This window comes from Podarcis cretensis, assembly GCF_951804945.1.
Source record: "Podarcis cretensis genome assembly, chromosome: 13".
In the NCBI taxonomy this organism is placed as follows: Eukaryota; Metazoa; Chordata; class Lepidosauria; order Squamata; family Lacertidae; genus Podarcis; species Podarcis cretensis.
Genome location: NC_137182.1, coordinates 23941444 through 24044808, shown reverse-complemented (window position 1 = coordinate 24044808; position 103365 = coordinate 23941444). Strand labels below are relative to the sequence as shown.

Sequence of the window (103365 nt, the reverse complement as noted above, 5' to 3'; positions counted from 1 at the left end):
TTTAGCTGTCAAGACTCCCCATTAAAGGAGCCTGGCAACTACAAAAGTCTCATACCCTTCCTCACAAATTAAGCGTTCCTAGGGCAATGAACTGCTACTTGCTCTGTCATGCCTATTGCCTTTTCACTGGTCACTTGGCAGACCACCAGCGGGGAAAGCAATTTTTGTCTTTTCAGGAACAGCTGGTTGTTATCACACAGAATGCATTTATGACTCATGCTGGGACCACAGAGATTCTAGAAACGGCTGCGTGTTTTGTCAGGTCATTCAGTGGTAAGTTGGAGGAATGCAATAGGAAAAAGAGGGTTGGACTTGTTTAACCATACATTCCTGGTAGGGCACAAAAGGCTCAAATGGAAACAACAGCAAAGATGCACAAAGGCCAGAAACGTCAAAGTCATGGCAAAAGGCCCACATCCCATTCAACAGCCTTCAATTCTGTTTTCACTCAGTGCATTATTTTTTTAAAAAGCAAGTTCCTACCCTTTACTGCTATGACAATAGGCTTGAAAGGGTGCAGGCAATGCTTTTGTTAAATTTATACTATTCTGATTCTATGAAATCATGAGGAGTTGATCAGTATACCTGAAGGAGCATCTCCACCCCCATCGTTCAATCTAGATACTGAGGTCCAGCGCCGAGGGCCTTCTGGCGGTTCCCTCACTGCGAGAAGCGAAGTTACAGGGAACCAGGCAGAGGGCCTTCTCGGTAGTGGCGCCCGCCCTGTGGAACGCCCTCCCATCAGATGTCAAATAAATAAACAACTCTCTGACATTTAGAAGACATCTGAAGGCAGACCTGTTTAGGGAAGTTTTTAATGACTGATGTTTTAATGTATTTTTTAATCTTTTGTTGGAAGGCGCCCAGAGTGGCTGGGGAAACCCAGCCAGATGGGTGGGGTAGAAAATAATAATAATAATAATAATAATAATAATAATAATAATAATAGTCTGGCAGTCAAAGAGCCCAATCCAAAGTGTTGGTGCCTGCTTTCAAAGCCCCAAACCACTTGAGATTCAAGCACCTGACGGAGCAACTCCTTCCATAACATCCTGCCTATAGACTTAACTAGATGACTAAAGGCACCTGCCAACCCCAACCTCCAGTTCCCTGTTTCATCTGAAGTACGACTCATTCTCAAGAATGGGGGTGTAAAAACTTTTGGGGATTGAGGGCCACAATGACCTATGACGAACCACCTGGGAGCCACGTGACCAAATGGGCCTGGTCTAAGTGCCAAAGCAGGTGTTAGTTAACAATTTGTTTTTTTAAATGGCATTGGGGAGGGCACCAAAAACGTTTGGCATCACAGTGGGAGAAATAAGCAGAAAATATTTTTTATAAGGGAATTAAAAAACCTTTTGGCATTGCAGTATCGTATCATAGTATCATATCTTATGGGAGCAGTCAGTAATTTTTTTAAAAAGGTTTTTTTTTTTTTTTAAAAAAGGCAATTTTTGTGGGGCTCGTGAGAGTCCACAAAATACCCACTGGAGGTGAAATACTGCCTTCAGGGCACAGGTTAGCCATCACTGTTCTAGAGACAGGATCCAGTTGTGGGAGGCTTACTGGATACTGGTGCCAGCCTAGCAAAAAATCCATTTTTTCCCCTTCTAGCACTTTAAAATATTGTTATATCATGTGTCTGCTATCTATTTAGTAATATTTCATGTTTTTTTATCTTGTTCTTGCTGTTTCAGTTTTTGTAAACTGCCCTGGATTCTATCCCGGAAAGGCCAGTATTATACAATACATTACATAAATAACATTTCATTATCACCCAGTCCCCCTCCCAAAACAACAGAACAAGTACATCATGTAAGCAAACATTTCTATTAAACATTAAGGGGTATTCTTGCTGGAAGAGCAAGTGAACATTTTAATCCACTTTGGAGTGCCTCAAAAGCAACTTACTAGAGTTACACCCTATTGATAAAATGTGCATGCATTGAGTTCACAGAACTCCTATTTGGTTTCACAGATTATATTCAGTGCACTGCTTACCTTCATCCCAGTTGTAGCCCAACACAGTAAGACACACACAGCGGGATGCTTAAAAATATTTAATAATATTACAACAGCGAGCATGTGACATAATTTTTTTAGGAAGCTGTACCAGAGAGATGAACATTAGGCTGCATGTAACATTTTGCCTCTCTATTTATCAGCCTGTGAAGTCTGTTTTAATTGATAATAAACTTCCATCAGGATGCTTTCATGCTTGCTAAATCAACGAGAGTTGTGAATCAAGTACTGCCTCAATATCCAGATGGAAATCTGCATTCCAGCATATACCTCGTTCATGATCTGGTCCTCATTCCCAAATCCACTTGATATACAGAATTCAGCCATCCAACTTTGCCTCACCCAGTATACAAACATGCCAACAAACAGAATACAAGTTGTGCCTGAAGCAATGAGCAGAAATGGGAAGAAAGTTCATCAAAGGGCTTCTGACTTCTCCAGAGTCCCTGTCTCCTTTGCTTCAACTGATTCACAGTTCTGCTGTTTGACATACTGGTCCAGCAAGGAAGTCAAGTGAACAGGGCCGCGTTGTAGAAGTGTGCTAGTCTGGGATGTCATGAGAGAGAGGGCACCCACGACCTCCCCTTGGGCAGTCACCATGGACGGGAGTTTGGCATAGTTTGTGAAACCTTGTTTGCTTAGGATGGTGTTGTCCACACAAGCTCCTGGAAGGATGAGAAAATAGGCACCATCAGTAACATTCAGAAGTACTAAAAATAATTTGGAAGTACTAAAAATGATTTGGAAGAGGGTTGGCCAAATCAAAACTTTATAGTACTGGTTGTAGATTGAATAGTTTTTTTTGAAAGGACAATCATTTTTAAAAGGAGACATAGGGTTGTATCCAAAGATGTCCTACTCAAAGGAGGTGCACTGAAATTCATGGACTAACCTGGAATAATGGTGTGCTGAGTCTCGGTACCCAGGCAGACACAGCTGGGTTAGCACGGGGCATTCAAGTTCATGCACCCGAGTCTCAGTTTTTACCCACCTCTTCTTTCCAAAGAACTTTGCATGTTTCCCAAGTGGTTTCACATACAGGCAATTTGCAGGGCCAGGTTCCCTTAGCTTTGGTAAGGAATCTGCATCGTGTGTCTTCAGACCATTCTGTGGCCTCTCCCTGTGGCTCTATGTTCACTGGCTTCCTCTCTGTTATCAAGAGCCTTTCCTTCATTGCTGCCTGACTCACCCCTCTGCCCTCCACGCTTGTTGTTGCTGGCATCCCCCAGCTGATTTCTATCCCCAACTCCTATTAGCTGAATACAGTTGATATACTCTATTCCGAACTTAAAAATGGAAAGCGTAATGCAGGTGGTCAACAGAAGAGGTTTAAAGACTCTCTCAAGGCAAATCTAAAAAAAAATGTAGTATAAACCCAGACAACTGGGAAACACTGGCCTGCAAGCACTCTAATTGGAGAACAGCCTTTACCAAAGGTGCCATGGACTTTGAAGGTGCTTGAACTCAGGAAAAAAGGGAGAAATGTGCTAAGAGGAAGGCACGCTTGGCAAATCCTCACCATGGTCAAGTCCCGCCCGGAAACCTATGTCCCCACTGTGGAAGGATGTGTGGATCCAGAATTGGCCTCCACAGTCACTTACGCACTCACTGTGTTCATGGAAGGCAATCTTACTCGGCTACGAGCGATCACCAAAGATAAGCCTTTTGAATACGGACTGCACCACAACTGCCTTTTGTATTCACTCTGATTCTTAAAACTATTTAATAATATTACAACAGTCAGCATGTGATGTAATCTTTTAGGAAGCTATAGTACAGAGATGAGCATTAGGCAGCACTTGCCTCTCTATTTACCAGCCTGTGAAGTCTGTTTTAATTGATAATAAAATTCCATCGGGATGCTTCCACGCTTGCTAAATCAACACGAGTTGTGAATCAAGTACTGCCTCAATATCCAGATGGAAATCTGCATTCCAGCATACCTCAACTCATGACCTGGTCCTCATTTCTGAATCCATTTGATAACACAGAATTTAGCCATCCATCTTTCAACACTTACCTAGGAGGTTGATTTGTGGCACACCCCTCAGGACTCGCAGCATTTCCTGTGCCCTCGTTTCCGGACTCATCAGTAGGAGGTTGCGCCCCACAAAGAGAGGAAGGAGATTCTTATATTTGGATTCCGAAAGAAAGGGTATCATGACCTGGAAAGGTGGAAGTATAGAACCAATTAAACATGGAGAAAATACCTGCTGAACCAGGGCAGGACTCCAGTTTTGATTTACAAGTGAAGAAATAAGCGTTAAGTGATGCTGTAACTACAACCTGTCTTACTGCATTGGAACTTTTAAAGGACCATGAAGGGTCTCCGGGTTGCGGTCTGTACACCACTAGCTGTAAGGCAACATTCAGTTTAAAGAAAGGCTGAATCTAGTGAGGGGGATATGGGGCAGAAACTACAGGGGACTGGGAGAAGTAGTTGGGCTAGTATACTGTAGGATTGGACTGAGCCAGCGGACTGGTCAAACTCTAATTGCCATTTGATATTTTGCTGCTATACATTGGGCAAGGGACGAGAAGGCCCTCTAGGGAATTTTGCTAGCCAAATCAAAATTTCCGCTTCACTCAAAATTCCTTGGATGTTGTTGTTTCTGAGCAGACGTCTCCAAAAGGGTCTCAAAATTTCGCACGCCAAACTTGCTGGAAATGGGTGCTTTCTAATGAAATAATAATAATAATAATAATAATAATAATAATAATAATAATTTATTATTTATATCCCGCCCATCTGGCTGGGCCTTCCCAGCCACTCTGGGCGGCTTCCATAAAAACCAAAAACACAGTAAAATCACACGTTAAAAACTTCCCTGAACAGGGCTGCCTTAAGATGTCTTCTGAATGTCAGGTAGTTGTTTATCGCTTTGACATCTGCTGGAAGGGCGTTCCACAGGGTGGGCGCCACTACCGAGAAGGCCCTCTGCCTGGTTCCCTGTAGCTTTGCTTCTCGCAATGAGGGAACCGCCAGAAGGCCCTCGGCGCTGGACCTCAGCGTCCGGGCAGAATGATGGGGGTGGAGACGCTCCTTCAGGTATACTGGACCGAGGCCGTTTAGGGCTTTAAAGGTCAGCACCAACACTTTGAATTGTGCTCGGAAACATACTGGGAGCCAATGTAGGTCTTTCAAGACCGGTGTTATATGGTCTCGGCGGCCGCTCCCAGTCACCAGTCTAGCTGCCGCATTCTGGATTAGTTGTAGTTTCCGAGTCACCTTCAAAGGTAGCCCCACGTAGAGTGCATTGCAGTAGTCCAAGCGGGAGATAACCAGAGCATGCACCACTCTGGCGAGACAGTCCGCAGGCAGATAGGGTCTCAGCCTACGTACCAGATGGAGCTGGTAAACAGCTGCCCTGGACACAGATTTGACCTGTGCCTCCATGGACAGCTGTGAGTCCAAAATGACTCCCAGGCTGCGCACCTGGTCCTTCAGGGGCACAGTTACCCCATTCAGGACCAGGGAATCCTCCACACCTGCCCGCCTCCTGTCCCCCAGAAACAGTACTTCTGTCTTGTCAGGATTCAACCTCAATCTGTTAGCCGCCATCCATCCTCCAACCGCCTCCAGACACTCACACAGGACCTTCACTGCCCTCACTGGTTCTGATTTAAAAGAGAGGTAGAGCTGGGTATCATCTGCATACTGATGAACACCCAGCCCAAACCTCCTGATGATCTCTCCCAGCGGCTGCATGTAGATGTTGAAAAGCATGGGGGAGAGGACAGAACCCTGAGGCACCCCACAAATGAGAGCCCAGGGGTCTGAACACTCATCCCCCACCACCACTTTCTGAACACGGCCCAGGAGGAAGGAGCGGAACCACTGTAGGACAGTGCCCCCAGCTCCCAGCCCCTCAAGACGGTCCAGAAGGATGTTATGGTCGATGGTATCAAACGCCGCTGAGAGATCCAGCAGAACTAGGAAACAGCTCTCACCTTTGTCCCTAGCCTGCCGGAGATCATCAACCAGTGCGACCAAGGCAGTTTCAGTCCCATGATGAGGCCTGAATCCCGACTGGAAGGGATCCAAATGGTCCGCTTCTTCCAGGCGTGCCTGGAGTTGTTCGGCAACCGCTCGCTCTATCACCTTGCCCAAGAATGGAAGATTTGAGACTGGGCGATAGTTGGCCATTGTGGCCGCATCTAAAGATGGTTTTTTAAGAAGCGGTTTAATAACTGCCTCTTTCAGCGGGTCTGGGAAGGCTCCCTCACGGAAGGAAGCATTCACCACCCCACGAAGCCCATCGCCCAGTCCTTCCCGGCTAGCTTTTATAAGCCAGGATGGGCAAGGATCCAGGAGACAGGTAATTGGTTTCACTCGTCCAAGCAGCCTGTCCACATCCTCGGAGGTAACAGATTGGAATTGATCCCACTCAACTTGACTAGACAGAACTCTAGCACTCTCCCGCCCTGGCCCTGCTCCCACGGTGGAGTCTACTTCTTCCCGAATATGAGCGATTTTATCTGCAAAAAACTTTGCAAAATCATTGCAGGAGAACAAGTGGCCCGTACTGGGCCCCGATGTTACAGGTGGTTCCGCTAAATTGTGAACCACCTGAAAAAGTCTCCTGCTGCTGTTTTCTGCAGATGCAATAGAGGCGGTGAAGAAATTCTTCTTCGCCGTCGCTATCGCCACTTGGTAGGCTCGACGTTGAGCTCTAACCTGTGTCCGATCAGATTCGGAATGAGTTATCCGCCACCGGCGCTCTAGCCGTCTCAAAGATTGTTTCATTGCCCTCAGATCCATGGAAAACCACGGGGCTCTCCGGGCTCCATGCAATCGGAGAGGGCGCTTCGGAGCCAAACAGTCAATAGCCCTGGTTAACTCCGCATTCCAGCGGGCCACCAGGGAATCAGCTGAAAGGCCATCAACATGGGATAAAGCATCCCCTACCACTCTCTGGAAACCATTTGGATCCATTAAGTGGCGGGGGCGGACCATCCGAATCGGTCCCACCTCCCTGCAGAGGGGATGGGTCGCAGAGAAGTCCAGTTGCACCAGGAAGTGATCTGACCATGGCACTTCTTTTGTTTCACTTTTACTTAGTGTCAGATCACCAACATCCATAGAGGTAAACACCAGGTCCAAGGCATGTCCGCGGCTATGGGTTGGGCCAGACTTATTCAGGGACAGCCCCATGGCGGCCATGCTTTCCACGAAGTCCCGAGCTGCCCCTTGTAAGGTCGTGTCGGCATGGATGTTAAAATCCCCTAGGACGACCAAGCTAGGTGTCTCCAGGAGAACATCCGCCACGACCTGAAGCAGCTCGGGCAGGGAATCCTTGGTGCAGCGGGGAGGTCGGTACACCAAAAGGAATCCTGTACTGCCCCTATTCGTCATGGCTCCAAAGCCGTCACTCGCCATTGGAGACCTATGCATTTTATGCGTCAGAAGCTGATGGAGGTGACAAAATACATCCCACCAAAGCCTTTGATCCCGGCAGCAGTTTCTGTTTATCTGCTGCCCAGATACAAAGTCCGTCAAGATATCAATGAATACAGGCACCTCATGCAGCATTTTATATATCCAATACAGCAGATTTGCATGTCAAAGCTTAGCTCTGATTAAGTTTTGCTTTCACAGGATACGGAAAATTGCTTGGGGAAAAATGAGGCAACATGCTCTAAGGCACGTTGCCCTCTCTATTCCTATAAGAACTGTTTGCATGTAACTGTACCTCATTGGGGAAGTATTTGACATGGATGTTATACTTCCGCAGTCGATACCCCATGAGTACCATGTCATTTGCAGGAACTTGGTTGTACTGGCAGATAGCAATCATTTTACTCTCGTGGAATGCTTGTTCGACATCTCGACGCAACAGCTTCACGTAGCCATTTTCCTGGGGAAGGCGAGAAATTTTGTTTGCTGCCATTAGATTTGAAAAGAGTGAAGAAGAAGAAGAAGAAGAAGAGTTTGGATTTGATATCCCGCTTTATCACTAGACGAAGGAGTCTCAAAGTGGCTAACAATCTCCTTTCCCTTCCTCCCCCACAACAAACACCCTGTAAGGTGAGTGGGGCTGAGAAACTTCAGAGAAGGGTCACCCAGCAGCTGCATGTGGAGGAGCGGGGAATTGAACCCGCTTCACCAGATTATGAGTCCACCACTCTTAACCACTACACCACACTGAAAACCCACAAAGCTGTCGAAAGCTACACAGATGTATTGATGATTGGTTTATTACGGCCATTGGCCCATATCTAAAAACAATACATCAAAATTTATCCATAAACAATACAACTTAAACAGTTCCAAGTTAAAACACCCCTATAAAACCAATTTTACTTCAATTAAGTAAATTAAGTAAATTCTGTGCTGCAAAAGGCAGGCAGAGTGCAGAGGTTTTGAGTTATCTCTGTAGATAACATAAAGGTCTGTTCAGTTGCGAATTGAACAGCAATGGCATTCAGTATGCATGCCTGTTCAGAAAACAAATGAATTAGATTAAACTTGATTTAAATCAGTGGTTTAAATTGACACTGTGTTCCCGATGATTTAAGCAACTGATTTAGATCTACCTACCCTGCCCAGGGAACAGGGCATTTCCATGCTCTGTGCATACCTAATGAAGCATTAAAACCAAATGAAATGTTTTCATTCAAGCCTGAACTCCATTAGAAAGTTTTCATGCTATGAAGCTTTATCCCTGTGATTTCAAAGAATCACAGAGTTGGAAGGGACCCTGAGGATCATCTAGTCCAGCCCCCTGCAATGCAGGCATATGAAGCTGCCCCAGATGGGGATTGAACCTGCAACCTTGGTGTTATCAGCACCACACTCTTAACCAAACAGGCAGCATGTGCAAAACCTGCTATAGTGATTATCACTCATTATTATTTATTTACTTCTATACTGCAAACTCTTATAAAATATATATTTGTGAGTTACAGAAACCAACTTTAGAGTGATTAGCAGCCTTCCCTGTATCACATAGCAAAAAGTTTACAACCGTAATTTAAAACATACAGAACATTAAAACCACGGCAAAGTAGACTAAAACAAATAAAATTGCCTGAAACTTTCTAAATGTCAGAGTAGGTGGGATAGGATTGTCTGTATAATAATGTCTTCAGCAGGCACTGAAAGGAATACAGTCAAGGTTCAGGAAAAGAGCAGAACATCAGACATCATTTGCATTCAGAGTTCATAACAGCCCTGCTGCAATTGGCAAAAACATGAATAAAGAAGGGCAGAGAGCCTACTCTATGATTTTGAAGGCTCTGCACCATAGAGTTTAGACAGTAACAATCAGCGCAGAAGGGTGTGTTGTGTTGTTACCTCTTCAACTTGTTTCACTTGGGGTTTGATGCACCTCTCCGGGATCAAAGGCTTTGGTGGGATGTATTTTGTCACCTCCATCAGCTTCTGACGCACAAAATGCATAGGTCTCCAATGGCGAGTGACGGCTTTGGAGCCATGACGAATAAGCTGAAGGGTGGGCAGCCAGTCTGGAGCAATGGAAAAGCAGAACAATCAGAATGGCTAGGCCCCCCCAAGACACAACCCCCAAATGTAGGACATTCTGTGGGCTCTCATACTGTGTAATCCCATCCTTTCCAACCATAAAAAACTGAGCTAAGGGGAAGCATAGAATCCTAGTGTTCCAAAGGATGAAATAGTCACCCACTCTCACTTCCACAGGTGTTGCCACTCCACATACTAATCCACACATTCCAAACTAGTGCTCCAGAAACAGGCAGCAACATTAACAGACACTTACAGAGTAGAAAGCTTTGTGACTCATGCAAGCCAGCTAAATTACAGATTACAGCAGAAGGCGGGAAAATTAAAGGCACAAAGAAGCATCCGAATGCTGTTCTACATATTTATAGTGTGCCTGTAGTTATAGCATTGCATGCAGCTCTGGTAACTCAGTGTCAGAGATGAGCTGAAACAGGTTCGAAAGCGCAATTTTGAATATGTATGCACACAGGAATTCTTAACACAGCTTGAGTGTGGGGGGTGGGGGGTTACCAAATGTTAATGGCCTGGAGGGACAACAGTACAGTACAGCCCATAGGCACCGACTCCATGGGGCCTGAGGGGGCCCGAGCCCCCTCAAAAATTCGTTTGGGGGGGCTCCGCCCCCCCAATAATTTAAGAAAATTATTAGTTATATTATGCTTCGTAAAATCACAAAATTATGTTGGTATTTTTTATTTTCCTTGTTTGACGATAGTTACCTTTTAAAATACATTCAGTAATGAGTTAAAACAAATAATTATTACGGTAGTAAAACAGGCGGCGCGAGTAGTTTTGCTCGGTGCGTGCGACTGGCCCAGCCCCTCTTTCCTTTTCCTCTCTTCTGCTCTCCCGCCGGGCGCTTGAGGGAGAGTTACTTAGCGGTTCTGAGGAGCCGCTGTTGTTTCGGCAGGGGAAAAACCGCCGCCCGCGAACCGCCGAGCTCCCTCTCTCTTTCCAGCCTCTCTCTCTCTCTCTCTCTCTCTCTCGCTATGGCCAAGGAGGAGAAGAAGCCCTTCAGCCAGTCTACGGCCGAGTGGCGGAGATTCATCTACAACCCCAACAGTGGCGAGTTCCTGGGGCGAACGGCCAAGAGCTGGGGTGAGGAGGGCGAGCGAGCGAGCGAGCGCGCGCGCGGGGAAGGGAGAGGAGGGGGCGGCCGGCACGAGGGGCGGTGGGAGGCGAGGCGCGGCGGGCACTTGCCTTGCCCACCACGCATCTCTCTCCTTCTCGGTCTCTCTCCCTCCCTCAGCTGGCGAGGGGGCCACGAGGCGGGCGGCAGCAGCAGCAACGGGCCGGGAGCGGCTCTTAGAAAACTTCCCGGGGCAGGACCCCGGTATGGGCCCCCCCCAATATTTTTTATAAGTCGGCGCCCCTGGTACAGCCTATTCCTAACGGTACTAGGGAAGTACCGTACTTTTCCGTCTATAAGACGCCCCCATGTATAAGATGACCCCTATATTAGAAAATGAGGGATGCGGGTGGAGCTGTGGGTTAAACCACAGAGCCTAGGACTTGCCAATCAGAAGGTCGGCGGTTCGAATCCCCGTGACGGGGTGAGCTCCCGTTGCTCGGTCCCTGCTCCTGCCAAACTAGCGTTCGAAAGCATGTCAAAGTGCAAGGAGATAAATAGGTACCGCTCCGGCAGGAAGGTAAACGGCGTTTGAGTGCGCTGCTCTGGTTCGCCAGAAACGGCTTAGTCAGGCTGTACGCTGGCTCCCTTGGCCAATAAAGCGAGATGAGCGCCGCAACCCCAGAGTCAGTCATGACTGGACCTAATGGTCAGGGGTCCCTTTACCCTATATTAGAAAATGGGGGAGGACTGAGCTTTTGGGGGGGTTATTTGGGGAGGAATGTTGAAAATCACTCACCAGCCAGAACGCAGCACACAACTGCTTGCGTTTCAGAAACCACCTATCAGCTGCCCGATCGCCGCCATTAGCCCTCCCAATTGCCGCTGCAGCAGCCAACAGACAGCTGCCCTTGTCGCAGCAAGCGGGAGTGTGATTGGCGGCCGCTGGCGGCGATCAGGCAGCTGATAGGTGGTTTCTGAGATGCGAACGGTTGTGTGCTGTGTTCCGGCGGGTGAGCGATTTTCGGCATTTCTCCCCAATCAAGTGGCCAATGCCGAAAATTGCTCACCCGCCGGAATGAAGCACGAGCCCGAGATTTTAAGTGGCGATTGGTCCGTCATCCCCACCCCACCCCGTGTATAAGACAACCCTAAATTTTGAACCTCATTTTTGGGTCAAAAAAGCTCATCTTATACATGGAAAAATACGGTAAATGTAAATTCTGAGTATATAATTAATAGCAAGGAACAAAGTGGTAAGGAACATTATTTTTGCTGTTATGGCATCAGATGAACAAAGAACTTAGGTTTGCCTCCCATTCATATTATTTAGAGACAGTTTGCGTTTTGGGTGCCTCAATAGGAAACTCATTACGGGCAGATTTTCTCCAGCTTGTTACCATATTCAACAAATATTACAATGGCCAATAATACGTTTCACAAGAATGACAAATGACAGATTATGCATTTTAAGAGACCGAACTAAATTTATTTTCCGCCAAAGATTCCTGCATTGCAGGGCGATGACCCTGGTGGACCCTTCCAGTTCTATAATTCTATGATAGCGCAATCTGCATGCCCACCAACTTCACTTCCACTTCAGTGCCAGACTGGGTAATTTCCCTTGCCACAACAAATTCGATCACACATTTGAGGAAAGGCCAGGCTGGGCTGGGGTCGAAACCCGAATTTCTGGGAACTTTGAGCCTAGCTCTCCCCACAAGAGTCCTTCGAGGGCTGCACAGGTTTAAAGAACCGATGCAGCTGCCTTTAGCTCTGCAATACCTTATTAGCCATGAAATGAATGACTGGACACGCCACAGAGTCTGTCTAATAATAATAAAAGACCACCCCAGAAATGCCACATGCTGGATCTCGGATGGTGGGGTGGGAAGAAAATTATTAAGATTCTGGATTTCAACAGGGCGAGATGTAGGGCACTGGATCCCCACGAGGCTGGAGGAAGGGGAGAAAATGCAACGCGTGAAAGGGGCAGTTCTTAGCAACCAGTAAGTGCAGGAGAACAAAACTTCCCCAACATCTATCTTGCCCTTACCGGTTTTGCAAAACCTTTCGCACCAGCGAGTAACGGCAGCCATCTTGAGGGGTGTGCGGCGAACAGAAGCCGAGCATTATGGGATGGGAAGCATAGCTCCTCCTTGGGTGGGCGGTGGGGAGGTTTAAAGGAGAAGGAACCCATTTTTCCCCATTATGAAGCCTGACAAATAAAAAGAAACCTCCTGGCTATTAGCAACGGGTTACACGCTCTCCTTCCGCTCTACAATTGTTTCATAGAAGTGAAAGGTGGATGTTTTTGTTTCCCAGCGGCCCTCGCTTGTTGTTGCTAAGGAAAGACTTCACGACCTCCTCCATCCACCCCCCTAAACTCGCCAAGCTGTTGCTTCTAAAAAAATAAAATCTCACCGAGACCCCCGCCCCGTCTCTCGCTACAGCTGAGACCCTTCCTCAAGACCCCCCCCCATTCCAGGTGTTGCTTAAGGCCTCCTTCGGACCGGGGTGCCCCCTCTCCTCAAGGTGCAACTCGGAAGACCCTCTTCTCAAGCCTTTGAGGCTTTGCAAAGGATGCCCCGCAAAGGATGCCTAACATCCCTCAGGAGAAACAGACCCCAGTGCATGCATTCTCCTGGCTAGGCAGAATCCTGTTGCAAGCTCTTGCCCGAAAGGGCACTGCGCCACCCCCACAAATCACCCTCCTCTCTCCCCTCCCTCAGTTGCAGCACGGCCACTTTCAAGGGAAGCCTTCCACGCCTTCCTAAGGGGAATCCCACATCACCCTCTCTGCCTGTTGCTAAGGAGATCCCGCGACTTCCCACCCGTTGCTAGGCAACGTCCAAGCGGCTGCGTCTGCTGCTAAGGCCGTTTCTCCCCCTCCCCGCTCCCAGGGCTTGTTGCCAGGACGACCTTGACACTAGTTCCGAACGGTTGCTATGGAGATTTCCAAACTGTAGCTGCTTCAGGTTCCCTTCCTCCCCGTCTCACAGCACCACAAATTCCCAGGGTGCCTCACACTCAACATAGATAGGCCTGTTGCATTGCTGGGAGTGGTGTGGTCAAGGTATCCCGGCTGGTGACCCTTTCCATCAATGATGTCAGGAGGTGAGTAATCGTGTCTAAAGGTGCCTTAACCCCTAAGTGGGGCTGGTTCTCTGTGTGTTATATGTACAGGTACATTTTATTGTTGTTTAGTCATTTAGACGTGTCCGACTCTTCGTGACCCCATGGACCAGAGCACGCCAGGCCCTCCTGTCTTCCACTGCCTCCCGCAGTTTGGTCAAACTCATGTTGGTAGCTTCGAGAACACTGTCCAACCATCTCGTCCTCTGTCGTCCCCTTCTCCTCGTGCCCTCCATCTTTCCCAACATCAGGGTCTTTTCCAGGGAGTCTTCTGGAAGTATTGGAGTATTGGAGCCTCAGCTTCAGGATCTGTCCTTCCAGTGAGCACTCAGGGCTGATTTCCTTCAGAATGGAGAGGTTTGATCTTCTTGCAGTCCATGGGACTCTCAAGAGACTCCTCCAGCACCATAATTCAAAAGCTTCAATTCTTTGGCGATCAGTCTTCTTTATGGTCCAGCTCTCACTTCCATACATCACTACTGGGAAAAACTATATGGACCTTTGTTGGCAAGGTGATGTCTCTGCTTTTTAAGATGCTGTCTAGGTTTGTCATCGCTTTTCTCCCAAGAAGCAGGTGTCTTTTAATTTCATGGCTGCTGTCACCACCTGCAGTGATCATAGAGCCCAAGAAAGTAAAATCTCTCACTGCCTTCATTTCTTCCCCTTTGCCAGGAGGTGATGGGACCAGTGGCCATGATCTTGGTCTTTTTGATGTTGAGCTTCACACCATATTTTGCTCTCTCCTCTTTCACCCTCATTTAGAGGTTTTTTAATTCCTCCTTACTTTCAACCATCAAAGTTGTGTCATCTGCATAACTGAGGTTGTTGATATTTCTTCCGGCAGTCTTCATTCTGGCTTGGGATTCATCCAGTCCAGCCTTTCACATGATGAATTCTACATAGACACCCACAACTATATCTGTGTAGGATTGGCTTTTGGGGAGGAGGAGAAATTCACCAGGTGGAAAACTTCCTTTGTCAACATTATGGGCACTCCAGCTACTCTCCTGTGCCAATTGCTCTTAATAATTTGTTAGATCTTATTTGCTTTCCATTATAAATATGAAACAAGTTTGCACGTAAGAGCTAATGTACAAAACTAGGTGAACTTGAAAATTAGAATCCTTTTGATTGATTGTGCATTGTATTATAGGGCTATTATTATTATTAATTTCTATCCCACATTACATTTTTAAGGAAAAAAACCTCAAAGCAGTTTACAACCTACATTAAAATGTCAAATAAAACAATCCACAGTACAGAAGAAAGTCAAATATAAAGCATACATTTGAAGCAATGCAATTACTGTAATGGGAAACAAAAATGTTGTTTTGAAGATTTCAAAAGAAAACATTACAAAGGAGGTCAAGTGAAAAATGCACATTTAACACAGCAAAGCTAACAAATAAATTAATAATAACATTTCAAAAGAAAACATTACTAAAGAAAGTAAAATATAAAATTCACATTTAAAATGGCATAATTAACAAGAGACTAAGAATTTCTCAGGCATAGAATGTATCTGCTGCTGTTGCTGCCAATCTTCCAAATCATGGTTCATGATGGGCAGTGGCTGTGGAAGTTCAGTCCTTTTTGAGACAGTGGAAACATTTGAAATTTTAAGAAAGCATCATGGGCGCCAGTCACAATATGGCTGCCATGGGAGCATGAGATAGCACAAAATGGCTGAAACAGGACTACAGAATGGTGGAGACATGTCAACCTACATCAACCACTGCTGCATTTGCTCAGAGAACAGGTCTTGCAACGTTCCTCTGTTCGGAGGAGAAAGGAAGATGGTTGTTCAGTCTTGCCAACCAATGGAGGGGTGTGCTGATGTCAGTTTTTCTGGTTCTTTTTTTAAATGAGAATATGCAGGCATAACTAATCAATATTAAGTGTCGGAATATACAAATATGCACTCAGTCTCTTCCTTAAAACCATATAAATGTAGTCAGAGCCTTGATGGATCACATCGAAGTCCACTTACGTAACCTTCCTTAGCAGAAGCCCAGCAACCAGCAGGTGCCAGGTGATCCACCAAAAAAAGGACTAGTCCCAACACTGAGCTACAAATTATGTTCTGCCCATCCTTGCATAGCGTTGCCACATGTCCTCTTTTTCCAGGACACGTCCTCTTTTTCATGGGTAGAGTCATAGTGAGCCATAGTTAAATGCAGAAGTCGGCAGATGTGTCCTCTTTTTTCCTCTTCAAAATAGGGCAACCCTAGAGCATCATGAAGTCAATGAATAGGAAGCGATTTGAGCCTTTAGAAGACATGCTTATTTTTTTATTATTACCCTTGGTCTAATATGGCGCTTCAAGTGAATTGTTAGCTAAACATCACCTGGCTTTGCTATCTAAAGGGAATTCCAGTGGTTTTGCTTTCAGATAACTCACAGAAGTTATCTCCCCATAGGAGGAGTGAGTATGACGAAATCCCTCATTGCTCAGAGGAACCTGAACATTCCAGTGGAGAAAGAGTCCCCAGAGAGTATGTGAGTATCTTATGCACTGAACTTTAATTCAGATGGTGATAATATTCAGGGCTGGAAGGTGAGGAGCTGTGGGGCTGATTTCTGATAAATTTCTCTTCCTTTTAGTTCCCAAGCCTTGGCTTCTCTTCATACCCTCAGGCTAGACAGAGAGAGAATTAGCTGCATCGCAAATCTGCAAGGTTTAGAGCAGGTCCACAGCCTCTACCTGCAACAGGTAAAATATGTCACCACACTGTTCACTGCCATGGTACAACAACATTCTCTTGGAAAGATGGGGCCCTGTCAAAACCTGGTCAGTTAGTATAGAAGCATCCCAGGAGAAAGGTACTGGGCCAAGTTCAAGGACTTCGTGAAAAAGTTTGGTTGTGTGTTGAAGCAGTACTGAACCAAGAACACAGGCAGGAAAAATTGCTTGTGTGTGCATTCATGAGCTCCATTATTCAGAGGTTCTGAAGCTGATTAATGTTAATTTCCTTTTAGAACCAAATAGAGAAAATTGAGAACTTGAGCTGCTTTCCAAACTTGACGTAAGTAAAATTACTTGTTTTCCCAACATTATAAAGTGGAACCTCAGAAGCCAAACACCTGTAAACTTAAAACGTTTTGGCTCCTGAACGATCGAAAACCAAAAGTGATTGTTCCGGTTTTTGAATGATTTTCAGAAGCCCAATGTCTGGTGCAGCTTCCACAGCTTCTGATTGGCTGCAGGTTTCTCCTGCAGCCAATTGGAAGCCTTGCCTTGGAAGTTGAACGTTTTGGAAGTCGAACAGACTTCTGGAATGGATTCCGTTTGACTTCAAAGGTACGTCTGTATCTATCTATCTATCTATCTATCTATCTATCTATCTACCAACCTCCCTACCTACCTCTAAAAGGACATTTTGTGCGGAAGTTAGATAATTTCAACCACTTCTAAATCAAGCCAACTGGGGAGTCAATATTTTATTCAAGTAGTGGGTCCTGAAGGAGGAATAAGAAGTAGTTTGATGAACAGAGCAGGGAAGGCTGTGATGCATAGGAGGATCATGGCAGAAGACAACCGGGAGTAGAGTTGGAGGAGATAAGGCGGCCAACCAAAGATGAGTTAGAGGATCCACACCATACATGTAAAGTACACCCAAAGCTCATTTAAAGCACATGACATCCCCCAAAGAATAATGGGAAATACAGTTCCCCCTCCTATTAAATAACATTCAATGCACATTTAAAGCACTTGGCTTCTCCAAAATGTGCATTAAATGTTCTTTAAATGTATGGTGTGGACCTGCCCAGAGAGGTATTATTCCCACCATAAAGATAATATAGGCTAAAGGCCTTCTCTCTGGTGTGCTGGTTTTCGTTGTGGAGGGGATATTTTTATGCTTCCATCATCAGAAGCAAAGGTACAGGGAGTTTTAATTGTGAGGAGCAGAAGTGCATTGCTAATTTTAAACCAATGCAGGGGATAAAGGAGAGTGAAGGGAAAAGAGGCTGACTGCATCTGGGCTTTGAGAGTTGCATTACAACTCTTTCCTGCTGCCCAATGAGAAGTAAATCACGGCTTCAGTGTGCAGTTCCCCTTCTCTAGAAGGCAGAGTCATCCTTGGTCTCCTGGATCTCACCACCTCCTCCTATTGTGTTCTCATGCAACTGCAGTTTTCTGACACTAGCCGGGAACCGCATTAGCCAAGTGGAGAACCTCCATACTCTCCTGAAGCTGCAGTTTCTGGATCTCTCACAGAACCGCATTGAAACACTGGACACAGGTACAGCTTTTCCTACACTAGGCTTCACCACCTGCAATACTCTCTTCTGGACTATCAAGTTTCCTGGGATCCATTGTGGAAAACAACTCACCCATCCATCTACTCTGATGGGTATTAAGACTAAATTAAACTGGTCGGCTGCTAATCCAGCCAATTTGACTAATAAAACACTGGGCTAGGAGTACTCTGTACATAAATAACAAAACAAAACAAAACCCCTCTTGAAATCCAGTACCCACCAACTCAAATTCTATTGTGCAGGTGAATTTCCCACTGGGTTGACAGATCAGATCTGTTTACCACCCTTATTTTAGCTTCAGAAGCTAGTACAGTGGTACTTTGGTTCTCAAATTTAATCCGTTCTGGAAGTCCACTCGACTCTCAGAATGTTCAGAAATCAAGGCGCGGCTTCCAATTGGCTGCAGGTGCTTCCTGCACTCAAGCAGAAGCCGTGTTGATGTTTGGCTTCTGAAAAAATGTTCAAACCTGGAATACTTACTTCTGGGTTTTTAGCGTTCGGAAGCCGATTTGTTCATCAACTAAGCCGTTCGAGAACCAAGGTTTGACTATACCAGAAAGGCAGCTGCCCCATGTAAAAAAGGAGCTCATCCCCATTTTTTGCTTCATGTGCTAAACTTGAATAAGCCAGCCCTGCATCCTGTATGCATTTATTCCCATCAGCTTCCCCGATTCTGCCTAACTTTCTGTACAGATGAGCTGCCCCGGAGCCTCGTGATCCTTGACCTGACAGGAAACGAATGCACTAAGCAGAACAGCTACAGGTAAAGCCAAGAATCGATCCACGCTTCTGCATAATATCCCACCCAACAGCTTTAGGCATGTGCATCATGCCCATGTAGAACCTACAGGAGAGGGATGAAGAGCGCAACCCCCTCATCCAGTTCCCTGTGTTGGCATACCTGCCCCATCTCTGGGACCTGCCTGCCTGTTGCCTGGGCATCCTGCAGGAATGGAGGTTTCCATGTACAGTACCACAGGAAAAAGTCAAGGGAAGGATCAGAATGGATGGGAGATGTGGGAAGTGGTGGCAGGGCTTTCTAAGCAAAACAGCATGGCTTCTAGCAGCTTTTTTTTTGGGGGGGGAGGCCTCTGTGTCCGATTCTTCATTCAAGTGCCAAAGAAACGGGTGCATCTAGGAAGCTTGCCTCTCCTTTAGCCACTGTTCCCACCTCACTAGGGGGCTGCCATGGGCTTTGAAGATGGGAGTTGTTTTGTTTGACGCCCAGCTTGAGAACTCTTGCTTCCTTCTGGCCATCCCAAGGGAGCGCGTGTTGGCAGCTCTGCCCCATCTGAAAGAACTGGATACGCAGGGTGTTCCCAATCAGAAAGACACCGTCCAAACTGAAGAAGAGGAGGAGGACAGTTCAGAAGAAAGTGACGAGGATTGGTCTGATCTCGCTATACCTTTGAGCATAGAAAAAGGTACCCCCAAAGTTTCCAGGCCAGGTTTTAGGTGTTAGGAACATTGGGGACCAAGGACCTTCTTTGCGTGGTGCCTCTTCCACGCAAGGTCTGGAGGGTGGCAACACGAGAACGGGCCTTTTCTTAGTTGGAAATAACTTGCAGATAACTAATTGGCTTAGGATTTTATATAAGTTAAGTGATGAATTAATTTGTATAATTTCAAAATGAAAAGACTGAAAGATGTTAAAGCTAAACGTAAATTTTATAAGAACTGTGATTTGGAAAACTGTTAAATGGATATGCATGGAAATTCAACCAAGGGGAAGCGAGGAAGTCACTTAACAATGTCAATAAGTATAATTTTTAAGAAGATTATGATTTGTGTTTGTTTGTCTTTGTGAAAATTAATTTTAAAAAATGGGGAAGGGGGAAGAATGGGCCTTTTCTGCAATGGCTCCCCGTTTGTGGAATGCTCGCCCCAGGGAAGCTCGCTTGGCACATTATTACCAAACTTTAGGTGCCAGGCGAAAACGTTCCTCTTTTCCCAGGCCTTTGGCTGTTTATCTACAGCCTTTTAAATGTGTTTGTGGGAGAGAAGGGGAGGGGCTATTGTTTTGTTGGTTTCAACAAAATAAATGTTTTTATCTGGTGAATAACTAAAATGTTTTCATCTTGTGAACCGCCCTGAGATTTTTGGCGGTCTGTATATAAATCTAATAAATAAGATGCTATGTGTAAGTTTATAAAGCAAAGTTTATTAACAGTCATTACATTTATACACAGTATGTCACTTCTCTCTGTTACGGAGCTCTACGTTGCATTTCCAGAGGGTCTTCCCATTTATGGACTGACCAGACCCAGCACTCCATAGCTTCAGCAGAGCAACTGCCTCATGTCCCTGGGATAATTAAGTGCAGAACATTTGACTCTCCAACTTCCTGCCTGAGCTGGTTTCCAAGGCCAAAAGGGCAGTCGTTCCAGTGACGCACACTAGTCAAAAACTTGTGGGGTTCCACTAGTCATCCCCACATAAAGGAACACTCTGTGCCCATTCCTAGAGGCAGCAGCTGCTGACACAGAGCTCCCCGCTCCTAAAGAGCAATTGTCTTCCGGATGATGCAGACTCCATGTCATTGCAAATAATTCATATTATTTTGGCCAAGAGTGCACACACTGTTGCCCTTAAAAAAAAAATCCCCTGGTAAGTCATAGATTCCCGCTGCACATTTGCTGAGAATGGACAGTAGGAAAAGGAATTGGTGGGGAGGCATTTATCTAGTGCCAGACACAGCGGGCCTGCTTTTTTACTTATATCCTCTTCATTTGGCAGACTTCTTTGCCGACCTCCGTGAGGAGTTAAGAGCCCACTCAGCCCAGCGGAGGGAGGAGGAAGCGAGGGAATACGAAGACCGCTTGGAGGAGCTGAGGCAGATGCAGAATCTGAGAGAACTGGTGTTCAACACAAGTGAAAGGCCGCCCTGGCCATTCGGTGTACCAGAACTAATATCTGCAGCCCCAGAGGGGAGCGTGCTCCAAAGTGAATATCACCACCACCCTCCTTCCAGCCTTTCAAAAATGGCAAACCCAACACCCAAAAAGGGGCCAAGAGCCTCAAAGGGGAAGGCTGGCAGCTCAAGTCCAACACAGCTGAAAGCTTCAAAGGGAGAGGGGTCTGGTGTAATGAAAACCACAAGCAAAGGTGTAAAGAAATGATCAGAGCATCCTTTTGCTTTTCGTTTTTAATTTCTGCTTTATCCTCTCAAACAAATACAATACTTCCTTGAATCTAATCAGCAGACGGGTCGTTATCCATCTTTTAAGTGTGGAGGGGCATGGCAAGGAGGCAGAAAACTGACAAAGGCCCTCTGCTGAAACCTGTAGGCAGTGCTTCCTCTAAGTGAAGGCTGCAAGCAGCGAAGCCAGTTGCAGGGTTACTCAGGCCAATGGGGTTTGCCTCTTCCTAAGGACATGCAGGAAGGCTTTTTTGCGCCTGTTGAAATTCTGACCTACTTGATGAAAACCGGCTTACCTGTGAAAACTATTCCTGGGAAGTATAGAGTTATGAGGCCGCTCAGAATTCCTTGTTAGGAGTTTGGATCTGCCTAAAACTTGGCAAGGAAACAAAATAATGATGTAGATCTGAAACCTTGCCTATGCCTTTTAAAGGCAATTTGCGTCAAACCTCTGAAAGGTTTGGGACGGGATATTTGTTTAGAAGGCAGCTCCATCCCAAATCATCTCAGCAACTGGTAACAGTGGTAAGGTTGAGGATACAGAGCTTGGAAAAAAAAATCAGGATTGCAGCATCCATAACAGAAGAGAGGAATATACATTTCACAGGTTATTCTGTAGTGCTGTGTCTACAATAATACACTGGTAGCATTTGCTGGAATCTCTGCCGTTTTAGGGAAAAAAATGTTTGGGATATCTCAGACAGATGTTAAAATTCAGAGGACCGTTTCTCTGTTTTTAGAAGGAAAAAACCAGACATTCTCCCAGATTATTTTTCTCGGTCCCTCCAAACCAAAAGCGCAGTGACAAAACTAAAATGGAGCCCCATCTATCTTGCAGACTGAGATCTATCTAGTGTGTCCCCAACAGCTCAGGCCAAACAATTCCAAATGTCTTATCTCGCTCTACTTCATTGCTTCTGACAGTAGCCAGTTGGAGGTTCCAGAAGTGCACTAAAGTGCTACCCACTTCCCTTGTTAGTCTGTAGCCCTTAAGACGCAGAGGCTGTTCCACATTTCAGAACCACCAGCCTTCACGAACTTTTCAAAGCCACAACCATGCCCGTGGTCTTCACTCTTGCAGCAACAATGAATCCTGAAGGCTGCCTATGCAAACTCCACAATTTTAAGGTTTTGTTTTTTAAAAAAGGTGCAGCATTATCATATCATATAATCCAAGTAGGGTTTTGTTTCACACATGGAACTCTCAGTGGTCTCGGGAACGAACCTTAATCTCTCTGCCCTGATAGGGATCTTACTGTTTATATAACTTGATTTCTGTGACCACACAGTCATAGAAGAGGTCAGCCAGCTCCTGGGGTTTCAGAGTGAAGGAGCCCGCCAGCAGGTTCTTCATGGCCTCCAGGGCTTGCCGCTGAAATTTCCGCATAATCTCTTGGAGTCTCTGGCGCTCATGCTGGGGGGGGGGGGAGAGAGAAAGAACGGGGCATTAATTATGGGGACCTTAGGGTGTTGCCATAACTCATTTGTCATGTATCCCTGGCATGGCGGATGCCGCCCCTCAATACCCATGGTTGATGTCATCTGGGGGGTGGAAAGGCGGACTTGGAAGCCAATTCGCTCACCCGCAAGGTTTCATGAAAAGCTGGGGTAATGCATTGGAGCTACAACTGGGTGGGACCACATCCCGAGTCAGGGCTGTTCAAACCCTGGCTGGGTGGTAAAGAGAAGGGAAGACAAAGAGCAACAAGAAATGGAGAATAGCAGGTGGAAAGTGATTAGAGGTGTTCTGTAGAAAGGACTTTATGATCTGAAAGCAGAGATGATGTACAGTCGTACCTCAGAAGTCGAACGGAATCTGTTCCGGAAGTCCATTCAACTTCCAAAGGGTTCAGAATCCAAAGCGCGGCTTCCGATTGGCCTGCAGGAAGCTCCTGCAGCCAATCAGAAGCCAGAGAAGCACAGTCAGACATTCAGGTTCCAAATAACGTTCGCAAACTGGAGCAGTCACTTCCGGGTTTGTGGTGTTCAGGAGCCAAAACGTCCGAGTACCAAGGCATTTGGGATCCAAGGTACGACTGTTATGTACTTTTGTAACCCAAAAATCTTTAATAAAAACAATGAGAAAGGAAGTGATTGGAGACAGAAAGGAGGACGGAAAGAGAGAGCTAGAAATAAGGCAGCCAACGAGCAGAGTTCAGAGAACATGGAAAGTGGAACCAAGTCAGTTTGGGAAATATCAGGTGACAAGGAGCTGGGCTAGAGGAAAGAGTTCAGAATGAGAACATGGGGGAAAGGGCCAGAGATTAGTGGAGTTGTAGTCCGACAACATCTGGAGGTGGTATAAGTCCCCCAGCCCCGATCTACAGTAACTGCAAGTGGTTCTTCAGGGCTTCACCTCATTGCGGTCCATGGTGTCCAGGACTAACTGGTGTTCCCTGTAGAGATTGTGCCGTCGGTCCACCCGTCTCTGAAACCTGGGCGTCTCCCTGACGGGGTCTTTGTCACCAAAGGTCGGCGATTGCACTTGGTGAAAGAAAGTGACGTTGGGAACGAAGATGAAGGGTTTGAAGATCGACCTGCCGAGCAGGAGAGAAGAGAGGATTTGGACAATGTACCCGACACTCTTAATCAAACGGTTCCCCTAAAACACAGAGGGATAATATGAACATGACAACACGATTTGTATATTAAAAAAACTAAAAACAATTAAAACAAAAATGCAATGTGCTGCTTTTCTGATGCTCAAAGCGGTGACCACCAACTTGGACAAATTTTAAAATACGGTGAGACAATGTCATGCAGGTTTAGGCTGCCAGTGGCTACTAGTCAGGGTGGCTGCATGCAAACCTCCAAGTTTTAGAGGCAACATGGTTGCTGATTCACGGTTGCCTGGGAGCACCTGATGGAGAGGGTTATCACACTCATGTCCTGAGAACAGTCCGCACTGATTTACTGCCATTTTACTTAATTTGAGATGTAAAGATTTTTGAATACAGTCGTACCTTGGAAGTCGAACAGAATCCGTTCCCAAAGTCCGTTCGACTTCCGAAACGTTCGGCTTCCAAAGCACAGCTTCTGAATGGCTTCCTGCAGCCAATCGGAAGCCCCACTGGATGTTCAGCTTCCGAAAGAATGTTCGAAAACTGGAAAACACGGTTTTCGATCGTTTGGGAGCCGGAATGTTCAACTCCCAAGGCGTTTGGAAGCCAAGGTACAACTGTACTCCTTTTATTCATTGTTTAATTTCAGTATCACCTGTCCTATACCTTTGTTAGGGGGCAAAAAAAAAACCCAGCTTTCTGGAAAAAAAGCATATTTCGGAAAGTCCTGCAGAAAAGGGAACTTATTAAATGAAGCATAAAATACTGACAGGATGAACTTTCACACAACCATATCATTATAAGTATCTCAAGGCTGGTGGGAGAAAACAATGTTTTACAAGAAAGATAATTTCAGATTATGTCATGCTTATCCCGTTCAATAGATTATGTATTGGTTGAAGACTGGTCTTCAGTAACTGTAAAAGGCGCATTTATTTTGTTCACATAAAACTCTTTTCCGTTCCAATAAATTATTGGGGAATAAGGAACTCACCTGAAATAACAAATGCACTTCCAATAGCTATTCTGGTTGGCTAGCAGGGCTCCTCTAACTTAGCAGGTGCACTCACCAATTTTAATGAAGCAGGAGCTTTCGGCTTACCTGGAAGGGTCTGGTGTGGCCGTGAAGAAGTGGATGCAAGGCAGGTGAGGATCCTGCGGCAGGACGGACACCATGCTTCCCGTGGTGCAGAAACCTTCCGAATCGACGCAGATCCCGCTGGCCTTGTCACTCAAGATGGTCATAATGGTCTCTGCGGTGATCTGCCCTACACATCAGTAAAGAGGAAGATGGGAAACTGTACTGATACCAGAAGAAGAGGGTGTCAGAATTCACAAATACCTGATGGAGGCTTGCTCTACTATGGAGCCAAGGCAAGGGGACAGATTTGGGGAACCGTCAAGCGTGGCGAAGTGGGAGGCAGGCGGACCAACTGGGCACAATCCACTGGGAAAGTTTCCCGCATGAGCCCTGTTGGAAAATGGTCACCCATTTGGACTTTTTGAATCGGGGGCCAAAATGTCCTGGGCTGGGCCTTATTACTTGTGTAAGAGTCACTTCCTCTTGACTAATTTCTGCCCCACCCAAACCGACATGCAGAAGGACTAGGTGAGGTTCCTGAGTGTTAAGGGCAAAGGGAGGCATTCTCCATGTCCTCATAAGCACTCTCTCTGCATCAGATGATAGGTGGGTTCCCCTATGCCCAAATGCAACGCCTAACCACCGCACCAAACAGAATGGGCAGAAACATGAGAGCCAGGAGTCTCAAGGTAACCAATCTCGCAATCCGATGCCAGCATTAAAGAGAGATCTATCCATTACAGTGGTACCTCCGGTTGCAGACAGGATCTGTTCCGGAGGTCTGGTCAGATCCCGAGGTTTCCACAACCCGAGGACCGCTTCTGCACATGCACAGACTGTTTTTGCATATGCACGCATGGCAAAACCCGGTAAAATACTTCTGGGTTTGCCGCGCTCTCACCCCGAAGTTTATGTAACCAGAGGTTTACGTAAACGAAGGTACGACTGTACTACCGCATAGATCTTCTGGTCTACATCTAAAACCACAACTTTAAATAGATCTGTTACATTACATTATGGGGCTGCAAACCAAATGCTAAGTTCTCTGGGTCTTCCTTGAGTGATGCTTGCTAGGCAACCAGGAGGATGTTGGCATTTCCAGCTGCCACCCCAGTGGGGTCACATGACCAGCTGGGCTGTGCTTCTGACTATCTGAACCAACATTAAGCGGCTCTATGGGACACGCTTCCCTTCACAAACAAAGATAATAATAATAATAATAATAATAATAATAATAATAATAATAATAATAAAATAATAATAGAAGCTTTCTGGGAGATAAGAAATAATGAAATGAAAAAAAATGCTTAAAATAACCTTTGTTAAGAAACCAAAAGCTTTTGTATTAGGAATTACAGGTACCGATATACCAAAGGAGCAGAAAAGACTCTTCATGTATGGAACCACAAGTTGATGGACTATGCCAAGATAGCAAAACTGACTGGAAAACCCAGAAACCAAGAGGACAAAAACTTTATAAAAGAACAGGGAAAAACTAAGTTATTTAGGAGACCACTGTAAGCAGATGGAAACATTAGCAGGATTTCGATTTCACTTGTAGCGTAACAATTACCATGGATTGATATAAAACAGGCACCCCCAACCTTTGGCCCTCCAGATGTTTTGGACTTCAATTCCCATCATCCCTGACCACTGGTCCTGTTAGCTAGGGATCATGGGAGTTGTAGGCCAAAAACATCTGGAGGGCTGCATGTTGAAGAATATGTAGTATTAAATGTTTAAAATGGGACCCCATGGAGGGGATGGGAGTTCCAAGATTCAGAGGAAACTCTGTATATAGATATATACCGTGGTTCCTCGGGTTAAGAACTTAATTCCTTCTGGAGGTCCATTCTTAACCTGAGGTATCACTTTAGCTAATGGAGCCTCCCGTTGCCATGCGATTTCTGTTCTCATCCTGAAGCAAAGATCTTAAGCTGAGGTACTATCACTGGACTAATGGAGTCTGTAACCTGAAGGGTCTGTAACCCAAAGTACCACTGTATTTGGATTCTTTTATAAAACTTTGCATTTGTAAAATCAAATAAAAATCATTTCAAAACAAAACAAAACAAAACAAAAAAACAAGCTTCCGAAACCCTACAGCTCTACGTATTTTGGATACACACCTGAATGTTGGTGCAGCAGCTGCTGGCCAGCACAATAGCGAGCTTTGGCCGCCTCCATGCGCACAGGCTGGTGGGTGAGAGAGAACACCTCCAGGAAGCTGAACGCCCCTTGGCCACTCCACCATCCCTGCTCCCGGGCATGTTGCCTGAGGCCCGCATGCTCAGAGGTAATGTCGGTACCAATGCTCAGCTGGTTGGAAATGTTACGGGCACCTTCTGGAGGGTGGGAGGAGAGACAAGAAGCGGGAAGTTTGAAAAGGCTTAGCCGATCTCGAATACAATTCCATAATACATCTCAGCAGCCCGAGGTTTTATTTATTTATTACATTTATATACTTCCTTTTTCCTCGAAGGAGATCCGAGGTCCTAGTCTAACATTCTAAATAAATAATAAATAATAATAATAATAATTTATTTATACTCTGCCCATCTGGCTGGGTTTCCCCAGCCACTCTGGGTGGCTCCCAACAGAATATTAAAAACACAATAAAACATCAAACATTAAAAACTTCCCTGAACAGGACTGCCTTCAGATGTCTTCTAAAAGTCAGATAGTTGTTTATTTCCTTGACATTGGATGGAAGGGCGTTCCACAGAGCGGGTGCCACTACCAAGAAGGCCCTCTGCCTGGTTCCCTGTAACTTCACTTTTCTCACAGTGAGGGAACCGCCAGAAGGCCCTCAGAGCTGGACCTCCTTGTCTGGGCTGAACGATGGGGGTGGAGACACCCTTTCTAACCACATACAGTGGTGCCCCGCAAGACGAATGCCTCGCAAGACGGAAAACCCGCTAGACGAAAGGGTTTTCCGTTTTGGAGGTGCTTCGCAAAACAAATTTCCTATGGGCTTGCTTCGCAAGACGAAAATGTCTTGCGAGTTCGTACAGGGTTCTGAACTGAACTTTTCTCAGAGCAGAATCTGAACCAGGAATCTCAGCAAAGTAAGCAAACAAAAGCCCAGACCGTTCGCAAAAGAGCAGCGCCAGATAGTTTTGTGTATCTGTTAAGATCTAAGGTGTCCTGTCATCTCTTTCTGCAATGCACTCACCTCGAATCCTTTGAGCCACCCAAAACTGCCCGGCTGTTTCTACAACCCAGGCTTCAGTGCGATCCGCAAGGAGGAAGGTGTTGTGGTAAATGAAGGGGGTCGGCTCCTCCTTGCAACTGCCCCCTTGGCCGTAACGTTCCAGGAGGGTTGTTATAACCTGGACTGCTTCCTGGGCACTGCTGCTCCGCTCCAAACCGAGCCTGAAATACATTATTTAGCCATTACTGCCTCTGCAAACCTGGCTGTGAACCAATTTACTCAGGGATGGATGACCAGTGGCTCTCTAGTCGTTGCTGACTCCACTTCCTATGAGCCCCAGCCAACATAGTCACTGGTCAGGGATGATGGGAGCTGTAGTCCAGCAACAGCTCAAAACCCTCAGATTAACCACCTCTGCCCTAACTGATGCACCGAACTTATTACAGTATTCTTTAAAAAGTAATATATTTTCTCAATGTAGATTTTTTTTAAAAAAGAGGCTTTTAGGCGAACCAGGGATTTTTAAGTAAGATCATTTGCAAACCGTGACTGATCGCTATTAAAAAATCAGACAGTGTTTGATGCTCTTTCATTCATCCAGTCAGGAATTTTGCAGTAACTCAACAGGACTAAAAAGGTTTCAGAAATAAACAAGTTTCCAATAACTGCCAATACTGTGGGAGACCCAGGTTTAAAGGACACCAATTACAACCGTTTGTTATTGCGATTCTTATTTAGTCTGGGGGGAAAGATTAAAGAGGGGGACACACACATGATAGCCACCTTCAAATATCTGATGGGCTGTCATATAGATGATGAAGCAATTTGTTTTCTGCAGTTCAACAAGGAAGACCCTAAACCAATGGATTAAATTACAAGAAAAAGCTTTTTTATTAAATATTAGGGAGAACTTCCCGATGATTCCAGCTGTTTAATCGTGTAACAGACTGCCTTGGAATGTGAACTCTCCTTCGCTGGAGGTGTTCAAACCTACCAGGGATGATGTTTTCCTATTATGAACAACTATAGTGCTGTAAAAAGGGACGCGGGTGGTGCTGTGGGTTAAACCACAGAGCCCAGGACTTGCCGATCAGAAGGTCGGCGGTTCGAATCCCCGTGACGGGGTGAGCTCCCGTTGCTCGGTCCCTGCTCCTGCCAACCTAGCAGTTCAAAAGCACGTCAAAGTGCAAGTAGATAAATAGGTACCGCTCCGGTGGGAAGGTAAACGGCGTTTCCGTGCGCTGCTCTGGTTCACCAGAAGCGGCTTAGTCATGCTGGCCACATGACCCAGAAGCTGTACGCCGGCTCCCTCAGCCAATAAAGCGAGATGAGCACCACAACCCCAGAGTCGGTCACAACTGGACCTAATAGTGCTGTAACTCTTCTTAGCTCACCAATTCTCAGAACAATTATTGAGAGGGTGTTCACTGTCATTCCCATTATACAGATGCAAGAACTGAGGCCAGACCATCTTTGTCCAGGTGCAATGACAGTATCTCAGCCTCCATGTGGGCCAGCAGCATGGGCGCAGCCAGGGGGGGTAGGGGGCAGCTGCACCCCCTAAGTCAATAAAAATCAATACAAATCTGAAATTCTGACCTCCTAATGAAAGCTTGCCCCCTAACAAAAATCTTGGCTACGCCCATGGCCAGCCATGCGATTACAGAGGAGCAGAGAAGACAGCTTGAGTACAAGCTGATGATTCACAGCCACCCAACATGTCGCCTCTTACCTGACCAGATCCATGCCCAGCAAGGCTTCCTCCTCTGCCACAGGCTCCTTGGTCCACACCCCTTCATTGCCAATGCAGACCCCGTGCTCGTTGGCCCCCATCTCGGCTCCCCAGAGCCAGGCTGGTCGGCTGAGAATGACCGCATGGGTCTTCTCAACCTGGTCCACTTCAATATATGTGCACTGGGAAGAAAGGCAGCCTTTGAAACGAAAGTCCACGCTGGCACTTTCATTATTTTTGTTGTTTTGCTCACAAACAGAGTGATACGCTTCCCTGTTCAATGCGTTGTTTCTCAAGCCATTCCTAATGCATCTTTGCATAGAGAAAAGATATCCCTTCTCCATCAGCACCCTACTGAAATGAATCTGACACTAATGAAGCTGTGCTGATGTGAACAGCTATGGGGAAAAAGAGCTTTTCAATGGGGGGGGGGGACAGGGACGGACACACACAACTTCTCTGTGCTCCAAGGTGCTAACCTGAACATAACTTGCCATCCTCTATACATACTCCAATTTCCTGGCGTCTTTCTTAAAACGTTAGTACCCAGAATGGTACACAGGACTCCGGAACGGCAGGTCTGGCAGTGCATTAAGGACAGATTCTGCCACCTCTTTTCTGAGAGTGGCTCAATTCACACATAATGCCGAGTGTGCAGGCTACTTGAGGGAAGATCACAGCTGCTTTGCTCCTTCTCTGGTCCTGCTGTTTTGCAGGGAGCTAATCCATGGTTTGGCTTAGCACACTGCCCAAACCTGAGCTTATGGTTTGTCTCCTGCACAGACCATGGGATGCAAACAAGAACAAGCCTTGGCTGCAGTTCATGGTTTGTCTGGAGCAAGAGAAACCATGAGCCCAGGTTCAGACGGCATGTTAGGCCAAACCATAGGCTAGCGCACAGCAAAGCAGTAGAAGCAAAGTCACTATGGACTTCATATGTTCATGCTAAACCGGCAGTTCTCAACAAGTATGGCAAGCCACACTGATGTGCCAGAAGATAACAACAAATGTGGTAGGAAGATTTAAGGACAATCAAGCATTTAAACATTTCAGTGTAGTATAAAGCAATTGTTTTTATTTGCAGAATATGGATAGATATAATTTCAAAATGAGAACAAAAAGCATCAGGTCACACTGATGACAATCCTAGTTGTGATCCTTTCGTTTTCCAATTATCAACAAAATTTTGGTGTGGCAGGAGCAAAATATTTATTGTGTAAGTGTGGCCCAGAAAAAAATGTTTGAGGACCAGTGTGCTAAACCAGAGTTTGATAAAGCATAGTTTGGCTTAGCACTACCTGCAAACCTGATCACTGTTTGGAAAGTGTTTTGTTCATGGAGAATGTATATGCCAGTAATTGGGGATGGTTTGTGTGCCCTGATTTAGGATGGACCGCAGCAATGGATACGTTGGAGATGTGACTTCTCATTACTTTCTAGAACATAACCCTCTCCCACAAATGCAGCTCCATGCTCCTATACTGCATGCTGGATTTTAGCTCACCTGGACCTTTGCCCCCTTGGCATGGCTTCTGGCTGGGAAATAGACTACCTCTTGGACTTCATCCCTCGGCCGGTCAGAATTCTTGCCAAATATGACCTCTCTGGCCGCAGAGGCCGGGGGAAGAGAGACGAAGCAGTCGCAGGAGGAGGGTCCACAGAGACAAGGGTCAGCCATTCTATCTACAGGCAAGACCACAAGACAACAGCTGGAGATTGTAGCTTCCACTCCTGCTAAGTGTTGTATGAGATTCTCTCTGCTTTCTGACCTGGCGGGAAAGTCTCTCCCACTTTATTTGAAGCTAGTGTGCAATGCAGTGCTAAGCATGCCTACTCAAAACGAAGCCCTGTTGAATTCGGTGTGACCTACTCCCTAACAAGCCCGGTTAGGATGGTAGCTTTATCAGCTCAAGGTATACAAAGATAGCAGTCACAAACAGGGACAGCAGGCTCCTTCAAATGCTTATATGCCACTCCTACAAACACCTGTATGAAAAGAGGTGCTGGAACTCACCACAAATGCCTCTACTGTTCTCTTATAATGGCAAGGCACCAACTGAAATGCACCGAAACTCAGTTCCAGCGAGTTCCGGCTGAAAAAAGCCCTGGCCACCCCCTGCTTCCTAATGTTCTACCTCCCCCAACCCCTTTGCAGGGCCCAAACTTTTCACAGGCCCTTTTTTTTTTTTTTGCAATATTTAAAGCCCAGCTCCCTCTCCAGTGCGTGCTATGCATGGCAGAGAACCTTGCACCCTGTAACTTTCTCATGGCATGCACAATAAGAGGGCATGTGCCACGGTGCAGTTTTTAATGTTTGATGTTTTATTATGCTTCTATCTATGTTAGAAGCCTCCCAGAGTGGCTGGGGCAACCCAGCCAGATGGGTGGGGTGCAAATAATAAAATTTTATTATATTATTATTATTATTATTATTATTATTATTATTATGCACTCACCGACTCACCCACGTCTATCCTAGCAGGCCTTGCGGGGTGGGGTCCCTGCTCAAGGATACTTTACAAAGATCGCCCTACCTCCCCCAACCCCTGTAGCAGCCAGGGCTTAGCGGTGACTATTGCACTTTTTCCTAACTCTCGCAGGCCCTTCGCAATATATCCCTTTTTGAAACGGCTCGCTCGCTCCTCCTCCTCTTCCTTCTGCTACAATCGAGCCGATTCACCATGCTGGTCCGTTTACTATTTGCTATTACGCTTGCAGCTGTTCCCCCTTCTGCTTTGCCCAAGGCCTGCAGTTATATTCTATATAATGATATCCCTTGATAAAATACTTTTCTGGCGCTTGCACTCCCTCCCACCAGCCCCCAATCCCCCACGGCTCTTACAGGCTTCTGATGCAGGAGGCAGGAGCCCCGACTAGCCTTCCCCCACCGCGTCTTCCGGATCTGTCGCGCTCAGGGAGGAGACGAGTCCGCCGTCTGCAGCGAGCCGGGGTCAAACTTTGCCAAGCTGAAGACGGCATCGGAGAACCGGCGGCGCTAGGGCCGCTTATGTTCGGAGCTGCCTGGATGATTTATTAAGAAAACGTGTGCGGGGCTTGGGGGGGAGAGAGAGAGAGAGAGAGAGAGAGAGAGAGAGAGTATGCGGGGCTTGGGGAGAGAGAGAGAGAGTATGCGGGGCTTGGGGAGAGAGAGAGAGAGAGAGAGAGAGAGAATGTTTGTGTGTGTGTGTGTGTGTGTGTGTGCGGGGCTTGGGGGGGGGGAGAGAGAGAGAGAGTATGCGGGGCTTGGGGAGAGAGAGAGAGAGAGAGAGAGAGAGAGAGTGCGTGTGCGGGGCTTGGGGGGGGGAGAGAGAGATAGAGAGAGAGAGTTGCTGTCGTTGCCCCAGAGGGACACTAGAGGGCGCCCTTCGATCACGTACCAGGTTTCTCTTAAGAGTGGATAAAGCGAAGTACTGTAGTAAAAAAAAAAAAATTAACTTAAGTGTCTGCAGACGCAAACCTGGCCTAACTTAAGGTGTTTGGGGGCCCCGAGGTGGAAAGTCCAAATAGCTCGTTTGGAAAATCCAAATACAGGAAGTCGGATTTACTATCATTTTTATTTTATTTAAACATCCCCCCCTCCCAATTCTTCGCTGGCAGAGATAAATAAAAACAACACAATCTTTTCCCTCAGGCTTACAGTCTAGAAGATTAGGGCACAAAAGAAAAAAGGCTTTCTCACGAGGCAGGAAATTCTCCCAATGAAGCCCCATTGTTGTTGTTTTGTTAAATGTGTCTACTACTCTTCATTGGAAGAGCCCAGGGTGGTTCGCAACAGGAAAACACAAAATGAGAATGCAAAATACATTTAAAAAAAAACAAAAACAAAAAACCCCAAACACACACACCCCTCCCACAAACACAGTTTGATTGTAATTTCATTTCAAGATCAAATCCATATTATTTTGGTTTGATCCATTGTCACAGGGACCCTAAAAGGCTAGTGCCTATTCTGCCTATGTATTAAGTAATCCGGTGCTGAACCCATTGTGGTCTTGCACACCGAAGACGCCCAGCTTCAAGAAGGATAAGGCTCCTGGGCCTTTAATCGTTGTGTACAAGAGGGAGTTTCAGCAGGTGTAGCTTGCCATCCCTGGAGCCAGGCCAGGAAGGGATCTGACAGCTGCTCATGCAAGCTACATCTGCTGAAATTCCCCTGCTGGGAGGCCCTCTTTTCCACAACTACTAAATATACAGGAGGCTGACCTTACTATCATTTTTATTTTATTTAAATACCCCCCCCCCAAACTCTTCGCTCACAGAGATAAATAAAAACAACACCATATCTTCCCTCAGGCTTACAGTCCAGAAGGTCAGGGCACAAAAGAAAAAAGGGATGGGGAGGGTAGAGGAAAAGAAGCAAACAGAAACCACATCCTTTACATTACAAGGTACATAATATGAGCAGCTTGGATGAAAACAGGCTGCTCACAGTTGAGAAACAGGCCTTGGTGAGCCCCTGAGAAATTGCCTGGCAATCCAGCTTTCGTAGCTCTGACTATAATGCAGCCAGAAGTTGTTGACCTTGGAGGTCGGGGGCCTCACCCTTCTGGAAACTGGAGTCTGCCAGCTTCAGATACCATCAAGCCCACATAAATGGTCTTTGGTGGCTCTTCATCTCCAGGCTGTTGGTTCTAAATTCACTGGCAGACTTTGGTCTTTCAAATTGGTGCCTTGGGGAAGCTGCATCTGCCGAATATCTGTTTTAGTAGGGAGAAGGGACCTAATCCAGCTGGTCAAGTGTTCAGAGTTCCTTCTTGTCTACTACTGCTTTCCTATCTTTAGCCTCTGTCTGCCCTCTTGTGCCTTCCCATTCATTTTGATGGGGCAGAATTTCCCAGCGGATTGTGCTCCATGTCCGGCAAGCCCACACACTTCATTGAGGGTTGGCACTACCATTAGGCAGAGGGAGGTGGCTGCCTCAGCCAGCAGAGGATGGAGTACAGTGGCATGAGTTTTTGTGTTTGCCACATGGCTTATCTGCTGTCGTGAAGTGTGCCAGCCCGTCGCCAGTGTTGGAGTTTGGTCAACTTCCAGAATGGAAGGGGATGCCATCTTGAGATAAACAACTACCTGACATTCAGAAGACATCTTAAGGCAGCCCTGTTCAGGGAAGTTTTTAATGTGTGACATCTTAGTGTATTTTTTGTTTTGGTGGAAGCTGCCCAGAGTGGCTGGGGAAACCCAGCCAGATGGGCGGGGTACAAATAATAACTTATTATTATTATTGTTGTTGTTGTTATGTGCATCAGACAGGAAAATATCTCGGTCCAAGCTCTGCCTCAGGCCCCTTCCAGTTTCTTGCTGTTTTGGGGTGGGATTCAATCACATACCAACAAATTTGGACCGCAGAACTAAAGTTGCTGGCTTTTTGTGATAAGAAGAGTGATGAACTGGAAAGTGTGTGGGATCACAATTGCTTGACACCATGTCATATACACAACACAAGCAAATAAGACTGGACACTCAGTTAATAGTCAGCACCATCTAAGCTCCCCACAAACTTTGTGCAAAAAATCAGGATGAGTGCTGAATAAACAGGTCATTTTAGTTCATGACATGCTTCTCTAAACTCTTGAGGCTTGCTTCTCCTTTCTAATCTGTCCTTGACCCTCCCAAATCTCCGCTGTTCCATCCCTAGGACTCTTCAACAGGGCAGCAACAAGACCTTTTGATGCTCAAGGTGCAAAATCCAAGGGTGCCTGTTTATTCCATGTTTATCCTGATTTGCTTGCACAGAGCTTATGCAGTGGTTAGACTAGGTCCAGTCCTTATTCAGCATTTGTTCTGGTTTGTTTACAGGGCAGTTCTACAACAAAGTGCACTCATCCTGATTTGCCTGTGTGGTATTTATGCACTTTCCCATTCATTTTTAATTCATCCCAAAATATTCAGTGGATTTCCTTGTGACTTTTCTAACCCGCCCCCTCCCCCAAGTCTGTGGCTGTTATTTAATGTTTTGTTATGTTTTTTCAAAGCATTACAAAGAACAACAACAGAAATATGCCATCAGTAACAGCAACTCACAGATAGAGCAATTTTATCAAGCAGTCTTACCAGCTTTCATACAAATGGGGATTACTGAGTAATTCTCAAATTAATACTACCATTAAAATCATTTTATAAAAGTCACACTAAAAGACTAAAAAAGTCAGTGACATTCTGCAATTACTTTTTAAAAAGCAGAATGTTGGGGGTGGGATTATTTGAAAAATGGAGGTGTTTGGAAAGACTGGATATGTAGCATTTTAAAATCAATTAAAAAATTTGCATGAAGCACTTTTTCATTTAAGTACTACTGCATAAATATTTTATTTAAAAAAAAAAAATAGGCAAATGGGGCAATTAAAAGACAGATTTTTAAAATGTTATTGTCAAGAAAGGCAGTAGTGAGGTTGTGCCAAACTGTACATGCGTGGCAATAGGCCAACTGACCCAAAACATCTTTGCACACCTGAAAACTATGCCTTTTTAAAAAAAGATGGAAGAGAAGCGCTACAGCAATCTACAATTGGAGAGACTGAACTACTGTTCTATTCTTTAAAAAGAATATGGATTTACTGTAGCCTTAAAGAAAAAAGTTGCAAGAAGCCCAGGTAAAACCCAGGAAGAAGATGATTTGACAGATGTCTTGTAAAAACCATTAAGAGTGCAAGTATTCAGGGATGATAACCAGGCCTTTGGTTCCAAGGCCTGCCTTGCTGCTGGGCATCTGAAGTCCCATGTTTACGCTTCACACACTCTCTGAGCACTGCCAGGTGGGTGCAAGTGATTCTCCCTTTTCGGGTACACACCCATTTCCCAATTGGCCTGTGACTGTGACACTCTCTTTAAGATCCGGCTCCAATTTTTGCACCCACTTAAATCAAGCCTGAGCAAGTTCTTTGGAGTAAGCGAAAGTGTCCACTTGATTTAAAAACAAACAATCAACAACAACAACAACAACAAAAAAGAGGACAAGGGTGGAGAAAGTAAGATACAGATAACAAGACACACTCCCTTACAGAGTTGGAGTTGCTGGTCCGGTGGCCTCCTCCGATTTGTACCCCAGGCATTATTTATATGGATGTTACACCCTGTTGCGTCACCCATAGGTTTTCCTCCTCTGCAACCGGTTGGTTCAGGCTGGATCTCAATCCAGTCTGAGCTTTCTGAGCTATGCCCCAGAGACTCCACCTTCAGGAGTTGGAACCTCACCCTTCAAGAAAGTTCTGCCCTTCATGTTGAATTCCAAAGTGATGTGTGATACTTTGGAAAGGCCTTTTTACATACCCACCGACATTTCTCTGGTGCAAATAGGGACGTCCTATTTCATAATGATCATTTGCTATTTATACCCTACACATCTGACTGGGTTGCCCCAATTACTCTGGGCATTTTCCAACATAGATAAAAACACAATAAAACATTAAACTCCCCCCCTTTTTTAAAAACCAACCCCCCTTTTTAAAAAAACCTACACAGGATTGCCTTCAGACAGCTCGGGGGGGGCAGATAACTCCATACCCTCCAACATTTCTCCAACGAAAATAGGGACATACTAAGGAAAAGTGGGACATTCTGGGATCAAATCAGAAACCGTGACGGGTTCTCTAAATCAGGGATGTCCCTGGAAAATAGGGACACTTGGAGGGTCTGCTTTTATCTCTCTATCCAGATCTTGTATTAAGATTAAGAGGGGTTTTCCCGGGAAAAGCGGTGGGACAAACAATAAACACCTCTTGGACACGTGACCGTGGGAGCTGTAGTTCGTTAAATGGTATTGAGAGTTGTTAGGAGACTCCTATTTCTCCCACCCACCCCAGCCACAGAGTTATAATTTTCAGAGTTGCATAGGAAGAGGGATTGACTGCAAACAGGTGTAGATGAGCCTTCATTTGGCATCATTTAGCTGAAATTTGTGGGGAATCGAGCTTGTAGATTTTATTAAGGTCCACTCTACCTTTCACTCCATTATTTAAGCACTGTATGGATCAATTATTTTATTTTTTAAAGCGCACATTTTTAATGCAGTCAAGCTTTACACGCATTAGTTTGCAAAGTTTGCATCGTTTATTCTGGAGGAGAACGGTTTGATTTGGGAGTGGGTGTTTCAAAGAATTTTGGGTGGGGATGGAAGATCCTTTTCATTTCAATTTTAGAGACTTTTTTTTTTAACACACTCTCTCTCCCCCACCCTGCACCCCTTTTCCCACCACTGAGGTGACAGAAAACCTGAGATGAAAAATGAAGGCCGACCGTAGGTTCTGGATTGGTCGGAAGTGCTTTGGTCCTGTCCGACCGGCTGTTCAAGGGAGTAACTCCCATCCCTCCCCGCTTATGTTTTGAAATAATAAGCTGAGGTGAGGTGGGGGGGGGGAGGGAGGGAGGGAGGGAGAAGAGAATATGTTCCACAAATATATTGGGTAATGGAGATTCTATCTCCAGGTGCTCTTCAAACAGTGCGTGTGACACATTGCTCGGAAAGGGACTGGGAGTGGATAATTCCCAAGGGAGGTTAGCAACAAGTCTCCCCATGTGGTAATGTTATGCCTGAAATGTGTTACAAAGCGGCTTTTAATGGGCAGATCCACACTAGACATTTAAAGGATATTCAGCACACATTTAAAGCCCATGACCTCCCCCAAAGGATCCTGGGGCCTTAACAGAGCACACACACCCCAAGTGCCGCTATTTTCCAGAGACAGTCCCGGATTTACAGAAGCTGTTCGTCCCGGTTTCTGATTTGACCCCAGAATGTCCTGCTATTCTACCCAATGTTTATCCCATCCTTCTTCCAAGGAGTTCAGGTCAGGCTTAGCTACCTCTTGCTTAATCCTCACCACAGCAATGAGAAGCACATTAGACAATGGCCTGAGATCACCCAGTAAAATGAATGGGGATGTGAACTCAAAAGTCTCTCCAAAGCCTAATTCCACTACCAATTAACCCATAAGAGGCTGCTGCCTGACAAATAACCAGTTCAAAATATCATGGGGGGGGGGAGAGAACTAGAAGTTGAAACAGCATGGACCAAATCACACTGTTTTCAAATTTAGGGTTGTATTCAACTAAGTAGGTAAAAAGGTAAGGGACTCCAGGATGGTTAAGTCCAGCCAAAGGCGACTATGGGGTTGCGGCGCTCATCTCACTTTCAGGCTGAGGGAGCCGGCATTTGTCCACAGACAGCATTCCGGGTCAAGTGGCTAGCAGAACTAAACGGCTTCTGATGCAACGGGACACCGTGATGGAAACCAGAGCGCAAAGAAATGCCGTTTATCTTCCTGCCGCAGCAGTACCTATTTATCTACAGTGGTACCTCAGGTTACATACGTTTCAGGTTACAGACTCCACAAACCCAGAAATAGTGCTTCAGGTTATGAACTTTGCTTCAGGATGAGAACAGAAATTGTGCTCCGGCGGTGTGGGAGCAGCAGGAGGCCCCATTAGCTAATGTGGTGCTTCAGGTTAAGAACAGTTTCAGGTTAAGAACGGGTCTCCGGAACGAATTAAGTACTTAACCTGAGGTACCACTGTACTTGCACTGGCGTGCTTTCGAACTGCTAGGTTGGCAGGAGCTGGGACAGAGCAAGGGGAGCTCACCCCGTCACAGGGATCCGAACCGCCGGCCTTCTCATTGGCAAGCCCAAGAGGCTTATAAGTAGACCCACTGAAATGAATGGAGCAAAGTTAGTCACATCCATTGACTTCAGTGGGTCTATTCTGAGCGGGACTGAACATCACCCTTAGTTTGGTCTTCAAGGCAGTCACTGGGGTCTGGGATCAGAACTAGGAGCATCATGGGCCGCAGGAGGGGAGAGGACTGTTGAGGTTGAGGCCTGCTTGCGGGCTTCCCACAGAGGTCTGGCTGGCCCTTGTGAGAACAGGGTGCCAAACGAGACGATCCATCGCCCTGATCTACTGGTGAAGCCCAACAAGGCTGGCAGTTCTGAGCTATAGCCAAGAAATCCTTGCAAGCGTGGTCAAGTTAATTTCTTTTGAGAAGATTGATTTTGGAAAACTGTTAAAACGATATACAGTGAAATTCAAGCAGGGGGATTTGAGGAAGTCACTTAACAATGATATTAAGATTGTTCGCCTTAAAAATTTTGTGGAAAATTAATAGAAAAAACTGAAAAAGAAAGAAAGAAAAGAAATCCTTGCAAGTGACAGCAACGTCATGCAGGGTTATCTTTTCATTTTTGTTCTTGTTTTTATTATGTATTTTGTGCTTTTATCTTGTATTTTTATGCTGTGAACCGCCCTGGGATCTACAAATGAACAGTGGTATACAAAGAAGAAGAAGAAGAAGAAGAAGAAGAAGAAGAAGAAGAAGAAGAAGAAGAAGAAGAAGAATTTATAAGCACCCCCCCAAAAAAAAACCACCCACACAAACATTTTAAAAAAAAATCTGTGAAGGAAGCAGGATTCCTAGGGCCACCCCCCCCCCACCATTTCAAGATTAATAGAGGGTCAGGGTCAATCCCAGAACTTTTCTTGCTAGACCCCAAGCACCATCCACCATCAGTCTCCAGGGGCAGGGGGTAGGGGTGTGAGCTAGATACAGTTTTCCCAGCACTGATTCTCCTTCCAGCTATGAAAGAGTTTTATTCTGTATCAATTAACTTTAAAAAAAAAAGTTTTTGATTCAGAGCATCCCATACATCAGAAGCTCTGCCTTGTCATGCGCTGCCACGGTGGTATGAAACCAGACCAGTTCCACATGGCTGAGCGATTCCCTCCCTCCTGTCAACATGGATGATAAATCACGTAAAAGGTGGCCACGGGAAAATGGCCGGGAGCTGTTCTGCCATGTCTGCTCTTGCAAAGGGATGTGAGGCAGCAGATCTTGGAGTGGCCCGTAGCTCCCGAGATCCTCAAAGCAATAAGAAGGCAGGCAAACAAGCAGCTTTTGAGGGAGGCAGCAGAGTGATGCAGAAACAACCCTTCTATTTCCCCACTGAATCCAGATGAGAACATTTTTCTCATGTGCAGAATGCTCTGTTTACCCCACCCCACCCACTCTGCTGGATCTGTCCAAAGGCCCATCTAGTCCAGCATCCTCTGTCCAAAGGATAGCTCAGTTGGTAGAGCATGAGACTCTTAATCTCAGGGTTGTGGGTTTGAGCCCCACGTTGGGCAAAATATTCCTGAATTGTAGGGGGTTAGACTAGATGACCCTCGTGGTCCCTTCCGACTCTACAATTCTATGATCCCTACAGTGGTCAACCAGATGGCCGTGGGAAGACCACAACGACAGCAATAAACGACAGCCGCCATTGTCTCCTAGTAACTGATATTCCAATGCATGGTGCCTCTAAAACCAGGAGATGGCTATAATATTCTCTATGACAGCCTTCCCCGGCCTGATGCCTTCCTGACTACAACTCCCATCATCCTTTGACCATTGGCCAGGATGGCTGGGGCTCATGGGAGTTGGAGTCTAAGAACATCTGGAAGGCACCAGGTTGGAGGAGGCTGCTATAAATTTGACCAAACCCCACTTTAAAGCCATATAAGCTAGAGGCCGCTATCGCCATTTGTGGCAGCACTTCCATAAATTAGTTATGCACTATATTAGGAGTAAACTGGTACTGGTCATTAGACACCTGAGGCTTAGTGTCATGGGACATGCGTTAGGGCCGAAGAATCTGTGGCCCTTCCAATGTGGTTGGACTCCAACTCCCAACAGCCCCAGCCAGCATGACAGATGATTGAGGGATGATGGGAATTGTCACCCAACAATATCTGGGCGACAATCAGTTCCTGGCATATGTCTTCTGCATCCTTATTAGGGATGGGCGAACCTGTTTCTCCGCCCCCGCCCCCCCCCCCCGCCCCAGTTTCTGATTTTTCCAATATTTTATTCACATCAATTTGCTTTTCTTTTTTATATACAGTGGTGCCTCAGGTTAAGAACTTAATTCGTTCTGGAGGTCCGTTCTTAACCTGAAACTGTTCTTTAGCTAATGGGGCCTCCCATTGCCACCGCGCGATTTCTGTTCTCATCCTGAAGCAAAGTTCTTAACCCGAGGTACTATTTCTGGGTTAGCGGAGTCTGTAACCGGAAACGTCTGTAACCTGAGGTACCACTGTATACAAAAAAGTAGACATGGGGGGGGGGGGGAACTGCCAGCATTTTAGCGCAAATTTCTCCTAAGGCACACATTTTTGTATGCACATCTCCCAGATATAATGTATTTTGTATGCTATTTTTATGAATATATGCATTTCCCTGCACACTTTATCCTATAGTGTACATTTTTGTACACATTGCTCAGCTGAAGAATAGCACAGCAAAATTCGTAGTAGTGCAAATACAAAGGATGGCTGTGTTTCAGATTGTGTATTGTTTGTAAATTGAAAATTTGATAGATTTGTCTCCAAATCTGAACTAAATTTTATTCCTCCCTCCCCCCCGCTCCCTAATCCTGGCTTCCCTTTTTAATTCACCAAGCACTGCTTCCCTTCTCTCAAGTGCCTAATACCTTGTGGGTTGCCTTTTAATGCAGCGTGTTGTAAAAGCACTGTATGTCTTCATTGTGGTTTCTTTAACAACGTTATTAGCAAATTAGGATAAAAATCAAGCAAGGTTTTGTAAGAACCAAAGTTTCCAAGCAGAGCTCCTTGCATGTACTTTACTCTTGTGCAAGTAAATTAACTTATGTTTGTTAATAATGTCAGCAAGCAGCAATGGTTTCAGCAGTTTACAACGCATGCACTGGGTTTCAAGGTTTCTACACCTTTTTGGTTTTATATGTTATATTTTAAAGGTAAAGGTAAAGGGACCCCCGACCATTAGGTCCAGTCATGGCTGACTCTGGGGTTGCAGCACTCATCTCGCTTTATTGGCCGAGGGAGCCGGCGTACAGCTTCCGGGTCATGAGGCCAGCATGACTAAGCTGCTTCTGGCAAACAAGAGCAGTGCACGGAAACGCTGTTTACCTTCCCGCCGGAGCGGTACCTATTTATCTACTTGAACTTTGATGTGCTTTTGAACTGCTAGGTTGGCAGGAGCAGGGACCGAGCAACGGGAGATCACCCCATTGTGGGGATTCGAACCACTGACCTTCTGATTGGCAAGCCCTAGGCTCTGTGGTTTAACCCACAGCGCCACCTGTATCCCTATGTTATATTTTAGAGATATATTACTTTGGAGATGGTTTCAGGGTAGCAATAAGTGGTGATGGTTTTAAGTATCAAAGTTTTAGGGACTTGGTGTGCTGTTATCCATCGTTGTTTGAGCCCTGTGATTTCCATCTAAAGGACTGATAAAAAGGCAGGTGTGTTAGGTACTCTTTTCCACAGAGTAACCCTAGACAGACCATTCACACTGGGTATTAGGAAAGTAACACTACCAATTCAGAGGGCGTGATATTGAGCTTACCTTGCTTGCCTCCTTGCATGCCTCTTTTTTAGGCATGAAACATTTGCCTTGGAAAAGGCTAAACTCACCGCTGCCTGTTCCCCCTTTGCCCACATACTCTCAGTTTGCTGCCCTTCTGCTGAAGCAGACAGACAGAAGCAGGGTAGAAAACACACTCTTTTATTAGGGTACAAAATGCAGAACCCCACAAGTTTTCACCCCAATTTACTTCACAGCTAGGCAAATCCTAGTGCATATCCCCAAATGTGTAAAAAAACCGTACTGGAAGAGGAATGAAGGGAATGGGAGCGGGGTGTTGAAGGAGAAGAGAGAAATCAAACAGAGGGGCAGATCATGTGTTGCTTTTTGCCATTACCAGGAACAATAGTTCACCCAGGTGAAAGTAAGCCAACATCTCACATCTTTCAACCCCAGCATCAGGCAACCATCGATACTGAAATTAGTCATTTTTCATTATTATTACTATTAAAGCTGCAGAACATTACTTTTGCTGTGCCAGATAACAAACCAACGAACTCCATCAAGACAGAGAGGTCCTTGCTTCCTGTAGCTTTTTGGGGGTAATTCTCCTAAATAAATCCATCTCTATGTCGCAGTATTCATAGCAAAACACACATGCACACACACAGTAAGGATATTGCGAGTCCAAAGTTTTAAAAATGGGGTATTTGAGTTTCAAGGCTGCAATTCTATGCACCTACCCAAAAATAAGCCTCACTGAGCATAGTGGGACTTAGTGTGTGTCACTGTGTGTGTGTGTGTGTGTGTGTGTGTGTGCGCGCGCGCACACACACACACACACACACACACGTGCCTGCCAGGAATGCCTTTTCTGCTTTCAGCTTTCCAAAAGCAAGCACGTTACCCCATTGCGCACACAGCAAGTTAGCAAGCCCCCTTCTCTCTCTGGTTCCTAAATTTCTGATTTCTCCCCCAGTTAGCGGCATGCTTACCATGGTAAGTTACCTCTTGGGAAATTATCTGTATTTTCCAAGTGTCTAGTTGAAAGAGCCAATGCCCACTTTTTGGTGATTTGAACTTGTGGCCAAAACCTGAGAAAGATACGTTTTTTGAAACTCAGATATAACATTTGGTTTCCCAAATAGCAAAATATTATAAGAACAAGCTTTGCTAGTTTTCCCTTCATGGAAAATACAGATATGCTGATGATTGGGTGTGTGTGAGAGAGAGTGTGAGTGATCTGTTAAGCAACACTAGTAATGTATTCCATTACTTGCATAGGACAGGGCCAAAATGTCCATTCCAATGCTCAGATTTTGAACTTGCTGTATACAGAAACTTCCATCACCCTAACAGGAACCTGCATTTAGAAATATATGCGAAGTATTGAACTGGTGTGAAACTCCATTTAAATTCTACATGTATTTGCTACTGAGAGGAGGAAGATCAACTATCCCAAGTCATATTGGTGCCTGAGACAAAGCCACCACAATCCAGCATTCTGTACCCGTTAATGAATAGGAAGCACAATCTACCAGAAAGTTCTGCAGAAACCTAATTGAAATGAATGAGATACACTACCAAAGGTCAGTTCTGTCTGTATTTTCTCTCTGCTACCCTTAATGGCATCCAGAATCTATCAACTGCGCTAGCTTCATGACAGGAACACCTCTCACTCTGGTTTTCAGCTCCCTTGCTCTAAGATACACAACTACAACACACTCCCACCCAGTTTAAATTTTTGCCCTGTTTAAATTAATACTCTATCAGCCTACATAATGTGAAAATACTGTATTTTTCGCTCTATAAGACGCACCAGACCAGAAGACGCACCTAGTTTTTGGAGGAGGAAAATAAGAAAAAAAATATTCTGAATCTCAGAAGCCAGAACAGCAAGAGGGATCGCTTCGCAGTGAAAGCAGCAATCCCTCTTGCTGTTCTGGCTTCTGGGATAGCTGCGCAGCCTGCATTCGCTCCATAAGACGCACACACATTTCCCCTTACTTTTTAGGAGGGAAAAAGTGAGTCTTATAGAGCAAAAAATACGGTAATTAAGGTTGTTAAGCTAAGGATGGATTAATGGAGGGGGGAGATGTCCACTGCCCCTCTACTCTTCACCTGAGTTACAAGCTACAGAGATGTTTGGGAGGGACTAGGTGTCTAAAAAGGCCTTTAAAAGTATGGAATATTTCATGGATGGTCTCCAGCACTCCAAACTTATTCCTAAAAAAACAATGTAATTCACTTCCAACTTTTCCTCTCGGTCTTTAAGCAGCACATCCCACCCCACTCCCTGGGGAGCAGCTACGAACCTCTAAAAAGTAGTAAGTCCCATTTTTTTAAAGTACTCCCCACCATGAATTCCAAGTCCATTATTAAACTCACAGGAACCAGCTGAAAGGCTCCTGATTTACTGGGGATATCCCATTAAGGAGAAAAGAAGCAGCTCTATGCAGTTCTAACACGCATCCACACACACATTTGCCAAGGAAGATTTATTAATATTACATTTTTCTGCTGCACTCCTCTTCCTGGTTCAGTCAAGTCAAGACATACAAGAGGCCTGGGATGCCTGGGACAGGTGAGGGAGGATTTGGTGGTTGCTATAGCAACCATCCCAGAGCTGTACATCCTGAGATTTTACAGCTTTTGATATTTTTTTTAAAGGCAATCGCTAGCCCTCATTAAAAAGACATCCTCTAATTATGACTTAATGGCACAGCTTGATTACCTGATGTTACATACCTCTTTCTCTTCTGCCTCCCCACAAACACATGCCTAATGCCTCCTGGCCAAGTCAAGAAAGAAACAAAAGCTGGGCTGGAACAGGTCAGGGAGGGGATCGTTGTTACCAAAGCAACGGCTGTAGTTTTCTGCTAACCCAGAGACTTTTAGGCCATGTACACACCATTTAGTTAAAGCACACAACTCTCCACCCCAAAGAATCCTGGGAACTGTAGCTTATCCCTCAAAAAGCTGCAATGCCCCCCCAGCACCCTTAACAAACTGCATTTCCCAATGTTCTTTGCGGGGTGAGACAGGGCGCAGTCATGCGTTTTCAATGTTCGGTGTGTGCTCAGCCTTTATTTTTCATTTGAAACAGCAACTAACCCTCAATAATATTTCCAGACGTAAAAACAGAATATTCTGATGCCATAGCTTTTTTCTGCATCCCTAGAACTGCTCTACTTTAGCACACTTGGGGATGAGGGGAAGAGAACGAGGTCCTACAAAACAGTTTGCTCCACTACTGATCCCATAATGTAGCAGGTCGTATGGGTGCTTCTAAGCTGCTCAGCTCTCTAGTAACTTGCCTACTCGACGCAGAGTGTCGCAAAAGGCATTAGATCAAATTTGGGGCATTCTGGTCTACCTAGGGCTCTCATCCAGACTTCCTTTTGTGTCGTGTTTGTTTGTTTCTTGTCCCTGCGTTTTCCCCATTGATAAATAATTGCCACACACATCTCAAACCAATCAACTGTAATATGTACCGTACTTAGCCCCACATTAACAGTCTAGGTCATGGGTAGGCAAACTAAGGCCCGGGGGCCAGATCCGGCCCAATCGACTTCTAAATCCAGCCCACGGACGGTCCAGGAATCAGCATGTTTTTACATGAGTAGAATGTGCCCTTTTATATAAAATGCATCTCCGGGTTATTTGTGGGGCCTGCCTGGTTTTTTTACATGAGTAGAATGTGTGCTTTTATTTAAAATGCATCTCTGGGTGATTTGTGGGGCGTAATAATTTGTTCATGTCCTCCCCCCAAAAAAATATAGTCTGGCCCCCCACAAGGTCTGAGGGACTGTGGACCAGCCCACTGCTGAAAAAGTTTGCTGACCCCTGGTCTAGGTGAAGGGAGATTTCAGGATTTTTCTAACAAAGCCATTCGTTCTCCTCAGTCAATAGAGGGGTTTTCAGATCTCCCCAGCAGCTTCCTTTTGCCCCTCAGCTACAATTTCTCACAGAGTCATGGTGGAAGGGGGAGATTGAAGGGTTCTGTGGCTACCTACAAAACTCAATACAAAAGTTACTCAATAGCCTTTGGAAATGAGCCATTCTATATGTTCCCTTCTGGGATCATAAGGATAAGAAGCCACCAAGGAGTCTCGAATTGTCATGTAAATTTCTAACTGATGGGCAAATTTGAGACAGATAGCTCAATCATTGTAAGCACTGTATCATTGTAACAACTGTTATTTATTTCACTGGGAATGACTTCCTAGCAGGGATTGCCGTCTGAATTTGTTAATCTTTCTGTTTTCCCCACCTTTTAAAGTGAAACAAGTTTTCAGTCCTCATGGCTGTGAAGAAAAATGTGAAAACTGCATGGGAATGTTTCTACTAAAGGAAATTGACCAGCAAAAAAGCAAAGCAGATCTCCTTTTGCAGATCTTTAGTACCGCTCCTGGCAGGGGGTTCGAGGAAAAGGTACTAGGCCAGCTCCTGAAAAATATTTTATTGTAGAATTTCCAGACCTCTGCTCTTCCCACAAACTGTGGGAAATGATTTGAGAGGGTAAGCTTCCCAGAGTCACAAGATTTTCACATGGCTTGGCTGATTTTTGTTTGTTTGTCAAATGGAAAAAGCAAAGGAAACAGAACTTTGTAAATTTTAAAGTGTCAGGCTTTGAGTCTCTCTGCAAGCAAAAGCAGCTGACGGATTGTCTCCTTGTCTCACTGGCAAAATCCTGAATGAAAAAGCAGGAGGAGGTGGAAGGCAGAAAACCCTAATATAGCTGATGGGTTGGCAGGTGTGGAGTTCTTCTTGGGGAATAGAATGGGCTTCACTTGTGCCAAGGCTGAGCCCTGGAATCTACTTTCAGCACCAGTACCCAAAATGAGGAATGCCAGTTATAAGAAAAACGCCTCTGAGCATGCACAAAGTACCTTTCCTTTCATCACCAAGTAACCACATACTGACCTTACACATTTAGGATTAAGAAACAGGATTTGTGAGGCAGACAAGGTGGATTTTCCTTTTTGAAAAGTCCTAGCATAAGGAACTGAAGCATGTGAGGAAATTTAACCAAGCTGTCTGTTTCTGTCCAATAAAGCCAGGGAGGGCACCTTGAATGCCCTTGGCTGTAACCACATACTATGCCAAGGCAATAGCAGCAGCTCAGTAATCTGGGCTAGAAGCAGGGGCGGATCTGCTATGAAACTAATGAAGTTTACACTTCAGGGTCCCTAATCCCGGAGGGAGCCCAGAAGCGACTGAGGGTCTCGAGCAGTCAGCAAAAGTCAGCAAAAGTTGGCAACAGGACCACCAGTACCTCCAGCTATGAACAGAAACCTGAGTTTTGAGGTTTCAAGACTCCAGGCTGAGATATATAACCCTTTCACCCTGCTTGTTTCGTATTTACTTCCCTCCCTAAAAATCCCTTCCTTTTAATTTCATTATACTTCAGCTAGCGGGGAAATCCAGTTCTTGTTATTATTTGCTCAAGGGCTTCACCGATCTCGGGCTAGGGTGGGGTAGGAAAGTAATTGCAATAATCCTTAATACAAAACACAAGCCGTTTCATTTTTAAAATGGGGTTTTCGGATGGGGGAGGGTGGAGACAGCAAGAAAACAACCTGCTTCCTCGGCCACCAAACACTTGGTTCCATACATTCAGATCTGCCTCCTCCACCAGAGGAGAGACAGCTGGGAAAGTTCAGTAAGTAGGGAATGAGACGCTTAATCTTAGGGTTGTGAGTTTGAGCCCCATGTAGGGCAAAAGATTCCTGCATCGCAGGGGATTGGACTAGGTTGTGTTCCCTTCCAACTCTGATTAACACCCTAAAAATACCATGGGGAGAAATTGAGAGGGGATTTTCCTGACAAGCGATGACAGTTCTGTATTAAAAAAAATAAATGTTACGATTTCAGTTAAAATCACAGGCAACAGCAGCCGGAATGCACAACACGAGAGAAGTGCAAATCCAATCAAATCGAAATGTATAAGGCCCGGGTTGCAAAGGAGGCAGGTGTACAACACACCCTCTTCTCTGCCCCACACAATTGGGCCATCTCTTTGGAATCCTGGCTCGGCCTGCTTCTCTGGCTTCTGGGAACTGCTCCCGCCTCCCCCTGCCTGAGCATTCCCCCGAGGCGAAGAGAGTGGCGGGCGAGAGAGAGAGAAGTGGGTGTGGGAAAGCAGCAGGTGTCTTCGGCATTTGGCAATCGCTCAATGGACAGCATGTTGCACGAAACGCACACGGCAGATCCAGCCACGAGCCAGCTGCTTTGTGGGATCTCCTTCGCGCCCAGAAGGGAAATGATGGCCTACTAATTTGGGGCTGGCTAAGTTGCCTTCTCCTGCTCAGGTACGCCGACGCCACCCGCGTTCACATTTAATCCTCAGCTTTTCTGGAAGGTTTGGGCTACCGAGCTTATCCACATCGCTAAGTTTGTCGAGATTTACTTGCACACACACACGTACCTCGTCTTGGACAATTTGGGTCAGGGCTGTTTTCTGGGGCCCGAGGCTATTTTGACACCGCACTTTTGGCCTTGTGCTGTTCTCCTACAGCGAAAGCAGTTCCTCAGCAAAGGTCACAAGTAATAGGAAAAGGAGAGAAAGGGAGTCTGCACACGGGGACTGGCTACTGTTGTTAGCCAGCGGTGACTCTGGATGCTGCTGTTTCCATGTGGATTGCGAGTGTCCAGTGCACTAGTTCAGTTTCGAAGGCATGCTGAAAACCCATGGGCAGGAGAGTGACTGCATGAGCATCGCCAAAAAAACAAAAAAGAGGACAAGAAAGGGTGCAGATTTGCATTAAAATGATTCATGCTCCTTTATGTGTATACACACAAATTTAGAAATGACAACTATAATTTACCATATTTTTCGCTCCATAAGACGCACCTAGTTTTTAGAGGGGGAACGCAAGGGGGAAAAATTCTTTAAAGGGAGCGTTGAGCAGAGCCTGTATGCATCCCAGGCTCTGCTCAGTGCTCCCTTTCACGAGCTGCGTGGAGCGTGTGTGCGGCGCTTGCAGGCTTTTCCCCAAGGAAGGAGAAGGGCAGCCCATCACTGAGGGGTTGCCCTTCTCCCTCCTCGGGGAAAAGCCCCCAAGAGCTGCACACACGCTCCACGCGGCTCTTTAAAGGGAATGCGGCTCTTGCTGGCTTTTGTGAGAGGTGGGGGAAGGGACAGAGCGCGGCTAAGCCAGAAGCTAGAACAACAAGAGGGAGCGCTGTTCTGGTTTCTGGGATAGCTGCGCAGCCTGCATTTGCTCCATAAGACGCACACACATTTTACTTTTTTGGAGGGAAAAGGTGCGTCTTATAGAGCGAAAAATACGGTGAATAGAAATACAATACTTCTCACCATAGTGGAGGATCCTGTGATTACATGCCTTGTGTGTGTGCCTGGATGGGACCACAAGTATAATCTAGTCCCACACCCTGCAGTGCGGGACTATTTTGCCCAACATGGGGCTCGAACCCACAACCCTGAGATTAAGAGTCTCATGCTCTACTGACTGAGCTATTCCTCTTTTCTTAGGGTTCTTTATCTTTAAACTGTACTTGGGATGGACAGCCCTTCAAAAAGAGGACTTTCCCCTATAAAACAGGACATTCGGCCACCCTCACGGGCAGGAAAGCACCAAGAACTGGACTTAATAATATCTGGGTAAATTGTCCTGGAAATCATGCTGCGAACTCAAGTCATGGCTCAGCTCACCAGGGCTTCGCTTTCTTCAAATGCCTCAGAATGTAAAAGGTGATAGGAAAGATAACAACACTCATGGTGTTTTTCCCCCTCTCACCATGACTAAGCATAACCTGCCTAAAAACATTTTTATCACCACTGAGTTACCACAGTCTGGTTACCAGCATTTAGAACAGGGAGCAGCAGGGACTGTAAAGTCCTCAAACTTGTTTTCAGCCAACTCACTGATTCTCAAATCATGCATTCTTCTATGCTAGCTGAGGGATGCCTCTGAACACGAACCTTTCCCTCACTAGACAACCTCCGCAAATATACATGATCCGAGGGAAGGATTTCCAGGTGAAAGCATGATAGGTTCCAGATAGATTTTAACCCCTAGTTGTTCACCCTGTTTTTAGAATGAAAATAAAGCTTTGAATAAGTACAGAAACACTGTACTTAACTACAGCCCAGCCCCTGCACCCAGCACCCTGAATTTGGGGTTCTGTTGCCACCTCTGAGTTTCCCAAACTTGAGACGCCAGCAGTTTTTTTTACTACAATTCCCATCATCCCTGACAACTGGTCCTGCTACCTAGGGATGATGGGAGTTGCAGTCCAAAAGCAGCTGAAGACCCAAGTTTGGGAAACCCAGGCCTAACTAATGAGAAGAATAAGGGTTTTCAGAAGAAGAACCCAATGCCAATTTTTTTTAAAAAAAAATCAGGATCCATAGCCTAGTCCATACCATGCCCAGATTTAGTTTAAAACTGAAGCCAATCCAAGCTTGTAAAAAGACATAATCACTGGAAGGGCCTTTGTTGCTCTGCTAGGGGGCAGGGAGAGCACATTAAGAGAGCAGAGCCATTAGTTATTCCCTTCCCCTTAGTGTTTGTGTGTGTGTGTAAAAAGGATTCTTCCTTCGGGCAGAGTTATGTTTTTAACAAGCGTTTCCCAAGCAATTGTTGTTATATATTCTTTTCCTCTCTCCTTTTCTGGCCTGGACATGTCTGGACACCTTCTTGCTGTGAGGCTGCACAAGATCCCACACAATTTCTCTCTCTCCAAACATCCTCCCTCATGCCATTCTAGAGCAACGTTCATGCTGCGTGTTGGGGAAAAGGGCAGGTGGAGCCAAGGATATTGCCACAAGACAAAAAGAGCAAGGGAGAAACCCCTACTGGGCAGGAGGCAACATGGTTGAACTTTCCAGGTGGGGTCATTAATGAGGAAGAAAAATGCTAAGATTGTGGGGTGTGGGAAGAGGCTTTGAAGAGCTGGAACAAATTGGGGATTAAGTGGGAAAGAGTCTCCAGTCCATTCTCCTAAATCTGATTGGCCTGCAAAACTTCAAGTCTGAATTCTGCTATTTGGAATATAGTTAGCAGAATACTGTATTACTGTATTATTATATTGGGATGCTGTTGGACTTGTGGGGGGAGGGGGATACAAAGGGTTGTAGCCAGATAAGTTGTACTCAAAGTAGACACATTGACATTAAACCGATTGACTTCAATGGGTCTACTCTATGACTAAGATACAACCAAAAGACTGGATTTTGGCAATGCGATAGTTTACATGACTGTCTCCAAATATATATCAAGAAAACTCTATACGGAGCTTTGTGTGTGTGTTTTTTTAAAGACCACCCTTTCGAAATTGGGTTTCAAAAATCCCATCCATCAAATTTAACGTTTTTGCAAAACTGTGTTTCATTGAAATTTGTGTGGTGACTGAGAGATTAGTGTAGCAGGTGCCTCAGTGGGCTAAGGATGTAGACAAAGAACGCAATACATTTTGTGCTGCAGAAAAAAGAATCTCAGGACACCTCCCATTTGGTACAAATAGAAATACAGTTAATTGTGTATTTTGAATCTGAACCCTTTCCTTCAAATTTAACAAACAAAGCGGAAATGCATACAATTGCTTCACTGTGCAACATTTTAGGTCTGGTGTGTGTGGTATTTTTTTTAACAGGGATTACAAATGCAATAATATTAGGAACTCTTGAAATACAGCTAAAAATGTTGTGTCTGAAACATCAACAGAGAGAGCTCACCTATAGTCAGATCCATTTGCTTCAGTACAGGGATAATTTTAAGACATGGGTTTTTATCACAGGTAAGTTCTGTGCATCAGTGATTGAGGCATAATTTCTTACCCAAAATTTCTGTTTTCAAACCACTTGAGAATTTTGGGCTGAGTGAAGGGAAAGATCCATGCCACCAATCCACCCAATGCAATCCGTGTGCGTACAGCAAGTACACAATATCAGTGTAGTAATATGCTCATTGGCCTGGTTTTCACATCACAGTAAGACAAACTATGGCTTAGCATGAATGAGCTTTTCTCCCCTCCAAACAAATCACAAGCTGTAACCAATGTTTACTGTGTGTGGTTTGTTTAGAGAGACAAACCATGTATTTGTGTTTGCATGTAACAACTAGCCAAACCATGGCTTAACTCCCAGTAGCACAGCAGAAGCAGGGGAGGAACACAACACTTGTGATTTTCTAACTGTGTACCAGCACAACTGCTCATCTGTTCTTAGCCCTTGTTTAGCTTAGCATTACATGTAAACAAGGCCATTATGTGAGTTCTCCCTACACCTTCCCTCTCACCTAAGGACGATTCCTCTGCACAAACAACAATGTGGGTATAGTTTAGCTTTTCAGTACTCCCATAGTGCTTTTTGTATGCGCCACTGAGATGCTTTTAAGCTCTGCTTTACAACAATGAGGGCTAGAAACTTCCTTATTGTTGAACAGGACAGCAATGTAACTCCATAGAATTAACTGTGTGACTGCCTAGCATTAATAAGTCCTTGCTCTCCCACTGTAAGCTACAAGCAGAATTGCAATAGATTTTCCATGGTCCTGCATACTTTTTCTGTATGCTCATCAGGGAAGCCACTTTTCTAAAATGGCAATGACCAGAAAGGTTTCCCCCCTCTTTTTAAAAATTTGCATTAGTGTTATAGCACTGCAGTACACTAATTTAAGCAGTATTTCACTAATATTTTAATATTTTAATAAAACTGGATCAGAAATGTAGCTTGGAAGCATTTAATTAGGAGGGAGGATGTGCACTTCTAAAATGGCAGTGACTTGAAACAGCTTTCTTCTTAGTATTTTTTATTAGCATGAGAGTCTTATAGTGCTATGGCACTTTAATTTAAGCAGCATTTGGCTCATGTTTTAAAAGTTAAATAAAATATATATATAGCCAGAAAAGTGTATTTTCACTAATTAACAGCTCAATTAAAAAGGGTTATAAAACCCAGACTCGTTCACCTGCTGGATACATCACTGTCCATGTTGACACAACACTTCTAAAAAAGATGGAAGGGTAATGCTAAGGGCATCTACAGTCTTCTGTCCTAAGAAAATGATAGATTTTCTATGGTAAGAAAAGACAGAAGAAACACAGGGAAGATTATAAATGGATAACAATGCTGTATTGGACACACATACACACATACACACACCCCAAATGTGAATGAACAGGGCATTATTCCACACTAAACACCTAGTACGGAAGCAGCTGATATGTCTGCGTTCAATTTGGATTTTGCAACTCCTTAAGAGTTGAAAATCATCGATGATTTTTAAATATTTGTCACACTCCTGTGATGTTACAAACACGTTACGAAGATTCACATTACAGGAGCAGTCTCCTGCTCCTATCGTTTTAAGATCAGGAATGTCTATTGGGAGAGAGCCTGGAAGCTAGTTAAGGGTATAAACACAGTTTTGGAGATTGTATCCTTTCACAGGTGACTTAAAGAAAGTGCTGAATATGTGTATAAACTCACATTTCAGCCTGGTCCTTAAGAAAATTTTAAAATAAATCTGTAGTGCATGATTTATTAGGTTACAAGGGCTATAAAGTACCACAAGGGGAACTAAAATGTACTTTCAGAGCCACTTGTGAAAACATCCATAGTTAAGGATAAGGTTGAGGGCCTTAGAGGCTTCAGGGACAGAGCAAGGTAGCAATCTAAGACATAAGCCAACAATTCTGCCCATTATCCTTCCAAAAAAATAAAATAAAAAAAAATCCAATGGAGGTGTGGTAGCTATTTTGCCTACAAAACTAGGGTAGCCTTGTTACCTACTAAATCAGAGACCTGGGGTGGGCGGGAGTTGAATAGCAGATCCAACCCCCTAAATCTCTACAAGCTTAAACTGAAGAATGTCGTTCCACCATAACTGTTAACACACTTGTGTGTTCTCTGTGTATAATAGCGACAAGAAACCCATCATTCAAGATGGAGACAGGTAAGGCCCATATCCCTCCATTTGTATCTGCCTAGAAGATTCCACTTAGCCCAACCCACCTCAAAGACCATCCTTCAAAAATATCCCTCCCATACTCCCCAAACACACACTCAACACACCCAGCCGAAAGCTGCTCAAGGGTGTGGCCCTTCCCAGTGTGTCCCAACAACATCGTCCTTTCCTCCTAGGGAATAAATAACTTCTCCTTCCAAGGACAGGATAAGGTTCAGGCTTAGAGGGTGTCGTGTCATCCCAGAGCCTTGAGCAAGGAGGACAAGTCAGTAGGCCAGGAGGCACCATGATGGAGAGATGGCGAGGAAGAAAGGCTCAGTTGGGTTGGGAAGCCGCACTCGAAGAGCTTCCGTCAGGTTCCCGTTTGACTTTTGCAGGAGGCTCTGTCCCAGCTTTGGCCTCTCCTTCTCCTTCCTCCTTAGCACCTTCATGTGTCTTCATGTGCTTGCTCAAGTGGTCACTTCTCATGAAGACCCGGTTGCAAACAGGGCAGGTGAACTTTTTGGTTCCCGTGTGGGTCTGAAGGTGCCTCTGCAGCTCATCAGAGCGGGTGAAGCGCTTCCCACAAAACAGCCAATTGCAGACAAAGGGGCGGTCGCCGCTGTGCCACCTCAGGTGGGCCTTCAGGTGGGATGTCTTGGCATAGGCCTTGCCACAGCCAGGGATGTGGCAGTTGTGGAGGTGCTTCTTCTTGGAGTTGTCAGGGCACTGGCCCACCCTTTCGGCCTCCTGGCAATTAGGGCACCGGCAGGCGGTTTGGCCAGAACTCCGGGTCACGGAGCGCCTTGAGCTCTTTGGCCTACCGCTACCATCCCCAGCCTGCTCCATTGGGTGGGGCTCCTGAGTAGAATCCAGGGACTTGATCACTTCCTGGCCCATGAGGTGTGGCCCTGAAGGCAACAGGTGGTGAGGCGGGCCACAGAGCTGATGTTCTGCAGTGCCATAGCCACCCAGCCCTGGCTGAAGTCCGCCTGTGTGGCCCGGCGGCTGGAGACCACTCTGAAGCTCCATCCAGCTGGATCCGGCATGGAGATCCCACCATGGATTGATGCCACCATCGTCAGCGCCACTACTAGGATGGGTTGGCCTGAACCAAGGTTCATAGTGGTGAGCCATATCTGGTGCTGCCTGTAGGAGCTTAGAGTACGGGCCAGGGGCCAGCTGGCTTTCGCCGTCCAGGTCTAACCTTGAAGCCCCATGCAGCTCGTAACCAGCATTGCCCGAATACTCCGTGTCGGGCCCAGCCAAAGGCAGGTGCTGGAGCTCCGTGGGTTGCAGAGGGGACGGGAAATCTCCCCCGCTATCCGGGCTGGTGTGGGGCTGGAAGGTCTGCAGAGGCTGCAGCTCTACGTGGGTTGGAGAGGAACGGGGTGTCTCTGAACACTGGTTGCCAAGAGAACCACAGACGGCTGTGAGCATTGCAGAACTCCTCGGTGGGTAAGTTCTCAGACACACCTGGACAGGAAAGAAGGAGGAAGAGAAAGAAATGGTTGTGAGACAACAGCAAACAACAGCACAGAAAGCGTAATCCTCCCTCTAAGGGACAGGCAATTTTGGTTTCTTGGTTTCTCATTTTCCCCATCTTCAGTTCTCCGCATTTCCATACCAGTTTGCTGGTTTTCCAAGTTCTTATGAGAATTCGCCAGCATTTTAGTGTGGATTTATCCCAATATACTCATTTTTCTATGCAGTTCTGCCTAACGTACTGTCATGGACTGGCTGGATGCAGAAGAATGGTGGGAAGCACAAGCGGGAGAACCACCAAGGGAAGGAAGAAGGCTCAAAGCTCAGGGATGACAACGAGCAGTAAGAGGGAGAAGACTGGGAGGAGGAGGTGTCAGAAGTTGAAGAGGTAACAGGGTTTAGTGAGCAGGGAGAGTCTGTGGCAGAGAGAAGTCCAGAATTGGAGGCAGAAGCTGAAGCAGGAAAGTGGGATGAGGGAGGCCAAGAGGCAGAGATGAGTCAGGCGGGGGAAGCTGCTGGCTGTGGCATGCTCCCCTCCCCCGTCTCCCAGGACCAGAAGAAGTATGAAGCAAGAGGAACAAGAAAACGGATGCGGCAGCATAGTCTCCCCCCATTTCATACTGTTTAGCTGGTGCTGGGTAAAACCAAGGAGGTGGGATGCAAACCAGTATTTATTGGGAAATCCCCCCAAAATCCCAGGGGAACAATTTTTTGACAACAAAGCTATGGCAGAATTTCTTGTGAAAGATGACTTCTCTAAAATGCTTTAGAACATTGTTCCCTGCAAGTGGGATCCCAAATGGATCACATGATCCTTTCACTGAGAACCCCCTGACCCTTTTCTGAGAAACCTCAGAGATCCCAGAAGCCTAGTTTGAAAGCCACTGTTTGCTGGCCCTTCCTGACTGGTTTATGTTTGTTTTGCAACATGTCATTGACACAATAATAGTGCATTCGTGGTGGATTAATACTACACCTTCCACACACCATCCTGCTTTATTAGTTGTTATGTGACGCTGCCCTACGTTCTTGCTGCCTGGAGGGGACACTCTTGCAACAAAAGTGGGACAACCTACCCCTCAATGCAACCTGGGAACATTTGTGGTTTGAAAAGTTATAGGATTTCAGCAGAAAGCTATGGGGCATGGCATCAATCGGAAACAAAGCGTCGTATCTGCCCTGAAACATGTGCATGCGCAAACACTATTGAAAACTGGATAGTATATAACTGCTACCATCATGAGTGCAAATCATCATAAATGCACAATAAAAAGGACGTCTGGAGCGTAGCGTAGACACATTCGGTTCTTTTTTAAAAAACAACACTGGTAGAAGTTGTTGTGGTGAGGGTATGGGGTGGGGAAGAGATTTAAATATAGCTTATTCTCTTTTTCTTCAAAAGCCTTTCTTAGAGACAGACCCTCTAATCGTCGGCTTCTGCAAGGCAGATAACAGTAATTATACCATCTGATCTTCAGCCGACTTAGCTGTGATGGCACAACTCTTGCCTTGTCCCATCGAAGGGAAGAGGGTTTGCTGAGTACTTTGCAAAGCATAAAAACGCACCGTCTGTTTCCTCCCACTCTGATGGGGAAGAAAATAAAGATTCGAGGCCTGCCAAGCAAAGCTAAGAAAAACTAAGAGGTGCTTGAAGAGTCCACAAACCATTGTGATACCCAACACACTAAGGGTGAAACAGCTACAGACAAGCCAAGCTATCTTTTTATTTATGGGTGTTTATGGATGTCAGGAAATACATATTGTTTCTGAACATTTTTTCTCCGTAGAATAGAGATTCTTAGTTCTATAAAGAATCATGGAACATTTGTTTACCCCCTCCCCATTTCTTCCAGAGGCCCTCCACCCGTTCCCATTTTGAGATCAGCAGCTCTCCATAAAACAGAACTTTATTTCATATTTATTGCCCGTTCCTCGGGTTTTCACAAGTGAAGGTTTTGCCATCACTGCATTGTCATGCTGGGAAAAGCTTCAGTTGCTGAATTTCTGTGTGGCATAAAGCAGCCCTGCCAGAAAATAACAATCCTAACAGTGCAATCATAAGCAGAGGAGGTCCAAGTTCACCTTCCCTTATAGCTAGACCACTTTGTATTCCAGGAGTGAGGAACCTAATATTTCTTAACTACAACTTCAGCAAGCTGTGTCTGGGCAGAAATCAGCTAAATATCTGGGGAAATCCAGCCGCATGGCAGCCCTTGTCGGCAGTGTCTTTTTTGCCTATTTTCCTCACTCAAAAATAGCTCAACGTTCAATTTCTTTCTATGCACAAGAGAAAGGTATCAGCTGGTGTAGGGAAACCCCAAGGTTTGTGAAAAACAAACAAATATTTAGGGAAAATAGCTTCCAAAACTCAGCAGCCACAGAATGCTATCCAACAGTTGGAAGGAATACCCAAAAAAAAAAACCAGGGCAGGGGATATTAAATAGAATATCCTGGAAGTGGTCATGGCTGGCTACAATCCTGGATGAAATGCTCCACGCTGCAGGCCTCATTTGTTTATTATATAGCAACAAATCCATATTTGCCACCAAGTGTAATTTCAGCAGGGAAGCCCAGTTAGTTCCAGATCCCGACTAAGAATGTTTTCCCAAGCAATGTTTGCCATATTCACATTAGTGTTCCAAAATATTTTTTTAATGTAATGTAAAAGGTAAACAAAGAGCATCTTATGTCAGGACTGTGTGCAGGAGCCCGGACCTGTGACCAGTAGGGTTTTGCAGGACTGGGGCCTTCCTTTGTTCTGGAGAGGCAAGGTGCGGCCGCACAGGTGAGGCTGCTTGGTAACTCACTGCACCTGGTGGCTAGAGCCAGAAGGGATATAAGGTCAGCATTTTCCTTTGGCTCTTTGCCACAGCAACACATTTCCTGCCTCGCTGCGTTTGGCTTCTTGCTTCCTGATCCTCGGACCTCGGCTTCTTGACTCCTTGCTTCATGACCCTTGGCTTTGTGCTTCCTTGCTTCTTGACCCTCAGACCCTTGACTTCATGACTCCCTGCTTCCTGACCCTCAGATCCCTGGCTTCTGGACTCTCGTTCCTACTCCCACCACACCATCTTGCCCCCGGTCCCAATGTCCTCAGCTGGGACTTCAATCGCCTGTAGACTGGACTGTGACACCTTCACTATGTAGGCTTGCTCAAATCACTATCTCAGTAGTGTCAAACTAGACAAGACTATTAAGCACATTTAGACTGACCATATACCTTGATCTGCAAAAAGCAGCTGGATTCTAGCACGGATTGGGACCATAGCATGCTGGAGGGGGAGCTTTAATAATCCCCCTCTGCCATTTCCTACTGCAACTGCTCCTCTGAATGGGCTCAAGTGGGGGGGGGGGAATAGGGGCAAAGAGCAAATTCTGGGGATATTTTCAATGGAGAAACAAAATGGAAAGGGTTAAAGCCCTTCCTGATACAGGCTAGGAGCTCAGGGCTGTTTTTTTTATAAAGAAAGAATGCTTCTAGTCTAAGTGCATTCTTAAATCATTTCTTAAAAGTCACTTCGAGGCTATGGACACATTAGCAGCATAAATCACAAGGAGGTCATTCCATCACCCGCATGCTGTGTTTCAAGTCATATTTGCAACCCTATGTACACACCAGAGAGGAGGTGGAAATGTCTTCACCAGGTACTAATTGCCTGTTTGGGTTCCCTGTGCCTGCAGCCCCACTCAGACTCCTGTTCATGAAGCTGTCATCTGCTGATGGGCTGCCATTGGCGCATGCGCAACGGCTGCCTCAGATGCACACACCTCGGCTTAACCACAAAGTGAGCGTGGCATACGTTTTCAAACCGGAGAGAAGCTGCTTTGAGGAGAACTGCATCGAAGAGCAGCATTTCTCAAGAAACTGCAGGATAGCTATGGATCGTGGCCAAGGTTATCCTCCGCACATGATTTCAAATACCAGCGGCGAGAGTGTGTTTGAGCCAGAGTGAATTGTACTGCCATGTGAATGGTAACAAACCTAAATTAAAAAGAGGAGTGATGGGGAAACTACAATTCGAAGTGGGGAAAGCTAGGAGATTCCCTGGGCCCTCTCACACGAGGACCATTTTGCTTTGCAGATACAGTGGTACCTCAGGTTAAGAACTTAACCTTTAGCTAATGGGGCCTCCTGCTGCCACTGCTGCACGATTTCTGTTCTCATCCTGAAGCAAAGTTCTTAACCCGAGGTACCACTGTACATCTGTTCAGGCCATTACTTGTGGTGAACAAGGAGAAGGCCACAGTCGTTTCCATTTCTGGTAATTAGGTGTATTACCTGCCCTGGGAGAGCTTATGTTCCTTTTGAAGGACAGGTTCATGTTCTGGGAGTATACTCTGGTGGCTTATGTGTGCTATACAGTAAGTGCTTATGCCCAGCTTAGGCTGGTTCACTAGCAATGGCCACACCCCTATTGGGATAGCCTGGCTTCAGCTGCCCATGCTTTGGTGACCTCCCATCTGGACTACTGCAATGCACTGTATGTGGGCTGCCCTTGTAGCTGCCAGTGCGGTCCGTCAGATTGGACCATGTGTCACTGGTCTTGAAAACACTCCACTGGCAGCCAGTGAGCTATCAGGCCCAACTCAAGGTGTTAGTACTAGCATGTTGTTGTTTAGTCATGTCCGACTCTTCGTGACCCCAAGGACCAGAGCACGCTATGAGCTATGCCATGCAGGGCCACCCAAGACGGACAGGTCATAGTGGAGAGTTTTGACCAAATGTGATCTACCTGGAGTAGGAACCGGCAAGCCACTCCAGTATCCCTGCCAAGAAAACTCCATGGACAAAGACAACAGTACTAGCATATTAACTCTAAATGACACCTAAAATAGCACCTTCCCCAGTAACAACTATCTTGGACCCTATGATAGGCAAGTGAAGTCTTGTTAATCGTCAGCCACTGGGGGCTGCCTGGTTGCTGGTTATATTTTCAGCGGCTTCTCCCCATTTGTGGTCTGCTGTCCCTAATGAGGTATATCTGTCTCCCTCATTGCTCATTTTCAGGAGAAATTAAAAAATATTCCTGTTTCCCCAGCCATTTGATGGCTGAAAGATACTGCTCCTGGCAACCCTGAAATCACTGGTTGAAAATGTTTTTAACTGTTTTACAGGTGGAATAAAACTTTTAAAACAACAACCTTTAAAAATGCTTTTAGTTGCTGTGTTTTTAATGTTTCATCATTGCTGTGTCTGATGCCTTGGGCTGCTTGGGGAGGAAGGACGAGGAAATACAACTCAAATAAATAACACTTTATGACGTTTAGGAGTAACCAGTCAAGTAACATGAACGCCACCATACTAAAGGTGACTACCATATGCAGCTAAGTGGGTCGTGTTTGAGGAATTCCCTGTGCCAAATCTGCAATTGCACTTAACATAGAGCACCAACAACACATGCTAGCTAGAGGTCTAAGAGGCTAACCACATTTGCATCGCTTACCAGCACATCACAGCTAACTTAGGCAGAAGATTTTAAGGGCCATTAATGGGAGGCGGGATGTATAGAAAGGGGGCCTGGTTCACTGGGCACCTTCCCCCAAGATGTCCCCTTCTGCAAAATTCCCACTGAAATGTGCAAGATCTTGAGGGGATCCTTCTACACATAAACCTGCCAAGTTCAGTCCTTTTGCATCCTGTGCAGTTAAATGTACAGTGGTACCTCAGGTTAAGTACTTAATTCATTCCGGAGGTTCATACATAACCTGAAACTGTTCTTAACCTGAAGCACCACTTTAGCTAATGGGGCCTCCTGCTGCTGCTGCAGCGCTGCTGGAGCACAATTTCTGTTCTCAACCTGAAGCAAAGTTCTTAAGCTGAAGCACTATTTATGGGTTAGCGGAGTCTGTAACCTGAAGCGTATGTAACCTGAAGTGTATGTAACCTGAGGTACCACTGTATCTGCATACAGAATGGGAAATGTGGTAGAGTCAAAAAATGAGAGACTGTCAATCTGCAAATATCAATTAGAATTCCCCCTTCCCCAGTTTGGGTCAAAGCTTCTCTAGAGGAAGAAGTTTAAAGAGGGCAAGGATGCAGTTGGGGAAAATAAAAATAAAAGGAGGCGATGAGGAAAGTAGTGGGCGCACAGTTGTAGATTTTAATCACCCCTGCTGCTGCATGGCTTCGATAAGACAGATAGCATCAAAGTTGATGGAGTATCCCAGAATTCCATGTTGTGCTGTGTGGCGGTGTGACTCACTCCCCAGTTCTATGGAAATGGTGCAATGGGAGAAGGGAAAACCCCACCCTGGGCAGGGGCGGACTTTGGTCTTTCAAATTGCGGCAGCACCCTGCGCAAGGCCTAAATTTGGCACTCCCTGGCACTCAACTTCTGTTCTGCATGCGCACAACATCAAAGTTGTGCTGCCCTGAGGTGCCCTCCGCAGCTTGGTGCCTAGTGCAGGGGAACTGGTCACACTGCCCTAAATGTGCTTCTGCCCTGGGCTGTGAAACTAACCTGCCTCAGCCCCCTGTATACCCAAAGGAGCGTTTCCACCCCCATCGTTCAGCCTGGATACTGAGGTCCAGTTCCGAGGGCCAGTTCTGGCGGTTTTCCTCACTGAAAGACATGAACTTACAGGGAACCAGGCAGAGGGCCTTCTCGGTAGTGGCATCCGCCCTCTGGAATGCCCTCCCATCAGATGCCAAGGAGATATACAGCTACTGTATATACTGGAGTATAAGCCGACTTTTCCAGCACATTTTTTATGCTGAAAAAGCCTCCCTCGGCTTATACTTGAGTGAGGGTCCTTTCGGGCTGCTCCTTTCTCCTCCTTCGCCTTTGCCGCTATGGGTGGCAGCGGTGGAGGAACGAGCAGCCCGAAAGCAGCCCTTTTGGGCTGCTTGTTCTTCCTCCGCCATGGCCGCCACCACCAGGTTTGTGGTGTGGTGAACTGGCTTATACTCGAGTCAATAAGTTTTCCCAGTTTTTTGTGCTGAAATTAGGTGCCTCGGCTTATATTCAGGTCAGCTTATACTCAAGTATATATGGTATATGACATTTAGAAGATATCTGAATATAATAATAATAATAATAATAATAATAATAATAATAATAATAATAATAATAATTTATTTATACCCCACCCATCTGGCTGGGCTTCCCCAGCCACTCTGGGCGGCTTCCCAAAAAATATTAAAATACTGTCATACATCAAACATTAAAAGCTTCCCTAAACAGGGCTGCCTTCAGATGTCTTCTAAAAGTCTGGTAGTTGTTGTTCTCTTTGACATCTGGTGGGAGGGCGTTCCACAGGGAGGGCGCCACTACCGAGAAGGCCTTATGCCTGGTTCCCTGTAACTTGGCTTCTCGCAGTGAGGGAACCGCCAGAAGGCCCTCGGTGCTGAACCTCAGTGTCCAGGTAGAACGATATACTGGACAGAGTTCGTTTAGGGCTTTAAAGGTCAGCACCTTTAAATGATGATGTTGACGATGACATTTACCGGTATATCCCACCGTTCCTCCAAGGAGCTCAAAGTGGTATACATAGTTCTACCCTTTCCATTTTGTCCTCACAACAACCCTGTGAAGTGGGTTAGGCTGAGAGGCTGTGACTGGCCCAGGGTCACCCTGTGAACCTTGAGCCATGCACCCACACATGTACACAAATGTACACAACTGGTGGCCTTAGCCACCAGTCATATGGTGCCCTGCTCAGTCTATTGCGACAAATGCGGAGCGTGGCTCAAGCCTGTGAGACAGAAATAATGATCCATCCTAGATCTTTAAGCCCCAGCCAATTACTCATCTATACAACTGGATGCATCAAGTTCCCAGTCAAACAAAAGGAGAAATCATTCAAGTCCCTCTTCACTCTCTCTCACTATGAGGCACTGCAGATGTTATCACAGTTGGCTCAGGTAACACCCTGCCTCCCACTAAATAACGGCTTGTGCAAGTTCTGCAAGCGGTGTAACATCTGAACTGGAGATGCAGGGAAGATTGCCGAAACAAATTCCTAGTCGTGATGAAAGCAGCCGTTTGGTTAGCCTTAGGCCACAATCCAAAGCACACTTACACAGGAGTAAGACCTATTGAACATATAGCCACATAACCTCCTTGAAAAAGGTTTGCGCAAATCAGTCAGGAAGAATGATTTGTTTGCACGACATTTGGAAAAAGATCATCTGGAAGCAACACTGGTATTTGCCTTTGTTCACTCGGAGAACCTCATGGGTCACATGCAGATCACACAATCCTTTTAAAAGGCTCCTTTGGTCTAGGATCTGCCATTTTAATGCTTTAAAAAATAAATAAATAATGCAACGTATAATTTCTCTCTCTTATTTACTTAATAAACTACTTGTATTGGGTTTCTGTAGTGATCTGGTGCATGCTCTGAATTGCCTCACTTACCCCTCTAAACAGCTTTTGATTGGTGTGTTGAGGTGCATGGAAATCGCAGGATTAAGCCCAGCTGGTGGCAATTAGTGGATTTGTGGAATGTACTTCCCATTCGTAAGAATGTACACTTGGCATCAAAACTTATGTGACTGATATTACAGCGGCACAACTTCCCTAAGAATGCACACTGTTTCTCACATATACAGAATGGAAGTTTTTTAAAAAACAAAACTTGAAAGCGTATCCACTGCTTAATCTTCCTACTGCAGACATGACTATGGTACTGAAGTTTGGAAGCCACACAGTAGCAATTATCTGGCTCAGTACCTCTTGCTAGCAAGAGACATACAGGATCTATGCATAATACCCAAATTCAAAAGCCTTCTCAAGAAGCATAACCACAACAGAGGCTGACAGAAGGTAGATCGGGATCCAATGGCAGATCTCTGGGGGATAATCAGTAGTGCCATAGAGTTGGCAGGAGCCCGGTAGGTAGGAATGGATGGATCTACCAATTTAGCTTCTCCCAGACTTTCATTTTTCCAATCTAAAATTAAGTTCTCCCTTTTTGACAGCAACTTGCCAAAACACACGCACACACACCTCTACAAAATCCTCGTAAATTCACAGCCTTTTAGTGCAATTTTTTCATACTGCCTCTGACAGCATAACCATCGAAACCTTGACACTTCCCTCTCCCTCCCTCCTCATTCCTCACATACAAGGCATGCTTTAAACTGCTATCACGTTAGGACACCTCAGTAATGAAGAAAGATGATGGGCAAATGCTAAACCTATTAAGCAGGTATGGCTGCGAAGTATTAAAATCATGTGAACCATCTGTGATTGCCATCTCCTTTAGATTCAGATACACACGCCCTTTGGCTGATGGCCCCTGTTCCTCTAGGGCTCTCTTGCCCTGTTTTCACAGGACTCAGAGCTCCTGAAAATATGCTGCACTGTGTCTAAGGTTATGTACACATTAGCAGCTTGAAATACAGGAAGGTTGTCCCCCCCGCCCCCCCGCTGCATTTGAAGTCACTGCACACACCAGAGAGGGAGTTGGAATGTAGAGTAAACCCATTACCCGATTTGTTTCCAAACTCTGCTTTGCTGAAGTGGTCATCTGTGCATCCACAATGGCTGCCTGAAATGTACACACCTTAACTTTACCCTAAGCTCCCGTTTTCTAATGGGATGCAAGCTGGTTTGAGGAATCAAACAGGAGTATTTCTCAATAAGCTACAGCCTACAGGACACCTACGAATTGTGGCTGATGTCATGCGTACTTGGCTTCAAACACCAGCAGTGGGAGCATGCTGGAGCCAGAGTACATGGTAATGTATACACAGCCTGAGACGGTCAGGCATTTTTGGTGGTAGCGCCTGTGCTGGTAGAATATGGCTTGAGGCACCAGAACAGAGACTAATACCAAGATGGGGAGTGTGAGCCAGAAAGCCAGGATCAACAGGAGAGGTTAGGTTGTTCTACTAACTAAATGGAGTTCTCAGTCCCATTTGTGACTCTATGGGTCCATTCTCATTTATAGTACAGCTGTGGTCTAAACCACTGAGCTTCTTGGGCTTGCCGATCAGAAGGTTGGCGGTTCGAATCCACACAATGGGGTGAGCTCCTGTTGCTCGGTCCCTGCTCCTGCCAACCTAGCAGTTCGAAAGCGCGCCAGTGCAAGTAGATAATTAGGTACCGCTGTGGGGGGGGGGAGTTAATGGTGTTTCCATGCGCTCTGATTTCCATCACAGTGTTCTGTTGCACCAGAAGTGGTTCAGTCATGCTGGCCACATGACCTGGAAAGCTGTCTGTGAACAAACGCCAGCTCCCTCAGCCTGAAAGGGAGATGAGCGCTACAACCCCATAGTCGCATTTGACTGAAGTTAACTGTCCAGGGGTCCTTTACCTTTTACCTTATGTGGTGGCACTGCAAGACTGTCACCAGGGCAACACATACTCTAAAAATGAGCTATGGAGAACTGGTGCCTACACAAGTGGGGGACACTTGCAGCCACTATTAGGGTATTTGCACAATACTAGTAGCATGCCTTTGAAGGGGGCACTGGAGTGTGGCAAACTGCAGGAGTTTGATTGATTGCTTTTGATTTAGAATGTTATTTTAATGCTGATGTCTTAAGTTAATAACACTCTGTGTGTGTGATACCTGTTTTGCAAACTGGCTGAAGAACGTTTTTTACCTTTAAAAGAAGATATTAAACAACATAAAATAAATTCGTAAAAATAAGCTCCCTGTCCTTATGTTCAGGGCCAGACCAACTGTAGAAACCATCCAAGTGCTTGGACAGAAAGAAACACTTTTAGGGGCATGGACAAAAGGCCTCTTAAAACAAAAGGGGGTTCTTTTTAAAACCAGGCCAACCTTCATTTTGTCAAAGGAGAAGTAGTAGCTCGTATTTCTGCATAAACTAAATAAGTAGACCACAGTAGGCATTTTGAACCCCACTTATTCAATGGTTTATCCTGAAACCATGGCTCATTCCCTCTACCACATGTATACACATGTCCATACAAATATTGCACATTATGGGTACTTCCAGATGAGAGTTTACTCTGGAATTTTTGCTGCTCAAAGCCATAGGGTTTTGTTTCATTGGTTTGTTGTTGTTGTTGTTTGCAGCATCCACACCACGTGGCATCATCAAAATGCCAGCCTTACCATGGAAAATCTGATAAATAAATAAAATTGGACAAGTGAGAAACTGCAAAAGTGAAATGGACCGATTTGCACATCCCAAGCGTGCACAACAAATCACAGAATAGCAATTAATATTAATGACCGAAAAATGAGAATGGGTGGAGGTTAACTTGCTAGATGTGCAAATGGAACCATTTGCAGTACACATTTCCCATCTAGAAGCAACAAAGACTGCTCCCTGCCTGCCCTTTTCATCTGTCGTATCAGCGCTCTGTGATAAGAAATAAGGAATGTTTAAGTAAATGCTTAATTCCATAATGGATCTGGTTCTACAAGCTGCGGTTGAAACATGTTCAGTAACATCTACTATCAGCATTTATTTGACCAGGGGATGTAAGAGATTGTTCGTAGTGGAACAGCTGGACGACTAGAATATATGCATGATGTTGTGCAATCACATGTAATGGCAAAATGCTTTTGTGGGGTTAGACCTGTTTATGCTATAATCTGACCAGAGGATTCAAATAATCTTAGTAATAGTTTGAGGCTCATATTAGGGCTGCCATATTTCAAGAGGTAAAAGTCTGGACACAAAAAACTGTTGAGCTTCTGCCACTGCTAAGCCTAAGCTGCCCAAGCCTGAACCAAATTTTTTAAAACCCCAAATCCAGGGCATGTGCTTTAAAGTGTAAAAATCCCCCTGGATGGGCATGTGGGACTGCCAAAAGAGGACATGTCTGGGAATTCCCAGAAATATGGCAACCCTAGATATGCCAATAATTATTAGGGGATTCTTTGCCTCAGATTCTAAGAGGCGACTTTCTCATTTGGCTTGTTCCAAAAGAAGCATACACCCTCCTTCATCAGATATAGGATGGTTTATATTTAAAGAAACACCTTCTTTGTTTTAAGATATCTCCCCCCCCCCAATATCTTTAACTACCAGGATTTATAGTTTTTAGTCATTTGTGAGATCACCCTCAACTTAGACTATGATCTTTTCTTTTAATTGTTGTGCCGAAGAATGTTAGGTGCAACCACAAAGAGCCTTCATCTCTCATCTTGTAGGCAGTTTCCTTTGATTCACTCGCACAAGCCAGTGAAGGGATAGCATAACTCATCTTTGATCTTCCAATAGCACTATAAAGAGCGCTTAGCCATTCTTCTCAGCTTCCACAAGTGAGTCAACTGGGAATTGCTATTAGGCAATATGCAAGGGTGTTTCATAGCTGAGGTTTACACTGCCTCTGATCACCTTTCATGCTGTTTCTGCAAATGTCTGATTGATGTTGAAGCAGGAGAGAAAGTATGAGGAAGGTATTGGAGATGCAAATGAGAATTCTGACCAATGTAGATGTTTATATTTAATATTGCTAGGCTTTAAGTCTTGTGTGAAAAGGCTACGAATGTGAACTGGCACACATCCCAGATGTGGGACATTTGTGATCTCAGCCATTATATATGACAAATGCAACAGGACAGGAGTGAGTGCTCTAGACCAGAAGGATTGCAATCTGCAAGTTCTCCACCTCTGTCTCCTGTGACAGCTGAATTTGCAGCTGCAAACTTCTGAAAGTCGGAGCTTTGATTTTTATGTTAGGCTGGTTCTTGGTTGCTTCTATTAATTTTTCCAGTTTTACAGCTGCCTTGATTCCGTTTGATGTGGGCTTTTCTTATAATGTTTTTTCTGTGCATATTTTTGTGTTTCTAAGCTCTTTTATTCACAGATAGGCACTTTGGGCACCTTCATTTGAAGGAGAAAAGTGGGGTATAAAATACTGCTTTAAAACAAGTACAAAGCAGACTGATCACCACCAGCAGATAAATGTACACATGACGGATTGCCATTTGCAAAACTGTAGTGCCTGGCTGGTGGGAAAATGCAATCCACTGATGTATAAACACCAATGCAGTAATAACTGAGTTTCACTCAAGATGCATATGTGTCTTACCCCGCTGTGATCATTAAATAAATTTTAAATTGCTGTAGTCACATCATATAGTTAAAATATATTACCCATCAAAACCCTAAAGTTTAGCATGGGTTATAATGTACTTTATTTTTCTTTCCTTTTTGTTTAAGATCAAAGAGATTCTACATAAGACATGATTAGGGCTGGCTTGTTGGGCTATTTAAATCTTGTATTTTGTAGGCTTTTATTGCCGTGTTTCATGTGTTCTATTTTGGGAGTTTATGTTTGTTTCGAATCTATGTTGCAACCTGCCCAGAGCCTCCAAGCCAGGGTGCGATAAAATTCCCCAAATCCTCGTCTATATCCTGTTGCGACCTTAAGGTGAGTCTAAAATGATGAAGACCTCTGGAGAGGTTTTCTTGGTGGCTGCTCCATTAGCATAAAATTCCTACCATCAGCAACATAGGACCATCAAGGTATTCCAGGCAGCATGCAAGATTTAGGCTGCAATCCCATTCACATTTACCTGTGAGTAAGCCCCACTTAACTCAACGGGACTTACTCTTCAAGATTGCACCATTAAACTATTACCCAGATAAGAGTAATATTTTTAAAACAAACAAACCACCCAACATTTTTAGTCAAGTAAAAATGTGACTCAATTAACCAGGGTAGTAGCTTTAAAAAAGAAATATAAGTATGTATAAAAAGTGCAGATGGCAAGCATCGTCAGAAGGCAGGTATCCAAATTTTTTTATTCACACTAGAATGTTTCCCTTTCAAAGCTGAATCTTGATTTGAAATATGAACACGCCCTCTAAAAATTATGGGAAATCCATGGCCCTCCAGATTTTATTGGACTACAACTCTCATCATCCCTGTCCATAGACCATGCTGGTGGTTCCTGCTGGAAACTGGAGTCCAGCAATATCTGAAGGGCCACAGGCTTCCCAGCCTCTGCTCAAAAAACAAAAGATTGTTTACTCCTCGCAAAATTACAATTCCCAATATCCCTTACCAAACTACTGTATCCAGAATTATTTGAGGAAAATAATGCTATTCAAATGTGCTGTGTTAAAGGTTTAGCATATACAAGCGCTGGATTTTGGAGGTTTCGGCCGTTCCCCACCACAGGACTCCAAACTTGGGAGCAGGGAGCAAACAACAACAACCCCTATGTTTATAAGGTACCTACTAAGAAAATTCATTTTAAAAAGCATCAGTACCAGAAGGAATTTTTGTGAAAATAAGAAATATTTGAGGGGGGCACCAAATATTGTCCTTGCTCAGGGGGCCATATTACCCAAGTCTGCCCCCATGTGTAACACAGTCTGTGTGCCTGTTTAGTCTGCTGTTTTAGTTCTAACTGCTGGCAAGCAACTTCAAAAGCCTGCAGGTCTCGGAACTTGGGGTTCTTTGTTCTTAAACTGGATATGGACATCTATTCAAATGCCTTCACGCAGAGATGTGATGGCTGTCCTCTGTAAAGCAGACTTTCTGACCATTCTCCAGCAAAGGGAAGCCAAGTTTCTCCAGGTCTCTGACACACTCCATAAGAGATTCTAGGGACATATCCACACCATTCATTTGAAGCACCTGGCTTCCACAAGAGAATCCTGGGAACTGTAGTTTGTTAAGGGTGCCGGGAATTGTAGCACAGCTCCCAGAATTCTTTAGTGGAAGCTGTGCACTTTAAATGTATGGGTGCGGATGTTACCTAGATTCAACATTCCCTGCTTGAAATCTTACCAAGCAGGTGCTGGTCAGTATAGACAATATTGAGTTAGATGGACCAATGTTCTAGGGTGTTTCTTATGTTCCTAAAACACTAGAAAGGTAAAAACGCAAGTATTATTTAATTGTCTTGCATAGTAATTGGTTGCACTTTAACAGTGTGATTACTTGCTCTGAGCATTCAGGATGAAGAGACGATAAAAATCTAAAAAGCACATTCATCCTAAATGTAGCTAAACCTCATGTGCAGGCCACAAAATGCTCAGTTCAATTTGAGCTCCACAGCAGAGATTAAAGTGTAGCCTTGATGGTATCTTTAATTGGATTAAATTATTTTGTGGTGAAGTGTACATGCTTTGGATTCACGGCTTCCACTTGAAGATTTACACATTTTGAAAGTCCGAAGGGAGAGGAAGGGACGTCATTTGCCTCCTTTCATATTACAAGGCAATGGGTGCCCGTAACTCTTGCACAACCACATAGCACTCTAATCCAGCAATGTTCTCAAAACAGAAGCACCGCCTTTCTCCAGAGGGACCCACATGCACCCAAAGAAGCAAATAACATTTATGACACTTATTAATACATTTGTGCATTTCTTAAAGAATGAAATGCGTGGCAGCAAAAAAACCAACAACTCATTTTCAAATGGCCACTTTACGTTGCCAGAAGTGTGAAGTAGCAGAAATTGAGATGTCTAATTAAGGCATATGGATAGCACAGACTGGAACGGGATTAACAATTATCCTTCTCCCCAATGAACTCTGGAGACTGTTGTTTTGCAATGGAGGCTAGGGGTCACTTAACACAGAATTTTAATCATCTTCACCAAACTACAATTCCCAGAATTCTTGGGTGGAAGTCATGATAATTAAAGTGGTATAGAAGCACAAAATTTGTTGCATCTGATAGACAGGGATGGTGTTGGTATGGATTTAAACTAGAATTAAAGATCAACAAATGTCATGAATCATTTTGCACCTTTGGTTGTTTATGCTTTTATTAAGTGCAAAAAAAGAGAGTGTAGGTGAGGTTTCTCAGCATCTTAAAAGGGTTCTTGAACTGTAATAACAATTTTAAATGATTATTGTGGCTCAGCTCTATTAAATTTTAAAATGAGTTGCTCAGGGTACACCTGAAGGACACAAGTGTTTAACCTCTGAAATATAAAGTGAGGTTCATACAGGAACACATATTTGCAAAGAAAGACTATTTGTTCTAAATGGTCACATAGCTAATGTGACTAACAGGTTTTATATTTTGGTTTTGGTTATTTGGATCATTGCGTTTTAGAAGCACAGTCCATTGTAAAAGTTTATGGCTTGAATCTACACATTTTCTGTCACATTTGTACTCCACTTTCTTGGTATTCTTCTTTTACTCTCGTTAAATAGGTACATGCTTGAGTATAACAGGGCAAGCCAGTGATACGGAACCTGTGGCCCTCTAGATGTTAATGGACTTCTACTTCCATCATCCGTGATCCTTGGCTGTGCTGCCTGGGGCTGATGGGAGATGTAGTCCAACAACATCTGAGGGGCCAACGGTTGGACACTTATGTCCTAAGCCATACATGGACTACAGCTCTCAGCATCCCTAACCATTTGTCATCTGGCTGGGGCTACTGGGAGTTGAAGTTGACCATATCTGGAGAGCATCAGCCCAGGAAAGGCTGTACTAGGTTTGCAATACCATTTATAGTCTAACAGAGCCAAAGTATATTTAATGGTAAACATGTGATTTACTTATGTGTCTGTTACTAAAAAAGTAAATAGCAACTAGGGGTGACCGGATCAGGCTGAGGATGGAGGGAATTTCACTTTTCCCTCACCATAGTTCTTACACACCGAAACCATCAAAGTTGCTATTTCCATTGGGAGAGAAGCTTCCATTGGTACCAATAGGTTCAATGCAAATAACAGCTCTGTGTGTGTGTGTGTGTGTGTGTGTGTGTTTTTCATTGGAAACACAGTATGGAAGGAAAGGGTTAACACCCTTCTTGTACACCATGGTTCTGATCCCAGATCCCACCCCTTGCAGCTGCTGCTTCCTGTTGGTCCTCAGCTATGTCTGTCTACCCAGGTGTAACTTCCTCTCTCCCCTCCATCTTCCTTTCTGATATTTTATCCTTGATGTCTTATCATAGGAAAACAGGAAGCTGCCTTAGACCAAGACAGACTGTTGGCCCATCTAGGTCAGTACTCAGTACGGTCTTTTCTCACTGACAATGGTTTCAGACACGGTTCTCTCCCAACCCCAACCCAGAGATGCCAAGGACTGAACATGGGATCTTCTGCATGTGAATCAGATAGTCTACCGCTGAGCTACGGGCCTTCCCCACAACCTCAGGCTCAAATTAAACATGTTTACAGCTAAAATATTCACCTGTGTAAGCATTTCACGCCACTCCCATCTCCTTAGCATGCATCTCTCACTTGCGCTAATCCATATGCATTCAGTGTTGGCATGCCAGACATTCGTGGCCTGGGTGGACATGCATCTGGTGTGTTTGTTGACACTGTGCACATGGCACATTTAAACAAGGAGTGGCATGAAACACATTCATATGTAAGTGGTTTAGGCATGGTCCTTAACGAATTGCAATGATCCAGACTTAGGGTGCTTCCAGATTAAGGCTGAATATCATAAATGGGTTATTGAGATAGTGCAAATGGGTACCTGGCCATAGGTGTTTTGTTTTGTTTTAACTTAGTGGATTTCCTCCAGATGAGATAAATCTGAATTAAATTGGGGGCAGGGATAGGGGCCGGCATTTCGATGACAATGACATTATGTGGACTCTTAGGGGTGGGAAACTTGCATGCGTTAGGAGCACCAACCCTACAAGAAACACTCATTGGGAAGGACCCTACACTAACTGCATTCATTTCCACTAAAATCAATGAGAGCAATTTGTCTTTACAAACTTTACAAATCCCATGGCTTTTGATGGAAACGAAATACAACCAACTTAGCCTGGGTCCAACCCAATATGAAGTTCTCATCTTTCTTCCCAAGCCTTCCACTTCTCTTTATTTTTCTACTGACAGAATATCACTATCTACCTCTTCCTTTATATTAATGCAAGCACAGGGCCTTTTATAGGCACCTCCTTAATGCCCATCTTGGTTACTACAGTTTCCTTCTTCCTGGCTGCTTCTTGCAATTCTTCAGTTTTTGCCTCAGCCTAGAATTCTCCTCGCCCAACAATTCACCCCTCTCTCTGTCTATAACAGAGATGGGGAAGCTCTGGCCTACCAGGTGTTGTTGGACTACAGTTCCCATCAGCTGGGCCATTGTCCATGCTATCTGGGGCTAGTGGGAGATGATGGTCCAACAACGTCTGAAGGGCCACTGGTTTCTCTTCCTTCACCTGCATGATGGCCTCTTCAAATCCCTGCTATGGGCTTCCCACCCCCTCTTGCCTGTAGCACAAATCCATATCCTTACCTCTAAAGGTGTTTATGGCCTGCCCTGTCTTTCTAACCTTATTCCCAATATATCCCTGCTCATGACCTCCATTACTCCAGATCTACCACCCTCAGCTGTCATGTGCTCTCTTTAGTAGCTCTGCCCATTCACTATTCCTGCCCTTCAGTCCAAGAATTTTCTCCCGGAACACTTATATCAGGGCTGGGGAACTGTGGACCTCAAGTATTTGCTCAACTACAACTCCCATCATCCCTGAACGGAGGCCATGCTGGCTGGGGCTGACGGCAGTTAGAGTCCAATGACCTCTGGAGCGCTCTCTGTCCCTGAGTAGAATGGTGACACTTCTCTCCTTCTTTCACATTACCCCTCAAAGTCAATCTCTGAAGCAAAACCTTTACTTAAGCTTCCTTTCTCTCCCATCTTCATACCCAACAACAACAGAATTTAAGTTCTTTTAACTTATTTTGCTCCCATTCATCATTATTTGTTACCTAGCCTCTCTGATACCTCACCACTGTCAAACTTCTATGGGACTAATATATATTATTAAACAAAACAGGCTTTGTTTTATTTTTTCAGTCAGGGCTAGAATCAAACTGATCAGTGCGACTGTCTGAAAGCTTTAATGGCAGGTTAAATTTTGCACTCTCAATTAATTAGTAGGGATGACAATAAGTAAATAGTGGTAGGTTTTGCTCATTAAGTTGTTACAGTAGCATATTTAAAAGAGAAAGTGTCCCATCATCAGGATCCTTTAAGACTGCACCTGTGGTTTTGCAACTTTCATGTATATTTCATCAATTAATTAAGTACATGAAAGTCTTGTTCTAGTAGTCTGTTAAAACAAACCTCAGTCTAAATCTGTTCACAACGCTAATTGAAAAAATGTGCTTGAATTTTGAAACTGAGCCACAGTCTCTAACTGAAAGATAAATTGTCCGTAGACACTTGCAGAAGCACATCTAACATGCACCTACCGTATCATTTGACAATGGTGACCAAAGGTGCTTCCGGACGACTTGTTTACTAAGCACTCATTGAGAGGTTTGATGATGTTGCATCAAAGCAAGCATTATCCTACACTTTCCAGTGCATTTCCCTGTCACTTTCCTAACTACAAACGTTCTGATCTTTTGAGGAAGTGCATTTGCAAGACTAACCCAATTAACTATAATTGTGCAACATGAAATTGCTGGCATATGATTTCATCCCATCCAAAATTAGTGACTAGCCAGAGAAAACATGGCAACCATTAAAAAAACCCCAAACAAATCAGGGTTTGGGTACTAATGGGAATAGAATCTGTGCCCTGTGTTAGAGAAAGGTTGATGCCATTTGGATTTTGTAGCTCTGGCACCAAAGCACTGCCGGATTTACGTATAAGCTAAACAAGCTATAGCTTAGGGCCCTACTCTCTTGGGCCCCCCAAAAAAATTTAAAGGGAAAAACCTGGATGTACATTTCCAGAATATAAGATAATAAACAAAGAAATAAAACCTATATACAGCAACAGTATTTTGTGTTGTGTATGGATCTATTAGCTCCATAAATTACTGTATAGCATATATTCAACACAAAAAACAGCGACAATTTGTTATTGACAAAGGACAGCTGGACATATAAAGAAAGGGCCCCATTAACTTCAGTAGCTTAGGGCCTCATCAAACCTAAACCTGGCCCTGCACCAAAGAGTCTTAGACCAATCTTGGGAACTAGATTAGGTTTCTAGTAGAGAAAGTAGAGCTATGTAGAGTCTGTTCTTATGATCATCCAACACAGATCATTAGATTGCTCAACCATTTTTAATTGGGGAAATATGGGTTGAGTGATAATGCTTTTATGTCCTTCCCACACACTCCTACTCTGGCCGCGTGGCAAACTATATATGTGATTGCTTCAGCATATACCTAGTTCCTTTCCGCTCATTGGATGGCCACATTTAATTCTGCCCGGCAAAGAAACACCAAGTCCCTGTTGGGGTGTGCCAATGTGCCCACAGGAGGGGTAGTTACAGTCTTCCATTAACTTCCCCACGTCTCACCACAACCAGCATCGCCATAATAATAATGGATTGGATCTAGAAAAAGCTTCTTGATGTTGAAATCAAGGTAGGCACTGCCTTCACTTAGGTCACTTCCAGATGACCTGCTTACTAAACATTCATCCATGTTGATTTGCAGTGCGGTTAGACAACATTGGCTATTTATTGACAAGTTTATGGAGAGGACAGATGATGTTGTGTCAAGGCAAGTGTTATCTCACTCTTTCCGATGCATTTCCCTGTCTCTCTCTTTATCTCAAAAAGTCCAATCTTTTGTGGAAGCCGGATTGTCGTGCAATATTTTGCAATCACCTGCAATGGCATAACCTGAATTTGTTGAATCCCACCCAAAATTAGCAGCAACCAGGAAGAGTCTTTAGCTTCAGTGGAAATGTAATCTGGTTTCAAACTGTAATATCTTCAACTGAAGCAAAGCCTGTGTGTGCTCAGCTGTGTTTTGCTTTTTTTTTTGGTGAGCCATGGCATTGTGGGAGGAAAAGATATATTAGAGGAAGGGGGATAAAAATGGCTAAACTTAATGAAAGTATCCCGTTTGAGGAAGTGGCTCAACAAGTGAGGCAGATCCACAATGCTAGCTTCCCAGCAGTTACGTCAGTGTGCTGCAAATGCACAAACTTTTGTAAAGTTATTTTGTAAAGTTAGGTTATTGTATTTTAGTGTTTTGTTGGAAGCCGCCCAGAGTGGCTGGGGGGACCCAGACAGATGGGCGGGGTATAAATAATTTATTATTATTATTATTATTATTATTATTATTATTATTATTTGCCAATCACCCCACAATCTAGAATCATAGAATTGTAGAGTTGGAAGGGACCCCAAGGCTCATCAAGTCCAGCCCCCTCCAATGCAGGAATCTCTCCCAGCAAGCAACACTGCCCCACCTCCTGGGAAGCTAGCATAGTGGTCCTGCGCCATCCAGCTTCTACTTGCTTACTCTTGCCTCTACCTCCATGTTTCTCCTGCTGTTGTCACCCTGCACCAGACTGTAAGCTTTTCGGGGGCAGGAACCATTTTCTGCTACTTTTTCTACAACAGCTACTATGTTTTACCTCCACTGTTAAAGGCAGCATGCCTCCAAATGTCAGTTTCTGGGAAATGGCAAATGAGACTCGCTTGTGGGCTTTCCACAGGCATCTGGCTGGCCACTGCGAGAACAGGATGCTGGACTAGACGGGCTATTGGCCTGGTTCAGCAGGCTCACCTTATGTTCTCACGTTGCTCAAAACACCACCTGCACCAATGGTTTGTAATGGGCATCCAAGGAACCAGTTACATTATCACCGTAGCACATTGAGGTTACGCCCTGAAAGGACCTGTGCAGAACTCAACATACGACTCTGCACACTGAGTCTTTCACACTGAGTCTTTCACTGAGTCTTTCATACTACAGTGGTACCTCAGGTTAAGAACTTAATTTGTTCTGGAGGTCCGTTCTTAACTTGGAACTGTTCTTAACCTGAGGTACCACTTTAGCTAATGGGGATTCCCACTGCCGCCACGCCACTGCCGCACAATTTCTATTGTCATCCTGAGGTAAAGTTCTTAACCCAAGGTACTACAGTGGTACCTCGGGTTACATACGCTTCAGGTTACAGACTCTGCTAACCCAGAAATATTACCTCAGGTTAAGAACTTTGCTTCAGGATGAGAACAGAAATCGTGCAGCGGCGGCGCAGCGGCAGCAGGAGGCCCCATTAGCTAAAGTGGTGCTTCAGGTTAAAGAACAGTTTCAGGTTAAGAACAGACCTCCAGAACGAATTAAGTTCTTAACCCAATGTATTACTGTACTTCTGGGTTAGCAGAATCTGTAACTTGAAGCATCTGTAACCTGAAGCGTCTGTAACCTGAAGCGTCTGTAACCTGAGGTACCACTGTACTGAAATACGGTAGTGATGTGCCCTACTTTCCAGTCCTGTATTTGAAGGGTTTGCCCAGCTGAAACTAAATTCCCCTAAGAAGGGAGAGTAGTTGCCTCGATAGTTGCTTATCATTGGTTAGTACCAACCAGGGCAGCAGACTGAGCAGGCAGGCACACAGGTCACCAGGCTACAGTCTCCTCATTATGATGAGAAATATAAATATTGCTAACGTGTGGAAATATATTGTGGAAATCTGTGCTGTCCACTTTCAGGATGATTTGTAGCTTGTTTTCTCCTGCTCCAGAGGGTAGGACCCGAAGCAATGGCTTCAAGTTATAAGAAAGGAGATTCTGACTCAACCTCAGGAAAAACTTTCTGGCAGCAAGAGCTCTTTGACGGCGAATTGTGGATTGTGCTGGCTCTCCTTCCTTGGAGGTTTATAAGCAGAGGTTGGGCGGCCATCTGTCATAGATGCTTTAGCTAAAGTCGCTGCATTGCAGATGGTTGGATTAGATGACTGCCAAGGTCCCTTCCAACTTTACAAATCTATGATTCTATGTCCTTATAGAATCATGGGGAACAACCTAAGCTGAACCCACATTCATTACATCAGTGCTCAAGCAGTTTTAGGCTTAGTTCTGCGTACTGTACAGCAAAGCAGTTGCATGGTGGATCACACACTGTATGGGCCAAGCTTTCCATGTCCTGCCTTCCCAGTGTGTTTGTTTGGCTCTGAACTGGTCCTGAATGAATCCTATTGCACCTACCCACAGGCCTCTTTATCCAGCTCTCAGGTCAGGACTGTCTCCTCAGGCTCACTGCTCACTGGCCTACCTAAGTGAAGGCCTTCAGTGTTTTTGCCTTGCTGGAATATGTCCTTTCAACTGCGATACTGCCTCTTGTTTGCCTGTATGGAGACATACGTGTGTGGGAATGTATGGGTGTTATGTCAAAGAAATCTTTTTACTTCTGCATGGCACAAAGGTAGCCCATTGCACAAAGACCACATTTTGTTAGGACCCAAGACGGCAGCTTGGCAGATGACAAACCTACAGATATTTGGTCCCTCTGTATTATATTGCTTCCTATAGTACTTCTTCTGGAAAATGCAGGTCTTTTCTGTTACACGGGGGGGGGGGGGGGAGGCAACATGGATGTGCTTTTTGCCGTCAGTGCAGTGGGCAGTCTGAGTAGCTGACACACTCAACACCTCTAAACTTGTTATAAGTATATGTTTCAAGAAACACATTCATACATTTTGGAGTTGGTGTGGTCCAAAAATCAACTTCAGATGGGACTTAGGTGACCTTTCACAAGTCACTGTTCCCTCAGCCTCTTGCAAGGGATAGAGGAATCTGGCCATTTTTGTTTCTCTCCGTTTCTAATTTTTCCAGTCCAGAATTCAGGTCGCCATATTTCTGCATCAATTTGAGGTGGGGTTTTTAAAGTCCCCACGAAAATTTGACAGCATTTTAGTGCCCACTTCTCCTAATGAATTCTTTTTGTATGCCATTTTGCAAAATAGACACATTCTTGCAAGCAATTTACCATAACCTAAAGTGCATTCATGTTATTTTCATTAAGTTTGTATTAGGGGAAAGTATGCAAAAAATATATGCTTTTTTGCATACTTTCCCTTAATGCACACTATTTTGTACAAATGTTTTTGGTTGATGTGGTGCACTACAAAATCCCAAGAAGCGCAAATGTCTAAGAAAAACTGTGTTTTAGATTGCATATTATTTCAGAAAGCACAAATAAGGTAGATTCACATTAAAAGGCAATCCAAACTGAATTTTTCCCGCATCACATTTGTGAAGACACACACACACACCAACTGCAATAGTGGTGAACACTTCTGGCCTCCTTTACAGGTTATGCTATACAGTCTATTGGGGTTGATGTGAACAATGCACCTTGAACCCTACTGTAATTTATTAATTCTTATTAAAGCTTATTACAAATGGTAGCCTTTCCCATGCATGGAAATTTACCTCTGTGTAAGTAGGACAAAATTAGCACATGTATTGGTTCTGTGTGTGAGAACTGGAGTAAATTAAAAAGAGGGAGAGGAGAAAAACAAAAAGAAGTAGGCCATCATTCAAGATACATCCAACAAATCTACCTCGGGAGTTATGTCTTCCCCTATCACAGGGGAGCAATTCTGTGCTTATGGCTACCAGTCAGGTATCCAGGAATTAGGTAGCCATAGCCAGTCTCACCTCCCCAGAAATAGCTGACTAGAGAATTGTAGATGTGCATTGGTCATGTTCATGAAGCACAAAACATATTTTACAGGCATTCTTTTGTAACCTAAAAATTGAAACAACTCTCTGGTTACAACACAGCAGTCCTGGTTCCCTTGTTCACACAGGTGGCCCTAACACGAGTCAGAGTGATGTGAGTGCTTCAGGCGGCAGATGATGTTCTCCATTAAGGGCAGCAGGGTGAACATAGACAGATCTGATATTAGCTATGGGGAAAAAGGTTCTCCAGTGCCAGCATCGTTGAGATAAATGAGAGCTGCACACAAGCACAGGAGTAAGAACGAGCAAAAGTTAACTGTGCCTAATTTGGTTCGTGGGCAACGCGAAGGCATTCAATCAACAGACTGCTGGCACCACCTTGATCCAGCCATCACTGAGAACACAAGATCTATGACTGAGTTGGGCTGGCCCCTGAGACCGAACCCTCAATGGTAGGATACACCTTTGTGTTTCTCATCTCTCTCCCAATTCTCACCTGCACGTCTTCTTCTCTACAGTGACGGGGTCCCACAAGAAAAGCATGGAGCTGCCACAAGTTACGTTGGGAATTGTGGGATCAGGAGAACTCTGTGCATACACCGCTGTGCTCAAGACAAGGCATTTGGTGCCCATGCTTGAGGAGCTTTTCACAGAGGACACAGGAGTCAACCCAGGTTTGCCACTGTGCACATACACAACAGAGCACTGCAGCCAATCCCCACACTCTGAATGTACCTGTGTGAGACATGTGTTTTCAGAAATATGTCACGTTCACATTTTTGGGTATACCCTTTAATACATATACCTAAAAATGTAGCGTGTAAAGAGGCCCTGAGATTCTTGTAAGATAAACCAGCCTTTACTGACCAGGTGCCCTTCAGATGTTTTGGATTACCACTCTCATCAGCACCAGCCACCACACTTGCTGGACCCCAAGGCCGAAGTCTAGGGCCCTGAAGCCCAGCACACAAACAGCCCACATGACTACTCAGAGAATGGTAGATGAAGGCGATAGTGGCAAACCGTTTCAGAGGCAGCACCCTTTCATCTTCTTCCTTTTAAATTATAGCCGGGAGACAGATGGCTGTGGATGTACATGGTTACCGATGCCCATTTTTTTGTTTTTACTTTAAAATTTTATTAACCCATTGGTGCAACAAACTGGTGCTTGTTCCCAAAGAAATGTGTTTATGATCAGGGCAGCAGCAGAAAACTCCATACAAGTTGTAGGCGACAATATATGGGTGGCTCAAGGCTGGGGTAAACCATGACATTACTATCTATCTATCTATCTATCTATCTATCTATCTATCTATCTATCTATTACTTAATTCCATTTATAGGTTGCTTCCTATGAAACATCTTGAAATGATTTAACCATGATTTAACTCAATAAGACTGCATTCAGTCCTTTCATTTATAATATTTTTGCAAAGTATTTAAAATGCACTTCTGGGCGGCGGGGGTGGGGGGGAGAGGCTGTGCTCATCTTGGACTGACTTCCTAATGTTTTTGCAGATATACATTCCACTACCCCACAATATAATGAGAAAATTAATTTTGAAATGTGATCATTCTCTTTCAAGGCTATGGTTTTTGTTTTGTTTCTCCAGGAGACACCTAGTTGGGTTGATCCTGTTTTTCCACATTAAAGATACTTCTTAATGGGATTAATTTCAAAATACGAGAGCTGCATCTTTTGATATCCAGATCAAACCAACACAAATGAGACATACCACCCAGACCTTTTCTGGGTTTGAAGTGTGAGAAATCTAACTTTTTATAAAATGATGATTTTTAAAAATAAAAACCAGCTTCCTATATCATTTATATATCCTTGTTTTTATCTGCATTGATTGTATTCATATAGATACACAAACATACCCCCCTTATAATTTCTTTAAACTGGCATGCTTTTTTTAAAAAAAAAACTCTCATTTTGAAATGTGTCAAAAATGTAATCGTATTTTATTCATTTCCTAAACTTGTGTAATTGCGCTAAACCAGCTTTTCATCAGTCTTTCGGTTCATTATTTTAAATAGGTATTTTTGCAACTTGATGTTTTGCATGCTTACTTGGAAATATGTTCTCCCTGAGTTCAACTGGACCTAAGTGCGCACAGGGTTGCAAGCTCAGCTACATTGCTTTGAATGCCTCACTAAACAAAAAGTACAGCTAACTAAATTATAAACTGCTTTAAAAAATGGTTTCAAAGGTTTGCATAATTCAGAGCAGTGCTAGCAGGAGGGCTTCCTTAATACAGAATTAAATGACAGGATATGGACCACCAAGTTGGATGTTTAAGTATGTGGCAGATCTTATTACAATGCTTCAATGAATTATGTCTCCCAGCCTTTGACTGGACTTAACCATCCAGGGGTCCTTAACCTTCACCTTTTTATGGGGTAGGTGGCGGTGGTTTGAGAACATTTCTTTACTATTTTATCCACCTGTCATTATCGGTAGAAGATGACCCAAGTTTTGGGTCACTTTATGGCACCCTTGGTCCACCTGTGACTTTAGCATCTGCCTGGGAAGAGCTGTCTTCCAAAACAAAACACACACAGAGAGAGAAAGAAGAGACAGAGAGAGGATAAAAAAAAAAGTTTAGTTACATACTTGTTTAGAGTGACTGGTAGGAGCAGCGATCCTCCAGCAGGTCTTTCCACATTGGTTTGTCAGGCAAATTGTGTTGCTGTCTCCAAAGCAAAATCCAGAATCCAGTGAAGTGAGGCAGTCCCGGTAGAGCACTGAGAGGGAATGTGTCAGAGGCAAGTTAGGCAGGTATATGCAAGTGCCACTCCAGGAGTGACTGGTTCAAGCACTCACAGCAGGGAAGGAGCCAGGATAGAGCCAAACCCCACCTCTCAGCCCCACCCACTACCTGCTGATTTTAACCCTTTCAGTCACGGACAAGTGCCTTGGCAGTGGGTCTCCTTTGTAAAAGACAGTACGTACACACATAAATAGATATGTATTACATATGTAAGATGGGAATATACACATCAACATCTTACCTGTTGCAACTTGAGTGGGCTAGAGCCCACTTTTTTTCAGATGCACAAACAGGATAATTAGATGCAGAAAGCTGTGGTCTCTTTCCTCTGCTTCCTCCGAAACTTCGGTTCATTAACTGCGGTGACATGTTTGGTTGCTGTTGTTTTCGTTCTGCGGTACAGAATGAGAAGTTCACACTGGAGTGCTTGGATTTGCTCCATTTTCTTTAAAACGGTGGTTAAAAAACCAGAGATACTGAGAATAATGCTGCGTACCTAGAAGCCAACCGCTTTCCACAGCTGTGCTCCCAAACTTCAGATATGTATGGACTGGATCTAGATATGTATGGACTATCTAGAGCTTGCACTCTGCACGTGATTAATGGCTCTCTCTTACAGAATCAAAGAATTTTAAAGTTGGGACCCTGAGAGTCTTCTAGTCCAATCCCTTGCAATACTGGAATCTCAGCTAAAATACATGACAGATGGCCATCTAACCTCTTATTAAAAATCCCCAAGGAAGGAGAGTCCACTGCTCCTTGTGGAAGTGTGTTCCACTGTTGAACAGCTCTTACGGCCAGAAAGTTCTTCCTGATGTTTAGTCAAAATCTCTTTTCTTGTGGCTTGAATCAATTGGTTCAAGTCCTTGCCTCCAAAACAGGGGCTGAAACACAATAGCTAACAGATTAGGACTGGATATAAAGAAACCAAGTTTTGAGCCCTGATTCCTAATAGGAGACCGTTTCAGTCTATCAGCAGCACACTGCTACTGATTTACTGTGGCTATATTTGCACAAACAAACATCAAAGGGAGGCTCTTAACAGGAAAGTAAGGTCAAGGTAAAGCGTAAAGGGACCCCTGACCGTTAGGTCCAGTCATGGACGACTCTGGGGTTGTGGCGCTCATCTCGCTTTATTGGCCGAGGGAGCTCGCGTGCAGCTTCCAGGTCATGTGGCCAGCATGACTAAGCCGCTTCTGGCGAACCAGAGCAGCGCATGGAAACGCTGTTTACCTTCCTGCCAGAGTGGTACCTATTTATCTACTTGCACTTTGACGTGCTTTCGAACTGCTAGGTTGGCAGGAGCAGGGACCGAGCAACGGGAGCTCACCCCGTCGTGGGAATTCGAACCGCCAACCTTCTGATCGACAAGCCCTAGGCTCTGTGGTTTAGACCACAGTGCCAGAATTTCAATTCATGAAAAAAGTTCAGTTCTAATCATTTAGGGCTGGATAAAGACAATGGCTTCCTGACTGCGCCAGCCCATTGAGAGGGGGAGCTATTAAGCTTCCCTCCTGACACTGCCTCTCAGCTCACTACAACTTTGCCCTAACCAAGCCTCATGCCACTTCTGCTCCCCCCAATATGGGCTGCTACTGTTTCATGTACCATTACAGACCTTCATTAACTCATGTTGCCAAGCTGATAGATTTATCACCTATCACTGCTCTTACAAAAGGGCCACTTTACTTATGCTGCATACATCTTGCTGTAACTGAATTGTAACTGACTCTTATTTCTTGCATTTCATTTCCCTCTGATGTCCGCACTAACAAATTCCCCCCTCCCGTGTGCATGTACCTGCAATTGAGGATTACACTTCGTGTTTCCATAAAAGCTTATGCCGTAATAAATACATTCGTCTTCCAGGCACCACAAGACTCTTTGTTGTTTTCCCTGCAACACACAAACTTAACCCAGCAACCTTTCTCGTACTGTATGTCGTGCACTGATGGGAATTAGATAAATGATAAATAGTAATAATAGCAACAATACCCAATTATATACGGATTTTTGCTCTTTATTTCAGGCATTGGGGACTGAACAAAATAAGTCTTGGAGAGGCTGAAGCTGAAGTAGAAAGAAATGGCGACATTAATTCAGGCAGTTTCTATTGAAGACAGGTTGGCTGGTTACATTAAAAGGATTAGAGAGCAATCAGCATTCCGCAATAACCAAAGAGAAAAAAAACCCTGAAGCAAAATAAACATTTAAAAAGCCACCAACCAACTGACCCTCTGCTGGAGGTCACAAAAAGGTTACATGGGAATCAACTCATGGTGAAGGAATGTTTTCCCCCTTCTCCTCTCAACCCAGGGTTTTGCTCATTCATGTGCATTAAATGGTATTGTCGGCTGTGCTGAGCAAGAAATGGATGCTACTTTATTGGTTTACAATGGAGAATGCTGGGAGTGTAAGCTTTTAGGTTACACAGAGTTCATCTTTGGGTGTAGGCATTCGTTTTTTTTTATTTTTTAAGGATAGTATTGCACGCCTGGCTGGAAGTTAGCCCAATAAATAATTTTGCTCCTCCTGGGTTGGATCCAGATGGGAGTTAGACTAATCTTTTTACGTAGATTTAAAAGGGCCACGAATGTAGCTACCGTAATTTGGTCTGGATTAGGGATCAAATGATCTATCAACGTTGGTTCTCTGTTTCTCATTTTTCAATCTTAAATTTAGTTTACAGCAATTTGCAATTAAAAACAAAATCACCAGCATGTTAGTGTGATTTTCTCCTAATAAAACATATTTTTGTACACAGCTGTGACTGATGTACAACTTAATCTAAGGCATTTTGTATGCTATTCTCATTAATAAATGCATCATTTTATGCACACTTTCTCATAATATATGCATTTTTGTAAACATTTTTGTTGGTTGCATAATTGCAAATTTCGAAGCCTGGCTGTGTCTCAGTTCTCAGATTGTTTTAGAAAGTGTGCATTTGACAGATTTGCCTGTAAAAGCAAACTGAATGAAATTCTTCCCCCATTCCTAGTCTGGATAACCCATTTTTCTTGGTTGTTTCTAATGCACTCCCAAGGTTTATCATAACTGATGGGGTGATTTTATTCTATTGTCATTTGCCAATATTATATTATTTCATAATGTTATATGTGAAATTCATTATTTAATTGTGTCACATATTATTAGTTATATTCTGGATTTTAGTTGTATTTTGAATTTGAATATTGCTCAAGTTGTTTGAGGATGACCAAGTTACTTTGCTGCATATTTTGCCCTAAGAACGGTAAAGTGGAAAGGTGGCACGCAAATTAAAAATGAAATATAATGTGAGCAGCAAGGAGGTGTGAGTGAAGAGAGCATTTTTGAGGTCAAGCATTTGCTTCACTCCTTTGTTCTGCCAATGTCACGCTGTAATCTGAATTTTGCAATTTAATCTGTGGCGGAATCTGGTGGTAGGTCGTCTGATTTTGCTCTGATGGCCTTCCTGTCCCTTCAGTTGCATATTTATGCATTTGTTTATTCCAATTCATACCCAGTCTCCTAATTTGGGACAGATTACTATTTTGAAATGACATGTCAATATATTTTATACCAGGGAAATCTTTGGAGTGGCAGGTGTTGCTGAATGTATAACTTTCACCATCTTGACTTTTGGCCATGCTGATTTGTATCACAGTACCCCAACCACGTTATAGACCAATAAACTTAGATTTAAACACACACACACACAACAAAACCCAGGAGAATATACACCAAGGCTGCAATCCTATGTACACTTTCATGGAAGTAAGTCTCGCAGAACCAAGCCGGATTTCCTCCTGAATAAGCATGCAAAGGACAGGGCTGCAAATTTCAGACCCTCGCCCAAAGCTTACATTATCCCATATTATATATTTAATTTAAATGATGGGTGTTTTTCATCAGCGAGTTGAAAAATCATTCTAATTACCACCTGTGAAGCTTTGATGCTGCCACTGCCGCGCCACCTGGGTCACATGGTCTCTGTTTGCAAGGTGCTTCCTGTAGCAAATAAATGATAGCCACAAACCCCTTTGTCTGGAATATATAGGGACATGTGGTTAACAGTGGAAACTGGAAGACCAGTCGTGTACTTAATGCTCACAGGTGACATAAAAAGTGAATGATAGTTCAGATATTAATGTACAGTGGCACCTCTGGTTATGTACTTAATTCGTTCTGGAGGTCCATTCTTAACCTGAAACTGTTCTTAAGCTGAGGTACCACTTTAGTTAATGGGGCCTCCTGCTGCCGCTGTGCCGCTGCCGCACAATTTGTGTTCTCATCCTGAGGTAAAGTTCTTAACCTGAGGTACTACTTCCGGGTTAGTGGAGTCTGTAACCTGAAGCGTCTGTAACCTGAAGTGTCTGTAACCTGAGGTACCACTGTAAATCTCTCTTCCTGCATGAACTTCAGTTTTTGTTTTTTTAAATATCTCCACACCTTCAGCACTGTATTCACCCTTGCACACAAATAGCTGAAGTGAGAAAAAAGTGCCTTTAGTCAGGGATGTGGATTCCACGTACACATGCTGCACCAAGAAAACAGAATCCTAAAAGAATCCTATAGACAAATTAACTACATTTGCATCCACATCCACTGTGTGTCTGTTATTCTGCTTCAGTTTATTATGGCTAAAGAGTTATGCAACTTGTGGTCAGCCCTTTCCCACTTCAAAGGCATTGCCCCTATGATTACGTTCACTAGAAACTTTTTTCACAATGGAAGCTGAAAATATTGGATTCGACCTAATTCCAAATGTGTCTCCCTTGTGTAGCAAGATTGCCTGAATGTGCACAGCACTGTTTTGGCCTTTTGCGTAACTTGTGAAACTGCTCTTAGTTGCGTTGGCAAGAGCGCCACCTGGTGACCACCAACACCCCTTGCTGCAAAGACGGTGAGGTTGAGGAGATTTCAGGTTGGCTTTGTGTGTTCTCCATGCTGAAATCTCTGGGCTTTGGCATCCATACCAGAAAGAACACTTTTGGTTTCTTGAAACACATTCTAAAGCAGTATGCCTCTTAACAGTAGCCAGAGGGAACATCACACATACAAAAACTATGGACATTTGATGCACACCCAAAGGTCTTCTCGGAGTACAACCGGTTTTTCCTTTAATTGGGGAAGTTGGACTGTCAGCACAAGAGCTACACGCACACATCCAACTGGTCTTTGGTTGCCTGAAGGGCCCAACTTTCAATGGATTAAACAGGAACAGAGAAAGTTGCCTTATATTGAGTCAGACCATTGGACGAACCACCTCAGCATTGTCTACACCAGGGATAGTGAACCTGCATCCTTCAGATATTGTTGAAATCCAACTCCCCCCAGCTCCAGCCAGTATGTCCAGTGGCCAAGGATGATGGGAACTGTAGTCCAGCAATTTCTGGAGGGCCATGGGTTCTCCACCCCAGGTCTGCACTGACTGGCAGCAGTGTTGTTGTTGTTAAGTCGTTTAGTCATGTCTGACTCCTCGTGACCCCATGGACCAAAGCACACCAGGCACCCCTGTCTTCCACTGCCTCCCGCAGTTTGGTCAAACTCATGCTGGTAGCTTTGAGAACACTGTCCAACCATCTCGTCCTCTGTCGTCCCCTTCTCCTTGTGCCCTCCATCTTTCCCAACATCAGGGTCTTTTCCAGGGAGTCTTCTCTTCACATGAGGTGGCCAAAGTATTTGAAATATACTCAGAGTCGCAAAGTGATTTCATGCTCTTTATTCAGCTCATAGTGGTGAGGAGGAATGAATGAAAGTCCCCTCAAGGTATCTGCTTTATATACATTATTTACACAATGGGCTGCACATGATTGGCTAATTCCGGAATTCTACTGTAAGCCAATCAGGTTGTGGATTCACTTCTATCTGGAGCATGATTGGGTAGTTCCTGCCCACCAATCATACTGCTGCATTGTTCTAGGACCAATCAGACTGCTGCATTCTGAATCCTATTGTTCTAGGACCAATCAGGCTGCTGCCTTTTGGATCCTATTGTTCTAGGGCCAATCAGACTGCTGCAGTTTGGATCCTATTCAACCCAGTACATAACACCCCTCCCCTCTAAGTTCCAGTCCTGCCCGGGAGGTTGCATTCATAGTCCTCGAGGTACGCCGGCGGCCTACGTGTGCGTTGCGGCCTGGGGTGTTCCCTGGTCCGGGGTTCAGGTTCTGGCTCGTGTTCCAAGGATGCTGGCTGTGATGGGGCTGTTTGGTCTGGCGCAACCGGCTCACTCAGTCGTGGTTCTGGTTCCGGTGTCCTTTCGGCCTCGCAGGTCCTCTCTGTATTTACTGATTCTGCCTCTCCTGCTGGCCCCTCGTGCTCTATGGGCCTCACTGCCCCTCTGTTCCCTTGGGACTCCTCTGCCCTTTCCTCCTCCTGGTTTTCTCCTGGGAATCGTCGCCGTATCTGGTCGCAGTGGCGGCGCCAGCATTGCCCCCCATCCGTTAGCACCTCATACGACACGGGGCCAGTGACCCTGGTGACTGTGGCGGGTACCCATGCTGGGCCTGCCCCAAAATTCTTTGCGTACACTGGGTCCTGAGCCTCGAAGGTCCGGGGGTTCTTGCCTTCCCCCACCACTGCCTCATCCTGAGCTCTATCGGGGTGAAGGCGGTCCAATCTGATTGCAAGGCGCCGACCCATTAGTAGTTCAGCGGGGCTCCGGCCAGTCGTTGAGCTGGGGGTGCTGTGCTGTGCTAGAAGGAATGTGGCAAGGCGGTACTCCCAATCCCCTTGTGTCATACGGCGAAGGGTGTCCTTGGTGGTCCGCACCATGCGTTCTGCTTGGCCATTGGTGGCAGGGTGGAATGGCGCCGAACGGATGTGGCGGATGGCGTTCTGCGTTGTGAAGGTTTGGAATTCTCCTGACGTAAATGCAGTCCCGTTGTCTGAGACGAGAGTGTCAGGGAGCCCGTGGGTTGCAAACAGCCTGCGTAGTACCCGGATGGCTGCGGACGTAGAAGTGGACGGTACCAGTGCGACTTCCAGCCATTTGGTGTAGGAGTCCACCACTATGAAGAATGTTTTCCCCTGAAAGGGGCCAGCGAAGTCCACATGCAGGCGTGACCATGGTGCTCGGGCAGACTCCCAGGACTGGACTGGGGCCCTTGGGGGATCTGGGCGGGATTCTTGGCAGGCCTGGCAGTGTTTGACCCAGGCCTCTATCTCTCCGTCGATCCCTGGCCACCACACATAACTCCTGGCAAGGGCCTTCATTCTTACTACCCCTGGGTGTGTCTCGTGTAGGGCTGTGAGAACCCTTTTGCGGAGGGGCTGGGGAACAACGACCCTGCTTCCCCATAACAGGCACCCCTTGTGGGCCGACAGTTCATGTTTGCGGGTTGTGTAGCCGGCGAATTCTGGCCCGGGGCTGCTGCTGGGCCATCCCCTCCACACCCAGTCCAGGACCCGGGAGATGACCCTATCTTTCTTGGAATGGTGTGCAACTTCTTGTGCCTGAATGGGGCGGTCAGGAAGCAGCTCCAGGCTCATAACCTCTTGTGCAGGTGCTGGGTCGGGGCCTGTTTCCGGTAGTGGTAGCCTGCTGAGGGCGTCCGCATGGCCCATCGCCTTCCCCGGACGGTGAATCAGTGCATACTGGTAGCTGGCAAGGAAAATTGACCACCTGAGGACGCGAGGAGACAGCACTTGGGGGGTCTGCTTTTCAGGGGCAAACAAGCCAAGCAACGGCTTGTGGTCAGTCACCACGGTGAAGGGCCGCCCGTACAAGAAATCATGGAATTTTTTTACTCCCTTCACGATTGCCAGACCCTCCTTGTCGATTTGCGAGTAGTTCCGCTCGGTTGTGTTGAGTGTCTGGGAAAAGTATGCCACTGGTACCTCTCTTCCATCCGGGAGTTGGTGTCCCAGGACAGCGCCAATTCCATAGGGCGAGGCGTCGCATGCTAGCACCACCGGCAGCGTCTCGTCGAAGTGTGCCAAGACCGAGTTTGAGACAAGCAAGTCCTTGACTGCCTGGAATGCGGCCTCCTGGCGCTGGCCCCACACCCAAGGGGCCCGCTTGTCCAGGAGTCTGTGTAGGGGCTCCGCTACCGCCGCCTTGTGGGGAAGGAAGGAATGGTAAAAGTTCAATAGTCCCAAGAAGGCCTGAAGTTCAGTCTTGTTCTTGGGCGCTGGGGCATCACAAATGGCCCGTACCTTGTCCCCAGTCGGGTGGACCCCTTCTGTGTCCACCATAAATCCCAGAAAGTCCACCTGAGGCACTCCTAGTAGACATTTTTCCCGCTTCACCTTGAGACCCGCCGTCTGGAAACGGTGCAGAACGGTGCGGAGGCGGTCCTCAAACTCCTCTGGTGTGGGCCCGGCAATCAACACATCATCGAAGAAGGGGGTGACGCCAGGAATCCCTTTAAGTAGAGAGTCCATTAGATTCTGGAATATGCCTGGTGCCACGCTGATACCGAATTGCAGCCGCTTTACCCTGAATGCTCCTCTGTGCGTCACAATCGTCTGTGCCTCTGCTGTGGCCTCATCTACTGGCAGCTGTTGATATGCTTGGGCCAAGTCCAGCTTGCCAAAAATTTTCGACCCAGCCAGGGTGGCAAGAACATGGCTGACCACTGGCACTGGGTATGCATGGGCCGCAAGGGCCTTGTTTATGGTACATTTGTAGTCTGCGCAGATGCGGACCGAACCATTAGGCTTGACAGGTGTGACAATTGGGGTTTCCCAGGGGGCATTAGGCACCGGCTCCAGCACTCCTTGCTCCACAAGCCGGTCCAATTCCTCGTCTATACGGGGTTTCAGGGCGAACGGGACCCGGCGGGCCTTGAGCCTGACCGGTCGTACTGCGGGGTCAAGCTGTAGAGCAATGGGGGGGCCCGTATACTGTCCCAATTTCCCATCAAAAACCCCCGGAAATTCCTTGCATATGGCGTCCACGTCCACTTGTAAGCTAGTGTGGTTCACCCCGGTGACGGCTAGCCCCAGTGGTCCAAACCATGCCAATCCCAGTAAGCTAATGTAGGGGCCCTTGACCACCAGCAATTCCAGTTGCCGCGTCCGCCCTCGGTATTGCACCCTGAAGGTCCCCACCCCCATTGTGGGGACCTTATGTTTCTGGAAGTCCCGGAGGGTGAATGGGGCCGGCCTGAGTTTGGGACCCCCAGTAGGACACAGTTTCCTTAAGGTCCTTGCCGAGATTATGGATAGAGTTGAACCCGTGTCAAGCTCCATGCGGCATGGGGCCCCCTCTATCTGTACGTCAACATAAATTTTCTCTACGTTGGGGTGGGGCAACTGGTATACCTGGAAGTCCGTGAGCTCAGTCGAGTTGCCTTGGTGCGTTGGGCCCCGGGACCTGGGGCTCTTGGATTGGTCATCTGATGCCTGGCGTCGGGTGGGCCGAGCCCGACACACCCGGGCGATGTGTCCCGATTTTCTGCACTGCCTGCACTCTGCGTTGCGGAAACGGCAGGTCCTCCTCTCGTGACTTTCTCCGCAGCTTGCGCAGTTCCCTCCTTCTCGTCGAGGCAGCTGTGGTATGTGGGCTGCTTGAGTGCGCTGCTGTACTCGGTGCACCTCCTCCCTGTTGGATCCTGAGTCGTCGGTGAGGTCTTCATGGTGGACCCTCGGTTGGGATGGCTGGCTCGGCCGTGCCTCTTGCGTCGACCTCTCGGCAGCTTCCGTTGCCAGGGCCTCCTCCAGGGCGACCTGGAACGTTAGGTCCTTCTTAGCGTAGAGGCGTCGTTGCAGCTTCTCATCCCTCAGGCCACCGACGAGGCGGTCACGAAGCATGTTCTCCAGCTCTGAGAAGCTGCAGAACCGGGCGGCTTGGCGGAGAGAGGTCACAAACCCAGTTATGGTTTCCCCAGGGGCTTGCCGCTTTGCGTAGAAGGCATTTCGACGAGCCACCACTGAGGGCTGCGGCGAAAAGTGCCCCTTCAGCTGTTCCATTATTGTTTTGTATGGAACAGTAGCGACGTCTTCAGGCGCAAGGAGAGCCCGGGCAATTTCAAATGTCTCCTCTCCGCAGACGCTGAAGAATATTGCCCTCTTCTTGGCGTCTTCTTCATCGGTGACCCCTTTGGCTTCTAGGAGGAAGGTGAAACGGGAGGCATACGCTTCCCAGTCTCCGGATGCTGGGTTGAACGGTGAGAAGCTGCTGTCGGTTGCCATTCTGAGTTCCTTGTGTCCCGGAGCTGAAGCCTGGATACACGGTGCGAGGCAGCGGTGCGGCAGGTGGCGGTGCTGCGGTGCTGTGTGTGGCAGTCAGCTCAGCGGGATCCCACCTTCGTCGCCAGTGAAATATACTCAGAGTCGCAAAGTGATTTCATGCTCTTTATTCAGCTCATAGTGGTGAGGAGGAATGAATGAAAGTCCCCTCAAGGTATCTGCTTTATATACATTATTTACACAATGGGCTGCACATGATTGGCTAATTCCGGAATTCTACTGTAAGCCAATCAGGTTGTGGATTCACTTCTATCTGGAGCATGATTGGGTAGTTCCTGCCCACCAATCATACTGCTGCATTGTTCTAGGACCAATCAGACTGCTGCATTCTGAATCCTATTGTTCTAGGACCAATCAGGCTGCTGCCTTTTGGATCCTATTGTTCTAGGGCCAATCAGACTGCTGCAGTTTGGATCCTATTCAACCCAGTACATAACAGTATTGGAGCCTCAACTTCAGGATCTGTCCTTCCAGTGAGCACTCGGGGCTGATTTCCTTCAGAATGAATAGGTTTGATCTTCTTGCAGTCATTGGGACTCTCAAGAGTCTCCTCCAGCACCAGAATTCAAAAGCATCACTTCTTCGGTGATCAGCCGTCTTTATGGTCCAGCTCTCACTTCCATACATCACTACTGGGAAAACCATAGCTTTAACTATACAAACCTTTGTTGGCAAGGTGATGTCTCTGCTTTTTAAGATGCTGTCTAGGATTGTCATCGCTTTTCTCGCAAGAAGCAGGTGTCTTTTAATTTCGTGACTGCTATCACCATCTGTAGTGATCATGGAGCCCAAGAAAGTAAAATCTCTCACTACCTGGAGCAGGAACCGGCAAGCCACTCTAGTATCCCTGCCAAGAAATCTCCATGGACAAAGACAACTGGCAGCAGTATTCTGATGTTTTTCAGGCAGGACAACTCTTCCCTGCACACAACAGGGAGTGAAACTGGGACCCTCTGCATGCAAAGCCACGTAATCTGCTGCCAAGCTGTGCCCCTGTTCCACTGAGCCCGCTCTGCTGAGATTTAGCTTGCTGAAGGTGTTCAGAAAAGCGAATTCCATCAGTATTCCACCAGCCAAATATCCAGCTTTCCATAATCTACCCTCTAGAGAGCATGATGCAAAACCAGCTTCTCTCCCATCTTCAAAGATGCAGTGTTGAGCAGAGATTGTTCTCAACCGCTCGCCAGATCCAAAGCGTTGGGACTCAGACATCAGAAACTCTAACTTAAAAGTCATGCCTCGGTTAGGAATCATAGAATTGTAGAGTTGGAAGTGACTGAGGTCCTGTCTGGGTGGCCTTGGGTAAGTCACTCCAGGATTCAGCTGACCATCAATGAAATGGCACTAATAGTGACCTATTCCAGAGGGTGATTATGAAGATCAGATTGAAGATACAAGGACTGCAAAACAGTATTCTGAACGCAGCCTGCTGAAATTCCAGAGTTCCTGGTTCCCACTGCAGTGGAATTTAAGCAGATATGCATGAGCTGCATGGATTCCTTAATAAACCTCTGCATAGAAGCACCCTAGCTGGATACAAGACTGCACCAAAACCCCACCATGGCTAGGTTTGTCCTTCGCATTGGAGAACCACTCACAAAGAGTGCATTCTGTCCTTTCAGGCTGCAGCATTCCAGTGCTTATAAGTGCACACAAGAAAATATTATTATTTATATGTATTGCATTTTTACCACACCTTTTGTCCAAATACTTCAAAGTCGCATACATGGTTCTTACACATACAGACAAAATTTTATCCTTACAATCATCTTGTGCTGTGGGTTTGTGTTCTAAATGGTCAGACAGTAAGCTTCATAACTCACCTGGGTCTCCCTGGGTCTTGAAGCAAAACTGCACCACACTGAGATTGAGGTCATGTTCATACCATACATGGAAGCACTTTATGACATCCCCCAAAGGATCATGGGGCAGTTCCCAGGATTCACTACAACGGTTGAAGTGGTATAAGAGTGTTTTGAAGATATGGTGTGGATATAACCTGATTAACTCTTTAGGCTGCAGATTTACATTCTTTAAGTCGAGTACAGCCAGAGATTTTAAGAACTGGTGCTGAAAAAACAGCTGCACTTGATGGGAGTCTGTGGCTGTGTGCGCAGGCTGTGTACGCAGGCTGTGTACGCATTACAAGCTGTTCTTTTCTCAGTTTGGTTCAAAGCCCATTTGAGGGAAAACACATAAAAATACAGTATTTCATAATAAGTGACAGGACATATATGGACTGAGGTTTACAACATGAGTACAGTGGTACCTCAGGTTACAGACACTTCAGGTTACAGACGCTTCAGTTTACAGACTCCACTAACCCAGAAATAGTACCTCAGGTTAAGAACTTTGCTTCAGGATGAGAATAGAAATTGTGCTCCGGCGGTGCGGTGGCAGTGGGAGGCCCCATTAGCTAAAGTGGTACCTCAGGTTAAGAACAGTTTCAGGTTAAGAATGGACCTTCAGAACGAATTAAGTTCTTAACCCGAGGTACCACTGTACACCACTTCCCAAACCAGCCATGGGAGAACACTGGATGCAGAGTAAACAGGAGTGTGTACCCAGTGTCTCTCTCTCTTGCTTTGCACAGTGAATGTGAGGATACTCTCCATTTGACTGAGGGCCATTAGTGCTTCCACAGATGGCGGCTGTTATGTTAATGGACTGCCTTGTTGTTGCAAATATATATGGCTCTTGCTTTCATTTGAGGTTTGGATTACATATGTGCAGTTGAAACAAAATATTGCACCCATTCAAAACCAGTCAAAACTTCAGAATTCAGAGCTAGAATTATGAACTTGTACACCATTTTTTTACTTTTGGAATTAAACCTCCCCTGCCCGCCCAATTAATTTCAATGCCATTATTATCCACGAGACATCTATTATGCTTATCCATGGTCCTGATTCAATAGAAGTCACTTGAAAACTTCTACACTTCCTAAATCCAATGGACCAGTCACCAGCTGCTGGGGTTGCCATATTTCAAACAGTGAAAATTGTTGAGGTTTTTTTGGCCAAAATTGTTTAGCTCTTTTTTTTTTTTTTTTTTTTTAGTTCTGCCCAAAGTTGTTGAGCTTCTTTGGGGGAAAAAAATCGCAAAAACATGCCATTTTTGAGCTATTTTTAAGGGAAATCGGCAAAAACTGCACTGCCGACATGAGTGGGCTACCGTACGCCTGGATTTTCCTGGACATTTCCTAAAACTGATTTTCATCCGGACACTGCTGCAGACTGCTGTATTCCAGATCTGTCCGGGAATTCCCAGACGTATAGCAACCCTGTATTAGCCCCAGCCAGCATGTCGAATGGCCAGGGATATAGCGAGTATACAGGATCAATCCCTGAGAGTATGATCAATATTAAATAGCTACAGATTGAAAAGTAGGTTCCACAGGAAGCATCTTTCAGTGTGGGGGGAAGCGATGATGACGCTTTATCCCGTAAATCTACAGATCCCATCCCAAATATTATTTTTTCGCCCTGACGCCTTACCGTGAAACTCATGGAACTTTTTTTATCAGGAGCATCTGCCTGCAGTACCCCCCCCTTTCCCAAGGCCATGGTTCCCTGGGGACAGGTAGGGGCTTGCCCCCAGCTCAGGATCATCTCCCGGAAGAGAACGGGTATCGTATCTTTGCTCACAGGCCTAGCTAGTGCCGAGACCACACAGGTGGAGTAAATAAAGTTAATGCCGTAGAATTACCGTTGGGGCATTTCCTCGCTGAGGAGCGTCTGAAGCACCGAGCTGTGCCTTGAAATTACTGCTAATTATAGAGGCCATTTGCATAAATTACAAGGAGAGAGGCAGTTGCCGCCAATCCTTTCCATGCACTTAGGAAGAGAGTTCCGCTTGTTGGATGGCGACAAAGAGGGAAAGGGCCGTGGGGTGGAAAGGAAGATAGCCTGATGAGGAGGATGGATTCGGGAGGAAGAGAGGAGAGTGAGGTGGGGGGAAGAAGAGAGAAATGTTACAGAGATGAAAGATCCTAGATTTGCACTAGAGGCTAAATAGATGTTGGAAAGAGGCCTGACATTTTGCAGAATTAGCTGGGGAAACCCCACTTTGTGCATCCAAAAGTTGGATTTTCATAATCTGAAATATGAGTTTTAAATTAAGAGCCAGCTTTTCAAGGAGCAGGATGGGGGGGGGGGCGGATTTCTGTTGCTGTGTGTTCAGTTTTGCCTGTGAATGCTCAAATGACAGTGGCCTACCTTATGGAAATGTTGAAAGCATTCCTAAGCGAATGCACACAGGAGGCTGTGAGCAGTTGCGACAACTAGAAATTCTTATGCTCAGAGACAGCTCCCTCTTTTATGCTCCTTTTCGCCACGGGACCTGCACTGCCCAAGAGCAGGTTAAAATTGGTGGTGGCTCTTGAATTGGCTGTAATTCCATGTTCTCACTGCTCAAATAGACTGCTCCTGCTCAGAATACTGTGCAACAATTCTTCTGGCTGCTGCAGTCTAGCTTCCCTTCTCCAGTTCTGTTCTCCGTCAACAGTATTCAGATATTGTGTGTTTTCCTGAGTGAGGCTGTGGCGAGGAAATAATGATGCCACTCTGCCTGGCCTGCTGCCCTCACTAAGCCTCTGAGTGAGCTGAGGTCTCACTTTATATTTGCTTATGTACATAATAAAACTAAAACAAATGCCTCTGGGAGAATTAATTAAAATGGTGGCTAGCTGGGGTTTCACCAGCACTGCATTTTGTAGTATGACCATTCACCCTATAGGCAAAGTTGTTGTTGCTTAGTTTTAAAAGTGGGGAAAGGGCAGATCTGGGGCCTGGTCCAAAAGATTATAGGAATAGGCCCCTGGCCCCTGGGACATACCTCACAACACCCCAGGGGGATATCCTCTAACTACAGCTAAAGAAATGTTATCATTGCAGATATGTTAAGGTGATTTCCTTTTTCTTCACCTGGCTTCGGGAGTTTTATGAGTTGCTATTTTTGTTGATTCTGGATTATTATTTATGAGGCTGGTATTTTTGGTAGCTGTTTAATGTATTTAGTGGGTTTGGTTTTATTGTATGTATGTTTTTATTGTTCCAAGTAGTATGTAAGATTTTATAAATAAATAAGCAAGCAAGTAAGTAAATGTTGGCCCAATTATTCTTTGTCTCAAAAATGCTACATGAGGAAAACTGCCATGGGGTTATTTGTAACAGGACAGTGGCATGTGGGAAAAGGAGTAAGGGCATCCACTCACCCCAATTACTTCCGCATTCTCTGTTGTCTATTAAAAAGCAAATTTACAATCTGAAAAAGACCTTCTGGGTCTATAGTTATATAATCTGTACCGTTCGGCCCCTAAGCAAGGCTGGTCCAAGTTATTTTGACACCCAAAGTGGAAAATCCTCACAACAGCTTTCACTTCCCTCTTATTAACATGGGAATTGTGTTCAGAAAGGGTACCTCACATAAGACTTTATGGGCTTCCCCTCTCTCTAGGCTATAGGAGCGAATGCCATCGTTAGAAATAGTATTCATGGTGGCATGCACTTGGAAACAGCCCCTAGCAAATATTCTTTTAGGTTAACCTGGTGCAATTTGTACCTCAGAGTTTGCGTGATGCCTAAATTTGGGAGGGAATTTCCTCTTCCGACGATTAGTCAGGCAAATGGGACCACAGCCGAGTGACACGGCGCAAACTATGAATAACCAAAGTCGTCTCCAGTTTTGTTCCTGGCATACCCAGTTTAAAGACGTAGATCTTGAAGAGAATCAACTGCTACCCGTCAAGTAGACAGTTTTGGACTAGGAAAACCAGTGGTGCGATGCAGTATAATATCACTTCATAACACTCGAATGTTTCCTACCTGACTCATGAAGTGCGTGATTTGGTTCACTCACTTTCCCGAGTCACCTGGAGCTATTCTGTTCTGCAGGCACTTTTCTTACAGAGCACCTGTTCTCTCTGCTTGTGGCGCAGAGTGGCCTGGATTGCATGGGCAAATCTGGGCAGAGCAGTTCTTAATTTATTAAGGAAGAGTGATGCCAGGGCTCACATCTGCAGAGAAACCCCTCATAAGCCAACTCACCTTGGAGGTGAGCCCAGGTGATTTGGCAGGCTGGTGGATGGGTGCTGGTGGTCAGATGGTTTCAAATTGTTGTAAGCTGCCATGGGATCCTGAGGTGAAGGGCAGGCGATACAGTGGTCCCTTGGGTTAAGTACTTAATTCGTTCCGGAGGTCCGTTCTTAACCTGAAACTGTTCTTAACCTGAAGCACCACTTTAGCTAATGGGGCCTCCTGCTGCTGCCGCGCCACCGGAGCACGATTTCTGTTCTTATCCTGAAGCAAAGTTCTTAACCCGAAGCACTATTTCTGGGTTAGCGGAGTCTGTAACCTGAAGCGTATGTAACCCGAGGTACCACTGTAAACTGAAATTAAACAACAACAACAACATCAGTTTATGCTCTTCAAATTATAGGACCTTAAAGACCACCTTCTCTCACATGAATCTGCTGGGACACTAAAATGATTCTCACAAGTCCTTCTTTGGGTCCCCACCACCACCGCCTATAAAACAGGGCTTTTCCAGTTGTGGTATCCCAATTCTAAAATGTCTTCCATGGAGACAGGGGATTAGGGAGGGCTCCACTGGCTGAGGGAACCATAGGCATAAATGCCCTTTAGTAGTCCCCTTCTTAAGTTGGTGGGTCTACTTGGCAGTGATGGTGAGAGCAGCCGTTGGCCACTTGAGTTTCACACAATGCCCTGTTATCAGCAGTATTGTGAGGAATTAAAATGGCAGCCTACAGATCCAGATACCAGGGCAGGTGTTAGTACCACTGGGTCCTACCCAAGAGTGCTGGAGTCTTTTTCATACCAAGGTAAGGCCTTATTACTTGCCAAAGCTTTCTAAATGCTGACTTTTTATACAGTTTTAAACCTGGTGTTGTTTTCTCCTGCTGCTTCTGTTTTATGTGGGGTTCATGTCCAGTTATTTATTTTTACCTATTAGCCATTCTGCAGTATTTTAACCTAGATGTGTATGAGTAAATAGAGGCTGTGTGCAAGTGGGTTTTATAGGCCCAATTTTCCTGTACACCTTTTGTCCACACATAGAATCATATAATTGCAGAGTTGGAAGGAACCCAGAGAATCATCTAGTCCGACCCCCTTCAATGAAGGAATATGCAGCTGAACCATACGGGGATTAAACCTGCAACCTTGGCATTATCAGCCTCATGCTTTAACCAACTGAAAGTGCTTTCAGTTTAAAACTATCTCAGTGTTTCCTGTCTATGCCAGCAAGCAGTGCTTGATGGAATGTATTTGCACTATGTGGCGTTGTCTCCTCCATTGTGGAGTGTAGTGGTTAAGAGCGGTAGTCTTGTAATCTGGGGAACCGGGTTCGAGTCTCCGCTCCTCCACATGCAGCTGCTGGGTGACCTTGGGCTAGTCACACTTCTTTGAAGTCTCTCAGCCCCACTCATCTCACAGAGTGTTTGTTGTGGGGGAGGAAGGGAAAGGAGAATGTTAGCCGCTTTGAGACTCCTGAAGGGGAGTGAAAGGCGGGATATCAAATCCAAACTCTTCTTCTTCTTCTTCTTCCCCATCCGTCTGACATTCCAGACACCTGAGATCCACTGTGGGCTTGTGCCCAGGTGTCTACCTATCCACATACACCTTTTAAAAAAAAATCAATGCACTAGTGCAATAATGAAACTTTACCAAAGCCCAAGCTTCAGGCATGTTTCACAGTGGGCAAAATGGCCAGTTTTTACTTTTTGCAATAGATTTTCTTTTTTACCAAATTTGCACAAAACAGCAGTTTCAAAACCAAAAACGTATTTGTGCGTTGTGCCTGGCCCCATCAGCTAAACAGCTAGCAGCCCACAAAGGAGTGCCTTGCCAGAGCAAAGAACAGCTGGGCAGGTGGAGACACAGGCTCCTCTGATCTCCACGCATCCACCCAACACAGAAAGCCACAGTGATTTTGGAGAAGGACCTAAACAGTACATTTCAAATGCGCACACACAAGCACACATGGCCAAGGCAGGATGGGGAGAGCAATTTGGAGGAGAGGGGTGTGGAGACAGTTTGTCTTCTGTTGGTTCCCCCCACTACCCCCATACCTGCTTTGGCCTATTTAATATTTATTTTTAATACAGCCATTGTGTGCAACAGAAGTTCCGCACCAAACAGCTGGTTTAAAAAATTACAAAAACCATACAAATGTTCCTTCAGCAACCACTGGTGGAAATAGGCAATCTGTATCTTTCCCTATGGGAACAAAATTGTTAGTTTGCATTCAGGTAATGAGCAAATGGAAGTAGGGTGTGTTGCGATGGAGAGCACCCAGGAAAGCGCCACCAAGCACATTGGGGGGAAATAGCCCCCCCACCCAATGCGCTCTAGTGCCTCCACACCTAGGTAATGTGTGATTTTAGGTCACATTCCCCCCCCATACTGTGTTATCTGTGGATTGTGCGAATTAGAATTAAATGAGAATAAAGTGTGCGCTGCCACTTGGACGATGTTGTGCGGACAACATGCTCACTTGAAGATGCATCAAATCCACCTTAAACTGGTGTTGTGTACACCCCCAGAAGTCACTTAAATAAATACATCCATGTTATGAATCTTTAAAGAAACAAAAAAACCTTTTCTGTAGGTCAGAACAGGCCAGAAAAAAGCGCAGAGGTCTTTCCTCTCTCCGTTTTTTTTTGGGGGGGGGTGTGTGTCAGGTTATCTGCTATCAGGGGCAGTTCACTTTTCTTACAACAAAAATTGTTCCTCAGCTAGGAAAGTCACCATCACTCGCTTGAAACAAATCCTCCACTTTGATTCTGACTCCACCTTGCCTCCCCCATCTCCTCTGAGTAAGTTTTTCATCTAATTTTTGTAGCATGTTTAAAGAAATGCCGTGTGAGGCCTGGACTTTCTGGTCCACTCACTTCCTTATTTTCCTTGATCTCTGCAGGCCTTGTTTCAAAATAAAATAAAATATCCAAACTCCCTCCCCCTGCAAGCTTTTTTGCCTGATGGCAGGAAAGACCTACGCTCAGCACCCGGCTAAGGCTTTCGGTCCCGGAGACAGCGCGTCCGTCGGTGGGTTTTTGATGTCTGCAGTTCAGAAGCCGCCCTTCCAGGTGGCTCAAAAGCATCTCTGTGGCTCAGACACATAGACTCGCGTCTGTATCTCCCACCCCTACCTCAAATCCCTTCTTCCTCCTCCTCCTCCGCTGCCTTAAGACTTTGCTTCCTTCCTCCCAGGGATCTGTAATTTGTTCTCTCTTCCCTCCCCCCCTCCCCCCCTCTTTTTTTCCTTCACTAGGTAACAGTGCAGCAAAAGGCAAATCTGCCAAATCGTTAAATCACCAGTTTATAAATCCAGATCTACTTCTCTGTCACCCTTGGTTCCTACTTTCTATCATCTAGCTTCCTTCTGCTCTACTTACTTTAAAAAAAAACAAACTGAAATGGTTGCTGTGTTAACTGAGGTTGCTTAAACAAAGGACTGGATTTGCCATTAAGGAAGGTGAGGCAGCTTCCCAGTAAGCAGGGTGCACCATGCAGCCTGCCCTGTGTCCCCAATCTAGCTTGCAGGGGACACAGTTTCATTGCTAGTATTCAGCTGCCTGACTGGTCGGCTTCAGGTGTGGAATGGAAGAGGCACCATCTTGTCCTTTGCCTCAGGCAGCAAAATGTCTTGGGCCAGCCCTGCCAAAACACTGCTACTGATGATTCATAAGAACATAAGAACCAGGCCAACGGCCCACCTAGTCAAGCATCCTGTTCTCGCTGAGGCCAACCAGATGAATCTGGCAAG

The 103365-nt window shown here is 45.3% G+C and overlaps 4 protein-coding genes and 2 long non-coding RNA genes across 8 annotated transcripts; 2 read left to right on the top strand and 4 right to left on the bottom strand.

The window, feature by feature from the left end:
- Positions 1-2048: 2048 nt before the first annotated feature.
- Positions 2049-12782, bottom strand: MRPL10 (mitochondrial ribosomal protein L10). The gene is made up of 5 exons (XM_079950065.1): positions 12634-12782; positions 9323-9492; positions 7719-7883; positions 4046-4190; positions 2049-2690 (listed from the first exon to the last, which is right to left on the bottom strand). The coding sequence occupies exons 1-5, from the start codon at positions 12674-12676 to the stop codon at positions 2443-2445; spliced, it is 771 nt and encodes a 256-aa protein (XP_079806191.1). The 5' UTR covers positions 12677-12782; the 3' UTR covers positions 2049-2442.
- Positions 12783-13440: 658 nt separating this feature from the next.
- LRRC46 (leucine rich repeat containing 46) lies at positions 13441-21171 on the top strand. 2 transcript variants are annotated; one of them, XM_079949954.1, is made up of 8 exons: positions 13441-13694; positions 16133-16211; positions 16317-16425; positions 16692-16738; positions 17847-17956; positions 18669-18738; positions 19239-19399; positions 20712-21171. In XM_079949954.1, the coding sequence occupies exons 1-8, from the start codon at positions 13682-13684 to the stop codon at positions 21092-21094; spliced, it is 972 nt and encodes a 323-aa protein (XP_079806080.1). In that variant the 5' UTR covers positions 13441-13681; the 3' UTR covers positions 21095-21171. The 2 variants fall into 2 exon arrangements, with proteins under 2 accessions (XP_079806080.1, XP_079806081.1); XM_079949955.1 differs by lacking the exon at positions 13441-13694 and adding an exon at positions 14537-14711.
- A 1086-nt stretch (positions 21172-22257) lies between these two features.
- On the bottom strand, positions 22258-45757 carry SCRN2 (secernin 2). Of its 2 annotated transcripts, none has more exons than XM_079949819.1 (8): positions 45712-45757; positions 31147-31325; positions 29643-29824; positions 27932-28131; positions 26886-27101; positions 24778-24943; positions 23471-23651; positions 22258-22528 (listed from the first exon to the last, which is right to left on the bottom strand). In XM_079949819.1, exons 1-8 carry the CDS (start codon positions 45740-45742, stop codon positions 22367-22369), a joined length of 1317 nt encoding a protein of 438 aa, XP_079805945.1. In that variant the 5' UTR covers positions 45743-45757; the 3' UTR covers positions 22258-22366. The 2 variants fall into 2 exon arrangements, with proteins under 2 accessions (XP_079805945.1, XP_079805946.1); XM_079949820.1 differs by lacking the exon at positions 45712-45757 and adding an exon at positions 32485-32632.
- On the bottom strand, positions 43149-44692 carry LOC307201149. Its single transcript, XR_013832588.1, has 2 exons — positions 43798-44692; positions 43149-43751 (listed from the first exon to the last, which is right to left on the bottom strand). It is a non-coding gene; the product is annotated as an uncharacterized lncRNA (long non-coding RNA).
- Positions 45758-46383: 626 nt separating the features above from the next.
- On the top strand, positions 46384-47947 carry LOC307201160. Its single transcript, XR_013832599.1, has 2 exons — positions 46384-46492; positions 46825-47947. It is a non-coding gene; the product is annotated as an uncharacterized lncRNA (long non-coding RNA).
- A 4769-nt stretch (positions 47948-52716) lies between these two features.
- Positions 52717-83374, bottom strand: SP6 (Sp6 transcription factor). Its single transcript, XM_079949914.1, has 2 exons — positions 83244-83374; positions 52717-56354 (listed from the first exon to the last, which is right to left on the bottom strand). The coding sequence occupies exon 2, from the start codon at positions 56316-56318 to the stop codon at positions 55215-55217; it is 1104 nt and encodes a 367-aa protein (XP_079806040.1). The 5' UTR covers positions 56319-56354; positions 83244-83374; the 3' UTR covers positions 52717-55214.
- Between the last annotated feature and the right edge of the window lie 19991 nt (positions 83375-103365).

What these genes read in the sequence shown, in the direction of transcription:
- SP6 (XM_079949914.1), bottom strand. Translation starts at nt 56,318, where the DNA reads ATGCTCACAGCCGTCTGTGGTTCTCTTGGCAACCAGTGTTCAGAGACA.
- MRPL10 (XM_079950065.1), bottom strand. Translation starts at nt 12,676, where the DNA reads ATGGCTGCCGTTACTCGCTGGTGCGAAAGGTTTTGCAAAACCG. An exon ending in AAGTGAAACAAGTTGAAGAG is followed by an intron (nt 7,884 to 9,322) that starts GTAACAACACAA and finishes CGCCTTCCCCAG; the next exon opens with GAAAATGGCTACGTGAAGCT. An exon ending in GCCACAAATCAACCTCCTAG is followed by an intron (nt 2,691 to 4,045) that starts GTAAGTGTTGAA and finishes TCATCCTTCCAG; the next exon opens with GAGCTTGTGTGGACAACACC.
- LRRC46 (XM_079949954.1), top strand. An exon ending in ACAGCCTCTACCTGCAACAG is followed by an intron (nt 16,426 to 16,691) that starts GTAAAATATGTC and finishes ATTTCCTTTTAG; the next exon opens with AACCAAATAGAGAAAATTGA. An exon ending in CATTGAAACACTGGACACAG is followed by an intron (nt 17,957 to 18,668) that starts GTACAGCTTTTC and finishes CTTTCTGTACAG; the next exon opens with ATGAGCTGCCCCGGAGCCTC.
- SCRN2 (XM_079949819.1), bottom strand. Translation starts at nt 45,742, where the DNA reads ATGTGTTTGTGGGGAGGCAGAAGAGAAAGAG. An exon ending in CTGGGCATGGATCTGGTCAG is followed by an intron (nt 28,132 to 29,642) that starts GTAAGAGGCGAC and finishes AATGTATTTCAG; the next exon opens with GCTCGGTTTGGAGCGGAGCA. An exon ending in ACACCATGGACCGCAATGAG is followed by an intron (nt 22,529 to 23,470) that starts GTGAAGCCCTGA and finishes CCCCCCCCCCAG; the next exon opens with CATGAGCGCCAGAGACTCCA.